The sequence below is a fragment of the Notechis scutatus genome, chromosome 2 (assembly GCF_049901735.1).
Source record: "Notechis scutatus isolate UNSWTSFEM ecotype Mainland chromosome 2, rNotScu1.2, whole genome shotgun sequence".
Classification (NCBI taxonomy): domain Eukaryota; kingdom Metazoa; phylum Chordata; class Lepidosauria; order Squamata; family Elapidae; genus Notechis; species Notechis scutatus.
In genome coordinates this window covers 190,939,134-191,083,312 of record NC_142010.1, presented here as the reverse complement: position 1 = coordinate 191,083,312, position 144,179 = coordinate 190,939,134, and the positions used below count along the sequence as shown (strand labels likewise).

At 38.9% G+C, this 144,179-nt stretch overlaps 2 protein-coding genes across 4 annotated transcripts in view; both read left to right on the top strand.

Annotated features, from left to right (window-relative positions):
- Nucleotides 1-15,195, top strand: part of CNTLN (centlein) — a 197,859-nt gene extending 182,664 nt beyond the window's left edge. Inside the window, exons 24-27 of the mRNA XM_087957652.1 lie at nt 791-826; nt 969-1,130; nt 2,681-2,758; nt 14,284-15,195. Coding sequence (XP_087813778.1) covers nt 791-826; nt 969-1,130; nt 2,681-2,758; nt 14,284-14,385 — 378 coding nt within the window. The 3' untranslated portion in view covers nt 14,386-15,195. The remainder of the gene's footprint in view (nt 1-790; nt 827-968; nt 1,131-2,680; nt 2,759-14,283) is intronic.
- A 30,070-nt stretch (nt 15,196-45,265) lies between these two features.
- SH3GL2 (SH3 domain containing GRB2 like 2, endophilin A1) lies at nt 45,266-132,548 on the top strand. 3 transcript variants are annotated; one of them, XM_087957649.1, is made up of 11 exons: nt 45,266-45,547; nt 95,402-95,536; nt 96,219-96,307; nt 109,919-109,987; nt 114,405-114,477; nt 117,158-117,301; nt 118,105-118,238; nt 121,359-121,517; nt 124,091-124,194; nt 128,172-128,296; nt 130,660-132,548. In XM_087957649.1, the coding sequence occupies exons 4-11, from the start codon at nt 109,979-109,981 to the stop codon at nt 130,860-130,862; spliced, it is 951 nt and encodes a 316-aa protein (XP_087813775.1). In that variant the 5' UTR covers nt 45,266-45,547; nt 95,402-95,536; nt 96,219-96,307; nt 109,919-109,978; the 3' UTR covers nt 130,863-132,548. The 3 variants fall into 3 exon arrangements, with proteins under 3 accessions (XP_087813775.1, XP_087813773.1, XP_087813774.1); XM_087957647.1 differs by lacking the exons at nt 95,402-95,536; nt 96,219-96,307 and adding an exon at nt 84,152-84,272; XM_087957648.1 differs by lacking the exons at nt 95,402-95,536; nt 96,219-96,307.
- Nucleotides 132,549-144,179: the final 11,631 nt, after the last annotated feature.

Sequence of the window (144,179 nt, the reverse complement as noted above, 5' to 3'; positions counted from 1 at the left end):
GTAGTTGATTTATTGGGGAAAGAGTTCAAATGGTGAAAATTGAGGTAGTTTTACAGAGCTGGACTGCTTTAACAGGTCCCTGGCCTACTAATTTTTCACAGTATGACACTGATGTGCTCTACTAATTTTTCCCCTAAAAAGGCCAGTTGCAGATACCTGTTTAGCATTCTAACTTAGGGCTCATAATTTTATTAATACACTAAAGTTATTACAATATGAATAATGCATGCCCATTGATTTGGAGAATGAACAAAAAATCCTAGGTGTCTACTAAGACAAGAAACTTTAAGTGGTCCAAAGGGGAAAACAAAATTGAGAACCACTGATCTAGATCAAAACAGGTCTTAAAATAGTGGCAAATTTACTACTGTAGCAGCCTCTGAGAATTCTTAATTGTAAGTGTGGACTATTTTTTTTTTAAAAAAAAACATGTTTTTCTCATTTAGTTACTTAATTTGAAAATATATTTATTAATTTATCAACTAATAAACAAAAGGAAGTATTATTAGACATCCCTTGACATATTCATATTATCCAGTGTGTGTGTATGTGTGTGTGTGTGTGTGTGTGTGTGTGTGATGTATGTATATATATATATATATATATATATATATATATATATATATATATATAAATGTGGATATAGATATTCTCATTTCTAACCTATTTTGTTGTGTTGGAACCACAACTGTATTTTGCTGGATTGCTTATTTTCCCAAATGTGTGGGCTGCAATGTGTTGAAAGTAGGTAATTAATCATAAATACTTTTACTTATTTTTATCTTCACAGAGCTTAGCCACTGAGTTACAGCATAATGAAAAGGAAAAAAAAAAAAAAAAAAAAAAACACAAACAACAAAAAAAAAAAAACCAAAACCCCCAAAAAAAAAAAAAAAAAAAAAAAAACAAAACCCCCAACCCCACCCCTGTCAAACCATCCAACCAGGCACCCAGATGAAGGCAAAGCCAAGCGCAACACAATCAGATGTACTAAAAAAATGCAAGAAGACAAAAAATGTGGTGGTAACATTTCCAGAGAATCTGTTCACCGGGCTCAGTCCTTGGCAGCATCAATCCTTAATATTTCAAAAACGGATTTAGATGAGATTCTCGATGTTGTAAATGATGAGGTAAGTTATGCTAATTTGTCTAAGAATTAATTTTAAATCTTTCTTTGGTGTAAAGTGGCATAGGTTCTTATAAATCAATGGGTTAAGAAATATCAGATTCCTTTAGATTTATTTTATTATTATTTTATATGTAATAAGCAATCAGTTTATCTGATGTTGTCTTTAGTTTACTTAAATAAGAAGCTCATGTTTTAATTTCTTTTTTTCTTGATAGTATTGAGCTAATATCCATTCTCGGATCTTAATTCTCCTATTATTTTAGCCACTGAACTCTCAAAATTCCATATGTTGCCAAAATGAGTATTTTTTGCCATCTGCCTCTTATTGATAAATTCCCTTTATAGGGATTATTAAAAATTACTCCCCATATCTTAAGTTAGTCAGGCCTCCACTGCTATCTAAACGTGAGATATCAATGAAGCATTTTTTGATATTATTGTGAACCCTACTGCTCACTAAATCTAATTTTGATCTCTTAAGACAAGGATAGGCAGTTCAGACTTACACAGTCTATTGAATTTTTTGCTGCAGCTTCAAGTTTCATTGACCTGGAAAAGGTGCAAAAAACATACACTTATAATTAAATACTTTTGAGCCCTGGAATTTTTTCTGAGTACCAGAATAATTAATTGACCTTACAGTCCTTCCACACAAAAATCTGCTTTCCCCTAACTTTCCTCATTTCCAGCAGTATAATTAGGAAACAGTGGCAAAAGATTTGCTATTGGTATACAGCAGTGAATTAGAAAACATAATTCATCTGTTGCATATCATGGACCTATAAATCCTGACCTATGTTCTGCCTACATCTGCTTTCAGCAATTTTAACTTTTATTTTCCTATGCTTAAGCTCCCAGCTAGGTGCAGTAACAAGCTAATCTTATTTTGATCTTTAAGAACTAAGTGAAGTTAGGGATGGCTGGAAGGGAGATCACCAGGAAATCTTAAAGTTAGATTAGGAAGTTGAAAAAATGTTCTAAAAATCTGTACTGGCAACTTTTTTTTTGTATTGTTACCAAATACACAAGGGCTGTCTAACTCACTGCCCACAGGCCGGATGCGTCACACACTGGCCATGCCCACGCCTGGTTTAACGAAGGGGGGGAATCCCGATAAGTCACGTGACGCTGCCGTGACGATGTGAGTTTGACACTCCTGGAATAAACCATTGATGTATCCATAAAATCAATAGAACCCAAGCTCAATGCATAAAATCATTGTTTTTTTATATGTTAAAATGCCAAAGCTCTGAACATCCCTCATTTTGCAATTAAATTAGATGGCTGCTGGTTCCTAATTGCTGACAAAATACAGAACGGTTAGCTTCATCAATTGGGGAGCTAAAGTCAAGCTGAGAGTTTAGGACAGCCATGAAAAAAATAAACAGTCTGGAAATTGTCAGGAAAAGAGATTTTTCCTCTTTCTGCTTTTTCTCCACTTTTTAAGAATTGCTGCTGTCAGATAGGGTGGTTTTCTGAGCAAGTAGTGTTAGTACCAGCTTCACCGTAGCATAATAGACAATTTTACAGGATTTTTTATTTTATTTTTAGGAAACAGAACAGATGAAAATGGAATATGAAAGTGACAAAGAATGGTTGGGCTATTTACAAAAACTTCTGGAAGGACAGGTATTCAACATTGTCTTTTAACAATTGTAACCAAGACTGTGGTTTATGTAGTTCATGTTGACAGATACTTATTTAATAGACCTGTACAATTTTTTTTTAGCACTTACTCTATTAGAAATTTCAAAAGGGCTTGGAAGCACCTTACACTGAACAGCTGCTTTTGGGGGGTGGGGTAGATCAGAGAAACCTTCATTCAAATAACCTCCAGAGGCTTATTATTTAATGAAAGAAGCCCTGTCTCCCTCTTGGTAAAAAAAAAAAATGGTCATGATTAAGGCCGGTGATGGCCCACTTGTTCAATCTGAAGGTTGGAAGGGATAATTTTGTCCACTGTAGTTACTTGGGTGGGTGGGCTACTCTGAATGACATCCTCACTTATTTTTGACAGCTTGGTTGAAGAGATCACGAGCTCCTGTAACAAATAATTTAATGGTGGCCAAGCCTAAAGTGTCTGAGAGTGTCTCATTCTGCTCCTTTCCCTATTGGTAGGTTCTCATATTGTTAAAAAAATGGGAAATTGTCACAGGCTACTGGTGTTAATGCAAATGTCTCTTGGGTGATCTACTATTTTCTGATGGAAGAAGCTCCTATCAGCTTGTTTAGGAGACATTTCCAAAGATGGATGCCTAGTTGAAAATATTACAACATTCTTTATCCATTTAATCTGGCAGGTGCCTCTTTTGCTAGGAACTCAGAAATCATAATAAGGATATAATCTCTCACATGGGTTTGCCATTTTCCAATAAAAAATATCTGGGAAAGACATGTCTTGGCCAAGCCAATAGCAGTACTCCAAAACCATTATTTTTCTCTCCAGTCACCTCTTATTTATGACTCATAGGAATGCTTGCAAAGTGAAGGCACCTTACCTTCCTTATCTAGGAAGGCAGAGGAACTGGAGGGGACTACAAAAACAGTAATGCCAATCACTTGCAAACAAAGATCCATTGATTAGCCATCCCAAAAATAGGGAAAAAGTGAGTGAGTTGAAAATTTTTTGGATGCCTTGAAAGAATTCCTATTAATATGAGAAGTTCAGGTACAGATTTGATTAGTGAATATCAAACTTGTTTAAAATAATTTTTAAATTATCTTTATTCAGATTATTAATTGAAATGTTTTTTCTCTTGGGTTTTTTCCCCTTCAATTTAAAAAGTTCTCCAAATTCAAGTGCATTTTGTAAGGTTTTGAGTGAGATGAAGGACAGGTTAGCACTATATTTGTTTGAGCTAACTTTACAGATAGAAACTAAAACATCTAGGGATACAGGCAAATGTATTAATTAAATTATTGAGCCCCATCTGTATCCTTGGTGGAAAGAAAAGGATCCATTCTCTCATCCGTCTTTTTTAAAAAGAGATTTTTTTTATTATCTGCCTTTAAAGTTAGTAGTTGATATGGACACCTGAGGAGTTCATGGGTTTCAGTGACCTTTTACTATGGACCTGTTTCCAGTCAATTCATGTTTTCCTCACAGCCAGACAGCTGTTTATTACCATGTCTTCCCGCATACTCTACAATATTTTCTACTGAGACCTCAAGCAGCTTGTTAGTGGGAAGTAAATATTGATTTGGCATCCTGTCAATGCAGAAAGAATGAAAAAATTTCCACCAGAGGCCCCTCAAACATTTTCCTATCGACATTTTCTGGGCAGAGTGGAAAACTGCATAGAGGATGACAAGGCTGAGACTAGTTGAAATCCCTGAGGGGTCCATTGAGACTGCCGCTGTGACCTGTGTGATACTTTTTCTTCTCTTTCAAGTCTTTTTTTTTTTTAATACACACACAGTCTGCTGGGAGGCACCCCTCTTGTAAGTGATCAAGGGCAGCTTATTGGCAGGTGAGAGCCTGCTTTTCTAGTCATAGCAAGGCAGCTTTTGTTTCAAGATGGCTGACAACATAAACTGGATTTTTCAAACTTCTGTCGACTGTAATGCATTTTTCATTGTCATTTTGTTAATGGGGCGGTCAAGTCTGAACGGCAACTGCTTTTAAAAAATGCTCATGACAAACATCTTGATAGTTAGTGCGCTGATGGCATCAGCTTCGTTTCTGCTCAGGAATTATGAATAAGCAGTGGTGATCAGTATAAAGTTGTTTTTTTTATCAGCCAGATGAGGATATAGCACGTGTTTACTTAGTTGAAAATTTATAGTTGAATCTTTTATGACAGCTGTTATTTATTATCAAAATATTTTTGCTAAACAAATGTCAATAACTTTGTCAACAAATTCTGCTAATGTGACTTCAACTGGAAATACCAATTGTACAATTGCATTCTAGAATTGATTCACATGTAACTCTGATTACTCTTCATTGTGGGTAAGACATTTGGATCAGGTACCAGGAGCAAATGCTTCTCCTTACTTGATTAGCATGCAGATTATCACTGTGCTCTAACTTTACTCTGTGTTACTACTCAGTTGTCACCAATGTTTACAGTGGCTAATGCTAAATAAGATTTGGGTTCCAAGAAATAACTTTTTAGGGGTAACATTGAAGGTGAAGTAGTGATATTTAATAGAACCTTAAAGTTAGAAAGATTATCTACTCCAACTTCCTGCTCAGTAGAATATCTTTGAAGGCTTACTACTCGGTCTCTGTTTAGAAACCTTCAATGGAGAAGTTACCACTTTTGTCAGGCAATATTTTTATTTATATAGTCAGGAAGTTCCTCCTCTTGTTTACCCTGAATCTACGTCCTTGCAGTTTCAATCTCTTTGTTCTGCAGCAATAGAAGATAAATCCACATCCTCTCTTATGTAACAATATTTTCATATATTTGAATATAGTTTTATCATCTCAGTCAACTTTTTTGAAAGCTAAATTTCACAGATCCTTTAGTTGTGAATCCCCCATAGGAACTGGTTTCCAGATTTTCACCATCTTGGTGAACAAGCCCTCTGAACTTGCCCTGATATGGCATGGTCATTTTTGAATTGGGGTGCCTGGAACCAGTCACAATATTCCAAGTGGAATCAGAGTAAAGCAGAGAATTATTTCTTGTGATCTGGTTTCTATGCTTTGGAAATGATATAAGGAAAAAAGGGGTGATGTAGGGCCATGCTCTCATTTTGTTTGCTCTGCCTTTTAACCAAGATTCTTAGTTATCCAGAACTGCATTTGCACCAGTATTTGAGCATGAGGCATCTGGATCTGCTCTGATACAGAGGGGCTCTCTCCATCATATTATTTTGAACTTTTAATCATGGCAGAAACATTTATATTGTCAAACTTTTAGATTGTCCAACTTAATTCAATAGAGCTTACTCCAAAGGAAGTGTGTGCTAGGTTTTTGATTGTATTTGATTTTATTTCCCATAATCACAAATGCAAATTTTGGAGAGATCTGAGTTTAAGGGTGACTTCTACCTTTGTTTAGGCTTCTAGTCTGCAAATACATACTGTTGACATTTTATTTCATTTTACAGCCCTTAAATTGCCCTTGTCATGGCTTGCCGTAGGAAAATAAAAGCAGTTCAGTTCCTTACATAAAGAAAAATATTTCCTAAGAAACACGTCTGAATAAGAATAAAAGGGGCATGAAGAAGAATCTGAAGGAGCTGATTTTTAAAAAATATATTTATGAAAATAAAGGTGACATGATACGTTGAGAAGCTTTACAGCAGGGGTGTCCAACCTTGGCAACTTTAAGGCTTGTGGACTTCAAGCAAAGCTGGCTGAGGAACTCTGGGAGTTGAAGTCCACAAGCCTTAAAGTTGCCAAGGTTGGACACCCCTGCTTTACAGCATGCACCAGCACATTTTTCTGGGGGTCCAGAATCATCTCATGTTCCTGGCAAGTGCTGCCTGGGATGAGACTCCTTGCTTTTTCTGTGGGGACTACACACTCACTAAGAAGCTGGAAAAAAATCGGATCCTCTCTCTGTGATTTAACGTAACCCATTCAAAACATTGACACGTTCACATCAGCTTTGTGATATGCTGGGTTTAACTCTCGGTTCCCCCCCACACCTCCACCACCCTTTCTTTTTCTTTTCTTTTTTCTTACAAAATGCCTTGCAGCAAAGTACATGAGATCACTTAATTCTGAAGTTTGATATAGTGTCTTCTCGTGACATCAAGCCTGGCCTCTGGAACATAATTGCCCAACAGTATTGATTTAATTGCCTAGGTTTATTTGTGGACTCCTAATTATTGACTGGAGGTAAATTTAATGGAGAAACCTTTATCAACGCAAGGGAAACTGCTGCTGTTGCTGTTGTACACAAATGAACAGCATCACATCCCTTTAGATCATTTTTCAAGCTAATTTTATTCCACTGTGACAGTATGATAACATTTAAAATGTCATAGACATTTTATTTTTATTGCTGACATGCACCGTTTTAGTGCTACATTAGAATTTGGGAGGGAGCAGTTTCATGTGAACACTAGTTGTTCTTTATTGTCATTCCCCAGGAGGATAATAATAAACCAGGCCACGCCTCTGGTGTAGATTCCATTTCCACTTGAATTTTATATTGAGGTTGATACTGAAGGGGATTGAACTGGCCACCTATTGCAGTTGTTAATAATAATATGTTGGTGAGCAAATATATCTCTGATAACTGCAGAACACATATACCAATATCGATATATATATATGTTTGTGTGGTTTTTATCTTGCTGTTCAGACACACCGAAAAGAGATTTCCAAAACAAGTCATAAAGATAAATAACAAGGTTCTCAGGAGTATTATCTTAAAGAGAAAAAGGATTTTGGAGTGAGGAAGAAAGGAATAAAAAAAGAGTTTCATCTAATAATTACAGAATAGGTGGTATAGGTATAGTCAGGGAATATGTAAAACATGCAGTGTTGAGAATAGGATAAAAACAAGGTCCATCAAACAACCAATCTTCCATAAAAGGGAACTGGTAACACAGTAAGAAAGCTAGAATAAAAAAAATGTTTGTCCTTTTTTTGTTGTAGTCTTCGTGCATAATTTAATTTAATAATTTAATTTAAGGTAATTAAAACAGGGCCTCTAAAAAACAAATACCTTCCACTCCTTTTTTAAGAACCCTATCACAATCATAAAAAGGGGGTTAGGCTGGTTTCTTCCTTGTTGTGATGTTCTTCCTAGGAAGCAGGGCCTTTCAGACCATGTGGACGCGCCCTGAATGTGCTATCCTGCTTTTGTTTGGAATTGAACTTTCTGTCTGGATAAGTAAACTCTTCCTCCGATGATTATTGCATATAATTAGACCAGGGCTATCAAACTCATGGTGTCATGTGACATATGACTTGTTCCCCCTTCACTAAAATGGGCATGGGTGTGGCCTGCACATGGCGCATCTGGCCCACAGGCCGTGAGTTTGGCAGCCCCGAATTAGACCTTTCAGTCATGTTATAGACTGAATCATATCACACGTCATCTTAATTGGAGCAGAATGGAATATAGCTGGACCACGGCTGTAGCTGCAAAATGGTTGCCATATTTAAAATATGTTCACAGTGACCAAAGAGATAAAGGAAAAAGAGTAAAGCAATGGCAGCTATAGCCATCAATCTGGGACTGTGTGACAGTACTCATGTACTTTTCAAGAAAAAACAAATTAATGAATATGATGGCCTAACATGAAAGGAAGCGAACAATTCTCAATGAAAGAAACGCACAAATATAGAACTGGAAGATCTGTGCTATGATACACAGCCTTAGAAATTTATAGGCAATAAAATACATGCATACTTATTTCACTAAGCTAGTTATCCTTCCCAACTTAACACATCTCCTTGCTTAGTTTGTTATTTATGTACCATACCTTTATAAATAAATTGAGTGAAACTGTATGTTGAGGTTTCACTCATGGATGAGGTTTGGGGGAAAACCCAATCTATGTCCTTTTTGTGATATTTCAACTCTATTTTGTATCTAAATTACTAATAATTGTGGGTCTTTCTTGACTATTTTACATTTACTACATAATATCCCCAAAAAATATTGATTCTATTTAAAGGCATTGGCTGTGGAATTCTTTTATGTTTAAAATAGTTGCTCAGTTTTGCTGATTACTACAGACTGCAGCTAGACAAAGGTGCAGACCAGCCATCTTAAGAATTGTCCTTTAACTTAACCCGGTACTACAGGGGTGTCAAACTCACGGCCTACAGACTGGATGTGTAACGTGCTGGCCACATCTACTCCCAGCTTAGCAAAGGGGGAAAAGTCCTGATACATCACGTGATGACAACATGATGACATGAGTTTGACACCCCTGCTGTACTAGTATTCCCTTTCATCTGTTATCAATACAACTGGAAGATTGCTGCATACTTTTTCAATTGCCTCCATAGGTCCTGCTCCAATTAGTAGAAACATGGTGGACAGAGACTTTTCACAATTCTCTGGACAGAGCTCATTGTTATCCCTTGGCTTGATTTCTATTTGCATCTCACTCTAGCTGCCAGGAGAGATTTAATAATCTCTAGTGGACTTTGCTGTCACTGAAAACATTTGCTAGCAAAACATTAGCAGTTGCCTTTCTGATGTCTTTGTCTTTTCTCAAGAGATCTTGCTCTTGTGAACTCCGGAGAGGAAAGCTTCCAGCATCCTTACGTTAAAGGAAGTTTAAAACCACCATGATAGGTAGATCATGAAGGATCTATTACATAATGGAAGCACCATTAACTTCAAAGCTGTCACAGACCTGAGTAAAACTGTTTTTCATAGCTTTGGGCTTGTAATGTACTGTAATGTAATCTGAGCTCTATATCGCTATGGCTGATGAAAAGGGATTATACATCATGACACAAAAAATTAGCTGAATAAACAGGACATAAGTGTAAAGCAGAGAGCAGTGACAAATTGCTCACCAAGTAAACACACATTAAACCATATGGTCATGCCAGAGTATAGGAAAGGAATATTTACTGGCTTTTAGGTTTTAATTCAAATGGCAGACTCTGAAGACTAATCTTTGATGGACTTAAAACAACTTGTCATCTGTCAAATTAATCTGTCAAATATCTTGATATCTGGTCAAGCTGCAAGGCAAAGGGTAGCGAAATACAAGAACCAGAGAGGCCTTCCCCTTCCTGATCTCTTCCCTCTTCTCTGTGTATCAAGAAAGTATTTGAAAGTGCATCCTTCTGAAGTTCCTGCCATGAATGATCTCAGATTTCCAAATGCAAAACAACCAGCAATCATCCTTCTCTGAAGAAAATCTGGACTTGGCATTATCCTCCTCATTGAGAACCTGCCCGTTCTTTTATTCCCTGACTTAACGTCTTATTAAAATAAGACTGAAACTGTGCATGCCTTTCTTCTGCCACTTATTGATGTGTCTTGTTGTGCATTTTTCTTTCTTAACATGAGAATTCCCTGTATTATTTTCTTGAACAGCCTTTAATACGATTTTTAAAATGAATAACCACTTGACCCTCAATAGCTGTCAAACTGTCGCTTCATTCAGACAGCTGCCTATAAGCCAAACACTGTGGTTTGGCGTCTGTCACTTGATCTTCTGACTCTCTCCAGCTTATCCCTTCCCATCCCCCACCCCATCAGTTCCCTTTCAGGGCACAAGCCCTTTAATAGTAAGCCTGCAGGCAAACTTATTGTTATGGATATTATTTAAAATACATATTTTTGGTCCTAAACATACAACTGTATAAATAGGTATTTATACCATTAATTGTCACATCTCAGTGCATTTTCAAAACAAATGCTTTGCAGCATTTCACCAGGCAGTTAATTTTTGCTTACATTCATAGTGCTTCAAGTCAGAATATAGCACTTACACATCATTTGCTTTGGTGGAAACTAGGATTTCATGCGAATTGTGCATTCCACAGAACCACTGCTTACAAAGAGCTCTCAAATATTTAAGCTGATAAAAATGTTATTGTTTCGTTAAAAAATTTCATTTTACAGTGTAATATTTAAATAGACGAAATGTATCTATTGCTGGAATGTACCTTTCAATATTTTAAGGAACAATTGTATTTTTTTAATCAGATTCCAATAATGATACCAATAAAACATGGTTTGTGCTTGAAAGGAAATAGCTCTGTTCCTAGAGTTTTCTCTTAGTTCTGGGCAGTTTCAAGAGCATTGCTTGGAATCTGGAGTCCCATGTTTGATTTGCTATTTTTAAAAATGTGTTTGGATTTGGGTTTTTTGTTTTCCAGAGCAATAATAATACAATGGGGGTTCATACTGGTTGAGAAAATAAGGAGAGGGAGCTGCAGCAATTGTTAAGATGGAACAGCTCAAAGACAGAAGATGTTCTTAAGTCCAGGATGAGGCAGGACCTGCATCTGCATCCAGAGATTACTCTAAATACCAGTGCCAAAATTAGAACCAACGGAGATTGCTTTTGCTTCAACATATACCTGATAACTTTTGTTGCTGCTATTGTTATTGTTGTTGTGAGGAAGTTAGGATTTCCTGAATTGGATTGCGTATATTGTCCTTTTTTCTGTTATACTTTATTTTGCATGGGGATAGCTATCACATGAGTTGCACAAGTATCTCTACTAGCGTGGATGAGTTTCAGGTTGTAAAATGTGAAGATTCTGTTGCTTTTTTGTTTCTTGAACCTTTGACTTGTGATAGTGCATGGTTTCGTTGATGTTGACCTTTCAGGTTGCATGCTAAGTGCAAAGAGCATGTTCTTTAGTGTTTGGTTGAGTTTTGCTGTCAAATACATAAATACGAATTGTGCTTGTTAATTGGAAAGAGAAGCTTTAATAACAGAGCTATTGTGCTGTTATTGCTTTTTTCCTGGCCTTCCATCCTTAAAGCCAGGCTGACAAAAAAATTGTTGGCAAATTGTTGCTTTTACTGCTTTATATTACAATTTAAAAGGGGAAGGTGTAGTTAACAAGGCTATCACCCTGCGTATATTTATGCCTTTAGGGTGAAAAATAAAAGAACAAAAAAATATCAAGTTCCCATGATTTCATGTTGCAGAATGCAAATTTGATTCAACTTGGATCACTCCAAGCAAGTGTTGAAAAGGAGAACATTTGATCAGCCATCCTTAGTTTGTATGGGTAAATTTTCCCAATTTGGTATGCTCGAGATGGATTTCAATTTACCCAATCCTCAGACAGTACAACTAAAGTTGGCGTCATGTTCAGAAGAAAAGAAAAATGGCAATACATTATTTGACTATTCATAAAAATGTGACAGTCTTCAGTAGAAGATGAAGTACTGCAAAGGTGCCCTGTAGAATGTATGTCTATAAAGTGAACTAGATAAGAACAGGTCCCAGAAACTGATAAATGTATAAGATGTCTGCAACATTTCAAATGCCGGTTATCCTTGATTGTACTGAATGATTAAGATAGAAACAGCTCTTTAAAAATCATTTTACAGTGACAAAGCAGTCTTAGAACGTGATAAACAGCAAGCAAAGTATAGAATGATCACAAGCCCAAGACAGTGGTGGAATAATACATTCATCTAATAGAAAACACTAAAAATAATAGATGTATCAAAAGTAAATGGAGACCTACATAGTGCAAAACAAGTTTATAAACTTCAGAAAACAGAGCCTGAAGGAGGAATGGGAACTGAATGCAGAAGAAAATGTATTTTATAACTTCACATTTTAAAACATAAATAAAAAAGAGCATTTTAAAAACACCTAAACTTATGTTACTGCTTTATTTATTTTTGGATTATAAAAACTATAGATGACCAAAAAAAATTTCTCATGTTGCTGAGATAGCTGTGCTTGAATATTATAGAGTTGATCAAAATCAGAAATTGTCTCTAAACCCAATGCTTCCCCCCTCCCCAATTTAACAGAAGACACCTACAAATAGAGATTTAAATTCCATCAAATTGATTCTGTTAGGACAGAAAACCCAACTTTGCAGCATCACTAGTAAATTTGAAATTTGGCAATTCAACACAAAAAAACTGCCTGGAAGTAAAAAGGATCACAAAGCAGGAGTTAAATGTTGGTTTTAAAAAACAGAAATATATTTTCATATTTTGACGCAGAACACTCTCTCCCAGTTCAGCCAACTTCTATAGTAAACTTTACAGCAGTGATAGAGAATACACAAGGGAAAAAGTCAAATTTGTTTTTTCCAAGCCCAGGCATAACACAGAAATAGAAATTTTCCCTACTATCTAGGTTTTCTTATACGGAATATCAAGAAAACATTTTGATATTACAGAGAATAAATAGAGACACACGTGCCTTGTGGCTTCACTGTGATTTTGTCAAGATGACATCAAATAATTCAACAATTGGGAAAATTCAACATGCCTACCATTTGCCCTGGGTAGGAGTCAGACATCTCTCATTCAGAAGCCTTTTCTGGACTTACCAGCTTGTTAGCAAACCATTGCTGCCAGTGCCATACTGGGATGACAGTATCCACATAGGGCCTTATGCAGTCTGCCGTCTCCTATATATATATCTCAAGTTACTTGTTTATTCTAAGTTCCTGTTATACAAAACTTGCATCTCTCTCAGTCCAACCAATTTTTTCAACTGATTGATTTTCCATTATTGCTTAATGTGCAAGCTAAGCTGCTTCTCGTTACCTCTGCCACTACATTTGAGATTTCCATATCACAACCTGCAGGAAAAGAAATGTTTTCCCCTCCTATTGTCTGCTGTGGTTACAGTTTTTATATTCTCACAAACATAGTTCAGGGACCATTGGGGAAATTGCCTGTCCGTTTTCTGCCATTACAATAATTGTTGGGCTGATGTGGTAGAAATTTAGCGGACTGTTCATAGAGGGCTCATTGACTGAAGTGAGCTGAAGACTAGTCAGTTACCTCATAGTTAAATAAATCTTCATTTCTGTCTCACAAACACTTTGTGAATCATATTTTTCTCTAATTTGAATGTGAATTTCAAATAAAATAAAGCCAGGGTGGAGATGTGACGGGGTGTTTTTTTTGGGATGGGGGGAATATATTTCTCTCCCCTACAATATTTCCATCTCTGCTTTGGGTGGGATCTTGTCATATGTCTTCTTCCATTTTCGTCACTACTCAAAAAGAAAAGAGGGGGAACGACTTTTGATTAGAATACTCTAATTGTGTCTTGATCTCGGAAGTTATTTTCTGCCTTGAGTCACAAGTTTCGCTGGATGCCTCTGAAAGCCTTTGCCCCCAGCGCTTGGATCTGTATTGATAGCTCTGTCTCTGCCCTCCTGAGAGCAGTCAGCCTGTAGTGCTGCGTCTACTTATAAGTGCCCTGGAGATGACTGTAACTTCATATTGATCAGCTGATTGAAGATAAATGACAGAGCTGCTGGTCTTGCAGATTACATCATTAACATGGTCAGTAAACCATGAATTGTTCAATAAGGCGTTTATCTTTTTTTCATTTTATTCTGCTCTTTTATCATTTTTATGATAAGGAACAGTTACACACACTAATCAGAAGGCTCCATTTTAGGGAAACGCAGTTCTTGAGCAGGAGTACCATTGTCAGGACTAAGTGAAATCTAATGGCTTTAAGATACTTAGTAAATGTTTTTCAGCTGAATATATATATATATATAGGCTTCAGTGATCATTTTTCTTGCTCTGTTTCCCTTCCAGTTTCCTTTTGCCTCGTATTTAATGGATGCAGTGCTGGAAAAACTGAATGAACAAAAGAAGCTGGCAGAAGAATACAATTCTCTGATGAAACAAGCAGCCTAGGAGGAGCTCATAAACTGACTTTTAAAGAGGAAGAGGTTTTACTTTTGCCTTGGATCCTATTCCTGGGATTGGTGCACAAAAACAGATGACCTACCATATTCACTAGCATCTGGATTTGCTTCACTTATGTAGACTAATTCAAATAGTCAAAGTATATTCACAAATGTGTGATTAAATACAGAACAAAATAAACTGGCACGTTCATCTAACAAAACATGAAACTACCTTAGAATTTTTTTTTTACTGTTCTTTGTAGTAGGGATTTATTTATTTTACTGTTTTTCAGTATAAATGTTCTGAAATCATGAATTTTAATCTGGTGCTATTTTTTTAATGATCATCAGTAAAGTTATTAATTTACTTTTTATTCAAAACATATTTTTACTAAAAAGAAATACTGATATTAATATCAGCAATGATAATTGGAGAAATATCAACTACAAAATAATGAAGTATTTAACTGTATTTTAGAAACAAACATATTTTCCAAATAACTTATTTTGAAGTCACCTTTATGTATATCTATAAAATAATAGTATATTCTGTTAGGAATAAATTCCAGGTAATCCTTGATTTGTGACTACGATTGAGCCTAAAATTTCCATTGCTAAGCAGTGCAGTTGTTAAGTATGTTTTGCCTCATTTTTTGAACTTGTTTGCCACAGTTGTTGAATGAATGACTGTAGTTGTTAAGTGGATCATGCAGTTGTTAAGCGAATCTAGATCCCCCCCCCTTGACTTGCTTGTTGAAAGCTGGTTGAGAAGGTTACAAATGGTGATCACATGACCCTGGGATACTGCAAATGTCAAATACATCAGGCATGATATTCTTCCGATTAAAATCGGAATTCCGATTTTTTTGGGAATCGCCCCCTCCTTTCCCTCCACCCCTTCTTCTCCTCCTCCCCCCCCCACTTGGAGGCCCCGAGTCAGGAGTTGCTGGCGCGGCTCCAGTCCCGTTGCCTCAGGAAGGGAAAGGCAAAAAGGAAGAGCTGCGGCGGCGCTTTGCAACGGCAGCAGCGGCTCCTGGTTTTGCCTTTCCCTTCCTGAGGCAACGCGGGACTGGAGCCGCGTGGAGCTGCGCCGGCGGTAGCAACTCCTGACAGCCCCAGCCGGATACCTGAGCGGAGCCCGGGCGGTGCGAGCGGAGGCCGCTGAGCTGCAGGAAAAGGGAGCTGGGCCAGCCACAGACCAGCCTCCGTGCAACACGCCGCCGCCCGCCCGGCGAGGGAAAGCAGCGGGTGTGCCCCGGGCGCGCGGCGGGGTCTCTTTGTCCAGCCCCGATTTTTTTTCCAGAGCGGTATATCATGCCTGATACATGCCAGTTGCCAAGAGCCTGGATTTTGATCACATGACCACAGAGGTGCTGCAATGGTCATAAGTGTGAAAAATTGCCAAAAGTCACTTCTTTCGGTGTTGTTGTAACTTTGAACAGTCACTAAGTGAATGGTTGAGGACTACTTGTATTATTATTCTTTTTTTCACTCTCCTCTTCTACCTTTATATTAGAAAAAGAAAGCAAAGATGACAATAAAAATTTGCCTAGAGTAGGAATGAAGAGATTTCAGGATTAAGAAAGGTAGATAATTGCTGACATCTGAAGGTAGATGCTGCCGATTCCAACTGAAAACAGTTTGAGAGATTCTCTTCTCCCTAATAAATGTGTCCAGCTGACACACTTCAACATTTGCCCAGGTGCACATATACAGACACATTGCCAGAACTACATTTTCACAAAAGGCTATGGGGTGATAATATTAATTAATAAATACTGATTCAAATTAATTATATATTTATAAAAATAATTGATCCCTATGTACCTAGCATTCTTGCTCACACTCAAAAATTATTTTCTCTCCAAGAAACCTGTAAAGTACACTACCATTCTTCTCTCTCATTTTCCAGCAGAACACAAGTTGGAGATGGGGTGAGGCTGCACTGGGAAGGGAAGTAGAGAAATGGAAGGAACAAATCTTGAAATGTGTCAGATGAAGGAAAAAAGAAACTAAATGGAGAGAAAAAGAGAACGTTATTTAGACATTACAAATCTGTGTCCTTTTACCTTGAAATAGAAAAATTGGTTGGACAAAACACTATTATGACTTTTCATCAAGTTGTCCTCAGTCCAGTATTTCTTCTTCTGGAAGGCACCATAAAACTCCAAAGAACTTTGACCCTGGACACTATAATGTCCAGCAAACTTCAGCCCTGTAAGGACTCCATAAAATCCCATAAAAATAGAAATCCTTTCTCAATGTAAGTCAGGAATCATTGAAACAATAGCTCACATCCTTCAGTACTGTCAATACTATCTGTAGAAACATATGGGTCAAACACATAGATGACATTCGAGGCCCTGCCTTGCTCATCGTGTGGTCTTTGTCTATGATCTATTGTACCTCAGTAGTTACAAGCAACCTTATCCAGAAAAACATCAGCAAGTTCACCTGGCATGCTTATGGGCAAAATATCCCTCTTAGTGTTCCTTGAGTAGAGCCACCATTATTGATTTGCAGATACATTAAACATAAGAATTGACAGGTTGCTACTCAGACTATCACTGTATAGACTCAAACAAATTATGCTAGTGCCTGGTCCTACTAATTTCTTTGTGGTTGTTTCATCTCCTTAGATCCTTGCTGAACCGTGGAGCAGCTTAGAGTGGATGATTGGAAGAGGTCTCGGAAGAACAATTTTGGTTGTCTCCTTAGTCCAGAAGTCAACTGTCCTCTAGAATTCATCCATATATACTTGGCTTTTGAGTGGAGCAATCTTAAGTGGTTGACTCCCTATGCAAAGATCTACATGTATGATAAAGTTTGATAAAGAATATTGACCATAGTAAAGATAAATATTAATGTGTTCCATATCCAATTCATATATCATCTTCTCCAAAATAAAGTACAGATCCAAAGTGTGCCATGTATGTTGGAGCTGTGATTACTTACAAGTCCATGTCACCCTGGAAGACATGAATTTACAAACTACCCCATGTTTCTGAGTTCTAGATTTTTTTTTCAATCTAGATTTTTGAATTATATAAGACTGCAATTTGTGTTATCTATAGACAGAAGCCTGCTAGCCGGAACCAGAAGTATTATTGGTGAGGAGTCGTAGGTATCTGTGCAAACTTAGCTATTGAGCCTAAAGTTGCATACATTCATGAGAATTACAGCAAAAGACTTTACCTCGGTTCATACATTGTCCTAAGTGATGGTCTACTTAACCATGGCTTATTGAATATGCCATAATTGACTGGGTTTACTCCTCAAAGTAATCCAAAACTAGATTACAATGTAGTAGTTTGTATGATGAAAGGCTAGTTATGTACACCAACAGGGCTTCAAAAACCTTATTTCCAAGGAAAACCTAGAGTCTCAAGAATAATTTAAATGGTGCAGCTGAATACTGGTTTTCTATTTAGTTTACATGTTCTGCTTTTTCCAAACTTTAAACAGGATACCAATGATATCATTCAACTTTAAAAAGCTTCCAACCTTCTTCAAAGATCGTCGAGAGTGAACTTTTTGAAAAGGTATAAACTGTTTTTACACCAATTCTGGCGTATCTGATCAGACCAATTATCCAGCTGAACTGCATGTCCTTTGATACTTTTCTCTCTAGAGTTTTGTGTGCAGCATTAACCTGGTGAAATTTTAAAAAGATGCCAGCCAAAGAAAGAAGTAATGAGGATCCATTTTACATCAAATTTGTTTATATAAAAGACAAATTAAAGCCTTCTGTTAACAGGTTCCTGCATCACCAATTTATTTAACAACATAGTACATTTCTAAATTATTACAGCTAATTTATGTCTGGTCATGAACAGTTTTTAAAAGTGAAATAAGGAATAGGATATCAGTTTTCTGGTAAATACAATTAACTACTTTGTAAATTTTGTTTTCTGTTTGTTTTTATTTCTGTTGAACGTTAGCCATGTATCTAATAATATTCATTATTCCTTGTACTTGTTTAGTGACCACAGTTGGAACATTTTGGTAATTGTGAAGAAGTTAAATGAAATAACTATGCTCAAAATCTTAGTTCAATTTTCTTTTGTTTTACAGACCTGCATAAATGATTGTAAAGTTAACTTTTTTATCACCATTATAACAGATGGTAACCAAGCAATCACTAAACAAACACTACATGTAATTCTTTGTTGTATATTTTAATATTAGTCCTACAGTTTACGTTCTGCAACTTACAATCATTTAAAGAGTTCTTTGATACTCTCAGTAAGTATCAAGGGTGTGCAAACATTTTGCCAAGACAATCTAAGAAATACTGTACATGGTGGCTAAAACTTAAGTAAGCAGTGAGCAAGGTAAAAATGAGTAGGGGTATTTATTTTCTCAGACTTTCTAACTTTTGGACATTCTCTTCCAAAACACAGGTGAACAGCACTTCATGATCTTTTTACAGAGGAAGTTTGAAATGAGCCCAAGAGCCATATAGGCTTTAAGGGACAATATGGTTAGCTCTCTGGCTTAGAATCTTCCTGTGGCCAGATCATATAATATCAACCCTACAAAGTAGATCAGATTCAAAAACCAAAGCCATGTACATCAGGATTACTTTTATTGCAATTGGTATAATAGAATCATGCATTTTTTAATGTGCTTCCTGTTAGGAATGATAGTCACCTAACAGTTGGGTTGGAAATATATAAACCAGGATAGTAATTTAATACTGTATCTTTAAGGGAATGCTGTAAGTGTGATTGGCTGAAATTTCTCCAATGGCCATAAGATGGAGCCAGAAACCTGGTTTCTTTCTCCTTGCATTTCCTGTTTTGCCGTATTGCCTGATCATCATTCTACTTGGATTGCTGTGAGTTTTGCAACTGTTAGCAAATTCCGTTTACTGAACTTTGTTTATGATACTGGACTTTATTTTTGGATTATCCCTGGACTGATTGTATGGAATACTACCTGCTTTAACCGTGTATGATTTGGACTGTTTGTTGGACTTTGTTTACCCATTTACTGGAAGTAAAACCTACATTTTACTATTCAGTATATCTGTATGCTGGTTGTGTGTTATTCCTCACCACTCTCACTACGTTTCCCTGAGTGCACTCATTCTCCTTACGGGGAATACCTTAACACTGGTTATGGGCCCAGACCATACCAGGTTCAGATAACTGAGAGTTAGTGTGAATACACAGTATCGTATACAGACAGCTGTTTACTGTTTAATTGTGGGTTATTGTCCTGGTGAAGATGGCACAAGACCCATCAACAAGTCTATCACTGATAACCCAGTTGGATGGAACAAACTATGTTTCCTGGTCTATGAAGTGCAGTTTACTTCTGCTTAGGGAAGGGTTATGGGCTGCAGTTCAGAATCCACCGGATGTAAATGCTTGGGATCCAAATAATGAGGACGATGCCAAAAAGTTAGCTGACTTTAAACAGAACAACGCACGAGCTCTTTGTATAATTGGACTAACACTGAGTGACCAGCAGCTAGTCCATATTCATGGAGAAGAGTCTGCTGCTAGATATTGGGAGAATTTGAAGAGGATTTATGTTCATGACAGTGTAGGCGCATACATACATCTTACACGTAAACTGTTTAGAGCATGTCTTCTGAAAGGTGGAGATATGTTAACTCTTTAACTTCATGAAAAGAACTTTTCAAGAGCTACATGAAAAGGAACTTATTTTTTCAGAGCTGCGTCATGTTTATATCATTATTTCCTCATTGGATGAAACTTATGATCACGTATCTTCACTGGAAGTCCTGACCAGAAATGAACTGACATTGACTGACATAACCAGACGATTGTTAGAAGAGGCAAGAAGGCGGCAGGATAGAGATCAACTGAGAGAGAAACAACCACAAGAAGAGGATTTGTTTTCAACTGCCTATACTGTTATGAAATGTTTTTCTTGTGGGGCTAGGGGACATATAGCTAGATTCTGTAAGAAAGGAAAACGACAGAATACTGGTAATCACCAGAAGGCTAAGAAGAATGTTAATTTAGCTATGTCTAGCAATTCAACTGTAAACCATGATTTGTGGATAGTTGATAGTGGAGCATCACAGTGCATTACTAGAAATAGAGATTTGTAAAGATGTCCACGAGTAAGCAACATGTGTCATTGGCAAATGGATAGAAGATGAAAGCATCTGGTGAAGATACTGCATATTGTTCCTGTGTAAATGAGCATTTATCTATGTTATATGTACCTAAATTAAATTTTAATTTGTTATCAGTAAGGGCTTTAGTTAATATTGGTTATGTAGTAACCTTTAGGGGAGATAACTGTATAATAGAGAAAGGATAAGTGTTACTGCTACTTTAGAGAATGATTTATATGTTATACATGATGACCAGTTGCAGATGGCTAACTCGGTTTATAACAATGTCAAGCCACATGACGAATATATACATTTACTACATGGGCGTCTGGGGCACATTAATTTCAAAATGCTGAAACAAACTGTCAAATTGTCACAGGAAGTAAAATTAAAATCCTGTAGCAAGTACTTAAACTGTAATGCTTGTAGTCAGGAGAAAAGCAAGGTTACATCAGCAAATAGACTGAATGGGTTTAAGACCAAAGAACCTTTAGAGGTTGTTTTTGCTGACATAATTGGTCCTAAGAAACCCAGTTTGGGAGGTGCCTGCTATGTTTTGAGTATAATGGATCATTACTCACAGTACAGTTTCTGCTATTTAATGAAAAACAAAACAGAAACATTCCAATATTTCTTTAATTGGCTAAGGTTTGCAGAAAGAAAAATGAAACATAAAGTAATTATTTTAGTTACTGATAATGGGACTGAGTTTATTAACAATAGATTCCAAACTATGTTAAAATTGGCTGGTGTCGAGCATAAGCGTTCTGCACCTTACAGGCCACAACATAACTCGTTTATTGAATGAAGAAGGCAAACACTACAAGCCATGGCTCGCACTATGTTATCTGATTCAGATTTGCCTGAAACACTGGGGTGAGGCCATAATGTGTAGAAACCATGTGTTAAACAATGTGGTGAACACAACAACTGGTGAATTGCCATTCACTCGTTGGCATGGCAGAAATCCAAATTTAAGTTATCTACACACACTTGGAGCTCCAGCATGGGTGCATATTCCCTCACAAGTAAGACTGAAAGGGCAACATAGAACTAGGAAATTATTTTTCATAGGTTACGAGGCCAACCATAGATTGTTTAGATTCTGGGATAGAGGCACAGCTAATATTTACTGTAGCGCTAGTGCTAAATTTCTTAAGCACATTGGGTGGAATAAACTAGAACAGGAATCCAACTGTTGTTATCGACACCCAAGTAGTTATCGACACCCAAGTAGTCCCTAATGATGAGATAGTTAAACCATCAATAGCCATTAAAGAGGAAGAACAGGCACAGGAGGAGATAGAAGAACAGGAGCAGGTGGAACTGGAGAGTACACCAGTAAGCCCTGAGTTGCCTAGACGTTTATCCCGTGTAACACGACCACCAGATAGATATCAGGCAAGTATAGTATGCCAAGTAAATACAGTTCCTAGTAACTATAATGAACTGAAACTGTATCCTGCTAAGGATCAGGCTGCTTGGCAGGAAGCAATGGATAAGGATCTGAAATCTTTACAAAGTTTGGAGGTATATGAAAATGTCAGGTTACCACCAGGTAAGCATGCCATAGGGTGTGAGTGGATTTATGTTACCCATAAAGCCAGGTTAGTCGCACAAGGGTTCAATAGCCAATGACTACGATAAAGTATTTGCACCTAGTCTGAAGGCTACCACATTACGAACAACATTAGTATGGGCAGCTAAAAATAAATACACAATAAACCATTTAGATATGGAGACAGCATATCTTCATGCACTGTTGCAACATATTATATATTTAAAGAAGCCTTTAGGAATAAAAACATAATAAAACTGCTGGAGATTTAAAAAGAGTCTTTATGGCTTAAAGCAATCAGGCCATGAATTGAACCAGTGCATAGTAAAGGAATTAACAAATATAGGATTTGTAGCTGGCATGGCTGATCCATATTTATTCAAAAAGGAAAGTGATGGTGTAATTTTATTGTTGCTATTGTTTACTGATGACATAGCATTAATTGCTAAGACTGAGCAAGAAGCTACTGAGATTATTTCACTGTTAGAGAAGAAATTTAAAATAAAACATTTAGGAGAGATTAAACAGTATTTTGGTTTAAAAATAGATAAAACTAGGGGAGGATACAAAATCTCACAGGCAGATAAAATTAACCAGTTACTAAAGAATTTTAAAATGGAACTTTGTAAGCCAGCAAAAACACCGATGAGCCAGGAGTTTAGCCACAGTGATGTGCAAAGTCCAGTTTTTGATAAAGAGATCTATCAATCCTTGATTGGTAGCTTATCTTATTTTAGTAATTGGTCAAGGCCAGATATAGATATAGTGTTAACCAATTAGCCAGGTTTAATGCTGAGCCTACTGAAAGGCACTGACAAGCTGCTAAGCGTGTATTGAGATATCTTAAACAATGCATTATGCATTATATTTAGAGCCTAAGGATGAACTAAGTTTAACTGCATATGCTGATGCAAGTTTCACTACAGACGTACCTACATGTAAATCAACGTCAGGTACTGTAGTATTAGGAAAGGTATTAATTGGATGGCAGTCTATTCGACAGAAACATCTAAGTTTATCAACAATGGAGGCTGAATTCTCATGTTTGTCTCTATTATGTACAGATTTAGATTGTTATAAACAGCTATTGATAGATATGGAAATTAATGTAAAGGAACCTATTGTTGTGTATGAAGACAACCAATCAGCAATTCAGATGGCTTCCAATCTCGCTGTAAAGACAAGATCAAAACACACTGATCTAAGATATCTAAATGTGAGACAAGGTGTTCAAAGTAAAATGATTACACTGGAGTACTGCATGTCAGAGAATAACATTGCAGATCATTTTATGAAAGCCCAAGGCACTGTAAAACATAAGGCTTGCTGTGAGAAATATGGACTTAAACTGTAAGGTTTTATATATTGTCCTACCCAAAGAGGAGAATGTTAGGAATGATAGTCACCTAACAGTTGGGTTGGAAATATATAAACCAGAATAGTAATTTAATACTGTACCTTTAAGAGAATGCTGTAAGTGTGATTGGCTGAAATTTCTCCAACGGCCATAAGATGGAGCCAGAAACCTGTTTTTTTTTCTCCTTGCATTTCCTGTTTTGCCATATTGCCTGATAGTCGTTCTACTTGGATAGCTGTGAGTTTTGCAACTGTTAGCAAACTCAGTTTACTGAACTTTATTTATGATACTGGACTTTATTTTTGGATTATCCCTGGACTGATTGTATGGAATACTACCTGCTTTAACCGTGTATGATTTGGACTGTTTGTTGGACTTTGTTTACCCATTTACTGGAAGTAAAACCTACATTTTACTATTCAGTGTATCAGTATGCTAGTTGTGTGTTATTCCTCACCACTCTCACTACGTTTCCCTGAGTGCACTCATTCTCCTTACGGGGAATACCTCAACACTTCCCCATTCCTTACTTTATTTTCATGAGAACTAGAGAAGGGCCAGTCTGACAAGTTTTCTCAAGTTACTTTCTTGACCTGGGTTCAGGCCCCTTTTATCTGACCATTGCCTTGATAGAAGCTCTTCTTGTTCTTCAAAGTCATTCCCTCATTCCTCTATATATAATAACACAAACTTCGCTATCCTCAAAATGACCCAGAATTATTCTGCTAACCTTGAAAACCAGAAGAACTTCCTGTGCAGCTGTCTGCTTTAATGCTTAACGTCATTTTGATTCTGAATGACATTCTCCACTGGACCGAAGAAATAGCCATGTGTCCTGCAGAAAAACCCATCCGATGAGATAGAGTTGAGGTAGAGGGCTTGGTGATTTTGAGATGTTGTTGAACCAACTCTTGGCAAATCCTAACCAGTATGGCCAATGATAACAGATATAGGGGTTCAGGATGTGGAGCCCTATAGACAATACTACTTGCAACATCCTAGATTGTGGTGGTGGCAGAAAATAGAAAGAAAAATCAAGATGGAGGTGCAATTGAAGTGATATCTTTTTGAGTGCTTATGTGATCACATTGAATATACAAAAGGCTTTGTAAAAACAGCCATTTTATCTGCCCCACAGCTTCCATTTATAGATGTTGCAGAATGCTGCATTTAGATATACAGCATTGTTGTCACTTTTCTGTACAAGAAGAATGAAAAAGGAACAACTGGCTGAATTTAGACCCCTATTCCCTTCATTTCATTACTGACAAAATGGGGTAAAACCCCCTAAATGGGCTCCTCAATGTGTAGAATGTAGATACAGCTCTTGTATTTCCAGCTATCGGTGTAGAAATGCAGTCTCTCTCTCTCTCTCTCTCTCTCTCTCTCTCTCTCTCTCTCTCTCTCTGTGTGTGTGTGTGTGTGTGCGCGCGCGCCTGTTAGTTTTGACTTCCCACAGCTCAGAGGAACTGACTAGTCCACAGTCACCCATTTGGTTTTCATGCCAAGCAGGACTAGAATTAAGGTCTCCTAATTCCTAGCTAAGCACTCTAACCACTAGACTAGGGTTCCCAATCTTGGCGACTTTAAGACATGTGGACTTCGGCTTGGGGAATTCTGGGAGTTGAAATCCACACATCTTAAAGTTGCCGAGATTGGGAAACCCTACATTACACCAAACTGGCTCACTGCATACTGCTATAGCTACGCAAACATAACTCTATTTGAATCAGGAAGCATATCTTTTCTTGCTTGTTCTTTATTTCTGATAATTAAAAATAAAAAATAAAATTACTAGAAGTTGGAGCAGATTTCTAATAGTCTGTGGACATGTACTATCTATTTTTGACTATTTTCTCAATGTAGCATTAGCCATCTCCCTAGGCAAGGCCAAGGAGCTGGACTATAAAAAGGAAATTTTCAAATACATGGACAATAAGAGCATTCAGCAGGCTGTCTACATTCCCCCATTAGATGAGCTTCATGTGCCATCTAGTGGTAAGAAAGCTGCAATTACATTTTTTAAAAAATAAAATGTACGATCAGTGCCATCACAACATCAAACAGGCTGCTGAATGACTACAGGTAAATCCTCGACTTACGAACTACGATTGGGCCCAAAATTTCTGTGGTTAAGCAAAACATGTTTTAAGTGAGTTTTGCCCCATCTCACGACCTCTCTTGTCACCGTTGTTAAGTGAATCCCTGCTTAACTGTCAAGTTAGTAACACAGTTGTTAAGTGAATCCCCATTCATTTTGCTTGTCAAAAGGTCGCAAAAGGGAATCTTGTGACCTCAGGACACCGCAACTTTCATAAATATCTGTAAGTTGCAAAATGTCTGAATTCAGATCACATGACCATGGAGAGGTTGCAATGGTCATAAGTGTGAAAAACTGTCATAAATCACTTTTTTCAGTGCCGTTGTAACTCTGACTGGTCACTAAATGAAATGCTTTAAGTCAAGAACTACCCATTGTTGTAAATCGAGGGTTATATGCATGGTACTGTACTACGGTTGTTATTTATTTATGTATCTTAGAAAATTTATATTTTATTTATTTATTTATTTATTTGATTTGCCAATTGTTTACAAGATAATAAGTATAAGTGTATACATAGTTGTGAATACATGAAATGGGTACATATAAGAAAAATAAAAGAAGAATAAGAGAAACAATAGGACAGGGACGGTAGGCACGTTGGTGCGCTTATGCACGCCCCCTACAGACCTCTTAGGAAAGGGGTGAGGTCAATAGTAGACAGTCTAAGGTTAAAGTTTTTGGGGTTTGGGGAAGAAACTACAGAGTCGGGTAGAGTATTCCAGACATTGACCACTCTATTGCCGCCTACTCGCACATGGCAACTCAGGGCAGTTTGCGTCGATATAAAAAACCATATAAAAAATAAAAAGAAGAATAAAATAATGATTTATTTTAATCCCCCTGTCAGCTTTGGAAGCCATATTGAGATCCGATGCTCCCACGCTGCCACCATTGAGCCTGGGAAAGTGGGAGTGAGGAATGTATTGAAGTATATCTAGCTGGACATAACAACATTCTTTTTCTGATTCAAGGTCAGGTCGTGTTGCGCATAGTAAAAGGAAGCCTTAACTTGGGACGGATGGTGATTGGGCCATGTGATGTGATGATGGGTGCAGGGGATGGATGTGTAGTTTTTACTTATTGTAAGGAAGCCCGGAACTTTCGAGATTCGGGATTCCACAGTTGTGCCAGTTACTTTCCAAATAAAAGGAACCTTTGAGAGATGTCTGTCTTGGCGTTATTGGGTGGAATGGAGTTTTGCTGGAACGCTGACACCCCATATTCAGAAACAACCCATATTCATACAAACCACTGAATGGGCTCCATCCCGCTCTGGGTTCCCCAGGCCCACTGTGAGAACCACGTCTTCAGCGCCTTCCAAAAGAGTGCTAGAGTGGGGCCAGTCTAATGTCTGTAGGAATGATGTTTCAGAGAGAGGGAGCCACCACAGAGAAGGCCCTTCTTCTGGGTCCCGCCAGATGTATCTCCCTAGGGCAGGGATCCCCAAACTTGCCAACTTTAAGACTTGTGGACTTCAACTCCCAGAATTCTCCAGGCAGCATAGCAAAGGGGAAGGGACCCGCAACGTTCCTTGCCTCCCCACTCTAAGTGGATCAGGTAGATGTGTCCGGCAAGAGACGGTCCCTCAATTATCTTTGCAAACCGGTTCTAAAATAAGCCATTTATTTTGCTAATGTTTCTCATTTAACAACAGTTTTCATAAGGAAGGAAAGTACAGAAACCAAATTTTGGGAAGATTTCCCACTACATCCAGCTCAGACATGATTAAAGGAAACAGTTTTCCAGAAGTGACAGTTGTAAATTATGATTGTGGTTTTCTAGTATTACAGGAACTAAAGAGCTTCAAAAGAAAGATAATCTGAAAAGAGCTTGATATCACTGTAAGAATCTCAAGATTAAAAAAAAGGTTGCATCAAAATAGAAGTGTCCCTTCTTATTCTAGTGTCCCCGTTGTACGTTTTGTAAAAATCGTGCAATTCTCATTCACCTCCCATTTTTTCTTGGGCAAACTTAATTCCTGATAGTACATGTAGTCCCAGACTTCATTTAGTGACCGTTCCAAATTACAACAGCATTTTAAAAAGTGAGTTATGACCCTTTTTCACACTTATGGCCATTGCATCATCCCCTGTGTTCAAATGATTAATATTTGAATGCTTGGCAACTGGCTCATATTTATGACGGTTGCAGTGTCCCAGTGTTGCATGTGATCACCTTTTGCGAGCGCCTGACAAGCAAAATCAGTGGGAAAGCTGGATTCACTTAACAACCGTGTTACTAACTTAACAACTGCCATGATTCACTTAACAACTGTGGTAGGGAAAGTCGTAAAATGCGGCAAACTTCACTTAACAACTCTCTCGCTTAGCAACTTAAATTTTGGGCTCGATTGTGGTCATAAGTCAAGGACTATCTGTATTTATCCCACTTCCAAATTAACTCACAATATAGTTTATTTTATTTATGCCACAGGTGTCAAACTTGCGGCGTCACATTTTTTTCCCCTTCGCAGAGCTGGGGTGGGTGTGGCCTGCGTGTGACGCATCCAGCCTGCGGGCCGCCTGTTTGACACCCCTGATTTATGCATAATTTAAACAAAAATTAAATTATCTTTATTTATTTTTTAATTTAAAAAATCCATCATACAAAAAAAATCCCCTTTTAACACACACCCCTGCCCTCCTCGGCAGCAACAACATAATCAAATCAGCCACTTGATCAGTTCTACCTCCCTTTGTGGTCCCCAGCAATGGTAGGATTCAACATTTTTTACTACCGGTTCTGTGGGTGTGTCGTGGCAGGGGAAGGATAGTGCAAAATCTCCATTCCCTCCCCACCCCACTAATCTGCTTTCCAGCTCCGTTCTCCTGTGCAGGGCAATCAAAGGAGACCCAGCCAATCAGCTGGGACTCAATGGGAGGCAGAGAATAGATGTGGGCGGGGCCAGTCAGAGGTGGGATTGGCCAGTTCTCTGAACGACTCAAAATGTCCGCTACCGGTTCTCCAGAACTGGTCAGAACCTGCTGAATACCACCTCTGGTCCCCAGGCCTGCTGACAAAAATCATATTTTTAGGGCCATTTGGAAAAGCAACAGAGTGGGGGGGCCACCATATCTTGGAGGGGAGGGGATTGAATAGTAAACATTTTGGGGTAAAAATAGTTTTTGTTTCTACTTGAGCCTTCTCAATGGTGTGCTTTTTCCTTATTCAGTTTCCTTGCCCATTCGAAGTCAAAATAAAACCAGACCCTTGATGAAAATGAAATTATACAGGCATGACAATATAGCTACATCCTCAAATGGTTTTTCAAGGGCAGTTTTATTTCCTCTGTGGTTGACTAGGTCCCTTGTAAATGTGTTACTGTGAATATATTCTGTTACATAATGTGCATTGTGGCCTGTGAAGAGATGAACAATCATCATTTCAACTAAGACTTTTTTTTTTTTGCTGATGAAAGGAGTGATCTTTCCCCCTTTTGAAAAGAATTTTAATTTTTATTCACTTTCATATTTGTAATATTTGAGGAGTTGCCACAGAGAGGAAGGGGTCGATCTATTTTCTAAAGCGCCTGTAGGCCAGACAAGGAATAATGGATGGAAACTGAACAAGGAGAGATTTAACCTGGAAATAAGGAGAAACTTTCTGACAGTGAGAACAATCAACCAATGGAACAGAAGTTGCCTTCGGAAGTTGTGGGAGCGCCATCACTTGAGACCTTCAAGAAGAGATTGGACTGCCATCTGTCAGAAATGGCGTAGGGTCTCCAACTTGGGTGGGGGTTTGGACTGGATGACCTACAAGGTCCCTTCCAACTCTGATTATCTGTTATCTGTTATCTGTATGGTGGAGGTGAATTTTTAATCAATATTTGCCAGTTTTTGCTTATCCCACCAGAGGGCAGACTTTAATTAGAAATTATTTGTGCATCCTGAAGAAGCAATGCGGGTTTTTCATATAGGGTACCTACTTAGTTCTGCATTGTTTCATAATCCTTACTCTTGACCTGGGATACTGCTGTGAATTCATCATGCATTTGTTTCAGCAGAAAAATGCTAAGGAGGTACAAAAGAAAGCAGGCTTTCTGTAACTAGAATTGATGTGATGGTTTGTTTGTTTTTTCATTAGGCTTGGTGTGCAATAGTATACTTATTTCCAAGATGCAATAAAAGTAAGAACAGTCTCTTCTCTTGAGCAGAAGCATGGCACGGAGGAGTGAAACAAGGGGCAGAAAATCTAGGATAAAAGATGTCTCAAAACTTTTAACTCAACTTAAAGTTCACAGTATATGCTTCCTTGCTCTACATCTGATGTCAAAAAGAATGAAACTCGAGGAGAAAGAAGGAATGCATGCTTTTGACTTCTTCCAGCCCAAAGCAACTTCAGGAATGGTCAGTTTTTGGCCTCTGAAAAAATCTCATACACTTTGCTATGCCTTTATCAATGTTGAAGATATTTTGTCATTAGAAGCAAAGCAAATTACAAGCTGCAATTTCTTTTCTTTTGTGACATTCCTGCGGTGCCTGCTGGCTAAGTCATCACATAGCCAAATTTTCCTGCTTTGACACAATGTGTCCTGGGGCTTTACCATTAACAAGAAGTTGAGAATAGATGTTAGTTTAGATTTTCATAGGAAAGTTGGCCTCGCATGAGAAAAAGGCAAGGCTTTGGGAATGACCTGGCATCCACAAGAAAGTCTTTAAAATATTAGACAGAATTGCTAAACCAGGCATGGGCATAGCCCGCATGTAATGCATCCAGCCGCAGGCCACAAGTTTGACAGCCCTGCTCTAGTAGCATTAGATTGCTCAGACTCTCTTCCTCATCTTACTCCTGATTGTGTTTTCGTTCTAAGTATTTTCTATTTATGACATATATTTGCAAATATCAGATTGTTAAGAATCGCTGAAGAGATTGTTTAATGAAACCTATCTAAATGGTGGTAACTCGGTTATATTGTGTATAAAAGAATGTTTTAGAAAATGCATTACTATACATATACCGACTTGAATTTTAAATGGAAGAATTTAAAGGACATTCCCTTTCTATGTTCCACTGTGTGAGCCATTTCTAATGTAAACAAGCTTTTCCAGTGAGCCTTGAGTCTTCTGAGAGGAACAGAAATATTATATTCTGTTTTCTAACTATGAAAATAAAGAAAGGAGCTTGTATAGTGGGAAAAAAATATTAGACAGAATTCTAGAGGAGGAACAGGTATGGAAGTTTGGAATAGTTAGCATTGGAAAGGAAATAGATAGCAAATGGTTGTTGAAGATAGACTATTCATTTTAAGACAGAAAAGTTTAGCGGATGATCTTGAGAAAGAGAAAAGAAAACTTGCTGTAATTCTTGCCAGATCTTTCCTCAAGTCTAGAATTAAGACTTTGTGTATGTATTTGAGTAAGTGTTCACTTCTGGCAACTGCCTACAGATTTCCTGACAAAGTTTCAGAGGTAGTTTGCCATTGCTGCCTTCCTAGGTCTGAAAGAAAACGACCAGCCCAAAGTGATCCCGCTGGCCTTGTCCTAAAGCAGAATTAAAACTCATGGTGTCCCAGTCTGGTGCCTTAAATCATTCACCAAACTGATTTCTTGAATTAGGACATACAATAAGTAGGGTTAAAAACCTTATTTATTGTATGTCGTAACAAAACCTGCACACTTATAGACGTTTGGAGTTGTTTTATATTGAACTCCTGCATTTGGGGGGAAAATAATAATTTTCTTGTCTTGCTAATTAAGGTATTCTAACCAAAAATCTCATGTTTCCCTTTGATACACCTTCCTTCCTTATGAAGGGCATCCATTTAAAAAGTCTTCCTGGATTTTTTCAGGCCACTAGTTACTTTTTCCATTTGTCTTCTTCCAGGCAGGAATCTTGACTATTGATAGTCGACTGATTTTCTCAGAGAGAATCCTGCAGCTTTAGAAGCAGTTGGCATGGGATGCTGAAGGTCAAGGGAGAAGGGGACAGCAGAGTTAGATAGTGTCATTGATGTAATGAACATGAAGAGGGAGACAGTGGAGGAAAGCATATGCTATGGTCCATGAGGTCATGGAGAGTCAAACATGACTTAAGTGATAGAATAACAACAACAACATCCTAATCAATAGAGGATCAACAATCTGAATAACTAGCTTGATCAATTACTCAACGCTAATTGGTTTAGCTTCCGATTCTGGATTGTCCCCAGAAAATGTCTCAGAATTCAGATCAACTCTCCTTGGAGGCTGAAAAAATGTAATATAATCACAGATGATTGGATAACAATGCAATATATGCCGAATCATATTCTTAATCTGGAATTCTCACCTACATGAATAAATGATTAGCTGGGAGTAAGACTGTTTTGATATGAATACCATTGGCTGAAAACTTACACATGGATTAAATAACCGTTGGTAAGATTTCGGCTTCTACTGAATAATCTTTCGTTGTTCATCATTTAGTGAGGGTAGATGAACGATAGTGTGGCCTCATATCCTCCTTTTTAATTGCAATCTATCATTTCAAGATTAGCTACTTTTTCCTTATTGAAGATTTTAATAGAAAGGAGAAAAGCATTTTTTGCTTTCTGAATTTCAAGATTGTTTCCTGTCAACAAATTCCACAAGCACGATCTGAATTTCCTTTATGACCCACAACATCTTGTTTCAAAAGTACTATACATTTCCCATAAATAATATTCTGTTTTAATAATTAACTATATCATATATTGGTGTAAGAAAGTAAGCCTTCCATCATAGCAAATCAGTCAGAACGCAACACCAAAATTATAGAAAACCCTCTGCTTCTATAGTAACCTACCAACAAAATGTATTAAATACTGTGTGGGCTGTGATATGCGTTTGCAAGCTAACAGAGATCTTTGGATAAACAATGCCCCAGGGGTGGGATTCAAATTTTTTAACAACTGGTTCTGTGGGTGTGGCTTAGTTGGTAGGTGTGGCTTGGTGGTCATGTTATTGGCTGGGCATGGTCAACTCAATATCACTCACATCGAGGCACGCATCTCCTTGCCTGGCCTCTCATGATTGTGGGGATGCTGCAACAGTCGTAAGTGTGAAAAATGGTCACTTTTGGTCATAAGTCACTTTTTTCAGTGCCATTGTAACTTTGAATGGTCACTCCACACAAGCAAAATACCAGCAAAGGAGGGGGGAAAAACTCCAGAGAAGTTCCTGAGACAGGAAGTCTAGTCCTGCCAAGAATGTAATAAGGGTTAACGGAGAGGCAGTTTCCATAAGCAACACCACAATGTTTCCTTCCTGCCTTCCTTACAGGATTAGGCCAGTAATTTCTCCTAACAACCAGTTCTCCGAACTGCTTAGAATGTTAACAACTGGTTCTAGCGAATAGGTGCGAACTGGTAGAATCCCATCCCTGGTTACACTATATTTTACTACTGTTGGTTATTTATTAATTTTCAAAATTTGCAAAGCTGCCACGGAAACAGAATAGACTAATCCTACTTTATGGAATCGCATATATCAACCTACCATAAATTCAGAGAGGCACATGCTGTAAGACAGAAATATTCAAAGTGATATATAAACTAAGTTAGGGTCCCAATTTTTTTTTTATATTATTGTGCATTTTCCTTAATGTACAGTTCCAATTATACAATGTCGTGTGCTGGTTATATCAAATCCCCTTTTCCCCCATCATATTATATATCCTAGTTAAAACTATCATATATAATCTCTACATTGTGTTATATATCCAGATTATAACTATTATGTGCTTATTTCTACCATAATACACTATTACAATTCTCATTCTGTGCATTTCATACTATATTCACGTACAATTCAATAATAATATTTCTTACAAAATGTTTTATAAATGGCACTAGCCACCAGCAAGATTGGCAAAAATGTTTCCAAATATGCCACCTAAATGTTGGAAGTGCAAACAGAGGTCGGGATCCTATTATCACATGTGGTGGACATGTCTGGCGGTGAAAAATTATTGAAGATAATTGTCTAGAAGAAATGATGAAACAACAAATAGACCTGAAACCAGAATTATTTCTAGTAGGAATAATAGTAGGGAAATATAATAAAAGACTCACATATTTAATCATACATAGAATAACTGCAGCTAGAATTTTATAAGCAGAATGCTGGAAAAGTAAAAGGACTCCCACGGAGAAGGAAGTAATAAAAAAAAATTGGAATGTGCCAAACTGGACAGACTTACGATGGAACTCAAGACCAAAGCCAATGTATTAATTGCTTTCCTATTCTCATTGCCTGTGATAAATTCGAAGGATTTATCCATCGGCAGGTATCTGACAAATCAGGCTGACCTGCCTAGGAAACTGGCTCGATGATTTGTTAAAAAGTTCCTGCATCAAAATTGCAGAAGGACAATATATATTTCACTGGTTCGATGATTTGTTAAAAAGTTCCTGCATCAAAATTGCAGAAGGACAATATATATTTCACTGGCTGTAGCGCCTGATTATTACATGAAGAAGCCACAGAGCCTCCCCAAATCTCTACTCCTACATTCCTGAAAAGAGGTTAAAAAGCCTTTAATGTGTCAGCATTTTCACAGAGTGCTTGAAAACATAATATTATATAGACTGCAATATAAAAGAATAAATGCATTTTGACAATATTTGTCATTTGCCATGTGCCATTTATTAATAAATCACTATGGATCCATAGTAGCATGTGACTGGCTGTATCAAACATGCTCCTTGTTTTTCATTATTTTATTTGATTTTTATACCACCCAGTTCCCAATTATCCTGTACTCATGTCTAGGATGCCTTAAGAATAATAACAGCATTCAATATAATTCTTCTTCAATGTCATCTTTTATTCTCTGTGGGTTTTTTTCCTTTTGCCTGTACCTGTTAATTCTTTCCTTTACAAAATTGAAAATAATTCAGCAGGACAATAAGCTAAATAAAATTAAGATCTAGCAACTAAAGTGATTAAAGGCCTGGAGACTCAAACATACGAAGAACGGTTGCAATGTTTGAGTTTGGCCAGGATTGGGATTCAACCGGTGTTACTAGCGGTTAGGTGACTACATTTTGCTGTGCCACACAGCAAAAAGCAGGAAAGGTTGAAAAAGCAGGAAATAAATGACAAGTAAGAGCCTGGGCAGGCGGGTGGGCCAAACAGCATCAAACACAGAACCGGTTCGTTGTGTGCTGCTCTTCAGAGCTACTGGTTCTATAGAGCTGGGCAGAACCGGTAGCATCCCACCCCTGGGTTTGGCTAGTCTAGAGAAAAGAAGGACTAGGAGTGACATGATAGCAGTATTCTAGTATTTGAGGATCTGCCACAAAGAAGAGGGGTGTCAAACTATTTTCCAAAGCACCAGAGGGCAGGACAAGAAACAATAGATGGAAACTAGTCAAGAGAGAAGTAACTTGGAATTAAGGAGAAACTTCCTAAGAGTGAGAACAATTAATGGGTGGAACAGCTTGCCTTCAGAAATTGTGGGCACTCCATCACTGGAGGCCTTTAAGAAGAGTCTGGACAGCCACTTGTCTTGAATGGTATAGAGCAGGGGTGTCAAACTCAAGGATCTGGCCCACAGGGTGCTTAGATCTGGCCTGCGAGGCCACTCTGGAAATAGCGAAGGACCAGCCCGCGGTGCCTCGGCCAGCAAAAATGGTGCTCAGGGAGGCACGTGTGCCCCCCCCAGGCTCTGTTTTTGGCTGTGGCAGCCTCCTGCAGGCCTCTGCTAGAGAAAATGGAGTTTGGGGGGCCACACCCATTTTTGCTGGCAAAGCACTGCAGGAGCCATCCCTTCCAAGAACATAGTTTGAGGGGGGCCACCTGAGCCACCACAGGTGCCCCAGACATGAGTGACATTGAGCCAGCCATGCTCACCCTGGCCACACTCACCTGGACATGCCCTCCCGGGTCCCTCCAGGTCAAGCACAACCCTGTTGCGGCCCTCAATGAAATCAAGTTTGACACCCCTGGTATAGGGTGTCCTGCTTGAACAGGGGCTAAACTAGAAGACACCCCCCTTATTCTACATTTTTACAATGTCCCACACTTTAGGAATCATTTTGGAGGCTTGGAAGGCACATGATAAATATTTCTTCTTTTTGGATATTCTACTACAATGTTTGTAAAGTGCATCTTTATCAAGATAAACTCGTTTACTCAGTTATTCTACTATTAACTACCATCTTGTCTGTTGGATATTGGGGGAAGCATTTGTTAATTGATTACCATGGATACTCATAAGTGTTTCTAAGGCTCACCTCTTTAACAAAGATATGTAAAATTGTATTGTTGGTTAATATAAACATTTTCAATAACACTTAACACTAGTAAAAAGGCAATGGTCCATCAGTACTAGGTTGGAATGGCAATGAGTTTAATTGCTGAAAAGCCATTCATTTTCATTAAAGAACTGGATTATCCAAGACTACTTCAAGAATGATGTAGTCTTGGATAATCCAAAATACCAGCCAACGTAGGATTGACGTTGAAGTAGGATTGACATGGGTAATTCTACATCTTGCAAGATACTGATATGAATATGGAGCCAATCATCTAGGAAGTGAAAAACGCTATTCTCACACTAACTGAACGAGCAAGATTTCCTAAATGTCAATATACCTACCGAAGAAATATAACAAGGCATAGCTTGACTGGGAACATGAGCTTTTCTATTAGAGGAAAAATTAACAGTACGGCTAAGGCTCCCATTGACCCATCAATGGGGAGTAAGCCTCACATAATTCAATTGGAAGTTGAAGTCCACATATCTCAAATTTGCCATCATTGAGAAACTCTGCCTTAGATTGATCCGTATGCTTGTTTAGCCTATTGATTCTTCGACTGAGTTGAGGAGCCCCTCATTTGGGACCCTTCTCATGAGAGTCATCTCTAAAGTGCTTCTGCAGATATCTATTTTCTCTTCTCTTCCAATCTTGTACATATATATATCTTGTATATATATATATATATTGGGCCATTCCTTTCTTTCTCTTCCCAGGGATTCCTTGAAGTCTGTTAGAGGAGGAGGAGGAGGAGGAGAGGAGGAATCTTGATTACAATTCATCAGCTGCAAGTAAAAATTGATTGCAAGAGATTCTTATTTTACATGGTTCGTCCTGATTCTTCTATGTTCCAATCTGACCTGTCCACAGAAAAACAGAGGCACAGCCTGAATCTCTCCTTTAGCTATACCCAGATCCTGCTCCATCCCTTTAATACACTGATGGTTGCAGATTGTCAACATGCATATTTGGAGCCTGTTCATTGTTCCCTTTTAAATTTTAACAAGAGAGGAAGCAGCAAGAGATTTCAGATAGCAGGCAGAGCGGTAGGGATATTAGAACAGAGCAGGGGTGGGATTCAATTTTTTTAACAACCGGTTCTGTGGGCATGGCTTAGGTGGTGGGCATGGCTTGGTGGTCATGTGACTGGGTGGACAGGGCTTGGTGGTCATGTTATTGGCTGGGTGTGGCCAACTCAATATCACTCACATCGAGGCACGCATCTCCTCGCCTGGCCTCTCATGACTGTGGGGATGCTGCAAAAGTCGTAAGTGTAAAAAATGGTCATGTCACTTTTTTTCAATGCCACTGTAACTTTAAATGGTCACTCCACACAAGCAAAGTACCAGCAAAGGAGGGGAAAAAAACTCCAGAGAAGTTCCTGAGACAGGAAGTCTAGTCCTGCCAAGAATGTAATAAGGGTTAACAGAGAGGCAGTTTCTATAAGCAACACCAGAATGTTTCCTTCCTGCCTTCCTTACAGGATTAGGCCAGTAATTTCTTCTAACAACTGGTTCTCCGAACTGCTTAGAATGTTAACAACTGGTTCTAGTGAATAGGTGCGAACTGGTAGAATCCCACCCCTGAATGCCCCAGAATGGTTGAGATGTTGGAAAGAGGCTTGTTGTGGGCAAAATGTAAGAAAAGGAAGATGGAAAAAAGTTGCTTGTCTTTGACTACAGGCTTGGAGAATAGACTGGAGGTGGTTCACATTCTACATCTGGAAAATAAGAGAAGTATAGGTGTTTGTGTGTGTGTAGGCGATGCTTGCAATTGTGTTGATAGATAAGTTGAAGCATTAATAGAGTTCACCGGGGATTATAAAAGATAGCAATAGCACTTATATATTTTATATAACGTTTCACTGTGCTTTTATAGCCCTCTCTAAGCGGTTTGCAGAGTCAGGCTATTGCCCTCAACAATCTGGGTCCTCGTTTAACTGACCTCAGAAGGATAGAAGGCTGAGTCAATCTTGAGCCAATCAGGATGGAACTCCTGGCAGTAAACTGAATTAGCCTACAGTTCTGCATTCTAACCACTGCACCACCATGGCTCACTGGCCAAAAGATCATGTACATTGCCTGGGATGTCTCTTGTTTGAGTTTCAATAATGAAGAGGCTGCTTCTATGAAACCTGGGAGAGAACCTTCAAGCGCAGACTATCTTTTAAAAAATAGTGATAGTTTCATAAAAATGTTCTTACAATCAGTTGCATGACCAATATTATCACATTAGATCAGGTGCAAGAGTAAGAATTAATGGACTATTAATCTCCAGCTAGGAAGTTGTCTTCTACCAAAGGGATCTATAGCAACTGTATCTACAGTATTTTGCTCAATATATGATTCATTAGTAACTTCACCAATATTAGCTATTTCTAATACTTCTGTCGATTTCTAATTGTCCTAATATAAGTAGCTCTTGCTGTAAGAAGGGAATTTTTTTTAAAGACTAAATCCAAGAGAAACCAGATAGAGAGTACTGAAACTGTAAAATATATTCCTTTGTTGTGTTTATATCCCACCTTTTCTCAACATAGCTTACAACAGATTCTTCTGTTGTGGTATCATCCTAAAAGCAAGACAGATGGGGCAGAGTAGCTGGCCAAAATCATGCAGTGAGCTTTGCGGCCATGTGGTGACTTGAAACAAATCCCCAACTCAAAGTCCATATAAATAACAAATCTACCATCTGTGATCCCACATATTCTTAGCAATAAGCCATTTTGAGTTCAATGACATATATTACAAGGTACAACATGCTCGATCAGTGCACGTTACCTGTGCCTACATATGCCAGTGGATTATGGGCATTAACCTCACAATCAATGCAAAAGCTACGAGTGGTGCAAAGAGCCATGAAAAGATACATGCTCAGCATCCCAAGACAAGATAGAAAGACTTGCACATGGGTTAGAGAACAAAAGAACGTATACAATATCATCAAGAGAGTAAAAGGATGGAAATGGACTGGTCATATAGCAAGAACTGATGGCAGGTGGACTAAGGCAGTTATAGAATGGATTCCACTTGTGTCCATAAAAGAGTGTCCACAAAAGAAACCTAAAACAAGATGGATTGACAACATCAGCAACTAATGTGGGCCCAATTGGCAAAAGGAAACTCAAGACTGTATTGGTTGGAAACAAGTGGAGGAGGCCTTCATCCTGCAGTGCATAGACAATGAATGAATGATGATGACAACAACTCTTAAAGTTCTAGGGTGGCCTTTGGCTTTAGCTTAATATCAACATCCCTTTGCAAGCGATCAGACCTCTTCCTTCCTTGGTGACAAATAGGTTTTAGCAAGAACAAGAGCAATAGCACTTAGACTTATATGCCACTTCACAGTGCTTTTACAGCTCTCTCTAAATGGTTTTACAGAGTCAGCATCTTGCCCCCAACAATCTGGCTCCTCATTTTACCGACCTCGGAAGGAGGGAAGGCTGAGTCAACCTTGAGCCTGGTGAAATTCGAACTGCCAAACTGCTGGCAGCCGGCAGTCAGCAGAAGTAGCCTGCAGTACTGCATTCTAGCCATTACACCACTAAATTCTATTTAGCAATAGCAAAAAGTTATATCAATGCAAATCAGGGTGTCCCCATCCACTGCCCGCTTCAGTCCCCAATGGATTATCCCCTTAAGAGAACAACCCTTAAGGGATTCTCTGATTCTCTAATTCTCTGGAGTGAGAAAGATAGAATATAAATAAAGGCATAAATTTGTCTTGCTTTGGGAGCTATTCTTTAATAACTCTTTAATTGCTTTTTGTGTTGACTATGTTTTTATATTCAGGAATTTTTAAGGTGACCTGGCACAGCATCTGTAAAATCAAACAATAGGAGAAAAGCTGTTTAAATCATTCCCTTTCATCTTGTTGCAGGGAATATGGTTCAAACACCCTAAAGCCATGATGGTGAACCTATGGCACGCATGCCATTTGTGCCGGCACGTGAGCTGCAGGCAAACTTACCTCACTGCACATGCGTGTGCCTCACAGCTGATTTTTTTTTCTGCTGGTTTGAGGCCTTTTTTGTCCTCCCAGAGGCTTGGAAAAAGCCTCTACAAGGCTTTTCAGGACATATAGGCCCGTTTTGTCACTTCCTATAGTACCGGAAGTGACAAACGGGCCTATTATTCGTCCCGAAAAGCCTTGTAGAGGCTTTTTCCAAGCCACTGGGAGGCCAAAAAAGGCCTCAAACCAGCCCAAAAATCAGCTTTGAGGCGCAGTGCAGGTAAGGACATGGTGGTGGGGATTGCGGGCGCATGTGCAGGGAGCTTGGGGGGGGCATGCATTGCATTCTGGGCGCTGGCACGTGAGTGTGCGCATGCTAACATGGATGCAATTTTTGGCACAGGAGCCCAAAAAAGGTTAGCCACCACTGCCCTAAAGAATCAATGCTAAACATTCAAATGGTCATTTAAAAAAAGCAAAGCAAATAGAAATAATACAATAGGTACTTGTCGACTTACAACAGTTCGTTTAGTGACCATTCAAAGTTACAACAGCACTGAAAAAGATAACTTGTGACCGTTTTCCACACGTATGACCTTTGCAGCACCCCCATGATCATGTGATTAACATTCAGATGCTTGGCAACTGGTTCATATTTATGACGGTTGCAGCATCCTGGGGGGAGGGGTCATGTGATAACTTTTTGCACTTTCTGACAAACAATGGGGAAGCTAGCTTCACTTAGCGGACCATGTTATTAACAACCAGAGTGATTCGTTTAACAACTTTGGTCGAAAGGTCGTAAAATGGGACAAAACTCACTTAACAAACGTCTCACTTAAAAACATAAATTTTGGGCTGAATTGTGGTTCTAAGTCGAAGACTACCTGCCTATAGTTACAACAACTTGAATTATTTCTTAAGAAATTTTTTTCTTTTCATGCAACACACGATGGCAGTAAAGCAGAAGAAATGTTACCACATCTGCACAAAAACACTTTACTTTTCGTCCCTCCGCTGAATTGGATGATTGCAATGACTCTGATTGTCCTCGTTTGGCATGATGGCAGACTCTTCCTTATTAGTAAGATCAGGCCATATCAGCATGACGGATAATCCAATTAATGAAATATTGAAGAAGTGTTGATGTGACTTTGGTATTTTGTGCTAGGTTCCATTCAAGATTATCCTGAAAGTCTGTTAGCAATATGGAGAAGTGAGCTTGAAAGGAAAGGACCCCATTGAAGAGGCACCCGAAATAAAATAAATTGGAATTTGTGGGTCATTCACAGCACCTGTGCTTTCAACTCAATGGATGCCTTAACTCCGCCTCCTCCTTTTATTTCTGCCAGTCTGGGAACAGGTTTGTTTCATTCTGATTATTGACCCCCCCTCCCCCAAGGCATTTTTTCTTGATGAATCCTCCAGGAATTTTATCTTTATAACAATAAGATTGGCATCTTGGAATTAAATGTACGTACTGAGCAAATGCATCATAAGACTGTGGCTGTTTATAACTTTCAGGATTTTGGGGGGGGTTTAGCCATTCTGTCTTTCTGTATGCAGATATTGATATTATCATATCACCCATTTTCTATTTCCTATTCTAACTCCTACTTATCCACAACATTTCTGAAAGTACTTCCAATAATGTGTGACTGTATTTCCAAGATCTTATTTCTGAGAAATTTTCCAACTTTCTTTGTATTAGCTTATTTACCAATAATTATGAACAATAGTAAAACAGTAGTAAAGCGAGCAACATAAAATAGGGAAATTCATACTGAAACACTAGAAGCAGTGATAGATTGACACAACGGAGAAAGCAATATTTTAAGTGAAGAACTTGATCTCAGCCAAAGTTTCTGTAAATTACTAGATCTTATCTCAGCCTCTAAAATGTTGGGGCAGTTCTACCAGGCGTGAAACGCTGTATTTAATGTTTGTCATGCTATTTGTATTTGAATTCTCATTTTTAAAACTGGCCTGGGTATAAAGAGTATATATTTTGAAGTCATAATTGTATGTATGCAAGTAAAAAGCAAAATGTGCTTGAAACAAGTTACAAAGAAAAAGTGGATTTGTAATTTATGAAGAACTATAACGCAAAACAATACTGTAATAAATGTTGACCTAATTTGCTTCTTTGTATCCTTTTACACCACATTTTAGAGATACTTTTCAAAGCATCCTTTGGAAGTTTTTATTGCTTACTTGCTTGGCATGTCTTGATTTCAATGCATATGGTAAATAAAATGGAAAGACCTGTCTTTCTCCAGATGGTGTTAAACTCTTTCCATCCCCCATTCTTGTCCAAGCACTTGAAATGATGGAAGTTATGAGTTTAGTATCAGGAGAGAGATTGGAAGCCATTCCTGGAGGATCATAGGTAAGTTGTAATAAAACTACCGGTACTTTGATTATTACTTGGCTGGAAAGGAGTTAATTCCTTTGCAGTTTGTTGTTTAATAGTCCTTGAAATCAAGTGGAGGAAAGTAAATAAATTTTCAGGTTTCCCAGACTTCTTAGGCATTTTATACCACTGCTGTTTACCATCTTCCTGTTCTTCCAAATCAAAGTCTATTTGTAGTGTCTTCTCTTCTGCCAACTCAAAAATACAGGGAATATATACAGTAGAAATAGTTGTAGTGCAAATTATCATGAGAGCTTATCAGTAGTTTTAATCACTGATGTCATCAAAGTAACAAAAACTCATCTGACACAGATGACATCAATCATGGATCCCAATTTTAAATTTCAATTTAAAACTATTGATTCATGAGCCTCCAAGATGAAGGGCTAGAAGAAGAAAAAACAACAACCCACCATTCCTGAACAACATAGCTTTTTTCAAGGGAATGCCCACGATGAGGTTATATCTAAATATGGTAATCCCACAGGTGCTTTTTTCAAAAGGCAATTGAAGAAACGTTTTGGATGAGAAGCGAAATGTCCTCAATGAAAAACAAAGTCCAGTTGCTTTTTGAAAAAGCAGCTTTGGGACAACCATGACCTGGATGACTGAGAATCTCCATAGACCTAATATTTTAAGACCTAAATTATTTTCATTCCATTTACATATCAGCCTCTGTGGTGTTTGAAAAAAAAAAAGTCCCTTACTTTGACCCAGAAGTTAATAGGACATGCAACCAACAGTCTCTTTCTTAACTAGTAGATTTTACCCTTGTAGTGTATGTTTTGGGCATACCTAGAGTAACTGAGAACCAATTTCGTGTAGTGGTTAAGATACTGTGTTCTAGCTTGCCTTAGGCATGAAAGCTGGCTAGGTGACTTTGGGCTAGTTGCTCTCTCTCAGCCCAATCCACCTCACAGGGTTGTTGTAGAGAAAATAGGCCTTTTACGTAGTTCATGGCAGACATGTTGCAAATCTCTATTAATGTGATTTTCATTGTGATTTTCTGCTCAGCCATTGCTTTTTATTTCTGATCATTTTAACTAGGGATATCTAACAAAATATAATAAAAAAGTCACAATGGTATCTGAGATGGTGTGATTGAACCTCCACTATTTTTTTGTGCAGACGTTTGTGAATCTGATTCCAATTCCAACTACCTCCTGTTAGTTTAAAGAAGATCAATGAGAAGGAATTGCAGGGAACTTAGAAAGATTAATAGGCCTGTACTGCTGAGAAAACCACCAACTAGCTAACCCAGTATGTTAAAAACGTGTCCCATTTGAGGGTCACACTATTAAAGATGGTAATTTAACATCAGTAGGGTTCTAGATATTCAGATCAATTTTGCTGGCTGGGTTTAAAAACTACTGCATACTCACAAATTAACAGATCATACTAAAAGCACTAAGCATCTAGTTAGCAAACGGTATGCACATTTATTTTTAAATAAGTACTTATTATTCCAAGCCCACTAAAATCACCGCGGTTACTATTCGCACCTTGTCCAAACCAAAACCACCGCAATTTCCCAGCTTTGAGGATGTCGCAGACTCCTTTTTTTCCCCGGAGAAAAAAACAACACCAAAAGCTTCTGGCGACTTGCAAGCCGAATGAGCGTGTGCAGACGAGCCCAATCTCCCCCATCTTGAAACTCACAAGCCAGGATTGCCGAGAAGAAGAACCAAGACTGGGATGGGCAACAGGGACCGAAGCGCACCTTGAACTGGCCTTGGGCAACCCCTTCCATCCATAACACACACACAACCTCACAATATACTCGATCGCCTAATACTCTTAGTCCCAAGGGGTGGAGATCTCCAAATGCCAGTGATCTTCAACTCCTGCATAGAGATTGGGGGGGGGAAGAGGGAAAGAGAGAGAAGGAGAAGGAGAGGGAGAAGGAGGGAGAAGGAGAGGGAGGGAGAGAGGAGAGGGAGGAGGAGAGAGGGGGAGAGGAGAGGGGAGGAGGGAGAGAGAAGGAGAGGGAGGGAGAAAGGAGAGGGAGAGAGGAGGGAGGGAGAGAAGGAGAGGGGATGAGGGAGGGAGGGGGAGAGAGAGGAGAGGGAGGGAGAAAGAGAAGCAGAGGGAGAGGAGAAGGAGGGAGAGATGGAGGAGAGAGGGGGGGAGGGAGAGGGGAGAGAAGGAGAGAGAGGAGAAGGAGGGAGAGATGGAGGAGGGAGAGGGGAGAGAGAGAGGAGAGGGAGGGAGAGGGGATGAGGGAGAGAGAGGAGAGGGAGGGAGAAAGAGAAGCAGAGGGAGAGGAGGAGAGGGAGGGAGGAGAGAGAGAGGAGAGGGAGGGAGAGAGGAGAGAGAGGAGAGGGAGGGAGAAAGAGAAGCAGAGGGAGAGGAGGAGAGGGAGGGAGGAGAGAGAGAGGAGAGGGAGGGAGAGAGGAGAGAGAGGAGAGAGAGGGAGAAAGAGAAGCAGAGGGAGAGGAGAAGGAGAGGGAGGGAGAAGAGAGGGAGAGAGGGAGAAGAGGAAGGGAGAAAGAAGCAGAGGGAGGGGAGGGAGGGAGAGAGGGAGGGGGAGGGAGAGAGAGGAGAGGGAGGGAGAGAGGAAGGAGAAGGAGAGGGGAAGAAGGAGAGAGAAGGAGAGGGAGGGAGGGAGAGGAGCAGAGGGAGAAGAGAGGGGAGAGGGAGGGAGGGAGAGGAGAGGGGGAGGGAGAGAGAGGCAGAGGGAGAGGAGAGGGGGGAGAGGGAGGAGAGGGGAGGGAGGGAGAGGGAGGGAGAGAAGCAGAGGGAGAGGAAAGGGAGAGGGAGGGAGAGAAGGAGAGGGAGGGAGGGAGAGAGGAGCAGAGGGAGAAGAGAAGGGAGAGGGAGGGAGGGAGAGGAGAGGGAAGGAGGGAGAGGAGGGAGAGAGGAGGGGGAGGGAGAGAGAGAGGCAGAGGGAGAGGAGATGGAGGGGGAGAGGGCAGGAGAGGAGGGAGAGAGAAGGAAGGGAGGGAGAGAAAGGAGAGGGGAGAAGGGAGAAAGGAAGGGGAGGGAGGGAGAGAAGCAGAGGGAGAGGAGAGGGAGGGAGGGGAGGGAGAGAGAGGAGAGGGAGAGGGAGGGAAAGGGAGAGAGGAGGGGGAGGGAGAGAGAAGCAGTGGGAGAGGAGAGGAGGGAGAGGAAGGAGGGGAGGGAGAGAGAGAGGGGGAGAGTGTCATAGGAAGAAGACGCCTACGTTTTCTTTCTCGGCTCCCACCGGGAAAAGCCAGGCAGGAGAAGGGGGCTGAATCAAAAATGTGGCGCCTTTCCCTTTAAGAGGACGAGTTCCCACGATTTGACGTCAGGGTGTTTCTTTCTGCACCGCAGCCGGGATCTGATAACCCGTCGGGGAAGGTGGAGGTGGAGGGGGGACAGGAGCCAGGAGAGGGCAAGAAGCATCCCCGGCCGCTCCCCCAGCAGCTCCCAGGGCCCGTCCACCTCCCGCAGCCACCATGTCCGTGGCGGGCTTGAAGAAGCAGTTCCACAAGGCGACGCAGGTACAGTCAGAGCGTCGGGAAAACCGGGGCTGCTTCTCGAAGGAGATTCCCGGCCGGGGCTGAGGTGGGGAGGGGGTGCAGAGAGAGATGCGCGTTGACTCTGACCAGCTTTCCCTGCACTGGGATCAAGAGATGCGGGGGGCCTCTAGGGGGCGCTTCGCTTTTGCCTTCCGCACCCCGGCCCTATGGGGTTGGTGGTGGGAAGGGAAGGGGATGCGATGGCCTCATTCCCCCCCTTCTCCTCCAACCTCCCGAGGGGGAGAAACCCGCCAGATGTCGCTTCATAAAGCGAAGGGCTAGGAAAGGAGGTTGGGGGGGAGAGGGGGGGGCAAAGGGACGCGCGGTTTTGTGCAGCCTCTTTGGCGCACTTCTTGCAGGAGGCGCCCGTGAAAGGTGCCCGCTTTCTCCCCCAAAAACCCATCCTTTTCTGCATAGTAGCAGAAAAGAGAACGAGAGAGAAAGAAAGCGCCTTGAATGTCAGCATTTGGGCCAAAGGTGCAGCGAAGAGAGAGAGAGAGAGACCCGAGACCGGCGCGAAGAGACTCCCCGGAGGAGAGGCGCTTTTTTTTTTCTGCGGGAGGCGAAGTGACAGCTCACCCGCGGGCGCCCTCTTGCCGGCCGTTTGACCCGCTTTGATGGTCTTTTTCCCCCGAATGGCGCTTCTTCGAAAGGGCACCGAACGCGCGGAGTTCGGGTCTCGGCCGAGACGGAATGGCGCCCTCCCTTCGTTCTCCCATCTTCCCCCCCACACACACACACACCGACCCTTCCCTCAGAGGGCAGTTTGGCCCCTGCAAAGCGCGGGAGATGCCTGTTCGTGCCGCCCCCGCTCGGTTTCCAGCCTTTCGCGGAGGGAAGGGGTGGTGGGGATGGGAGGAGAAAAGGGAGCGGAGTCCGGCGGGTGAGCTGAGGTGATAACGTGCCGGGCTCCGATTAACGGTCCTGGGTGCTTTCTGGTTGGCTCGGCGGGCCTGGCGCTTATGTAAACCTCTTTATCCTGCAGAGGTATCTCCTCTAGGCCTGGATCTTGGCCTCCTCGGATAGAGGAAGAGCTGAGTTAAAATAATAATCATAATAAGTCCAGGGGTGTTATGGATCTTTGAATTCAAATACTACTTAAAAAATGGACAAGGAGGGTTATTTAAGTTAGGTGCCTCAGACAAGCTTGAGACCTTTTGATATAGATATATTTGCCTGATGGATAATGGGGCAATGAGCTCAATTTCGATAACTAGAACAGTTCCGGAGTAAGAGAAAGATTATTAGTCTGCCAAACAGGGAAGGGACAGGAAAATCCTACCCTTCTCAGTTTGGGAGAAGAAGAAAAAAAAAAGGTGTTTAAAAATTGACCTTGTCCCATTGATCTGCATCTGCCATTGGAGGTGATTTAAAAATAGATGAAATAATGCGCACAGTGAGCCCTCTGTTGCCATTTTGGAGAGAAAATCTAGGGATTATGTGATATTTAGTGACATTTAGTGACAGTGATATTTAGGTTACACAGATGTAAATTCTACTAATTCCACTGGATTGGCTCACTGATTAATTTGCAGAATGGAGAGAGCTTTCTTTCTTTTTGATGTTGGCATTTCAAAAAACATGATTTGGTGATCTTTACTTAGATGTAAGCCAAGGATAGGAAAACTAAATAAATTCCATAATTATGCAAACTCTGACCTAAATTCTATGCACCATAAAGACCACATTTTTTGTGAACCATTAAAGAGAGCATAAAGCCTTTTAAAGCATCTTCTAACATTGGATGTGGGTGAGTGACTATAATTTGTAAAACTTCATGCCCCTGAACCCTTTTGCCCAGTAAGCAGGAGAAATAGACCTGTGTGGACTTAAGGGAACTGTCCCTCCACACATTTTCAATTTCTAAAAGTATGTTCTTTGCAAATTTTTATCAACTTGAAGATCACACGTGGCTCATTTCATACATCAAAGAGAGTCTATGGGTATGACCTGGGATGACTTGGCTCTGGGATGACATGGCATTTGTGATGTTAAAAGTTGAAATCGGTATGTTAAGCCTCAGCGAGGCTTTGATTTGTTCCTTAAACCAGGGGTCCCCAACCACCAGTCCAGCGGACGGTGCAGTCCAGCGAACAACTCCTACCGGGCCGCTGGCTTGCTGGGCGCCGCCATCTTTTTGATGAAAAGTGCTTCCGGTGAGCTTTTCCGGGAAAGCTCACCGGAAGCACGTTTATCAAAAAAGATAAGCGGCATCGCGCTCCGGTGAGCTTTTCCGGGTGAAAGCTCACGGAAGCACGTTTTCATCAAAAAGATGGCGGCGCCCAGCTGATGCAGGTACCGGGCGCGGCGCCCAGCTGATGCCGGTACCGGGCATGGCGTAAAAAAGGTTGGGATCACTGCCTTAAACTATTACAGTTTTTCAAAAGGGGCAAAATTAGCTGGCATTCTACGTTCTGAAAGTAACGAAAGGGAATGAAATGGTCTACATCAGTATTTAGCAGGTTCTGACCAGTTCTGGAGAACTGGTAGCGGAAATTTTGAGTAGTTCGGAATACCACCTCTGTCTGGCCCCACCCCCATCTATTCTCTGCCTCCCGAGTCCCAGCTGATTGTCTAGGACCTAGGTCTTTTGTTGCCCTGCACAGAAGAACGGAGCTGGAAAGCAGGTTAGTGGGGAGGGAACGGGATTTTTGCAGTAACCTCCTGCAGTAACCTACAGTATCCTTCCCCTGCCACACTGGGACCAAGCCACGCCACGCCCACAGAACTGGTAGTAAAAAGTTTTGAATCCCACCATTGGTCTACATTGTAACATTTTGCTCTATCATTTTGATCTAGTCGGTCTTCAGTGAGAGCTGCTAATCAGGTTAAATCTGTCAAGAGGGAAGCGATGTTTTGACATTTAGCTACTAGTTAGAAAAGCTCGTGTAAATTTTGTATTTTAAAAAGTGAGAAAAATTCTCCCTTAATTAAGCGAATGAATGCCATTAGCATTGATTAGATCCTGAATCAAGCAGCTCATTCAGTGAGTCTCCGGTGCCATTAGTTATTCATTTGGATATGTATGGAAATATAATTCCATCAGTAACAAAAATCCTGTGAGTTTGTTATGTTTGGCTTATGTGCAGAGAGGATACACCTCCTTACTACACCTCTTTACTATGTCTCATTCACTTCCTGTATGTGCCATTACATATCTGCAACATTCATGCTTAAATACAGTGAATAAAAAGAAATTCTAAATAGTCTTGCTAGAATAATCTATAATCTTATGGCTCTTAATAGGGAAGCATAAATAGTTATTCTGAAGAAAAATTAACATGGAGTTTATCATTATTTTAAACAGTACTATATTTTTTTAAAATGGAGTAAACTGCAAAGCTAAATGTAAAAATCTCAGAAACTTTAACTAAAATACATTTTTTAAATGTATGTGCATTTTTGTTGTGATTTACATTGGAATTGGTCCAGTTTCCTTGATGTGCTTCTGGTTAGAGTTGAGGTCAGTTTGGTGATTCCTTGTCTTTTGTTCACCTCTTCAGTTAATTAAGACCCTGATATAGCATACAAGTTTAAGGTACGATATGTTTCTTGTACCTTCCATCAGCTGCATAAGATAAAAGCTGCCCATTCTTCAAGAATTTTGGTATTAAAAATACCTTGCATTGATATTTTCGATGAATCTTAAACGTTGCCATAAGTGCCACATTTTTAAATGAATGGTGTAACAAAAGGGAGTTGGGGGCCCAATGAGAAATTCATAATGATTGGCAGATAAATAATTGGGTAGTACTTTCTGAATTCCTGCCTGAACAGAGGGCTGGACTAGAAGACCTCCAAGGTTCCTCCCAACTCTGTTATTTGGTTAACAGGAGTTACATGATCCCAGGGTTAAGTAATCAGTTTCTAATTCTCCTTGTTTTCAGCTTCAGCAGTACTTTACTCAGTTGCCCTTCCAAATCAAGAGGTTCAGAACACCAAGAGAACATGAGTAGTTCAGGACACAGATAGGACATGATCAGAAAATAGCTCCATTGCAGTTCACTGCAGAGGTGGTATTAGTCCTTTCCATTACATAAACAATGTTAGAAATGAAAAGTAAAGGCTGTGTGATGAGAAGTAACTTTTGATGTAACTTTAAAGTTATTTGGGGGGGAAAGTTTCCAGAAGTTTGTGCTTTCTGTCTTTTTTAATATGATTTTTATGAAAGAATTGTTTTAAAAAAGATAAAAACTAATACAAACTAATATGAGTTAAAAACAAATCAAAAAGAAAGCTAAAAGTCCAAAGAAAGTAAAGACAAAATAGAAAAGAAAGGAAAAAGGTACAGATAAGTAGTTATACCAGTTACAAGTACTAATATAAATTTAGCTCTTAGTCTGTAGTTACATAATTTTTTTAAAAATCTGTTTAAGATTATAACATAGTGTAAATTTTAGTCCTCTCAGCCACATATTTTCCCATTGTTCCATCTGTATATTATAACCAAAAATTAACCCACTTTATTATACATTCTTTCACTTTTCTTCCATTTCATATTTCAATAAAAGTTTATACATTTTAACAATTATATACTATTCATTTGTGCACAATTGTTTCAAATTCAGTCTTACAATGTTCAAAACCATAAGTTCTTTCATCTACTTTAAATATGTCTAATAATTGTAAATAAGAGGATCATTAACCACTATATCCCTCTGCCACAGGTGGTTCTTTTGAGTTTATTTTACATTTTATGTCCCCTTGAAAACTTTTTAATATTTCACAATAAGTCATCAGTGTTTGTGTTTCTTGCTTTGGAAACCGAAAGATGGTTTCGGGCAAAACCTACACATGTTCATATTCTCAGTTTGGCACATCTAATACATTACATTGGAGTTTTTAGACCCACAGCAACCTTCACTTTTATCATACCACAAATACCCATGCCGCCCAAATCTCAGATCATGTGCTTCTTACTCCAAAAGCCATCTATTTCTCAGCAACCCTACAGTTTCATCCAAACCAAACCACAAGCTGCAAAATTCAGTTTTAAATTAGGTAAACACAAACTTCCTCTTTCTTTTGCCTCTTATAACACCTTATCAATAAAGGAGAATATTTGCAGGTCAGCCAGGGTTGAAATGAGGGTCCTTGGTTGTTTTCCTCTCTGAGCTTGGTTTTTTTCTTGTAAACATTCCATTATCTAAATTAGGTCATATCATCAGTGCAAATCTACTATTGACTAATACTAGTTTGGGCAATGAAACAACTACAAGAAAGTAATAAAGCTCAGAAACCACCAAGAGGGTACCTCATTACACCTTATATTTAATTTGTGCTTTCTTTCTCCCTGCCATAACAGTTTAGATATGCCACTGTTCAAATGGTACATCAGTTGTCGAAACAGATATCTTTTATAAAATCCCATTTTAGGAAAGTCATCTTTTTATCACAGTAATTCTCCCCAGCAATGTTCATTGCAATTTTTGTCCCATCTTAACAGATCTTTTAAACTTTATTCCATGCCTTAACGTAAGTTGTTTTGAACTAACATGCAATTCATATTTGTCATAGAGATATCAAGCTGTTATCTTCTCAATCTTAAAACTTACCTTATTCATCAATTCTGTTCCTTCTTCTATTTTCACATTTTTTGTTAATCTTTTTCCTATCTTGAAACCTGCTAATGGACCAAATTCATTTAATTTGCATATTAATATTTCATTTCCCTTTATTCAGTCTTTATCCCCACAATCATTTCATCTTTTATCTATATTCAGTATTTCAAGGAACAAAGAGGGGTATCCTTGTCTTGTTCTTTTTTGTATATCAAGAGTATTGTTGGAATCTCCATTAAAAATTATTGTTTTTGTGAAATGTAAATTGATCTTACCCATTTTCTAAGCTTCCTCCAACATTTGTATCTTCCAAAACCTTGAACAGAAAAGCCCAGTTCACATTGTCAAAAGACTTATTTGCATCTAAGAAGATCAATGCAGCTTTTTTTCTTGTTACGTTGCCCCAAATACTCAAAAATATTCAATATATTTCTAACATTGTCCGTTAAACTGAATTTTAGGTAAAAAAAAATGATGTTCATGAATACATTCTTGCAAAATTGTTTTTGGTCTCAGTTCTTTTGTTGTTGTTCCTGTTGAAATAATTATATAGCCAAATTTTTTATAAATTAAATATCTGCAAATGGAATAGCTGTCCATTATCCAAGAGTATATTCTTGTTAGTACTCATATTAGAGGGAATGATAATGGGATTTATCTAAGAGTGTTTGGCAGAACTAGTGTATGTATTCTTACCCACCCCCCCATCATCATGTTCATATTTGTTGGAAGAAATAAACATTTCCTTTTTCCAAGAAGCATAATGCCAAAAGGTGTTTTAACCCTCTGAATGTGTCACTGAAGATGCGAAGCTAAACTAACTTAATTGCAAATAGATATAACAGGAACTCTTACATGAGTTCATGCTTTGGGTGAACTCAAATCACGTGCTCTGTAAAATGTGAACTGACTGTGTACATGTCCTCAAAACAAAAAAAGATTACTACCTAATATTATTTGAGGGAATAAATACAATAAATACAGGTAGACCTCAACTTACAACAGTTCATTTGATGACCATTCAAATGTCACTGAAAAAAGTGGCTTATGACCATTTTTCACACTTACGACCATTGTAATATCCCTGTAGTCACATGATCAAAATTCAGACACTTAGCAACTTATTCCTGTTTATGAAGTTTTGGGGTCACGTGATCACCATTTGCAAACTTCTGACAAGCAATCAGAATGGAAAAGCCAGATTCATTCTACAATCGTGTTACTAACAACTGCAGTTATTTACTTAACAACTTAAATGTTTTGTTAGCAACAAAACTTTTGATTGTGGTTGTAAGTTGAGGATTACCTGTATTATGTTGGCTAATGGAAAACTATCCTTTTTGGTTATATTGCTATAAGAAATAGATGAAATTTCACTAGATAGGATTTCTGAGATAACACTTGATAAATATTTCATACTGGAAGCAAAAAGCAATACAGGTTTCCTGGTTTCTTGAATAGCATGTTTTTATTCCCATGGTTGAAAAAATTTTTTATGTGGATATAGCTGAGTTAGAAAGCTGACAGGTGTTACTGATGTCCCTGTTTTCTCCTCCTTTTTCTTTGCTTTTTCTGCTGATAAAGGAACAAGTCACGGGTTAAGATTAATCCCTTACATTTTGTGGGAGGCTTAAAATGTCCCTACTGGGAATAAGGGTAATTCAGTTCCTAATGAGTAAGATTTAAGGGCTGTAAACCAATTTAGCAAGTGCTGAATTTACAGTTGAGATGAAAAGGTTTTGAAATTTACACAGCTGTGAAGTGTTGAAGTTAATGGAGTTGTTTTTGTCACATGGTGAAGATGATTGAAGAAAATTATGGGACAAAATGTGAAATTTCTGCAAAGGTCCTAAAGATAAAGGGCACAGATTAAAACTGTTGTCCTTAATAATTATCACAAGGTTACTGAGGTGACATTGCATCAAACCTAATTAACATGGCCAGTAGTAAGGAATGATGAAATTGCAGTCTTAACAACAATGGAAGGTTACATTCTGCCCATTTCTGGTGTACTAAGAACACATGCATCAGTTTAGCCGATTAATGCTTCTCTGATTATTTGACTTTTTCACTTAATTGGTATCTCCCATCTATAACCCAATAGATAACCATTCTATGTAATTTTTCAGCTATCAGTTCTTTCAAAGCATTGTCCATGTTAGAATATTCATCTTTGAAAATGTTAAGACTAACATGGCTTACTTCAGAATGTCACACGAACAATCAATCTACATCTAAATCAGGGATGTCAAATTTGCGTAGTCATGGTGGCATCACATGATGTATTGCAACTTTTTTTGAACCAGCCATGGGCGTGGCCAGCACGTGACACATCCAGCCCTAAACAGGGGAATCCTGCTACTAATTTATCTTGATGCTCAAATTAGATGCAACACAAAGATTGTCTCTATTTGGAGGGGCCTGTAATTTTTGTGTGTGTAATTCATTTCTTTAGCAAAAGAAATGGAAGGAAAGTTTTCTGACATTGCAATGTTTAAATATGACTATTAACTTTGTGGCCCTAGACCAGGGCTGTCAAACTGGCAGCCCGAGGGCCGGATGCATCACACGCCCAGGCCATGCCCAGTCCCAGCTCCGTGAATGGAAGAAAAGTGGTGAGTTTCATACCCGTGCCCCAGACAAAAAGGGAACAGTCTGGAGGTCATAAGTAACTGCCAGAGCCTCCAAATTGCTGGCTTGAAATTCAGCAGGAAAAATGCACAGATTTCAGTCATATACTTTTGTCTCTTTAAGCATTGGGATGAAATTTTTTGCCTTGTAGAGGTCTAAATTTCCATTTGCATTTATAACCACCTAGAAACCTGGGGAAAATGGGTCACCCTTTTATAGTGTCACCATCAGAAGTTTCAGATGGTCTCCTGCAGCCATCTTAATCCTTCAAACATTGATTTATATCCATAATTCGATTTATATCCATAAATAATGGATGAGTGATTTATATCCACAAATAATTACCAAACCATCTGGTAAAGTCAAGGTTTTTTTAAAGGTTAATGTTGATATGCATGCATACATTAAAACATGTAAATATAACATCTTGCTGCTTGTCAGCTAATACCATTGTGCTCTGAAAATTGGTTCATAAAAATTTCTATTCTTCAACAATCCATTTGCAATTTTCAGATTTTGTGTTAAAAAAAATTCATCTGGATTAAAATCTACAGAATTTTAAGAAAGGTCTTTTATACACTCAGTCGCCATTTATATATCCATATATGCTACATTGGTATATGTTAATTGTTTTTTCTTCCTGCACTGCCTATTTGTCTTCAGGATTTCTGCCTTTGGTGTGATTTTTTTTATCAGCACAGTTATTTCTGTGATGATGCAATTATGTAATAACAAACTTTATTATTAATCTCCTAGATTTTAGAGATGAAATTCAAAAAATGTGTTGGAGTTTACTGAGGATTTCATTGCATTCTATTCTAAGCAATGAAATTCAAGATTATTATTTTTGCTGACAAATTGTAAAAGGACTTTCATACCAGAAAAGCAAAAAAAGTTATACTTGCTTGTTTCTTTGTGGGTTAGCTCTGCAAGAACTGAGCTCTGTTCTGTGAATCTTATTGCAGGTTTAAGCATTGAGTCAGATTTGACTAGTTTTTGAATGATAGATGAGTTCATTTCCACAATTCCAGACTAGACCCCTGAACCTGATCAAGGGCTCCCTGCAATGTCAAAATATGAAGTTCCATACAAAAATATATTTGATCTTAAATCTTGTTGAATTCAGGCATCTGTTGGTGAACAACTTCTGTCACAAGTCTCTATTGTTGGAAAACCTGGAAATAAAGGGAAAAGTACAGGGCTGTGCAGACTTCCCTTTATCCAGATGAGCACATATAGAGGTCTCAATTCTTGTTAATGATCTTAGGATTTTTTTGGTAACTTTTGGCAATTTAGCAAATTGGATATAAAACAACAATACTGATCTTTCATTAAGTAAAGGGAGTTTTAAGTCAGCTAAAAGTAAGCATTTCTTCACTTAAGGCATCGTTTTATCTGTGACATTTGTTGCCATTAAATGAGGTTTGATAGCTATCTATTTAAACAGTTCGAGAAGGATTAATTAATCTCTAATTAATTCATGGAGATTAATTTATTAATGGCTGGATGGCCGTTAATTATCTCTCAAAGCGAATGGCAAGTTTTGGAATTGTAGGAATTGGCAGAGGAGAAGAATCCATATTTGTGAATTCCTTCAATGCTTTTGTAATAATTTTTTTTATTTTTATATTTTAAAAACATCTCTTTTGGTGAACAATGTGGTTCCAGGTTTCTACATTTCAAAACAAACATGACCTTAGTTACATATTTATCTTTCATATTCAATTTCATATCATATCATTACTTTTCCCATTTTCCTGTAAATTTTCTCAAATATTCCTATATTCATCACATTGATTTTATCCATTTTCAATTCATATCTTAGCTTATTTCATTTTTCTTTAAGTATTCTCATGTCTTATTTTATAATCTAAAATTCTTATTTTGTTTCTATATTCATTATACTTTTATATTTTTATGTGTCACATTTGCAATTTTATCACATACTTGTATTTCATTATTCAGTAAGTTTCATCTTAATTCTAATAGTTCAAAAATTACCCCCTTTAATTATCAATTCGAGTGTGCCAAAAAATTACCATAATATGATCACTTTTTAATTATCACATTCTAGGTTAATAACAATAATCTCCTAACTACTACATATCACGTATGCATATATATATTTTAAATCAGATTCCGCATGGTATTCCCTCAATTACATTCTAAGTCATTTATTATTTCAAATGTATTAATCTATTCAATTAATTGTAGAAACTGATATTAATCTTTCTATTACAATCCTCATAATTCATTTTAACTTTATTCTTCATTTTATTAAGTATGATTAATATTCTTATCATAACTTCCCATTTTCACATTTATTCCAGTTATATCTATATATGATTTAACAGTAATCCTTAAAAAAACCAAATAAAAAGAAATATCAGTTCCAATCTTTTCAATTTTAAAATCTATATTCTCATATATCACAACACATTACTTTGCAGAATCCCCTTTCCTATTCTTTATCTATCCATTATCTCTTGTTCTCCTAACTGTATAATTTCTTTTCATTTTTGTTCGCTTTCTACATCCCCTTATTTTCTGGTCCTTTCTCTTATTCTCCCTTTTTTCCTTTATTTTTCCCCTCCATTTCTTACTCCGGTTTTTATCCCCCTCCCTCTCTTGAGCTTTCTTCTGTAATTCCCTTTTCTGCTGTTTCCTTTTTCTTTGTTTGACTTTCCAAATAATTTCCTCTTTAGTTATCCCCACAAACCTCCAAATTTTCATTTTCCTTCTTTTCCCCCCCTTTTTAATGTTTGTTGTTCCATTTGTTCATTAAGGCTGGCTTCTTCTTTGTTCAACTCCTCCCCTTCTGGCTCTCTTTGTTCTTCTTTGTTCTCCAGCATCGCCATTTCTAATTTTTATAATACAATACTGCACATTTCCAGTCTTTCATGTATCATTTCCTTTATTCTTCTTAATTCCAATTTTATTTCCAGACAATGTTCTGCCATTTTTGTGTACTTTTAATTTTTATTTTTCCCTTTAATGTTTAAGTCCAATCCAATTGTCCAGTAATTTATTTCAACCAGCATATTTGATATTTATTACCAACAATCAATGTCCATAAATCTTTATTTCCAGGTTCCTTCTGTTAATTCCTCTTTCAATTTTTTCAAAGTCACCAAATAATCCCAGGGTAATTTCTTCACACTTCTTTTTTTATCTTGATAATACTCTGTTTTTTCACTTTTCAGGGTTTCTGTATTATTATAACAAAGTTCCTCTTATTTTATATCAAGTTCCAATTTAAAATGGACCAAACACTTTTCAAAGAGTCACTGAAATCTTTCCTTTACCACTAGGTGGCACTCTCTGTTATGTCCAAGTTTCACCCTTTCTTTTCACTTTCTTTCTTTCCTTTTTAGGCTTTTAAATTCCAATAATTCAGTAATTCCAATTATTAGCTATTATTTCTTTGTAACACATTCAATTTCATCATTTAGTTATCCCTGTTTAATGCCAAAATCATATATTTATCCAGTTTAATTTTCGAGTCTTTTATAGTCAATTTTTTTCTTCTAACTTCCTCTTTCAATTTAGTTCTTTTCAAAGTTCTAAGCCACTTTCACCTATTTCCAATTTTCTTCTCTCACTCTCTGGTCACTGCTTTTACAGTCTTTCATAAAAAATTTCTTTATTTCTTAATTCCGGGGTACCTTAATGTCCGTAAATTGCACCTGGTTCACACTTCGCTCACGACTTCTCCGCTCCAGCACAGTCTTATTTTCGCAGACTGCCTCCTGTCTTCATGGTGGCCATTTTTGACCACTGCTGTAGCTTGTCTTCGGAAGGGGGTTTCCTTGTTGAGGAGGGGAGATGCCGCTCCCCATAACCCTCCAATGGATCCCCCTTTCACCACCCCTCCAGGGTGGTTCCGATCCAACGAGGGAGCATGGAGCAAAAATGCGCACGATCATGGATTCCGCTTCGACATGACAGGAAGACAACTGGAAGTCCAAATTCCTTCAATACTTTTGGTTGCTCCTCTGAATTACACTAATTGGGCTGATCCAGTTGATGTCTCCTTATTTAGTATGGTTGCTAAAATAAATAAAATGGCCTTCTGAACTTCCTGTGACTGGGGAGCACCAGAAAGACCAATTGTATTAAGTTTAGAAAAACTGAGCCCAACACTACAAATGACAAGGAAACTGCATAATCTTTCACTGTAAAGTTGTATGTAGAAAGACGTTGAAAATTCCTTACTCAACTTTGAAATCTCTGAGTATGAGTGTCTGTGCATATTTCCATTACAATGTAATGTGTTGAATTAGGGAGTTCAAACTACTCTAATAACATTTGCTCTCTTCCATATCAGCTTTTTATAGGGTCTGTTTCATGCTATGGTTTTTCTACTTTTGTCATTAAATTGTGTGAAAATTGCCTAGAGAAACTTATTTTAATTTTCCAATTTGATTACAGTTTATAATCAAAAGTACAGAGCTTCTTAACCTTTCAGTCTCTGCCAATCCTTTGAGTATGACACAAATACTTCTCCATCTGACATGCTGGAAAACGTCTGAAAACCCTAACCGGTTTACTATGAAATTGGACAGGTTTTTGAGCATTTTGCAAAGTGCATGATTCTGTAAAAGATGAAAAAGGGAAATCTGCATATACCGGAGTTTGTTAAGGTTTCTCCTGTAAGGACTACATTTGTCTTGGTGGAAGTTGTGTTTTACCTTTTCTTGGTAACTAAACTGATCCAGGCATCCAGACTAATAATCTCCTTATTTGTTTGTCTCTTTCAAACATGGGAGTTACTGAAATATTGAACATGGGTGTATTATGGATTCACATTAAAGTACTGTCATTTCCGTTTTCATGCAGAGATAAGTTCTTACACTGTTATTTGCCATACAAAAGTTAAAGTGGTTGGATTAAAACATTAGTGAATTAGAATTAAGGGATCCATACTGATTAAGTTGAGTGTTCATTAACTGATGAGTCATTCTGTATTGTCAATCGTTCTTGAGTTTCTAACCTTGTGCTGATATGGTAGCCTCTAAATCATGACTTACATAATATGAATTTGAACTTTAATGTTGTGTATACTACAGTGGGTTACTTTAAAAAATATTGTTAAACTAATGAAAGTTAGTGTTTCACGATTCCTATGATTTTTCAGAGAAATCTGAAAAATGATAAATATGCTATGGGATTAGTTATCATCTGATACCTGTTTATTCAGATTGCTATTCAGCAAAAAGAAATTTCAAATATTCTTTTAACTTACCTGTTAAGTAGAAGCATAATTTATTGCTATTCAGAGGGATATAAATATCTTGTTTTGTACAATATGACTTTTATGATAAATACAGTATATCTTATGGATGCTATTAGGTTCACACAGCATGCTGTCTACATTAAAGTTGGGTTGAGTAATTTGTGGTGGGTATAACTATCCGAAAGTTTTACATATTTTTCGTTGTCAGAAGCTTATGTATGTCTTACTGCTAAATAGTCCTCCTGCTGTTTTATAAATAGAAAATCTATGTGGTCACTAGGAGTTGAAAATGATTTGATGGCACATAATCAGTCATTGCTAAATAAAAGAAGTTTATGAGAACAACGGATTGCAAAGTGTAATGCTTATTTTAATTAAAAGAAACCAACATTTTGCATATCAACAGTGTGAAAAAAAATTATGCCCAACCCAAGCTCAGTCCATTCATTTAACTCCATTGTCTTGAGGAAAGTGGGCTGATTATATTTGTTCCTTACACTGAAGATGCTTTTTCAAAAGGCAACTGGGCTTTGCCTTTTGCTTGAAGAGATTTTGCTTCTCATCCAAGAAGCTTTTTCATTTTGGACTGAATGGTGGAGAACTGAAGCGAAATGTCTTCAAGCAAAAGACAAAGTCCAGTTTCCTTTTGAAAAACCACCTTTGGGACAACCATGACCTGGATAACCGAGAACGTCCATATAGGTTCCTCTCACTGAAGTTTTCAACCACACAGATTCTTGAGACACTGCCTGCCCTACTAAAAACAAAACAAAACAAAACTTGAATGAAGAAATTGAGACATTCAGCCTGGAACAGATACAGATCAATTTCTAAAGCTTTTGGGTTCCTCCAGTCTACTGTCAGAGACATAGCCTTTGGATGGCAAAAACCGTGGAGAACAGAGCCCTGTAAAAAGTAGCTAGAACTTCACCCAAGGGCATCTTTGCTTTTTGCTTGAATCCTCAGGGTTTTAATTGCCTCTTGCAGTCTGGGTGTGTGTGTGTTAGATGCCTCAGCAGCTCACTTTTTTCAGAGCAGAAGTCACATATGGAAATTGCTGTTCCATAATTTCCCATGAAACTATGAATTGTGTTTGACAGATGTGCAGTTATTCCTTTTTCATATTTGGGATTTACATTACCGTGTTGCCTTTAAGAGTTGGAAGCACTCAATAAATAATCATATTCTGAGCTGTGGGAGCAGAGTGTGCAGCATCATTCTACTGCTTGTTACATTTTCTATGCAGCATTTCCCCTTGTATTTATTTGGTCCTAAATATTATGGCTCTGAGTATTTGTTTTTCCTCTCTTGATAAGCTGTTTGCTTTTTCCTCTGCTGTTTGGGGCAACTTCCCCCAACACCAGCCTCCCCACCATGTGTCTGGAGACAGGCTCTGGATATTGGGATCCAATTAAAACTTCCCTGTGGGCCTCCCACATTCCCTGTTTTTCTTTGTTGTAAACCTGTAAAGTTAACAAGCAGTAGAATGATGCTGCACACTCTGCTCCCACAGCTCAGAGTATGATTATTTATTGAGTGCTTCCAGCCTGCATGATGAATATATTATTCTCCAACAAAGAAGGCAGCCTAATTTAAAATGGATAGTTGACAATGATATTGAATTTCTTAAATGGCAGGTTGGCATACCAGCAGTTGCCTCTCATTAAAAACATCAGACTGTGGGAGAACATTGAGATAAAACTACCACCGTGTGAATTTTTTCTGACATTTTCTTGCCATGCTACAATTTACAGTTATCCTACAATTCTGTTGTAATTCAGGTGCATTCAACTTTTGTGGCTGTTTTCAAAATATATGGGTACAGTACATTTGCTATTATTTAAGGAGAAAAATACATTGCAAATATAGTGACAGTGATTGCAAATTGGCACACTGGAAGCAGTCTATTCTGAGTAGTAAATAAACATAAATAGATATATTAGATACAAGGCAACTATTGCAAGGCACTAGTCAGTTCACATTTAATGACACATTTGATGAAGTAAGTGCAACTAAGCCATTCTAAATCAAATCCTACAGACCCAATTTCATTGGGTGTAATATTTTACAATGAAGAGGACTTATTCCAGAAGCAGAATTAACTTTTTCAGCTGAGTTGGATTACTGGAAATCATAATGCAATAGTTTTAAGAGTCAGCATGTCAATTTTTTGCAATTTTGAATTATTTTTTGCAATAATTCAAAATTCTATCCCGCTCTCTATTCTAACTTTGCAGTCTAATTTATGAATGTTTCCCAAATCCCAGCATGATGTATATCTGTCTCATTATTAACACCCCTGTTGCTTTCGCTTTTGTTCTATATTTAGAACTGAAGCAACATTAATAAATAGGAAGTTACTCTAAGCAGACACGAAACTGCTTCCATTCTGGTTTCAGCCTTTAAAAATCTGGAGCATCATCTTATCCACTACAGAGCATCCAGCATACCACACCGTTACACAAAGCTACCCAAATTCAATACAATAGACTAAGCTAAAACGTTTCAAAGGCCGCAGCCTACACAAAACATATAATTGTTAATTGTGCAATTGAGATGGACATCACTAGATCACAGGCATACCTTCATTATGTGATGACTGCAAAGTTACAAGCTTTTCTCAATGAAATAGACATTTATCCAGGTAAACAATAGAAGTATTAGACCAGTGTTAGTTTGTCGGGGTGAAGCATTTCATTCTCCATTCAATCTACCACTTCTTATCTTTAGTACAAAGTGATATGCTACATGCCCACACCTGTTAATCTGAAACGAACCATTTTAAATTTGTTAAACTGTGTCATTTCCTAACCATAAAAGTCTGTTTTTAAAACTCCAGCTTCCAGAACTGCATGTTATGTCAGCTTGCACCTCCAATAAATGCAACAATAACAAAAAAGCCCTTGAAAACTAACACTTTAAAAATAATGTCTTAATGGAATGGCATGAATACAAAGCCTCACCATGACAGATTTTATGTATTTATTTATTTGTTTATGTTTATTTATTAAATTTGTATAACCACCCATCTCACCAAAAGTGGTTCTGGGCAATTTGATAAAAGCCACAAATATAAAAACAACAGCCTTAAAAATATATAAAAATCTACATTAAGAAATAAATTATATAACAAACAGAGTAGTGAATTTGTTAGTAAAGTATCTTAATAAATCAACTATATTTATAATAGAGAAAGCCCTAGCAGCTGTAATTACAAAGGAATTGATCATAAAATATGCTATTCCAATGTTTAATTTGGTATCCATTCTTCTAAAAATATTTGAAACTGTCTGATCCATAATTTTCGATTGATTGGTTGATTGGTTGATTGATTAGGTGCCATCAAATCATTATTAACTCTTAGCAATCACAAAGATAAATTTTCTCTATGGTGATCTGTCCTTCAGCAATTCCAATGCTGTTGCTGCGATTGATTCTATCCATCTTGCAGCTACTAGAGCTCTTCTTCTTTTTCCTTCCCCCTTCCCCACCATAAAAAAAACTGTGCCTTCACATAATATTTCAAATGTACTGATTCATAGTAGTTATTTTTGAACAGGTTGTGTTTTCTAAAGGTCCCAACCCACCCACTCATGTAAGATGGGTCCAGCACTATGGTAATTGTGTAGTTCAGTAAATAGGCATATAGAATACTTATCAGTTGTGTGCATTAAGGCTGTACATACACAACCCAGAATCATATGTGTAAGATGGGTTGCTATTTAAATTTACGCTATTTAGTTTTGGAAGCAGAAGCAAAAAAAGTGAATCTATGCTATGAGGTTGCAGAATTGTTAGCAGCCTGGACAGTGGTCAGCACCATGGACAGTGATCGGCATAGTTTTTTTTTCCCCTTTGGTTCTTGCATTCTAATTAGTCTGATGACTGCAGGGACAAGTCTGTGTAGTTTTCTAGGCAGCATTTTCAGAAGTGATTCTGCCTAAGGCTGACACAGAAGATTGGACAAAAATTATCTGTTAGTTCTGTTAGTTCTAGTGTCTAAAGCAGAATGAGAACTCAAGCTTCCTATTTCTAGTTCCCAGTGCCTTAACCATTAGACCGAACTGGCTCGAATATGTTAAAAATGGTTACAGAAGATAATGTTTCTCTTACTCTTACTTGCTAATGCAACACAATACGGAATGATGTCTTTGTATACACCTGTTGGTTGGCTGAATGAATAAACAGATGGAATTTGTAACCAAAGCAAGGGCTGCATGTTATGATTAATGAGATAGTTTCTGTTGCTTCTTACACTAAAAGCATAAATTTAGGAAGTCACATATGCAGATTTAAAATGCATCTGGGAAATGCTTGCATTCTTCAAACTATGTGCCTACTGTATTTATATCCAAAATGTTGTTTCTGCAGCAGCACCTACTTAGCAGCTCATATATCCAAAGGCAACTTATAAAGCTTCAAAAGAACACAAGTAGTTAAATATGCTTAAATGATGCTAAACCTTTCCCTGCTGTTTTATATTTAGTTTTGAACATATGCATAAATACGACTTAGCCATTTTATCAACTTGTCTTCTTTTCCCTCAAAATCTTCCTAAAATCTTAAAGATACCTTTGAGTATTCCTCTTCAAACGTATATGTTTCAGCATTCAAAATTGGAGTACTATGGGCTTGTCTCTCAACCAATTTCTTCAACTTGATACTGTGTGATATGTTGGACTTCATTTCCTATAACCTCTAGGTAGCTAACATAGGAAGATACTTTTATCTTAAAGCCTTTGGTTCTCTTTATTTATAATATGAAGAGGTAGGGATATATCAGGGATAGTCAACCTTTTTATACCTACCGCCCACTTTTGTATCTCTGTTAGTAGTAAAGTTTTCTCTAACTGCCACCGGTTCCACAGTAATGGTGATTTATAATGTAGGGGACAAAACCCCTACCGCCCACCATGAAAGCTGGAACGCCCACTAGTGGGCGGTAGGGACCAGGTTGACTACCACTGGGATATATGGTCCCAAATGGAAGCTATTAATTAATCTTAAATTGCATGGTAATTCCTCCCCCCTCCCCAGCTATTCAAGTGACAGCATAGACCATTCTTCCCATTCCACCTCTGGATTTTGTGTTTGACAATTACTAGTAATAATTCTATTTCCTCCAGCAATTGTAGTTTTCAGTTGACTTTACTTTCTCTTTTCTCTGTCTAACAAAATAATTGTGTACTTCTCTGCAGGGGAATTAAACAAGATTAATCTTCCGCCTTGGAGTCAGAGAAAATATATCAAATGAGTGTATGTGACAAGTTTGGGATGTGTATCTCTACAGTCAATTACAAGACTGAAGTGACACATCACAGCAGTGTTAATTAATTAAGTTGTGACCAAATACAAAGGAAGGCTGTTGCTCATCCCTAATCCTTCAGGGATACATAAAAGTTGAAATTATCCAGATGAATATGAACAAACAAATTGACTGGATACAGCATTATCATGGGCTATGTTTGATAAATCCAGTAACCTCCAGAAAGTCTAATTAAGTAAGTGAAGTGGGACTGTTCCAACAAAAGTTTTAACATTCTCTTTTAATTGGAGAACTAGGCACAAATGTTGCACAAAACAAATGGTGCATAAATATAAATCCTCCGAGATCAGATCTTTTTGGGAGTTTCCCCCAGTTCTCCAAAGCAGATTTTTTTTTAGCAAAGGGGAAAGCAAAGTTCTTTTAACATCCTGTGGAAGCTCTAAGCAACACTAAGAGAATCTTCCCTTCCTTTTGCCCCCTACTCTTCTTGTGAGGGATGGGATGTTGGGATAAAAGACAACTACAGATCACCCAATCAGTTCAGCAAATGAAACTTAACAGTAGGTCCTCCATGTCCCACTGATCCTCTACATCAGTGCATTTTTGTACATTCAGTTAATTTCTGATGCAGATTCCTGAAATGCTGAACTCTGATGTGCATCTAGGGCTTCAGAAATTTGTGTCTGATGGTGATAGGCAGGAGTGTATCTCTGTTCAACTCCGAGTCTAGGACAGATTTTTGTTTCTCCTACCACTAAATCCTCTCTTTGACATGATAATTTTAATCAATTTTTAAATTTCATCATTGACTTTCATGGAATTCCATTGTAAGTTTACTTGCAAAGATAATGGGTGTTAATATCACCAAGGCTTTACATATTTCATATTAGTAACACTATTTATTTGTGTGTGTTTGTATGTATATATAAGCAGTATCATTGTTTAGGGATGAGTCTGTGGTGTGTGTGTGTGTGTGTGAAAGTGTGTAAAAGAGTTCATTCTCTAATTGGGAAGCATGAAATGCATCAGTTTTTTGAAACAGCCATGCACAATATTGTCCAGACCACATTTCGCCTTTTAACAGTGTATCAGAGGCTGCCTTCTAAGAAGTTTGGGGGGACGGGGGACGGACAGGACAATATTAAATAAGAACCTCTCCAATTTACATTTAAATTGAATGAAATAGATAAGAAGATTACTCTCCACCCATGAATTGAATAATTTAACATTTTTTAGCATTTAATCTCTAGTTAGCACGTTAGATCCTTTAAGATGTGCCACATGTTTCTGAGGATTTCTCTTGAGGTGGAGGAAGTATGTGGGTCTGCAGAAGGTAACAACTATTCCGTGTTTATGATGATGGTTCTTGGCTAAAAAAAACTGTATAAGTATTAAAATGCATTTACATTAAGGAAGAAATGAATGTTTAGATAGTCATACCCTAATCACCTGTACGGTAAGAATGGATTATTGCAAAGTGTTTTATGTGGGGTTTGCCTTGAAAATTCTCAGAAGCTATAGTTGGTCCAGAATGCAGTGGTGCAAGTAGTAATGGACGTGCCACAATATGCCCTGTGCAGCTTACTTTTGCAAGCTGCACTGGTTCCCAGTTGGCTTTTTTGTGCAATTCAAGATGCAGGTTAACAATTTTAAAGCCCTTTTTGGTAAAATCTGGCAGGGTGGGCGTATTTTCAGATTCCCCTCAATTAAGCAGTGTCATCTAGTAGGACTTGGCAATGTGCCTTCTGTATAGTGATGCTTGCTCTCTGGATTCATATCCCTTTTCAAAGACTTATATTCTGCTGATGTTCCAGAAGGCACTGAAAACTTGGTTATTTTCTCTGACCAAAAAGTAGGATGCTTCTGCAAGATTTAGGTTAGCTTGTTATGGTTTCTTTTTTTGCTTACTCTTTGTTCTTTCACTTTGTTCTTCTGGCTTTTAATGGTGTAGACTAAGCACTCAGAAGATCACTCAGAGGTCAAACAGTCAAGGGTGCAATTCCTGAACTCTGAATTGAACTTCACTATAGCTAGAAATTCTACAGAATTTTGAAAAATAATGGTTTTATTTCAAAGGAAAGGCATTTCCTATTTAATTCTTAAGGCACACATATTTCATGAAACTCCCTTTAAGTTGTTTTTAATATTTTAAAATATTAAAGATATTGAATAATATTAAAATATTGAACATTTTAAATTAAAAGAAAGTTGATTCCATTTGTTTATGATGATGTCTCTGAAGAGTTCTTATTCTAGTTCTGAAGTTCTTACTGCAATATAGACTTCAGTTGGGCTGCCTTGTGACAAGACAGGACTAGAAGCAAACACTAAGCCCTCCCTCCTGCCTGTCCTTGTATGAATAATTAAAATAACCCAACATATCACAGGCTATAAATAAAACAACAATATTGTATGTGATCTGTTAGACACAAGAAAATAGGTCATTAAAATAAGCTATTCTCACTCTTGGAGGAAAAAAATATTCTGGTATCCCTTTGGCTAAGTAGTTTGAGTGTGAATATTATAGGTGAGTAGGATGTTGTAAAATGCTGACGTTTGCCATTTTGTTATCATCATTTGCCCTTTTAAAATTTTCTAGTGAAAAAGAAGGCAGTCACTTCCTTCAGGGAGTAAGAATACTGGATTCTATTGATAGACAGAACACAGCTACAGACATTATATAGAGTATATTGGCCAATCACTACCAATGATGACTGGGAGACTTCTGTTTTCATTTTTGAAAAATTGATGTGCTGAAAAATCTACTTTCTCCAGCATGCCTTTGGGATAATCCACACATATGGGTTGAATCTGCCTTTCTGCCCAGAGACTGAGTCATCAATCTTTGCCACACCTCTTCCTTTTTTTTTTTTAAAATAAAGCTTTATTTGGGTTTTCACACATACAAAATACAAGTAAAACATCTTTTTTGAAAATAGCATGGTCCCGGGTTGAACTTTTTTATACAGACACAAAACTCAATTTCATGCTCCTTTTTGTATTCTATTCCATATTTTATACTATTTTACATTTTCTATATAGTTTTTTCCCTCTTTTAATTTTCTCAATTTTATTTTGATTATCTCATCTCAATTCAGATCATTATATTTATACTTTTGTCTGTTCTGTTTCAATTTCATATTATCTTTTCTCATTAAACAAATTTTCTCCTGTAGTTGCTAATTGGAGTATGACACCTTTATATCTTTTAATTACATCCATTCAACTCTTATTTAAACTTCAATATATACCTTAAGTTTATGACCTTCAATATAATACATAATACATAACTTCCAATCAAATTCTGCTTGGTACATTCTTATAATACACACTATATTCTTTTTTTTAAAAAAAGGAAGATTGTAAATATATGTAATTATAAACCCTCATTCCATTCCAGTTCAGTTCTATCATTAATAATCATTAAAATCTTAACATCTTTAACACTTCTTTTCAATTAAATATCATACTTCCTTAAAAACACATATAATCTCCATAATTAATTTTTCCCTTATTTCTCTTCACATATGTTTTATAAATCATTAAATATACCTTTTGTTACATTTATTTATTGACAAGCATTCCACTTAATTACGATAGCTATTTTATCAGACATTTTAACCATACATTGTTTCCTATTTTCTAAAATTATTTCTGTTTCTAATATAACCATACTATCTTATGTACCTTTGCAGAATCCCTTTTTCCATTAAGTTTTCACCCATTATCTCTAAATAGGCCCTGTTTCTCTATATTTTGCTTCTGTCCTTTATAACTTCTTTTCCTTTCTTTCTTCCCTCACATCTTCTCCCTCCCCTTTTTACCCCCTTGTCTCTCTAGTTCTAATTCTCTCTTCTGCATTTCCCTCTTCTGTTGCTTTCTGATTTTATACTTATTTTTCACTCTATTTTTTTTGGAGTTGTTTTTCCCATCTTAAACTTTCCATTCTCTTTCCCCCCCTTTCCTTTTTCCCCCCATCTAAGGTTACTTGTTCATTAAAGATAGCTTCTTCTTTGTCGCAAACTTCTTGTTCTGCAGGCATTTCTTCTTGTTTCTCATAATTCCAAATCTCCATTTCTAAAAACTGAAATACAAAGCCAAAAGAACCTCTCCCTTCTTGTGCATCTTCTTTGTACTTTTTAAGTTCCATTTTCAGTTCTTCTAAAAGTGGAGCCATTTTAAAGTTTTAAACAACCACCCGATTGATTTTAGTCATTCAAAACAATAACCAAGAATCCAGAAATCATCAAGTAATCCAGATACTCCCGAGTTATATCTTCTTATTTTTTTTTCCAACTTTCTCTTCCTGGGGTTTTTGTTGCAATATTTCAGTTAGAATGTATCTTTTGGAAGTCTTGTTGAGATTTTGCTGTAAGTTCTTTTTTAATTCCAGGCAGTCTCCTCCCTTCCAGATCTTGTCCTTTTATTCTTCCTCTTTCCTGTTTTCAAAAGCTTTTAATTATCCAGAAATCTTTATTATCCCTTTGACTTTTTATTTTCAGCATTAAATGCCTATTGATGTCAAAGTGGATTTTTTTCCAATTTCTTACTTAAGTCTCTTAGCTGTCAGTATAGGAAAAGGAGGAAAAAAAAACAACAAATCTTTTCCCTTTCCTCTCTCCTTCGCAGCTTAAAAATCTTCTTAGGGAAAAATGTTATTGTTTTTTGATAGTTTCAATTCCAGGGTAACTTATTTGTTGCTTTTGCTGTTTGACCCGGTCAACCAAAACTTCCTCTTCTTATCTTCCTCCTGCACATTCTTTTCCGGTCGAGTCCTTCTTTGTGGTGGCCATTTCTGACCACCGCTGCAACCGCCTTCGGGAAAGGGAGTAATGGCCAGCTGGGGAGGAGAGATGCGGCTCTCCTCAACCCTGCAGGCAGTCTCCCCGCTCTTCACCACCTCTACGGGGTGGCTTAGCCCCAAAGCCAGCTGGCTCGGGGCGCTCCAGCGGCGAGCACGGATCGAAGCCTCGCAGAGACAAGGTTTCGGTCTGTCGCTGAAGAAGCTCAAACCGGAAGCCTGCCACACCTCTTCCTATTGGGGCAGGAAGCCCCCTAGCCTCAGTCACAACTCAGTCTTGGCCCTATAGAGACATGGCAAAGGTTGCCTCTAACAATTTAAGCAGAAAGCAGCAGTTTAAAGTGTGGATACTCCCAAAGATTTGCAAAAACTTCCTCAAAGTGTCCAAATCATCGTTAACAGGCAGCAATTGGAACTTCTGCCTGCTCCATTTTTTGTAACCCCCCTGAACTACCAATTGAAGGCCTAACAGCCCAGGCAGTCAAGGGGGAGCCCCAAAACGATCCCCTACTCCTGTGGGGGGCGCTGAAGCTGCGATTGCCCCCAACTCTCCAGGTTGGGAATCGTTAGTGCAAGTCTCTTAAATAGTGCCCACTGACGGCCAAAATTAAAGTAGTATAAAATTAATTCATATCTTACAAGCTAAGCAAATCTCAGAAGATACCATGACGTTTGGGGCATTTATCTATTTATTCATTTAATATCGCACAGAATTGTATTGTTCTATCTACACTCTTGGAAGGTTGTTGCTATATGTTAAAAGGCACACTTTGCTGATATTTATTTCTATTTTTATATTCCATTAAAATCCCACAATTCCCAGATTTCTGTTTTACTCTCTAAGTAAAGACTGGGCTAATGTTACTGCTCCAATGTCTACCCCATATGCTTTACTCTTTTATTATGAAAAATATCTATCCATTCGATTTTGCCCAGGGTAAGAACTGAATTCAGTCTCTGACAGTGTTGATTAAAATGAGAGTAGGAAACTGGCGCCACTGCTACTCATAATTTTGATTTTTTCAAACCTTTTAAACTAACATCAACCCTAAAGCAGACTTAATCAAAGTACCTTCAACAGCAGGACAACTATCAGAGTAGGCATTTCTGAGCTAAAGGGACAACTGGATATTTTGACATGCTCTCACACTCTTATCATAGTTTCATGCATTTGATTTTGGTTTTATACTAAGCGTGAAGAACTGGAAGCTGAGGTTGAATTCATTTTCTGTACAAAGGATGATTCCAAATGCATGTTGTGCTCACATTGTCCAGTGGGGAGCATGGATGGTGCACATGTTCTCAGCACTTTTGTTGTGTTTATTTTTTCTCCTCTTTATTGTCTTGGGATAGATTATAGTGGCTGCAATCTGAATTATGCTGAGATAGAAGGGAAAGGAGTCTTGGAAGGAATAATTTTGTTTTCTTAACGTCTCCCCCACCAACCATCATTTTATTATCCTCATTTAATTGTATTAAACAGAACCATGGGGGAGAGACTTAACGAAGCTTTTACCTACCTGGCACTCTAGATGATTCTGACTAGAGTTTCTACCCATCAATGTCAGCATGGAATTGCTGTCTAAAACATCTGGAAATACCCCAGATCGAAGCTGCTTACTTTATATACTGATTAATTTGGGGTTGGGGGCTCACAAATTATCTGTATGTCTGATTTGTACCAAAGAGAAGTGTTTATGCATATTCACTATGGTTTTTATCAAGTATTAAGTATATAATGTTAATAGCAAGAGCTATTAACTGACTCCCAGGGCACCTATTATTAATTTTAGGGTTAAATCAGTTTTTGAAATGCCTATAAAGGTTGTTTTTTTAAAAAAAAAATTAAACCTATTTTCCTATTTTCTTAGAGCAAAGTAAAAGATTTCCCCATATGTTTGGTTCTGGACTGTAGTGTAACCTTCTTGCATGAACATACTCAACAACACACTTTTTGTTTTTCCATGTTTTCTTTTGTTTTTTTTTTAATGCTACCTTTCTTCATCCTCATTATTCTTAACAAGACAAACAACTTCTTGACTTGAAGATATAACACTTTTGAGTCAGAGTGCATTTCTGAAGTTAGCTACATGTCATATAAAAATAATCATGACCTAGATCTTTTGAAAGCCTTCACATCCTGTGCTGCATATTCCAATGCCAATTCAAATAGCAACACCCCTAATGGCATACAGGCAAAATCTTTTGGCTCTAAATTCTCCTTTCCAGTACAGGTAGTCCTCGACTTACAACCACAATGGAGCCTAAAATTTCTGTTGCTAAATGAGACATTTATTACGTGACTTTTGTCCCGTTTTACAACATTTCTTGCTCCAGTTGTTAAGTGAATCACTTGTAGTTGTTAAATTAGTAACACAGCTGTTAAGTGAATCTGGCTTCCTCATCGGCTTTGCTTGTCAAAAGGGGAATCACATGACCCCAGGATATTTCAGCCGACATAAATATGAGTCATTTGCCAATAACATGATTTCATTTGGAGGGGGAAGGAGGATATACTACTCCAAACAGATCCTGTGTGTGATCTTGGGGTTTTCCTGGGCTCACGACTCCTGCTCAAAGAGCAGGTGGCAGTCGTGGCCAGGAGGGCCTTTGCGCAACTGCACCAGTTACGCCCTTTCCTGGACCAACAGTCCCTACTCACAGTCACTCATGCCCTGGTCACTTCCTGTCTTGATTAATGCAATGCACTCTACACGCGACTGCCCTTGAACATCCAGAAGCTCCAGTTAGTGCAAAATGCAGCGGCCCAAATAGTTTTGTGCAGACCCACAAAACACATGTTTCACCTCTCCTGCGGGAGCTGCATTGGTTGCTGATTTGCTTCCGGGTGCAATTCAAGATGCTGGTTGTCACCTTTAAAACCCTTCATGGCTTGGGTCTGGGTTATCTGAGGGAACATCTCTTGCCAGTCACTTCTACCCAACTTGTCAGAGCAGGGAGGCAGGGAATGCTGCGGGTCCCATCCTTGAGGGAGATACACCTGGTGGGACCCAGAAGAAGGGCCTTCTCCATGGTGGCCCCCTCTCTAATACTCTTCTGGAAGGCACTGAAGACCTGGTTCTGCCAGTGTGCCTGGGGAACCCAGAGCGGGATGGAGCCCATCAAATGGCTCACATGATCTGCTGTCATTGGGGTGAGAGATGGGAATTGAGGGGTGATTTTTTTATTTTTTTCCCCAGATTTCATTCTGTTGTACTCTATTAATTTATTTGATTCTTCTTGTTAGTTTTTATTGTATGTTCTTTCTCCCATCAGAAAGCATCTGTTCAGAGCATCCAGAAGTGGGAGGTGCTACAGTCTCTTCTGGAAAGGCTGGGCTTAAAACTCCGGGATGCTCCTCCTCCTCCATGGGACACCTCCCCAGCGTCCCCCAGTTTTAGCTCAGCCTTCGTGGTAAGAGGTTGTGCACTCCCTGACTGGAATGGTTTCCGATTCAGCTAGTCAAGATTCAGGTTTGTTCTTGGGTTAATTCGGCTTGCAAATTTTTCCCCCTATTAATCTGGCAATTTCGAGGCTTGTGGCTCTATTAGGTTACCCCCCCGATCAGTTGAGAGAAGCTCTTTGTGACTGGCGGAGCCTGCCACTTCGCAGGCAGTCTCAGACAGCCGCTTCTGGCAATTAGCCTATCTAATTCCCTGGTCATTTTATCTTTGCGATCTTGCCAGAACACTCTCAGCCGCGGCTCACTTCTCCTTACAGGATCATTTGTCTGACATTTTGGAGAGTCAGCAGCAGCGGCTCGTTAAACTGCTCAGGCATTTAACATCGGAGATTCTGTCTTCCCGCCTTTTTAAACGGCTTGCTTCAAGTTCGCGCCAAATATTACAGGCGCCATTCCCTGCTGGTTTTCCTTCTTGGGGACCGGGGCAAGTACTTTCCCACTCCACTTTCCTGGGATTATTTCTCTCTTAGCCTGCTGGCGTTGGATAAGCAGGCTAGTCCTTAAACAGGAATTTTTTTCCCTCTCGCAATTGCTTTTGGATCGTTACATTGGAGGCGAAGCCTCAAGTGCCATTTCGAACAGCAGGACGTTTTTGACAGGAAAGGATCCATCCAGGACCTGTATAGCTGGTTTCCCTTGTTGGGGACCAGGGATCCTGAATATTTCTTGATTGGAGCGCTTGGGGGTTTCCTTGCTGGGGACCTTTAGGTACTGTTTCCCATGTATACGGGCTTACATATAGATATAGGCATATGTATATATATATGTGTGTGTGTGTGTGTGTGTGTGTTTGTAAATAGAGAGATATATATATAGACTTACACTCCTGTAGAAGCGCCTACTTTCAACCACAGGGTAGGCCCCACCCTAAGTACAAATAATAATAATAATAATAATAATAATAATAATAATAATAATATAATAATAATAATTTTTTAAAAATTAAAGTTAGAGACATGAGATTCAGTCCTCCACAATGGAAGGTGACAACGTCTTCCGCTCCAAGACAAATAAGTCCCGAGATAAGTCAGTGAGCCCCAAAAAGGCTAAGGCGGTGGATAAGGATGCCCATGGCACCAAGCCTTGGAAAGGCTATCCAGTCTTTGGCCAGAGAGATCAGAGCCTTAAAGAGGGTTTTCCTGGCAGTTCTGTCTCAACTGTTAGGAAACTGATTTCTTATATTCCATTGTGCCTTGGGCTCGATTCCATTTTAGAGATCTGCATGGTTCCTGCTACCTTTCCAGCGATCCGAAGAGCCATCAACGTCCGGATAAAGGTACTGCACAATGTTCTCCGATCGCTCGGGCTGGTGGTCAGAAAACATGATAAACAAGGGGTGTCCTTTCAAGGAACCTTGCAGGGCAACGATCACAACCGACGCCAGCCTGGTAGGATGGGGAGCTCACTTCCAATCCCACACTGCACAGGGAATTTGGACTATTTCAAACAATCACAAAGCATCAACCTGTTGGAGCTGTTGGCGAGCAGTTCATCTGGCGTTACGCAGTTTTCACCCTTTTCCAATCACGCCACGTTCTGGTCTTGACAGACAATATCACAACCAAGGCCCACCTAAACAGACAGGGTCCCCACTCCAAACTTCTGATGCTGGAGACGGCCAGGTTGTTCAAGTGCCGAGGCCAATCTGTTGTCGCTCAAGGCAGAGCACATATCAGGGACCTTAAACACACAAGCAGACTGTCTCAGCAGGGCCTCGATAGATCAGGCAGAGTGGCGCCTACACCTGTCTCTCTTCCAGGAAGCAGTGCGGAGGTTTGGACAACCAGTGATTGATTTATTTGCCTCTCCCCTCAACGCCCAATTGCCCCGGTATATATCAAGGTACCCAACTCAGGGGGCAGAGGCCGTCAACGCTCTGCGATGTCAGTGGCCTCCCGGACTTCTATATGCATTTCCTCCACTCCCTGTAATACCCAGGTTGATCCAGAAGTTATTGGAGGAACAAGCGGAACTGATATTGGTCGCCCCTTATTGGCCCAGGCGAACATGGTTCGCGGACTTACAGGACCTGTCGAGAGAACAACCTTGGAAAATTCCACCGTCGAGGGTTTCCCTCTCACAAGGGCCGGTACTTCACCCAGACCCACAATGGCTCAGCCTAGCCATATGGAGGTTGAGCGGAACCGTTTAAGGACCCAACAGATTTCAGAGGATGCCATTGCCACCATACAAGCATCCAGATGGTCCTCTACAAATTGTATATACGAGGCCATGTGGTCCGCTTTCTGTCGCTGGTGCCGGGGGCCTAAGATTGACCCAACCGCCCCATCAATAGGACAATTATTGGACTTTTTACAGGAGGGGTTGACCAAGGGCCTATCTCCAAATATCTTACACAGACAGGTGGTGGCCTTAGCCTCAGTGTATCCTGGGGTGACCTTTGTTCCATAGTGCACCATCCACATGTCCGCAGCTTTCTTAAGGGTGCTGCAAACTTACGACCTCCTGTAATTCACCCCATCCCACTTGGGAGCTCAACAAGGTGTTAACCGCACTTACAACTGGCCCGTTCAAGCCTTTAAGAACCGCTAGTCTCAAATTCCTGACATATAAGGTGGTCTTCTTAATTGCGATCACATCAGCAAGGAGGATTTCCGAGTTGGCAGCATTGTCGATGAGAAAGGACCTGTGCGTGTTTCATGCGGACAGAGTGGTTCTCAGATTGGATCCATCGTTCATCCCTAAAGTAAATTCAGCCTTCCACAGAGCGCAGAAGTTGGTGCTTCCAAATTTTTGTCCAAAACCATCTCATAGACTGGAGCATCAGTGGCATTGACTTGACATTCGAAGGGCGTTAAGCATCTATCTAGACCACACGGCGGCATTTCGAAAATCTGAGGCTCTATTCCTATCCTTCAACCCATCCACTTTAGGACACAGGGTGTCATCGATGACCATTGGTAGATGGTTGAGAGCCACCATAGCTAAAAGTTACAAATGCCAGTCCATCTCAGTTCCTAAGGACATTACAGCCCACTCGACAAGGAGTGCGGAAACATCAGCAGCATGGGCCACTCGGGCTTCCATAGACGAAATCTGCAGAGCAGCGACTTGGGCTTCACCATCGCCCTTTGTCAGAAATTATAAAATTGATGTCTATGCCTCAGCGGATGCTTCATTTGGCAGAAGAGTCCTGCAGAGGGTCCATAGAGTTTAGGAGTGGATTTCGATCCAGACGGAGTCCCTCCCTAAGGACAGGCCAAGCTTTGGTATGTCTCACTTCTGGATGCTCTGAACAGCTCATGGGAGAAAGGGCGTTGGTACTTACCTGATACGCCCCTTCTCTGTGAGCTGTGAGGAGCATCCAGCCCCACCCATTTCTTTCCGTCTGGTGGGGTTCTGTTCCGGTCAGGGATCTAGATTAGGTGATGAGTCCCGGACTTTGGCACTCAGTCTTCGCAAAACTGGGGGACGCTGAGGAGGTGTCCCGTGGGGGAGGAGGAGCATCCCGGAGTTTTAAGTCCAGCCTTTCCAGAAGAGACTGAAGCACCTCCCACTTCTGGATGCTCTTCACAGCTCACAGAGAACGGGCGTATCAGGTAAGTACCAACACCCTTTTTAAACATGGTTTACATTCTGTAAGGGATGGTATGACTTCAGCATTGGAATGGCCTACATTAAGCTTTTTGGGTCAAAAAGATGGATAATTGGTGGTGGGGGATCATCCATTCTCTCCTCCCACTGAAAGCATTACAGCTAGTCCTCAACTTATGATCAGAATTTTTGTTGCTAAGCAAGTCTGTTTCTAAATGAGTTGAACCCAATTTTATGACCTTTTTGCCACAATTGTTAAACTAATCACTGCAGTTGTTAAGCGAATCAAATCCAACCTCCCCCATTGATTTTGTTTGTTGAAAACCACCTGGGAACATCAAAAATAGCGATTACAAGGGATGCTGCAAACATTGTAAATGTGTATGCCGGCTGCCGAGCGTCCAAATGTTCATTATGCAACTGTGGCAAATGTGCCTATTATAAATGCAAGAGCTGGTCATAAGCCCCTTTTTTCAGTTCTGTTGTAACTTTGAAAAGTCACTAAACGGACAGTTGTGGGTCAAGGACTATACCTGTATTTGGTTTCTAATATTAGTGTGAATGCCTTGTGTCAAAATTGTATCCTTACCAAGCCATGTAAATGAGATACTTTCTATATTTAGGATGCAGAGGTCACAAAAGGTGTCTACAATGTAGGGACAGAAGTTTTGTATTGGCTTTTTTATTTTTCTCTGTTGTAAGGAAATAGCATTATCCTCACAATAACTAAGGCAATTTAACTCTCAGCTATCACAACCTTTCATGTTTTATCACTGTTCTGAAATTAGAAACATTTTGGTGGTTAGTGAAGGTTATAATTTTGTTCATTTCCCTTTTTAATCATTCTTTTCTAGAGTAGTAAGCCAAAATAGTTCCATCTGAAACTTTTCCCCTCAATTCTAGTTTTTTTTAACAATGGTGCACCCTGCATAAAAACATACACCAATGAATCCAATTTTTAATTTTTTAATCCAATAATTAATCCACTTTGTTTAAACAATAATGTATAATGATATCCCTGAGAGCAATCTCCACATCCCACATACGGCAAATTGATAAAAACTGCCAAATTTTGGGTGGCTTAATTTTAGGCTTGGGAAATGATTCCACTTTGGGCAAAGAATTTGTAAATATTGGATGTAAAGGACCAGCAACTTGGAAGAAATGGTCTATTTATGTGCTGGCTAGCTTGCCACAGTCATAAGCAGGTTTCTGTGTATTCCTTTCTTTTGATTAAGAAAGTGAAATATAAAATAAAAATCCCAAATACTGTATAGTAACTGGACTTTGGTGGGGGGGAATCAAATAAGCTTCCCAGTGTAATACTGAGGCTTCTCACCCATCAGTTTTCTTCTGTTGTGTTGCTAAGCAACCTTGACTTGGCCCTTTCTGACAATGAACACCAACTGTTGTTTTGCTTGATTCTTCCTGTGTCACCTTTTTAACTGGAGGAATTGGCCTGTGGCATAATGTCAGATGCTCTTTTTCACCAAGCAGGGCTTACCAGAAAACGTAACTCGGTTCTTTGTTAAAATTTTCAGCCTTTTAGTAGACAGTGACTACTTTTTAAAACAGCACTTGGACACTCTCTCTCTCTCCCTCTCCCTCTCTTTCTACGAAAGTTAAATTTAGGGCATAAATGTGTAGACAGATGATGTAAGGCTGCTTGATCAATGCATAGAGAATGTAGACTTGCTAGTTATACTTGCTGGTTATACTTGCTTGTTCTTTTGAAAGGCCTCTGCGTGCACATACACATTTTAGGTGGCCCAGAACTGTATTCAATTAATTGAACCCATTTTTATCTTTCAAACAGACCAAATGTGGATTTTTTTACATTCCAGACTGAGAGACACATCATCTGACTATAATCCCTTATCTGTATAGATACTCTGTGGCAAAAGGATAAATGCATGTATAAAATGGATCTGAATATGTCCTCTTAATGTACCTGTTGCTCCAGAGTAGCCTTGAAACTAATAGCAATAAGTTGGTAGCTGTCTTCCTGCAAGCTTAATAGGGCCTCGCTTTTTAAAAAAATCTTCCCCAAATCAAAGAAAAAGCAAAAATTGGAGGAACAATCATTTCCCTTTTTATTTCTCCTGTTTTGATTATCTGCCACTTTCCATAGGTTAAGTACAACCACAAACAACTCATCAGTTGCTCATCCTTGACTATCACATGTCAAGATACTATATTCAGAAATCCTCACTTCTGGCACCGATTGATGGTGAAGTAGATCTCCTTAAAAGAGTGGGGGTGGCATTGCAGCAGACATTGAATTCTGGCTGGCAAAATCTCCCCAGAAAAAGGAGAGATTGCAAAATTGCCCACTTGTACTCTAGAGCAGGGGTCTCCAACCTTGGCCACTTTAAGACTTGTGGACTTCAATTCCCAGAGATCTTCAGCCAGCTGGAGTCCACAAGTCTTAAAGTGGCCAAGGTTGGAGACCCCTGCTCTAGACAGCTGTTTCTCATGCATAGACTGCAGGAACTGCAGTCTTTGGTGATTGACTTGTGAGTCAAGTAATGGGGAATTGAGGGATTTCAACCAAACTGTTACAGCCTTATTGTAGCCTATATGGACCTCAGGTGTGTCAAGCTTACCACATACACATACTGTATCCTTATTTTTTCTTTTGTATTTTGTATTTTTTCTTTTCTTCATTTGCTATTTCCATTCTTACTTTTTATTAGTAGCATTAATTCTTGAGTAAAATTAATCCTTATCTTAATTGTAATGCTTAATAAAATTACTGTAAGAAAAAATACTATATTCAGGGGGATAATGAAAGTGTGTTTTCTGTAAAAATCATCATCAGGATAGCAATTGCTTTTCTTTTTGAAAAATATGGAAAGCCTAGGTTGCAGCTTGCCAGCTATATGACAATGCATCCATCATCTTTATCTTCTATTCTTGAGCTCCAAATCTCACTACTGAAATTTTTTCCATCCAGAATAGAAAGACTGTGGGGAAACTCCAATGTATACACGTATTTAGTAAGTTGCTTTAAATATAGAAAAGTAAAAGTTTCCCTTGTCCAAGTGATCGTCTCCATTTCTTAGCCAAGGGACCCAGCATTGTCCAAAGACCTTCCTGTGATCATGCAGCCAACGTGACTATAGGCCAAAGCACATGGAATGCTGTTACCTCCCCACTGAAGTGGTACCTGTTTATCTATTCACATTTGCATGCTTTCGATCTGCTAGATGAGCAAGAGCTGAGGCAAGTAACAAGAGCTCACCCTGTCACGCAATGCTTGGTCTTGAACGCAGCCTGTCAGGTTTCCATTGAGCACTCACGCCTCCCCTTTAAATATAGAAGCAATGTTCAAAGTATTCCAAAACAATTGCAAGCATTTTGAATCTTGAATTACAGTTTTCCATTTCTATGGATGTGTGCAGAGATGGTATTCAGCAGGTTCTGACCAGTTCTGGAGAACCGGTAGTGGAAATTTTGAGTAGTTTGGAGAACCGGCAAATACCACCTCTGACTGGCCCCGCCCCCATCTATTCTCTGCCTCCTGAGTCCCAGCTGATTGGCTGGGTCTTCTTTTGTGGCCCTGCACAGGTGAACGGAGCTGGAAAGCAGGTTAGTGGGGTGGGGAGGGAATGGGATTTTGCAGTAACCTTCCCCTAGGAGTGGGGAGGGAATGGAGATTTTGCAGTATCCTTCCCCTGCCACGCCCACCAAGTCACGTCACACCCATTAGGCCACACCCACAGAACCAGTAGTAAACATTTTTGAATCCCACCACTGGATGTGTGCATTTAGGGATGTACTTTCTGTTGAAAAAGAAAGATGAGAAGTGGAATCATGTCTTGGACAAAATAAGATGTTATCTTCTTCTAGAATGGAATCTCTGCCCTACTTTACTCTGCTGTGAACATTCACGTTGTTGGTTAATATAGCTTTCCCAAATTGCTTTGTTCCCTGAAGCAAGGAACAAGATGCCTTCTGCTCCCATTACATCCCCTAAAGCTGCCAGTGATGAATCTCCTTTATCACTGTTTCAGGAATCACCCCCATCTGACAACAGTAGGCTATCTTCAGAAGTGATTTCCAACTCCAGTGGTATACTAATAATTGTAATCACTTTCTGCTCCCTCAAGTCTGCTCCTGACACTTGCTTCACTTCACCAAATGATGGGGCTGACCTTGATCATCAATTCTGGGATTTCTGATTCATTTTTTCCAGATGCAGACTGAAGCTTCAATTGTTGTTGTTCATTATTATTAATAGCCTTACTAATCGTCTGATTAGCGGTGATAAAGAGCCAGTTTGGTGTAGGCCCCAAGCTACAAACCAGGAGATTGAGCGTTCTAGTCCAGGGGTTTCCTACCTTGGCAACTTGAAGCCTGGAGGACTTCAACTCCCAGAATTCCTCAGCCAGATAGGGGTGGATAGGCATGAAACCTGCTGGTGATTGAGCCGATCACTCTCTCTCAGCCGTAGGAAGCAAGCAAGGGCAAACCATTTCTGAAAATGTTGCAAGTAAGCCACTCAGGATTCTGATGGATGGTCATATAAATATTTTAAATAAATAAAGGGCTTCTCTAGAAAGTCATCCAAGAATGAAGACTGATTGAAGAAACACCAACATTAGTAGTGGTGATGGTAGTATTGATTTATACCCCATCTTTCTGTCTGTCAGGTACTCCACGCTGCTAACACACACACACACACACACACACGCACACACATTGAATGTCAAAACATTTGAAATTATTGTGAGGTTCTTTCAGGAGTCTGCCAATCTGGAAGTCTTTTTCTTGCTTTTTTCATTGTCAGACATTTGCACATATTCTCATATCTCGACATATTAGTCTAGATAAAAATTTGCACATACCAATCCGATTCCAGCTGATGTACCATTTTTATGTGATTTTGAAACATCTACTGTATAAGCTTGTAACAATCAAGTAATTTCAGGTTCATGCTACTACTGCAGTTATGTGTGGAGGAAGCCTCTTATATTTCTGCAGAAATGACTTGAAATGGTCTTTGCAACCATAATTTACAAGCTAGGTGTTAGAATTTTAAACTTTCAGGGAAACAGCTCAGTGATGTTTACAGCCAGGGATGGGCACATGAAGCTAATGTTAAGTTAGACCAGACTCTTAGCTTGGGAAAACCAATATATCAACAATGTTCTGAAGTCTTTTTTTTACAAACCAGTGCTTTTGATTAAAAAAGAAAACCCACAAAGTTATAACCTCAGTGGAATAACAAAATGTGGCAGCTCTTGTTACAATTTTTTCCAGCGATGGTTTATGGACTCCCTGCTACAAATTCCTCAAGTTAAAATGCTGCAGTTAACCATAAACTTAAGTCTTTAATCATTGTCACAAAAATAAATGTACTGATATTATGAATAAACTTTTTAATGGGAATCAAATTAAATGCTTGTAGAAGGATTATTTACGTGAAGAAATCAAGCTATGTAGTAGATAAGATTGCCTTATTAATTATCTTATTAATTATCTAAGTCAAGCTCCTTTTTAGCTTTCAGCTGTCCTTCCTTAAACTAATCATGATTAGATTCACATATCACAGTAACCTGCAAATTACAACCCACCATTTGATTTACAAATTATAACTGACAGATCCTAAATAGACTTTTTTTTTCTTTTTAAAAGCTTGAATTCTGCAAACTTCCTGGGCCAGTGGACACATTTTTTTAGAGCAATGGTATAATAATTCTCACAAAATGGCCCTTATGGTTAGGTATGTATGTATGTTATCAACCAAGACTTGCAGCAATTAATAGCATAACAAGAATATTAAAACTACCATTATACATTGCTAATTCTCAGCAACCACCAAAATAAGACCTTTCAAGTGCTGCCTGGAAGTTTGATTTTAACTAATTCTTGGGAATCAATTATCAAGGAAGCAATTAACTTAGCCTTAAGATAGTAATTATCTGTGTAGCCCTTGACCATTTATATTTTCTAAAAATACCCCCTGTGTCTATGTGGGACCCACAGATGTAGATGGAAGTACAGAGGATGCTTGTTTTGCTTTTCAGTCTCCATTCAATTTTATTCTTAATTAAAGGGATGTAAGAAGAAAGGACAAAGAGCCTTGTGGGCATCTAGGTAGATATCTGTAGATACATTGGTGACTTCAGACTCAGTGTTGTAGATGAGAAGTTTAGTGTAATAAACTATAACAAGTACAGTCTTCAAGGCGCCTGTGTTAGATTATAATCTGATTTAGGGCTTATTCATATAATGTAACCGGGGCATAAAAATAGGCTAAAAAAAATAATCTAAAGGAATTCTGTGTGTGTGTGCAATATTATATCTCTTTCACATAATATCTCTCCGCTTCCCCCTTCCTCCCTCCCTCTCTCCCCACCCCCCTCTCTCTCTATACACACACACACATACACACATATATACGTATACACATGCATACACACACACACACACACACACATATATATATACAGACACACACACACACACACACATATACACGCACACACACATGGATTCCACTTGATAAAAAAGCGGCCTCAAAAGAAATCTAAACAAGAAGGATTGACAACATCAACAAGCATTGCAGCCCAGTACACACACACACACACACACACACACACACACTGCATTTGCAATGCAGAGTTTGGACTAAATATACGTATTTTTAACTTGAATTTTACTTTTCTTACATTGAATGTGAAAAATCCAGAAGAAATCTTCCATATGAGGTTGGAATTACAAAAAAAGTATCAATAAATGCATCTTGTTTGTTTGTACATGTAGTATATAGGGCTGCTAGCTTAACATTGGGTCAAAATTCTTCTCTACGGTGTAGAGTAGTAACAGTACTGAATAAATAATAGAACAAATTCTTTTTTGTGCAATTTCTAGGGCTATCTAGTTCAGTGGTGGGATTCAATTTTTTACTACCGGTTCTGTGGGCGTGGCTTAGTGGGCGTGGCAGGGGAAGGATACTGTAAAATTTCCAGTCAGAGGTGGTATTTGCCAGTTTTCTGAACTATTCAAAATTTCTGCTACTGGTTCTCCAGAACTGGTCAGTCTGCTGAATACCACCTCTGATCTAGTTTCTCTGAAGTTCAATTTTATTTGTCCTGCAGAAGAGATTTGTAAGAATCTGGAATTTATTTTTCAATCCATACAAGTATTTCTTTGTGAATATTCTTTAATGAAGCTATGAGATACCATTGTAGAAGCCTGTCAGGCATGTGACACAAAGATGACCATGCCATCTTAGGATGGACTGCTTCTTTTTTTCACCTACTAGCACACTGAAGGGATATATATATAGTACTCAGTATTAATTAACATCAAGAGAGATGCATTTTTAAACTGAAAAGGTTAACAGGTCCTAAAAGGTCTTCTAAGTGGATGGTTTCTAAAATTACCTATCCTTACTGTGGAGTTCTTTCTCTTATGTTAAACACCATTGTTTCTGAGGGCAAAAGAGGTGAGGGAAACAATGGATATATATCTGACCAGTAAATTTAAATTTGCCTTACAGTAAAATAGGACAAGCTTACTGTATTTTTGTTTTAATTAGGAATTACTGCAAGCAATTAAAAAGGTATCATTTATATAGGAATAGCAGGCAAATTCAAAACAGCAGGCAAGCTCAAAACTGAACAAAATATATTTACAAATTATACACCGGTAAACTACGAATGGGGGCTGACAGGTCATTTGGACATAAGATTCCTGAATTTTTAAGACTGTTTAAAAAGTTGCTTTTCTGCTATACTTTGTGTCTCTTATCTGATAATCTTACCTATTATGAAAAATACTTTCCTCCATTTATTTATATAATCAGATATTTTTAGTTTTCAGGTATCTTCTGTGTGAGTGACTTTTTTTAGAAACAGACAGACAGGTTTGCTTGAATGTTCTTCAGGAAATTGTGTGGGGGGGGAGTTGTCTAACTTTCTAAAAACAGGAAGTGCTCTTCAGCATTAAAATAAGACTCTTCCTCTGGGGGAATTGCAGCAACATAAAGATAGCATAGTTAACAATATCATTCCAGTGGTAACTCTGTGGCAAAGACTGTTTTGAAACGACATTTTTTTGCAGCTTTATGCCTTACCTTCTAAAATCCCATCCCTGATGTGGAATCTGTAAATCTACAGAGAATTTCTTAATGATCCATCTAAATGTGTGGCACAGTATCCCCTTAACTGGATTTTCCCATCTGGTGAGTTTTACATAAAGAGAATATGAAAACCTCTTCCTGATTCTCAAGTCTCTAAGCACTGGCTTAGTGCCTCACTTTGCATCTCTTGTAAAAGTATCCAACAGAGAACTGCCAAAATTCTGGATTTAGTGGTTTAATCTCCCTTGATCTCAAAAGGCTGCTTAGCTTCCTTCACTTGCACATGGCATCCTCTTCCCTCTGCATTAAGGGAGTAAGTCCAACTAGTCTTCATGCTTCAGGGTAATACTTAACTTCTAAAGTGGCCCATAGGCGTGGGCAATATCTATAGGATATAACACCTCACCTGTGTCCATCATTGCATAGATATGAAAAAAAACCCTTCTCTTTCCCATGTTAAGGAATTCAGATTCATAGTCACATAATTTTTACTTCTTACAGTCCTCAGAGGCAATCAGTGGTATCACAGAACATTCCTGGTTTTCAAAAGACTTAAATTTACATACTACATGTAAACATACAGTATGTAAAATTGTCATGGGTTTAACATTTTCCCCACCATTTGTTTCAAGACTAATGCAGAATGTCTCTAATACCAAGTTTAAATGTGAAAGGTTGTCATGTTTTATCAGTGATAATTAAGGATTCTAATTAGTAAATATATTGTGTGACCATATTGAGCTACAGATGGCCAAGTTTCATTCCCTTATCAGTTGAAATTTCAAGAATTAAGTGTTTTTCAGACCGTGCTGGTCTGCCTGGGGTTTTCTTTTTGTAACTGGAATCAGTGTATTTTCCAGATATTGTTTAAAATAATATTCTATTTGTTCTAAGAAAAAATAATTATGACATCTTAGCATAAGAACTTTAGAATTACTGTAATTTAATAAGCCTCCCCTGCTGCTTCCCATTTTTAGACCATTGCGGGTGTCACACAAAACTGCACACCAGCGGGGGATTAATTCATAAGAAACAAAAGTCATGTCCTCTTCATTCTGATCTACTTAGAATCTAAGACCTTGTTTAAGATGGTTTAATTTGAGGTTGCAAGATTGGTTTTATGGCAGCTTACATCGAAGACTATTTCCTGTTGATTGCTTTTATTATACTATTTTGAGTATCCTAGAGTATCAATTTAAAATCTGGTTAAATTGCATGGATCATTTATACAGTTTTAGATGTTAACTGCCATATAACAGGCTTCAAAAGAAGGATATGGTTTTTTAAAAAACGGGAAGGAGGAAAGAGACAAGGTGGAAGATAGAAAAAAAAATACATATACATAGATCAGCCAATGTAATGCAGCACTTAAAGAAGTTAGACTAAGTTAAGGAGATCAGGTTGGGAAAGCCACAAATAAAGTGCCTTACGATCCAGAAGAAAAGGCAAGATAGAAATAGTTAAACAAATTTTCATATCGATAAGTAAAGACATTACAAATTACAGATATAAATAAATAAAACTTCAAGTTTCTAAAAATAAACCTAGGCTTTGTAGATCCCAGCAGTTAATGGGTTCACTTTAAGATAACTTTAAAAGAATCAGATTGGTCTCTTGCTAGAAACCATTAGACTGGGAGTTCAAATCTGGCCTTAGCCATGAAAGCTAGCTTGGGCCAGGCCAATCTCTCCCTTTATCTCAACCCAACTCACCTTACAGGGTTGATGTTGTGGAGAAAATAAGAAAATTAAGGAGTATTAGATATGTTCACCACTTTGACTTGTTTTATAAACATAAAGGTGAGATATAAATTAATTAAATAAACACCTAGCCTAAAATCTAGCAGTTCTCAATTAATTCAAAGTATTGGGGAATTGGGGAGCTCAAAAGGTCTTGCAATTATTAAATGCGCACATTGGTAAATACACTTTTGATGTCCTTGGGATGGTTATGTTGGAACTGATTGTGTTCTGCATTAAAGATTATTTTTCCCCCTTTTGCATCTATAGTATCTAGTCTGATGAAATTTATTTTCCTGGACAAATCATGCCATTATAACAATGAGTAGAGTTTCTTTTATGTGCCTTCCAATATTTAGCTATTTAAAAAGTATCTGTAACATCTGTAGAATTTGTAAATTTCCAGAAATTGCAGCTACTACTGTGAACTATATTGTAGTTGTATTAACATCTGTTGCTGTTTTTTTATGGTGTATTCAAATTTTTATGATTCCATCTTTCATGTGCCCCTTTTTATGGCAAGCTGTTTCTAAAACACTTCTTAGTGGATGATATATACATGTTAGAAAAAATAACTATACTGCTTTGATGAAATAGACTAGTTCACATTTCTTTAAAGACATCTCATATTTATTGTTTTCTGTAAGGGAGCCATTGTTCCCAATACTACTTCTTAACTTTATTAAATAAACAACAAACTAGAAAGTTAAGAATTTTCAACTCTAAAATATGACTTATTTGACAAATGAAGATTAGGTCACACTTTTGTTTTCTTCTTGGAGGCACAATTACTCTTAGAAGCTGACTGATATTCTATTAATCCTTCAGTCAATCTTGACTCCCGCCATCTATGTGGACAGATTTATGCGGGTTTTTGGCAATATATTCAGAAATGATTCTACAGTGTCCTCTTCAGAGATTTTTTTTTAATTTCTCAATTTAAAGCTGAAAGCAAAGGGACTGACACAACTTACTCATCTGGCTTTTGTGTTGATTTGGGAATTAGAACTCACATTTTTATGCTTTTGATCAATCACTCTTGATAGGTACCTCAAATTGTTACGTTGTGTCAAAGCTACTTCTGATTGTTCAAGGGAAATAGTTTGAAAATACTTGAATCCTTAATATGTTTTCTCTTTTTCTGTTTCTCATTTCTCAGTATCTTTTTTTTTATAAATAGACTTGGGAATTCCATTCTTCCACCTTAGTTATCTTTGTTTTTCAGTTTCTTTAACTCTGCATTTTATTTGCAACTGGAAAAGTTTATGACTTTCAATATAGTAAAGCTCACATATTTTGTCCAGAAATTTTTAAAAATTGGCTGTTGTTTAAGAATATCACCTCTCTTGCGATTTAATGCCTCTAAGTGCATTTAGCTTTATTGAGGGCTGCAAAAACAGAAGCAAACAAAATACATCCAACAATCAATTATGTTGGGTCTACATTTTAACCAGCACATTAGGCATTTGAAAGAATTGATTGTAGCATGCCTTTGACATTTTGGTGGGTGCATTTATTCCTTCAGGGTATGACAGCACTGGCCTTTACAGGGAATATATTATTATACTCCGCTCTAAGTATAATGCTGCAAGAATCTTTATTATAATGCAGTAAGAATCTTTTATTTTTTAATAGCAAAGATATGTCCCCTGGAACCATCTCTTTCGAAGGTTGTATCTCATCAATCTCTCTTTCCGAGGAGCTAACTTCCCCTTTGATAAAAACAAAAATAATATTTTTCTCCAAGGAGCTTTATAGCTTTATAGGCTTTCTGCTAATGTACTTTAATTAAGATTCCTTAATCTTAATTCAGTTTAAGCAGAGGCCTGAGTGTATGCCCTAGTGGGTTGTTACACTTCTAGGATATTTGTAGGTTTTAAAGACATAAAATTGCAGTAGCCTGGCTTGAGGGAAATGATAAGGCTTTAAATATTAGAGCTTTAAAATACAGGTAAGTAGTAATTTCTAGGCAAACAAAAAAGTGAGGCTGAAAAACTATGTAGTGGTCCTTTCTGACACATTTCTGGTCTTGCAAGAAGCAAGAGAAGCAATGGGGAAATGTCGTGCGTTATGTGTGACAGTAGGGATTTTAGCTTGCTTTCAGCAGCTGCTTGCAAAGCAGTAAAAGGGTGAAGCAGAGCAATGGTAGGCAAAAGGAAAAAGAGCAGGAGGATATTTGACAGCTGGAGCTGCCTAGAGAAGTGCTCCATTTTGGCTGTGTTTACCACAGCGGAGAATTCTGGGAGTGGACGTCAATGACTCTGGGAACAGGCCAAGTTGGAAAACACTGGCATTAAAACATCGCTTTATAAAACACATATGCTAATATAAAATATGGAACCTAGGACAAATAATTGGATATATCCATGAAAGGGCAAGAGCAGGGATGTCAAACTCAAGGCCTGTGGGCCGTATCCGGCCTGCAGAGTGCTTAGATCTGGCCCGCAGGCCCGCCCTGGAAACAGCAAAGGACCAGCCCGTAGTGCCTGTGCCAGCGAAAACGGAGTTCGGGAGGGTCATACGCGGCCTCCACATTTTTGCTGGCAGAGGACTGCAGGAGCTGTCGCAGCCAAAAATTGAGCCTTGATGAGTGACGTCAAGCTGGCCACACTCCCTGGCCATGCCTCCCCCCGGCCTTGAGAGGTCAAACACAACTGTGATGTGGCTCTCAATTAAATTGACACCCCTGGGCTTGAGCACGGGTGGCCAACCTTTTGGCTTGCCTGGGTTGCACTGAATGAAAAGGCATTGCATTTGACCCCATATAAAATACGTAATATAGTTAAATGTATATAAATAACAATTTAATTTTTTTATACTAGCTATCCAGGGCTACACGTAGCCTGTGGGCCCCAGGTTGCACATGCCTGAGCTAAAGCATACCTGTAATGGCTAGGAACACATGGGCAAGCAAGGAAGGCAGGTCTTGAGTGAAGAATGACCTTCTGTCTCTCCTCTATCTAATGAAAACAAAAACAGTCAACTTAATATTTCAAGTTGAGAAGAGAGAAATCCGGGTTGCAAAAATAGCAAGAAGGAGATGGAGGAGAGATTAAAAGAGGTGGTTGTTTGCTATTTCCCCTGACCCTGAGGAAGTATGTTTAGATGTTCCAGAAAAGCCAATAGTAAGTTAAGATAATAGTTAATAGTTAAAATACTATTAAGATTACTTAATAGTAAGTTAAGAATTAGAGAGGTGACTTCCGATACAGGAATTGTTTTTGTAGATGTAAGTAACTAAGATCATTGGAAACTTAAAATGTTATGCTTTGGGTTTAATTTGTGTTGATAATTAAATACCTCAGTGTCTCTGAGAGATTAATACTGTAAATATGATTATCCTCTCTAGTTTCATGTTCTTTGCACATGCTCATTGACTTGCATAGTTTCTTTTTAGGTATCTTGAAACCTCAGTACCTCCAGAGACTTCCAAACAAGACCACTGAAGCTATTTTAGTTATTATGACTATTGCACGGTCTGCTTAGCAGTCTTACCTTTCCTTTGTACCATTCACCGGGTGATTATTTTTAATATGTTGCATGTGATTTTAGCAGCACTATAGACCATAAGCTTATCACAGAAGTCAGATTTACAATTTTTTAAATCATTTTTAAATAAAACTTAATTTATGATTAAGGCTTGCTCCATTCCGATTCCTAAGTGGGCCATATCTTTCTCAACTAAGGTTGCAGTTACACGAAGTAGTACTATATCTTTTAATTCATTTCAACCATTCTTATATGTCCCTGATCTGCTAGTTCATTATGGGAGGTTTGAAATGAAGAGGAAAGGGATTTTCTGTACAAATAGATGGTGGCAGTGAAAGTACTACAAAGTTGCTGTTCCCAGGCAGGAAGGGAGGCCGGGTTGTGTAAAACTTCTAGGTGAGGAAGTAAAGATGCCTTTTTGCTTATGAGCTCAGCCCTTGCCATCACAAGTTTGCATAATCATTGCAAACTGCATAAAAACACATATGGATTGATGTGCATCAAACATGCAGTGCAAGCCAAAGATCATTGACTTACGAATCTTTCACATTGTTTGCATCAATCCTTATTTGGAAAATCCTGGATACAGGTAGTCCTCGATTTACAACCATTTATTAGTGACTGAAGTTACAATAGCACTGGAAAAAGTGATTTATGACCATTTTTCACACTTATGACCATTGTAGCATCCCTGTAGTCACAGATCAAAATCCGGACGCTTGGCAACTGGCATGTATAAACGATGGTTGCAGTGTCCGGGATCATGTGATCACCTTTTGCAACCTCCTGGCAAGCAAAGTCAATGGAAAAGGTAGATTTATTTAATAACTATGTTCCTAACTTAACAACTGCAGTGATTCACTTAACAACTGTTGCAAGGAAGATCATAAAATGGGGGCAAAACTCGCTTAATTACCATTTTTCAACTAAATTTGCAAACAACTCTCTATGGAAAGACCCAGCTCTTCTTTTGAGGTAGCGTTAGACTGAATTGTGCCCAGTCTAATTGTGCTGGTTCTTCTGTGTAAAATATAATTGAGCGTAAATTGAATGTCTAAAGCACGGGTGTCAAATTTGTGTCACGTTGCCATCGTGTGACATATTGCGACGTTTTTCCCTTTGCAGAGCTGGGATGGGCGTGGCCTGCGTGTGATGCATCCAGCTGGTGGGCCACCACTTTGACACCCCTGGTCTAAAAGATTTTTTCTCATCTAAGCTAGTGTCCATCTTTCTTCCTAAATATATAACAAATAAAAATATTTTATCAGTCATGTTTCTATAAGCTCTGTTGAGAAAATTTCAAAATAATTGGCAAGATAATATACAGCATATTGTTTAAAAAATAAGAATAGGATCTCAACTAATTTAATTCCCATTAATTGATTGAAGTCTATTCTCTAAAGTCTAAATGTATCCCCCTAAAATCTCTTATCACTTTTTAAAAAATTATTGCACCATATACCAGCTTTTGACCTTCTTGTGAAACTATTTTAGCTATTATGACTTTGTAGTGAATACCTTTTGGCATGTCTACTGGCGGACTGCCTGATATTTAATATTCACAAAGAGAAACGAGATTCCGAAGAGGAATAAAAGAAAGAATGGAATGCAGCATCTCAGATCAGAGGGTGGAAATGAATGGTTGAATCATTCTGAAGAATCTCCTGTAGGACAGCTGGACTCTAGCCTACGAGTCATGGGCAGTAAGTTATACTCATTTTGCAGCATTGTATGCTCTGTTAATTAAAATTTAACAGCAAACACAAATGCACACTAGAGAAGATTACTATTTTTTCTTAATGTCATATCTATCACTCTTCATTGACAGAGTTTATATCTGTTTAGCTAGCTGAGCCTCGTAGATCCTCTTTTCCACAGCTCACCAGGAGATTGATCTAAGTGGAATTTTTTGCAATGTCTTACTATAAGCTTAGTGATTCGAATTGATTAACACAGGTTAATCTTTAAAAATTTATTCTTGCCGTAAAGTTACATTAACATGTTCAGTAAGGACCATTTTATGTTGGAGGAGGTCTCCTGGTTCCAAGTTGGTGAAGACTGAAATTCAAAATCTATTTTTCTACTTGCATTTTTACATGCTTTCGAACTGCTAGATTGGCAGAAGCTGGGACAAGTAACGGGAGCTCACTCCATTACGTGGTGCTAGGGATTTGAACCGCTGAACTGCCGATCTTTCTGATCGACAAGCTCAGCTTCTTACCCACTGAGCCACTGTATCCTTACTTTGAATAAAATACAAAATAGCAAAAAAACCAAAACAAAAAAATCAGGTTAGGGAAAGGAGAGGTTAAAGAAAAAGCAAAATCAGTAGTGCAAAAAAAGGGGGGGAAGGATAAAAAATAATAACTTCCAATTTTCTTTGATCAGATACAGATATAAAATACATTAATCTCTTATTCTAACATCAAAAATAATACACGGTGTTTCTAAAATCATAGATAGTTCCAATTGTCAAATTACATAATTAAACCTTTATTTTTTCAGTTTCTAGCAAAAACTCCAGTGGTTTCCAAGGAGAAACAAATTTAGACAAAGTATTTTCTTTAATTAGAGTAGTTTCATCATCTCAGCCAATTCTATTAGCTTCAACATCCATTGCTCCATTGAAGGAATTTGTAAATATTCCCATCTCTTTATATATAAAAGTCTTGTGGCTGTCATATAGAGAAACAAAGTCCTATGTTTTCTTTCAATCTGAAAGAGAGGAAAACTCTGGTTTCAATTCTACTTTTATTTTAAGAACTCTCTGATTTATAATACATATCTGGTCACAATATTTCCTGATAGAATATGAATATGATAGAACATTCATCATATTGCTTACATTCCAACTATCATCTTTCAAATTCTAATTCAATGTAAATTTCAGTCCTTCACACATTCTCCCACCAATTAAGCATTATATTCAGAATTTTTTGCCCATTTAATCATACAGATGACATATCATCTTCTGTACTCATTTTTAGTAAAAAGTTACATATCTTTGCAAAAACATGCCCATCATAAGTACACAGATCGAAGTCAATGTCAGTTTTCTCATTTATAAAATCAAAACTCCTCTTGTCCAATTGAAACCTTTCTGCCAACTGAACATAACCAAACCATTGACAGGTGTGATTTTCCATTTCCAATTCTTCTCTATTTTTAATTTAGCTTCTCCTTAAAACAAAACAAAAAAAGGTCAATCAGCATTGGTCAACCAAGACTTTATAACTATTATACAGGAACCCTATAATAGTTTTTTTTTAAAGAGAACTATTATTCAGGAGCCCCAGGGGGCCACGGTGGTAAGATGCTGGTAAGACGCTGGGCCTGCGCACCACTGAGGTTGGCGGCTCAATTCCCATGAGTGAATAAACTGCATAGGGATGAGAAAGGAGCCTCTCCCGATTGCCTACCGGCATTCAGGTGTCCTGCGGGTAAAGATATCACCGGCCGAAAAAAATCCTTTCACAGACACAACCAGCCACCTCGGTGATCCCTGGCTAACACGTGCCATATGCAGGAGTCCTGTTGATGCAGTGGTTAGAATTCAGCATTGCAGGCTAACTGCCCACAGTCTGGAGTTCAATCTTGACTCAGCCTTCCATCCTTCCGAGGTTGGCCAAATGAAGGGCCAGATAGTTGGTGGCAATATGCCAACTCTGTAAACCGCTTAGAGAGAGGTGCAAAGCACTATGGGTGCTATTGCTGTTGTTATTGAAGATTACCATTTACAATAAAAAATAATGCAAACTGCTTCTAAAAAACATGAAGACATTACAGTGGATGCACTTCTTTTAAAATCCAAAAAGATGTTTGTTTTTCTCTTGAATTTGAAAACTTAAATCTGGGTCATGCGATACAAATCTTTTAAGACTAAACGTATAGAAAATAATAAGCAACTCTATTGCATCTCTAACATTGAAGGATCTTCATTCTTAGGCTCTTCATTTTATCTTGAAAGAAACTCATCACTGGTTTATTTGAATGAAGGTTAGGCTCTTATTCACACATTCCCCTCAGTGTTGTTTTTTATTTTTATAATATTGCCAAATAGAACTTCGCTATTGTGTCATATTTGCTTATTAGCCCCCGCTTTGCAGATTTAATTTGGGCTAATTTGAGGAGCTGCTACCCATAAAATTTCAATATATAGGACAGGCAGTTAGATGAATGAGTCAGAACGACAGCTGAGAGAGGCTGGGGCAAGAGACAGACTCATTCATCCCCTTACAAATGTGGCTGACATCAGAAGCTGAAGCCTGCAGGATGCAGATTCCTTTCCGTCACGATTGTGCTAGTATTTGCTGCGCCTCTGAAAAGAACACAGCTTGGCTGGCAAGATAAAAATCACCGCATTCATGAATCGCTGGAAGAGTGGGCAATGCTGGTGTGGTTTCCACTGCTCTCCTGTGAACCCAGAGCAGCTGTGCCCCTGGGATTTGCCCAATTTATTCTTAGCTTGTGCAGAGAGGACTGGGGTGGAGTAATGGAAGAGCACTGTAGACTCTTCAGAAAATAAAACCTACTACTTTTGCTCCTGCACAACCTTTTAGGTTCTCTGGTACACATTACCTGTATGTCCTTAATATTTAATATTGACATCCTGCTGTTTCTTTAAAAGCTGATACATTAGCAGGGGTCTTCAAACTTGACAGCTTTAAGACTTGTGGACTTCAACTCCCAGAATTCCTCTTCCAGTCACGTTAGCTCAGCAGTTCTGGGAGTTGAAGTCCACAAGTCTTGAAGCTGTCAAGTTTGAAGACTCTTGCATTACAGCATCCTAGGTCCTTGGGAAGAACTTGGTGCATATGAAGCTAAGAACTAAGAACAAGCTAAGAACCGGCAGCCATGATTTTTTTTTGTGATGACGTACAATAACAATTCATTTTAAACCTGTATTCCACCCAATGCTCAAGGATTCTAGATGACTCACAACAGTCAAATTATTAAAAAGATGGCAAGCAGGATGAAGGGAAGGTCTTCATGGCTCTTCTAACAACAAAAGAGTGGGAGCCAGATAGATCCAGAGGGCAGGTGCTGCTATGGGGAAGGTGCACTTCTGGGGTCCTGAGAGATGGCATTGTTCAATCAAAGGACATCCCCCACCCAGCATGCAAACTCTGCAGGATCAAATCAGGTGGCCAGACGTTATGGGAAACAGGTGTACTGGTAGTGTATTGGTATAGAACATTCTGCCATGTTCTATATAACTAAAGTCCTTACTATAATCAATGAAGCAAAGGAAAGGTCTTCAAATTCTCCTTGTCTTTCGATTATCCATCTTTTTTTTTAAGCATCTGAAATCGTGTTCTGTTTTCCAAAATCTTCCTTGGCATGATCTCATAATTTATACATTCTTTTGTATCTCCTTTCTTCAGTATAGATTTATGTATTAGAGGGTTTTTTTTCCTCCCAATCATCATGCCATTCTGAAATAAACAGTAAAAGGCTAAGTTAAAATTTTGATTTTAGAAAATTATAATGGACTAAAGATCCAGATAAAATTGGTGTATTGAAAACTATAAGGAACAAACAGCTTCTCATGGGAAATTCTGCTTTGGTTTACAAGACAAATCAAAGATAATTTTATGATTTCAAAAACTGGACATTAAAGGGGACTAAAGATTTTAGGCAGAGAAAAAATTTATAAGCCTGTAAAATATTGCATAACATAATCTCAATAAAAATGCCAAATGAGACTTTTGAAGAATGGAATAAGAAAAATGTAGTCCCAATATCAACAATGTCAGTAATTATGTTTGCCTCTATGGATGGACTATGTCCAAAAGATGTTATTAAAAAATGACAGATGTAGAACAAATTTTAGCAGACAAATACAGATGGTATTGAAACTGGATTTCAACTAGTAGGCCAAGAGAATGATTTTAAAAAGATGTTTCACTGGATGTACAAAATAAACTGGCTGAGATATCAGAATATAAAAGGGAAATATAAATGACAAACCAAAAGAGTGATCTGGATAATATTTTCTTACAGATTTACAAAGGAGGCTTATTAAAGTTTTGAAGAACTCGGTTCAATGGGACAAAGAAGAAATGAAATCAAATCCTAATCACAATATTTGAATGAACACTTCTGATAACACTTCCTGCTGACACCAGGAAATATGATGTTGTATGGATTTGTTCATAGATAAGATATGTGCTATGGGATGAAGAGAGAAATCTTTATAGCCTTTAGAAATCTTTATAGCCATAGTCCATCCATAGAGGCAAGAATCACTAAATTTGTTTATAAGTGTTTTGATAAAGGTTGGAAGTCACTTCTTTATTTTTTCTTTCTCCGTTCTTTTTCTTCTTTTCTTTTTTGTTGCACTTTTTTACTCCTTTCCCATCTCTTTTCTTTTAAGTTTAGTTTATATTATAATCAAAATTCTTAATAAAATCATTTTAAAAGATATGAAATACTTTTGAATTCTGAGTTAACAGTTATTGTGTTGTGTGCTGACAATGGCATTGTAATGCTATGTATCTCATTCAAACGCAAAGCTCGCTATAATTATTATACCGCAAATTAACTTGCCTGAGAAACATCAACCAAAGAGATAATTGCCTAGTAGCAAATTGTTTTGCCAGCTATAATATTTTAGCTGTAAATGTAGTGGTACTACTCGTGACTGCTGAATTTAAATATGATGGCATTAAGCCAGCTAGTTTACTCAAGAGAAATAAAACCTTTAATTTGCAAAGATGTGGCTTATTAACGATGAGGCATCACATAGTTATTATTCAAATATAATTAAATAAAGCAGGAGATGATGCAAACTAATTTTAATCTTTCTTGCCATTTACAGGATCATCTAAGTGCAGTCAAGGAATATTTACCCAAAATCACAGAAGCATAATTGCAAAGAGGCATTTACTTTCTTAGTTCCCGAGAAAAGTGAGGCTTTATTTTATTATTGGTGTCCTCCATCTCAAATCAATGCAAGATTTATTCTGAGATACATACTTTTGATGTAAATCAAATATTGTACTAGATAAAATGGGTGCCATTTACAATGCAAAATAGTTGTGCCGTATTTGTTCATATGATTATTTCAACAAAACTGATTGAAAACCGCCTAGGTCATCAGATTTCAAAATCAAACATTGTCAACATGAGTGTTAAGAACACAGCAAAAATGATCATTGTAGGCTCCCTAAGAAGAAAGGATCTTTTTTTGAGCATGTCTCAAATTCCAAATGACTAGCTCTTCCATATACCATTTTTAAAGGCATAAAATGATTCTGATATATTAAAGCAAGTATCCATATAGCCAAGGTTATGTTAAACATAGTTGACAGATATACAGGTTGTCCTTGACTTACGACCATTTGTTTAATGACTATTCAAAGTTAAGATGGCCTTGGAAAAAAAATAACTTACAACCTGCCTTTGAAATTACAACTATAATACTACCCCCACGGTCATGCAATTGCAATTTGGGCACTTGGCAACCAAGATAATGGTTGCAACATCTTGCAGTCATGTGATTTTTGACCTTCCCAGCTGGCTTCTGGAAGGCACAGTCATTTGGAGATGCTGGATTCATTTAACAACAACAAGATTCACTTAATGACCATGTGATTCACCTAACAACCGAGCTAAACAGTCTTAAAATCAGTTGTGATAAGGTTGTAAGTTGAGGACTAGCTCCCAGGAGCTTCTGTTGTGTTGATGATTTAAATGGAAGAGATTATGGACCATTTTTCATTTTGGGGCGAAGGGTGGAATGGGAGGATTGTGGAAAAGAGACTAGACAATTCCTACCCTAAAACTTTTCCAAAACTAGTTCTGCTTCCCCAGAATGCAACTAGTTCATTTCCATTTGTCAGTAATGCAGTCTTGGGATTCTGTGCAGTTTCTCTCCACATGTTGCCCATCCTTATTTTCTAGCAACAGAAATCAAATTAATTAATCAAGAATGAAAGTAATGAAACAGATCGTATGAAATGGTAGCTTTAAGTATTTTGAACACAAAGGATCTATAATTGGGTGGATAAAAGTGGCAGAGATTGTTAAAACTTTAAAAAGATCTTCATTTGGAAATGAATGAATGGACCAATTGAGCCCCCTGTATATATATGTGAAAAATCTGTCAAGATTTCTTTTACGTTAAAAAGGCTGTGAGCTGCAAAAATGGATTTCAGTGCCACATGGTTGGCTGCAATAAATATAATCTCTGCCATCTATAAGTTTTGGGTGCAAAAGTTCACAGCACATAATCAGATTAGAAAAATACATGTTTTTCATCACATCATTTTATTATTATTATGGTAAGAGGTGTTTATAGCAACTGTTAAAAGTTGTATTTAAAAAGACATATTTGTGGGACTCACTAGAAAAGGGCATTCATTATAGAAATGTATCCACCACTTTCTAGGCCAGGGATGTCAAACTTGATTTCATTGAGGGCTGCACCAGGGTTGTGTTTGGGGGGGAGGCGTGGGCAGAGGGCATGGCCATTTCAATGTCACTCATGTCGGGGGGCCTGTGGTGATCCGGGGTGGGGGGATCCTCCTCCAGCCCTCCGCCAGCAAAAACAGAGCCCGGGAGTCTGTTTTTTTTCTGGCAGAGGCACCGCAGGCCAGTCTTCCACTATTTCCAGGGTGGCCCTCTTTCTCCAGTAACGTCACTTCTCATTTGACAGAGGTGCTTGGAGAAGACAGTTGAAAGTGATCTCAGTTCATGCCATGGTACCTTTTCCTGGGCACATCTTATTTCTATTCCGGCAGAAATTGTCTTGATATGTTTTGCCTTGGAGTCTTCAATCCTGGACATTTGGGGACAGAATACCATTAGGGGATGAGGGTGGGTAATATTTAATCCAGTCTTCTTCAAACTAGTATTACCTGTGTTGTAAACACAATATAGCTACGTAGATGCAGCAGGGCATATAGAAAGGTTACCAAGCGATAGAGGGAAGAACGCTGTTTCCCATTTCTTTGCAGGATCCAGCCTTCTGATAAAGATAGAATTAAAGCTGGGCTCTCAAACTTCCAGCCCATGAACCGGATGTGTTACATGCTGGCCACACCCCCACAGTTTAGCAAAGGGGGGAAAAGTCCCGATACATCCTGTGATGCCGTGACGACGCGAGTTTGACACCCCTGAATTAAAGGGATCTTCTTTCAGCTATTAATCTTTAAATGACATTGATCACACCAGAGGTCTCCAAACTTGGCAACTTTAAGACTTATGGACTTTAACTCCCAGAATTCTTCAACTTCCAGCTATGCTGGCTGAGGACTTCTGGGAGTTGAAGTCCACAAATCTTAAAGTTACCAAGTTTGGGGACCCCTGGATTACAGAGTTGCCCTGCCTTTTCCCTATCTGAGCAACTACTTGGCAAGGCCATAATTTAGACAGATAATGCAGCAATTCCCCAGGAATCCTACTGCAGACAGACTGTACGTTAAAATCTATTTTAGGCATTAAGGTGCCTGGTTGACTCACAACGTATCGTAAGGCTGCGTGTTGCCATGTAGGTTTCTGAGAGCTTTTGGGTATTAGAACGATGGCGTTTACTTTTCAGTAGTTGCTTACTAGTCTTAACACTTTGATGTATGATATCTAAATCAAAAATACATATCTACAGTTTCTGCCTTTGCATTAGAACAACAATTTGAACTGATTTCTCATCTGACCATACCAGAAAACTTTTGCATCAAATATTGCCACTCTATATCATCTTAACCATACCGAAATCTAGATGAAATTTTCTCGGCTCAGGGAGGTTATTTGCTGAACAAAAACTTTCAGCATCCCTTACCACTGGCCATGCTGTTGTGAGCATGGGAGACCACAGATTTCCTCTCTTCTTTAGATAGTCTGCTATGCTGAAAATTGAGTGGCCAGTTGAAAATAGGGTTCTTGCCTCTTTAATAATTAGGTACAAGGATGTATGAGCAGATATAAATGTAATCTTTGCAGAAACTTCAATGGCAGAAGATTACAACCCCAAATTAGTTAGCAGCTAGAAAGGAGGAAACAAGGAATATTATAAAAGGTTACTCCATTATGCTGGAATGTAAGAAAAAGGAATTCCATATGTGGTGCTTCTGCCTGCAAGTGTTATTACTTGGCCACAAGTATTCATATTAAATTCTGAAGATTGGTGCTGTCACCTTATTTTTCTAAGATATCCAAAAAGACTTATTTCACAAGGACATTATTGTACTTCTGCTGAAGGTGACGAATTGCACAGGAAGGCAGCAGAGAGATTCACTTTTGTAATGATATTTGGCAATTTGCACTGGATGAAAAGTTAACATAGCAGGACAGATTCTTTGGAGAAATCATGAAAGAAGATATGTGATGATAATGTATTTTCCTCTCACAACCCTCTACCTTCTTTTCTCAAATTTTCATCTAGTGTCCTGCCAATTAATTTGATTGACTAGCTTGCCTTTTGTACTTGCAGTATCTGATCTAAGTTTTAAGTTCATTGACTGTGCTAGCCTTTCCCAATTTAATGCCCTTCAATATGTTAGAATTACATAGAATTCTCAACTAGCGCAGAACATATTTCAGTTCAACCAATTTCAGTTGGCCATTGAAATGAGAAATACACATCTTTTATAGTTTAAAGTTGCATGTCCACTTGTGTGGAAATTGGGAGAAAATAGCCTTTGAATCCAGGAATTTGACTATGATATCCTCTGATAATTGCAATTATCAATATTTCTGCTTCCAGTTTTCTGTGTTTGTTTAACCTGTTTGTTTTAACAGGATCAGGAAAGCTAAACCCAGCTGCCTAAATAGAAACAAGAAGCAAGAAAAAGTATATCCTTTGGTTGAACTGAAATATGTTCTGCGCTAGTTGAGAATTCTATGTAATTCTAACATATTGAAGGACATTAAATTGGGAAAGGTTAGCACAGTCAATGAACTTAAAACTTAGATCAGGTACTGCAAGTACAAAAGAGAAACTAGTCATATCCAACGATAGCCAATAAAGTTAGTTCTAATCAAAAGCCATATTTTACTTTAAATTTCAGTATTGCATTCAATTCTTATTCCCTAATATTAATTTACCAACAAAATGGCTCCAGCCTCACTTGCATTATACTGAATAGGCCTGTTTCTCAAATGCAAAACAGCTAATGCACAGATAGTTGTTAGCAGAGAAAGTAATCCATTTAAATGGTGTCTCCACTATCAAAATACAATTTTGTTTAATGACTTTCCTCCTGTCACACAGAACCACATAGTGTGTGCTTGTTTAAGTGGCAACAAGTTTCACTAAAATAATCAAAACTTTTTTCACCTAACATGTAGCTTCAGAGTGAAATATGATCTTCAAGAGACAATTTTGATGAAACACTCTTGAAATAAAATTAACCCTCTGTTTAAGCTACAAATACTTTGTTTTCTGCAGGCACAGCAAAGCAATTGAAAAAGGATGCTGTTCCCAATCTCCATGAAAAATAATTATATAAATCCTTTCATAACTATAATTATATGTTTCCTGTCTAGTTATTGTTCAGATGATTGTTATTTTGACATGGTAGCATGCAAGCCTTCCTGAAATTAATAACAACGATGAGCTTTTAGGATTCCCTGCATTACAGCTGACATTGCTCGTTTATAGGATGACACTAACTGCCTGCAAATGAATTATCTTGTACATTTTGTGCATTTTGTGTCATTGCTGCTGCTGTCTTTCCACTCGTACGTAGCCCTTTTTGTCCCCAATGAATGTGCAATAGCACTGCAGCAGTGATTCTGCAGCAAAGCGCTAGCAGAGGAAAATATAGCAATCCCAGTGCTGCCAAATCACCTAGCAGGATGATGGATGGATGGATGGCTCAGTGGATGGGTGAGTGGGTGATGGGGTTTATATTGTCCCCCAGAAAATGGGACCCTGATTCTGAAGAATATGAAAAGAACCTCTGTGTAATTACAAAATCTCAATTAACTACTTGTACTTCAATGAAATGTTACAATGCCAGGTATTTATTATTATAAAATATATTTTTAAATACTAAAATAAATCCTTTCCTTAAGCTACAGCAGAAGGCCCTCTAATATCATGCCTATATCTCAGGCAACATAAAATTTAGTACTGAATATTTGATTACATATAGTACAACGCTATACTTTGCTTTTGTTGATCTATAGTGCAGATCCAGGAGCCTACTGGGTTATTGGCATGAAATGCAGTTAAGCAATCTAACAAAGGACACTCATTCTGTCCTTCTCCCAGTAAGGTTATCTATCAAGATAACCACATTTAATTTATCCAATAATCAGACCAGCGCTTCTGTTGCTTTTTAGCCTGCAAAGAAGTTTTTGCCTGTTAATGAGTTTTGTGCATCAATTACCACTGCTTATTTTGGTTCTCCCACACTTCCCACCACCACCACCAAATAGGAGGAGTTATGGACCAATAGTTGACAGTTACCTCTGTGAATGTATGTACTCACATAATAATAATATTGCACCTCTCATGTGGTACACAGAAAATAAACAAGAGCCCAGACCAGAATCTAAACTTGACTGGATTTTGATAATGGGTATCCTTCAAGAATACTTAGATATCATTACTATCCTTTTTATCACTATATTATAAGGACATAAGCAGTGTCCTGGACCAGATCCCTGCCCTTCTAGTCCAGTAGTCTGTTTTCATTGTGATCAAATGCACAGGAAAGCATCTTGGTCTCCCAACAGCTGGCCTTCAGAGGCAAGAATGGGACAACTTGCCATAGCCAACTCACTGTGGCAAACTCACTGTGGCCAACTCGCCACGGTCAACTCACAGTGAGACAACTCATCGTGGGACAATTTAACAATTCCATTATTTCATATAAATTATTTTAACTTTTGCCATTCACATTTCATTCTGTCCCTCCTTTAGCATCCTTTAATGATTCTATTCCACAATTTCTTTGATATTAGTGTAACTCTTATCCTGCAGTGAGTTGCTCTGCAGCGAATTGGCCGTGACACAAGTTGGCTGTGGTGAATTGTCATAGACCCTTCAGAAGCAGCCATCAAGGCTGACGGACATCGCTCCCCATGTATTGGTCCAATCTTGATACTTCCAGGATTCACTTTTATTAGCTGACCAGGACTAAATGATCCTCTAATGGGCAATGTGCTTTGTCCAGAATGTCCAGAAGAATTATATTATTATTTCATTTAGGTTAACATTAGCCTCTCACTTATCCCATTTATGTCCACCAACTAACTAAAATTATCCACGATAGGCAAGGTAAATCAAAAGAGCCCAAATAGGATAATTCTCTTCAAACATCTTGTTCACATCCTCAGCTTGTACCTATCAAACTGGACAAAATTATATTGTTGTTCAGATGCATTGTACATCTGTAACCATGTCAGGGTTTAGAATATTATGAGATGTTTTATTCATGAGGGTAGGCTGTCTTAGCTTTAAGAACAGCAGCTCATTATCTAAGTTGCCGCTGTAATCAATCTTTCCAGCTAATCTCATAGTCATAAATCAGAAAAATAAATTCACTGTTGAACAGTATCTGAAGAGTACAGGTACAAAGTCAAATATCAAAGCAAGAGGTTGGTCCAATGAGAGTCACAAATTGATATTGTTATAACAAGTTATCTCCTAAGTATTAGAGACCCTTGTGGAAAATAGCAAATATACAATACCATTATGCACCTCAAAAATATGATTACATCCATAATTGCAGCATCTTATTAATGACTGTAGTGTCACCATGTGTTCCAAAAGAACCAAAATGGACACCAATTAATTTTTCTTATTTTATTTGGTCCTCTTCCCCCCCCCCCCATATTTTATCAAGGGTATTCAAAAAGTCTTGCAATCTGTGCATGATCATACATTATACATATAAAACCAGGTGTAAAGAATATTTCAATTGCTTGCATCTATCACAAATACCCATGCTTATTAATGCATATTAGAATTTGATAAACATTGTGTATAAAGTTTCACCCAGAGGCTAATAAAAGGTAGCTCTTTGGCTTCCATTGACTTCTGGCTATAATTCATAAATTGATGGAATATTAGGGCTCAGTACTGGAGTTATGTTGGAATGCAAGAGCTTGATGGTTTGTGGAACAAGAAAAATGAACTAAAAGTCAACAGTAAAGCTAAAAGGTTTGTAAAAGAGCTAATCAAAACATACTAGACCAAGGATTGGTATTGCTCAACAAAATATCCCAACCACAAAAGGCACCTTTCTTTTCCTCCTGTGATATAGAGAGGCAATCTTTAGTTTGTGGTCCTACAATATTTTTGAGGAACCTGAGGGACACAGTGGAAAAAACAGTATTGCAAGATGGGTTGAGCTAACTTTTTTAATTGATTTAAATTGCTTAAAGAACCTGGGATCATGAAAAACAGGCAACGGGGCCTCCGACTGCCTTTACTTGATCAAGGAGATTCTAGCGGTTAATCAGAGTAGTGTGAGATTGTGTGGTCATGATTACTTTATTATATATTTGTATCTGTACTAAGAACTTTGGAAGTTACTTTTTTCATATATTTTTTCTTTTCAGGTTATACTTATCATTCTTTTTTTCCTCATTTCTGTCTTTTTCTAACTTTTCTATTATTCAGTTTTTGAAACTATAAATGTATGTATATGTGTAAGAGAGATTGCATGGTCACGACCCGTTAATAGAAGAGAAATAGGGAGCTGACTAGTAGTTGTTTGAGCAAGGAAAACAAATGCTGGACACACACAAACTTTATTCTCTCCTGTCCATGAAGTTCTCAGGGACACAGCTTCAAAACAAAAACCATCCCCTTTGAAGCTTTGATCATTCACACTATTAAATCAAATCCCGAAGTCCAAATAAAGAGATAAGCCAGAGAAGGATGACAAGGCTGTATATTTTTCCCCTATTTATTTAACTTGAATGCTAAATATATATCAGGGAAGCTAGATTGGAAGAAGATGACTGTGGTTGATAAAATTGGAAGGAGAAACATCAATAATCTGCACTATGCTGATGACGTTATTCTGATAGCTGAAAACGTTAAGGGACTGGAAGCTCGAGTAATGAAACTCAAGGAGCACAGTGGGGAAAAAGGGGGACTAAAATTAAATGTAAAGAAAACTAAACTAATAATAATAGAACAACCACCCTTAGAACTGACAATGAAGATCTTGAAACGATGGATAGTTTCTGCATTTTAGAATGAACTATCAACAGTAAAGCAACAAGTCGAGAAATAGAACAAAGACCTGGAAAAAGATATTCAAATGCCATGATGGATCTGTACCTACAAAGATCAGATGTAGGCAAGTAATGGCATTTCCATATGGAAGTGAAAGCTATACTTTGAAGGAGTAGGATTGGAAAAGCATTGATGCTTCTGAATTTGGTTGTTGAAGACTCCTGTGAATACCAAGAAAACAAACAAATGGATCATTGAGCAGATCAATCTAGATGAACAAGTAACCAGGCTTAAATTATCCTAGTTCAGACACATAATATGAAGATCTAGTTCCCCAGAGAAGTCTTGAATGCTGGGAAAGGTGGAAAGAAAGAGAAGACCATGACCAGCAGTAAGGTGGACAGATAGTTTACAGGGGCGATGTGTGCATCATTGGAACATCTGAAAAACTGAATTAAGAACAGAATCATCATGGAAAAACTCTATCCATGTGGTGTCCGAGAGTTGATTACAACTTGATGGCACATCATCATGTTGTTCCCCTTCCCATACAAATGCCTGGCACTTCGATTGGAGGGAATGGCTGAGTTTTCTATCTGGTTGTGAGCTGATCTGAAGCTCTGTTGAAGGGTGGGGGAGTTTTTATAGGCTTCAGTACAGAAGCCCATGATGTCAAGCCTGGGAAAATCAGGAAATCCAGACAGTTCAAATGGGTATAAAGATTTATTGTCAGCTTAAGCTCTCTAGAAGAATCTGAACTACTAATGGCCAAGGGAAATTAGAGGGAGATAAGAATAGAAGGAATTCAAGGTGGACTCGACTTAGATCCCTTGTGGGCATGAAGGGATGCGTGACTGATAATGTATTTGACCCCTCCCTTAGCCTGGTCATCTCCTACACATATGATCCATTTTCTTTAATTTTCTCTCTGTCATCAGCTTATCTGCAGTCATCCTCCTTCAACAGGAAACCTTTAGCTCAGCAAGCACTGAGTTTGATGATCATTTTTTCTCTGGTGATGAGGTTTATCCTCAAGGAGGCTGGTGCTTTTCTTTTATCACAGACTGCTGCGTGCATAGTGAAGGATTTGTGGTTTCAGGCTCAGTAGCACATGTTCCCTTTTCTCACAGCTTTTCTAAAAGTTGCCTGTGTGCCAGGAATTGATTAGGGAAACATTCTGTGTTTTTCTCCCAATACAAGCATAGCTGCTGTCAGTGTTCTGCATATTTTTTAAAAATTATATTGTTAATTTTTATGATTCTTTGAGCAGTTTTTTCACAGTGAAAATTATAATATCTGCATAATTCTAGAGAAATCAAGGTTGGAGCCCTTCTTGAGGTGGGGTTATAGAAAGGAAACTAGCAAACAAAACAAAAATTGCCTGATTTTTGTGTAATTCAATATAGCTGCCCAGAATGATCTGATTACCAACAGTGTTGCAAGCAGTTGGGATGCAGCTGAACTATTCTTGCAGTGCTGTACACTGAAAGCATTTGCACCAAGACAAATTCCTTGTGTGTCCAATCACACTTGGCCAATAAAGAATTCTATTCTATTCTAACGATAGTGTACAATAGTGTACCACCCCATAGTGCATTACAGCGCTCTCTGGCTGATTTTACAATGTCAGCCTATTGCCCCCAACAATCTGGGTCCTCATTTTACCAACCTCAAAAGGATGGAAGGCTGAGTCAACCCTGAGCCTCATCAGGATCGAACTACAGGCTGTGGGCAGAGTTAGCCTGCAATACTGCACTCTACCCACTGCACCAGCTAATGGTAACAGAAAACGGCTGCCTCAAGGGCATCCAAGACATTCAGAGCAGGATTTACACCTGGCAGTATCAGGGCAGACATTGTCCCTTGGAGTGAAAGGGTCCTCCTTCCAGCTTTCTATTCAGCTTCTCCTCTCGTGGGGCTTAATGCTTTCCTCTGCAGTGAGGGAACAGTGGCTCCTACCTCTCCAAGGAAGAGCTGTTTGTTTGCATATGTGTGTTATGTGCTTGCATACATTTGTGTGTACCTGCTCTTCAGCACATATTTGGCTGCCTAACCTTGTGCACACTGAGTTACACGTGCACCTTTGGGTGTATAAGTGGGTGTATTGTTGTATTAGGGCTAGGCTAAATACATTCAGATTTCCTATCACTCTAGTTATAGGATGAGTCAAGCAAGGATTCATTACCATCTGGTGTTTCAGGATTGTTTCAGACATCCCTCAAACAATTATCCAGGAAATATCAGAGAATACCCAAATAGTTCTATTTTTTTCTGACAGGCACTCCTATATAGTGAATATTATTACAAGGATGCTTGTTTTATTGCTATTTCAAATCATTCCTAACTATGGAATTATATGTGTGTGTGTGGATTGGAAGCAGCCAAGGACAAAGCTGAAGCTTGAATCATTTCAGTAAAGATATAAAAACACGGCAAAGCAACAAGTGAAATTACTTTCATTTTTGGAAACATTATTAAAAGAAAAATAAATGCTCAATTTCTCTTATAGGATATATGCTTTAAATAGCGTGAAAAAGTGATTCTAAAAATGTATTTAATCAGATCTTCTGTCATGTAATTAATGGAAGATTCATTAGAGCCATTTTTACTGATTAGAACATTGTTCACTTGATCAGTAATCTTGAATTTGAGAAACATGCTTTATGCGGTCTTTTACATAACTCAGAGCTGTCTTGAAATATAGGATATAGAAAAGGATGCCATGCAATGAATCACTATTTTCTATTTTAATTTAATATATATACTGAGATTTTCCATTTCCACATATTTACAGCCTCACACAAAGATTCCTTAGTCTCTAAATTAACTCTACCCATATTGTTATGAGCACTTGAAAGTACTTCCTTTAACTCTTTCTTATAGCCTGGCTCAACACCGACATCTTCTTTATACTGTTTGTTATATCTGTGTTCCAACCTGCATTTTATATGCTACTAAAACTCTGATTCTTGTAACCTTTAACTGGGTGAAACAGTGCACCATAAGGTTTTTTTTTCAAACAAGATACCTCATGTGGACTAACTTACAGGATGCATCTAAAATCCAGGACCGCACGATTTCCATGTAATTGGAATTGGGTAAATTTTATAAAACATTTTATGACATAGACATTATCATAATTCAATTTAAGACATAATACCAAATGTCAGAAAGCATTTCTTAGGTTCATGTTTGACTCTTCATTGTGGCATACAGTTCAACAAGGGCTACTTTCAAGACTGATACTTCTCTAAATGTATCACAGCTTTTCCAATGAAGGCAGTCTATTTGAAGTTCTGCCATTGTTGAAGGCATTGGGGAATCTGGTAAGGAAATATCTCAGAAACAATAACCCAAGGGTTATCTAATAGTGTATATGTTCCTGTGCCACAAATGTTCATAACAAACCACAATGTCATCAAAATGACAGCACAAGCCTCATTGAGCAAATAAAATGATTATGTAATTGTATCACAACCTCTGATGCAGAAAGAAGTCATTTAGGTGATTGGCAGGATGATGGATATTGGCATTGAGCTTGGCCATTCCCATGTTCCTAGGTGCATTTATAACATACACACTACAACCACCGTTATCAATTGGAACATTCTATAAAGAAATCATTGCAGATTGAAGAAAAAGTAGAATTGTGAGTATAAGCTAATGTGTCATTATGGGCAGTCATGTGATCAAGAGCACATATGATAAGGGAAGGAGTCTGCTCTTGCAATATACTTCATCATTGCATGCTAATTGAATATCAACAACTTCCCCTCTGGATCTGCGTTGACTTGAGTGTTTGTTACTGAGTTCTTTGTATCTAGTCTTGCCTATAATAGTAATCTCTTTCAAAGTAAACCTTGAGAACAAAGATATACAGTATGTGTGTATTCTATCTACCTATCTATATCATCTATTCATATCTATATCATCTACCATTTATCTGTCATTTCATTTATCTGTCTGTCTGTCTATATCATCTATCATCTACCTGTCTATATCATCTTTTATTTATTTTTTATTTTTATTTATTTATTTTTGTCAATTGCTTACAAGATAATAGGTATAAGTAAAAACATAGTTATGAATACATGGACACATATAAGAAAAATAAAAAAATGAAACAATAGGACAGGGACGGTAGGCATGTTGGCACGCTTATGCACGCCCCCTACAGACCTCTTAGGAAAGGGGTGAGGTCAATAGTAGACAGTCTAAGGTTAAAGTTTTTGGGATTTGGGGAAGAAACCACAGAGTCAGGTAGAGTATTCCAGACATTGACCACTCTGTTGCTGAAGTCGTATTTCCTGCAATCAAGTTTGGTGCGATTGTATCCATTGTTTGCTCTTGTGTTATTATGGTTGAAGCTGAAGTATTCATTGACAGGTAGGACATTGCAATATATTATTTTACATACTATACTTAGATCGGACCGAAGGTGGTGTAGTTCTAGATTTTCTAGGTCTAGAATTTTGAGTTTGGTGGCATAAGGTATTCTGCAACGAGTAGAGGAATGGAGAACTCTTCTTGTGAAATATTTCTGGACTTTTTCAATTGTGTTAATATCAGATATGTAATGTGGGTTCCAGACTGATGAGCTGTATTCGAGTATTGGTCTAGCAAATGTTTTGTATGTCTATCTATCATCTATCTATCCCTTAGTGATACTTATTAAGTGCTTATAGCAGTGTAAAATCATTTAACTTCTATATTATCTGTTTTGAGTTAATTGAATTCCTTTTATTTTACTCATAACTATTAAAAAATGAGGAAATCATTGCAATTGTCAAGACTGTCCTTTGAAAGGAACAAGTTTCTGGTTTTAGACCTCTTCATTTTTAGAATGCAAAGTTTTTCCCCCACTCCCTCTTGAGATCTGATATCATTTAGCAGAAATGCTTAATTTCACTTTCTAAACAATAGCACCACCTAGGCAGCCATGACCAACAGTTGATTTTGCACAATATTTAATCGGTCACACCCTTGTTTAAAAGAAGTCCCAGTGCAATCTCATCCATATGATAAAATTTCAGAATTCCCCCCCCCCCCCTTATTCCCCTTATCATTAGTCAGAACAGCCTTTTCCAATTTCGTGACCTCAAGATGTGTTGTGTTATAATTCCCCAATATTCCTTCCTCTCTGGAAATGATAAGACTGCTTGGAAAGCACCTCTGAAAATACCCCAAATAGGCAGGCATATATCAAAGCATTACAACTATTTTATTTAGTCTGCACTGCTTTGCACAGAAAAGTTTTATAAACATACATGATGGTGAATAAGGAGGAGGAAGGAGTATGGTGTATGTTCACTGTGAGTTATTTATAATAAACGTGGAGTAAAAATCAACTATTTTTTTCTTTTTTTTGCCTTTTATTGCAGAAAGTGAGTGAAAAAGTTGGTGGAGCAGAAGGAACTAAGCTAGATGAAGACTTCAAAGAAATGGAAAGGGTGAGTCTGGAAGTTAATTGCTCTTGTATAACTTCCTGCAGCATTCCTCGAGTGGTTTTTTATATATTTTGTCAAAGAACATATCATTTGGATGTTACGTTTTCCTAGGTTGCTTATCTATAGCTAGACAACATAATTAGCATAACTGCTACTCTAGATCAGATTAGCTTTCTCATCTAGAGTGAAGTTTTATCCATTTCTTATTGTGTTGGGGCTTCATCCTCAATTCCCACGCTGTTGCATCTTAGAAGTTACAGTCCCACTGCATTAGGCAGGAGAAGGTTGGTTTAAAAATTCAAGAGATGATTGGGAAAGGGCATCCAGATTTGCCAGCAGTTGCCCATACTTCTTTCTGTGTGACCCCTACTTTAAATAAAATGGTGGGTTGTCAAGTGATTCTTGCACTGATAGGAGGAAATTATTAGGTACGTCATGTTCTAATAAACTGTGCCAAACTTCAGGAGGAGAGACAAAGCAACGATTCAAGGAATACTTCCTCCAAGAAGGAAATTGCAAGGCCAGGTGCATAGCAAATTGTAAGATGGAAGAATCTTTTTACCATCCTCCTTGAAAAATATACCTTATTCTAATAAAAGGTTTTATTGTTCTTAGCCACCATAAGTCCATTCTCCTACCTTGCAATGAAGACTTGGGAAACAACAATCCAAGAATGTTCAACAAACAATAGGCTGGCCAGATTTGGAAGCGGGGGGGAGAAACAGGACATTTTTGCTTTGAATAGTTCTATTCAAAAATGACAGTGAGCAGACAATATTCAGATTTGGAAGTTATGCCAGGAAATCTAGCGAATTCTTCAAAATCCATCTACAAAACCTGTGTGTATAGAGGTGAACAAAAAAAATATGAAAGCGATGGCTGCAGAACCAATGTAGATGTGGCATGGCACATTTTTAAAAATGGAGGGCTTTCACTAGGAGCAAAGCCCTCAATTGATCATAAGTATGAGCCTTCTCCCAGCTGCCTTTTGCACTTTTAATAAATACTTATGAAATGGAAATATGTATTTAAATCACAATTGTTTGGACACGGTTTTATAGCATGATGTTCTAAAGCTTTATGGACGGAACTTGCTGTTGGTATCTTTTTAATTTCCTCCCGATATTTTATAGCTGTGGTTGGAATCTCTTAAACTAAAATGCTTCTTCCATTTTAAATAGAAGATTATAGGGTCCATCTCCATTTTGCCTTTTGTTCTTACTCGGTCTTCATACAATCAATAACACTGAGAAGTACAATGTTTCCCCAAAAATAAGAACCTGTCTTAATAGTTTTTTCCCACCAAAAAAAGGCACCAGGTCTTATTTTCGGGGGATGTCATCCACTGACTAACCTAACTTGCGCGTGTCACCCCTGGCCTCCTTTTCACTGTCAAAGGCCTTCAGGAACTTCTTCGGCGACCGGCAAAGCTTTCCTGAAGGCCTGTGCAGCTGATAACAGAGCTTTGTTATCAGCTACAGAGGCCTTCAGGAAAGCCTTGCCAGCCTTCCCGGCTGCAGAAGAAATGGGCCGGCAAGGCAGGTGTCGGGGTGTGGGAAGCCTGGCTACAACTGTCCACAGGTAAGTAGTAGGGCACCTCCACACACACCCATCCCCACCCTAGCTTAATTTTTACCCATCTACTCTGGAGTGTGTGGAACCTTATTTTGGGAGTAGGGCTTTTATTGGGCACAGGTGTAAAAATCAAGCTAGGTCTTACTTTCGGGGTAGGTCGTATTTTCGGGAAAACAGTATAACTGAAGGGATATATGTTCACAGCCTCCTTATGCAAGTGGGTGATTCTTGGCTTAATCTAACTTACAGAATGGCTGCAAGGATTTAGCAGATGCGATCGTTTTTGTCTTTGAAAAAGGTGGGAATGTATGTGTGTGTATGCACATACATATACTTGCTCCTAATAAATAAATTAATTGGTGGTTTCATATAAAGAGATACAGTAAATTAATTAATGAGACATTATCCCATTTCATTAAAGATAATTCTTGCCCAAATCTAGCCAAAAAAGCTACAGCAGAATCCACCCTTTGAAGCTGCCCTTATTCATGCTCTTCCTGCTTCTGATTTTATGGTCAAGGCCTTTTCCATTTTATGCTGGTGCTTGCAGACCTCAATTAGGCCAGCGCTTGTCAATGCTAAGCATTGTAATGACATGTAATAAACTTTAATTATTCCCAGGCTCCCAAAGAGCTTCTTGTCATCTGGCAACAAGCAGGTGGGTGAACAAATAAAAGGTGGGCGTGTAGCCGAAATTAATAATGTGAGAGAATATCTGTGAGTGTGCAGCAGTGCAGCTGCACATGAAAAGAAGCGGCTAGAGATGTCATTAATGGGGATAGCCAAGCAAGAGCATTAGGGCTGTTTTCAGATCTCTGTTCAAACTGTCAGCAGGTCACCCTCCCCGCTCCTCCCCCATACCTCAGTTCTGGATGTCTGGGGAAATCAATCTGAAATATTAACGGAGTAGATGCATTTTTAATAGAGGAATGGGCTTCAAAGGGTAGAAAACGAGCAAGATTTCAAGACGTTGGTGGTTAGGATGGCACTGTCAGCCTGCAGCATGGCTTCTGAGAAGGGGAAGGGAGGGGAAAGGAGATGATTCCTTTGGCTTGCTCCATAAGATGGAGAAGTTCTAGCCTGTTCTGTGTTGCAAAATCTAATGGAAGCCTTAGCAGATGGGAGAGGGGAGGCGAGAAGAAGGCAGACGTCCCTCATTTTCTTTGCTAGTAACTCAGAATAATGATGTCCCAAATGTCCTATTACTCTGAAAGGAAGGTATCTCTTAATTTAAACCAAGCCCTCACAAAAATCAAAACAGCAGAATGCATAGCTATAGACACACACATGCACGTACATGTGCATGTGTGAACACACACACACACACACACACACACAGAGAGAGAGAGAGAGAGATTAAATTTAAGTGTGATGCCTACCTCTTGATTTTGTCAGCCCGACATTGCCAACTCCAGCTGAAAAAAGTCCTAAAGATTAGGGTGGTAGATTTGTTTGCTCTCACCCTTATTATTTATTAAAAAAAAATAACTTAAGGCAGTAACTTATTTAATACTCCTTTCTCCTTCTATCTTCCCCACAATAACCACCCAGTGAGCTGGGTTGGGCTGAGAGGACTGATCCAAAGTCATCCAGATGACTTTCATGCTTAAGGTAGGACTTGAACTCCCAGCCTCCTGAGTTCTAGCCTGGTGTCTTAACCACTTGACCAAAGAGGCTCAGATTCTACTTATCAATTTCAAAAGTTTCAACTTCAATTGAAGTTGGCAATGCCGGGTGGTGGTGGACATTGTATAGGGTTTTTAACTTTATGTGGGTTTGTGTGTATGTACGTATGTATGTATGTATAGGGATGGGGTCGCTCAGTGGCTAAGATGCTGAGCTTGTCAATCAGAAAGGTCAGCAGTTCAATGGTTCAAATGGAGTGAGCTCCCATTCCTTGTCCCAGCTTCTGCCAACCTAGCAGTTCAAAAGCATGTAAAAATGCACGTAGAAAAATAGGGATCACTTTGGTGGGAAGGTAACAGCGTTCCGTACACCTTCGGTATTTTGTCATGCTGGCCACATGACCACGGAGATGTCTTCGGACAGCGCTAGCTCTTCGGCTTTGTAACAGAGATGAGCACCGCCCCCTACAGCCGGAAACGACTAGCACGGATGTGCGAGAGGAATCTTTACCATTACCTTTTATGTATGTATGCAGATTTTATTTTGACTATTGTGGTTAATTAATTTTTAACATTCTGAGTTGCTTAAAAATTGAATCAGTAACATAAATAAGCAAGAAAATTGTGCCTTTTGCCCAAAAGAGGGCCAAGAATTAAAAAAAACAATAATCAACTGAAACGATCAAAAATCATTGCCCATAAACTAAAGTAGCCCCTTATAAAACCAATTGGTCTTCCATCTGCATCCAATGAGTCTTTCTCAGCTATACACATACGGACCATGGTCCTTCCTTTCATGGTAAAAGCAGAAAAGCAAGAGTGGGGGAAGTGGGATGAAGGCCTTAGAACGAGGGCAGTGATCATGCAATAGGGAAAGAAGAGAACCAAATCGGAAGGAAGGAAGGAAGGAAGGAAGGAAGGAAGGAAGGAAGGAAGGAAGGAAGGAAGGAAGGAAGGAAGGATACTCCCTGCCAGCTTCACACAAAGAAACTCAAGGGCGGAAGCTGGCAGGAAGTTGCTCCCACTCTCATTGCTTTTTTGTCCATCTGTTTCTGTTTTGCGGTAAAGAAGTATCTCTGAAACAATGACACAATAGGGCGCCCCAAGGAGCACTGCTCCATAATACAGAGCTATGGAAGAAGAAATAACAAGGGTGTTGGATTTAATGTTTCCATTCTTATTTAGGGATTCTTCCCTTCCCTTTCATTTTGTAATTGCAGAAAGTGGATGTCACCAGTAGGGCCGTGATGGAAATAATGACAAAGACAATCGAATATCTTCAACCCAATCCAGGTATGTCTAGTTCAAGTTGAATCAGAGGTTTGAATTTATAGGTCATTGCAGACAGGTCACAAAGAATAAGTTACAAAGATCTCGGCTCACTTCACACACACAAACACACACCCCAACACACACACAGATATGCAGAATGCAGTCTTGACAGGTTTGACCTGGTCTCTTCTGCATGAGTTTTCTAAATTCTTATTTGCCATTTTTGTCTGTCTCATAACAAAATACTTGACAAAGAAAAGTCATGATTTCACTTGAAGGATGATAACTGTAACTGTATTTAAACAATTTTCTCTTAAGAATGAGATTGCAGAAAGCAAGGGCACAGTTTAACTCCTCTCACAGCAAGGACACAGTTTTTCCCCTCACATTTATCATAAATGCAGTATTTTGGATACTTTTCAAGTTTAAACAATTATGACCATATTGGACACACACAGGAAGTTATCTTACTCTTGTGTTTTACCTTTGTTTTGCCTCAAAGCCTTTCCCACTGTTGAATTGCAGTGCTATCCACCCATCCTTGAATCAACAGAAAATAAAACCAGTGGAAAATTTGTTTTCTTCATGGCTAATTCCAATTCCCTCTCTGTTGCTTCTGTTCCCAGTCAATACCATCATCAATTGCAGTCCATTAAATAAATTTTATATACCTTGAGATTCTCCTAGGATATTGTGTGAAAAGGAAAAAAAATATTACTTTAACTAGAAGAAGTAAGGACAACTTAAGCTTGTCTTATTCATGGTCTAGAGATGTAGGGAAGGCAATACCATAGCAATATGACCAAAAAATAACAACCTGTTGTCAGAGTATGTTTATGCTGCCATTACCTGCAAGAGGGTCATGGCCTCAATAATATTGATATCTAAGTAATGTTTAAGATCAGCCTGGACAAAATAGAAGTCACATTCTGAATGAAAAATGCATGAAGGCAAAATTAGTGGAGAAAAAGTTGGATCAGGAGACTTTAATACCTTGTGAAGTAATAAAACTTTGGAGTCCATCAAATGCATTACACAGAAGAACATCTGAATCAGTCTCATTTCTTTCTGAAGACCTTTATCCTGAAACATAAGTTGCTGATAGTTGATACAGTCATATTGCATTTGTTTCAGTGATGGCTAGTAAAGATGCGTGCTTCCTGGTTCTACAAGCAAGGTGACGTAGACGCATTGTTCTTTCCTTAATTTCTTCTGTCTGGAAAAAAAAAGAAATATTTTTCACTTAGGTTTCTCTAAGTGTATCAATATTTTGACGACTACAATCATGACCACGTATGGTGTCCTGGTTGTGATGTCCCAGGAGGCTTGCCCCAACAATTTCCAAATATGAGGATCAACTGATAAATTTTATATGCTAACCCCACACTCACGTAGCAGGTGGCCAAATTTATTCACCAAGTTATACAATTGTGCAAAACTTTTAATTAGACATGGCATTTTATTATACTGTTGTTGTTTTTTTCTTTTCTCAATAGCAAATTGCTGTATCAAACTATCTGTCTTTTTTACTGGAAAGACCATAAGAAAGAATCATAGAATCTGGAAAGGTCTTCTAGTCCCACCTCCTGCCCATGACAGGAGATTTCGTTCCATCCTGAACAAATGGCTGTCTAATCTTTTCTTCAAAAACCTCCAGCAATGGAGGTTCCACAACTTCAGGGCAAGTTGTTCCACTGATTAATTGTTCTCACTGTCAGGAAAAGTTTCCTTAGTTCCATGTTGGATCTTATATGATTTGACGATTATAATCAACATTCTCTCGAATCTAGACTGTTCTTACGCGAGAAGGCACTTACCATGCAAAAGTAACCCAGCAGCCAAGAATTCCCACTTTTCTCCTGAAAATTCCCTATTCCACACATTGTCCTACTCCACAATTCAACAGGGAATTGTGAGAACTGCTGCAAGGAGGAGAGGTGTAAATAAACTCTTCCTTTATAATCAGAATTCTCTTCACTGACGTTGTTCATTTTCAACCCTCAAATCCCATTTTAACGGCAAACTGATGATGAAAAGTATAGTTTAAACGTCTATAAAGGATACCAGAAAGGTGATTAGAAGACAAACAATACATGCCTGGCAACAGCTCTTCATATTCTCATGATGTTGGAGTTAAAATATGGAAGCTTCTGCACGGTTTAGCATTTAGCATTAGCACTGGATATTAATGTGAAGCAGAATTTCATTGATTAGTCTCATTGATTTAGCATTAAGGTCTCCAAGTTTATCACCGCCTTTTTATTCTATGGTAAGGAAAGAGGTTCAGCTCATTCTGTTTCCCTGGTAGACATACCCATGAGATGAGTTTTGAAATTCAACAGTATCCCTGATGGGAAAAACGAAATACTGTAAAACAACCAGGAATAGTTATGAAGCTTCCATAGCTATTCTGGACATGGGGGGGAGGGAGGAGAGACAGTGGTAGCACCATAGTTGTTCCCATCAAACTTTTTTCCAATGAATGCTCTTAAGTTACCACCATTATAAAAAAGCTTATCCATTTCTGGGTCTGAAGAGTGCCGTCATGCCTACCTAGAAGGAAACTAAATTCCCCCATGGCTTAAGAATGTTTTCTGAGATCTTTCTTTTATGTGAGTTTTTGTGTCATTTATAGACATGATTCAGTTTCCCATCTGCCTGGTTTATTGTCTCTGCTGATTAGTTTCCTCTCCGCTTGTAGCCTCCAGAGCCAAACTCAGCATGCTCAACACCATGTCTAAAATTAGAGGCCAAGAAAAAGGACCCGGGTATCCTCAGGCTGAAGCCCTGCTTGCAGATGCCATGCTAAAATTTGGGAGAGAACTTGGAGACGAGTGCAATTTTGGTAACGTTGGCTTTGTTGTGTTTCTGCTTTTAAAAGTAATAAAACTTTGATTGGATTTTGCCAATATCAGGTTGCAGATACCAGAAACCTTACTGGAGTATTCATTTTCTTGCTTTGATATGCCAGAAGTTTCTCTTGTTTGCAGTCCAGTGCATTGGGATTAAAGCTCCAATCATACACACAGTACTCAATTCAAAGGGCAGTGATTATACTGTATTTGCTTTTCGTTTAGATTCCTCGGTTGGCCTTGTCCAGTAGCTTTTGGGAAATGTAAAGTTCAGTTTTTTAATTAAGTCTTTACAAAAAGCATGTGCAGAATTTGTCAACTAAGAATGGAATGTTCTGGAACACTCAGGAATATTCTATTTGTTTTCAGACCATGCTAAATCTCCTCTTCCCCCCTTTCTGTCTTGGGCACAGTTCATCAGTTTTAAAAGTAAATTTTCTAAACCAGAAGCTGTTCATGGTGTTCCAGACATGATATTCTAGGTGAAACAGACCAATCCATTCAGTTCACTGATCAGCCAACTTTTAGCACATCTCTAATTCACTACTGATGTCTTGGATAATCATTTGGAGCAAATGTAAGCTCTGAATATGAGGCAAGCAATACTTTATTGGGGGGGACATTATCCTATTTATTATTGGAGAGCAATATTATGTGGTCTGATGATATCACTGAGGACAGGGACGAATTTTCCAGGCAGATTTTTTGTTTTTGTTTGGAGATGGGGGAAAAATATTCTTGGATCAATTTAAATTAAAATAAAAGCATTTCTGGGTTGTTGTTGTTTTCTTTTTAGGCCCAGCTTTAGGTGATGTTGGAGAAGCTATGAGGGAGCTGTCTGAGGTGAAGGATGCTTTGGATATTAATGTGAAGCAGAATTTCATTGATCCGTTGCAAAATCTTCATGACAAAGATCTGAGGGAAATACAGGTATTGCCACAAATAGGATTTTGTTATAGAATTAGCTGGACATTACAACAGGAGCAGATCTATTGTGATAGCAGAGATGGTATGGTTTCTGAACTGGCAGGTCCCAAAACCAAGAGCCTCAGTCTTGCCAGGGTTTAGTTGAATTCTGTTGTTCCCCATCTAGGCCCTCATAGCCTCCAGGCACCGGGAAAAGGCATCAGCATTGCTTAATTTGCCAGGAACAGAAAAGTATTAGATATCATCAACATAGTGATGATATCTCACGCCATAATGACAGATGAGCTCACCCAGCAGCTTCATGTAGATGTTAAAGAGGAGTGGAAAGAGCATCAAAACGTACAACTTCCTGTCCAGAATGATTTCTTAAATGATTACTTCTACTCCATTAAAAAATGAAATCAAAATGCATGCCTAGCAATAAAGCTGAAAATTGCAACAACGGAAACTGTTATTATATTTATTGTACTGTTTATTTTTAAAAAAAACTTTAAAAAGTAGGGACTTATACTTTCCATTAAAAAAATCTTAAAATAAAAATATTAGCATGGGATACCTCTGAGTGAATATGTCAGTCAACAACTTCTTATTATTATTATTATTATTATTATTATTATTATTATTATTATTATTATTATTATTATTATTATTATATATACTATTGTTGGTGAAATCATGAACATTTTTGTTTTTGTAATTCAGTAAAAAAATAAGTTTCTGACCTTGAATATTAAGGATTTAGTTTGTTATTCATTTGAACAGCACTTTAACTTAGTCTATTTTCCTTTATCTGGAGAGAGTTCCTCCCATCTTATGAGTTAGGCTTTATTTAAGTCACTCAACAAATTTGTTTGCGTCTTACCTTAACTTAAAGTACTATTTTCTACATGTCCATTTTTTAAAATTATAAACGCTCAGCCATTTTCACTTGTTCAGAGCTTGTCTTTGAAAAGATTAAGTTTGCTCTTGCTTGGAAATAAATAGCACCATTCTTAATTATCATTATTACCAATCTTAGTTAAACTCGGTGTAATAAAAGTATCAACCTGGGGCAATGGTGGGATTCAGCCATTTCACACCAGTTCAGATGGTTGTTAACTTACAGCCACCACCACCACCACCTGGCTATCAAAGTGAATCCTGGGCACTGAGCTGCAATGGAGAAATGGGCCGCAGAGCGGCTGGTGCAAAGGAAGGAGAATGCCACTTTCCCTCCTTTTTTTTTTGCCTTGCTCTTTCTCCTTCCCTCAGACTTGGCCGCTCCATTGCCCATTTCTCCCTTGCAGCACAGCATCCAGGATCCACGTTGATAGCTGGGGGGCGGGGGTAATTTAACAACTGGTTTGCCGAGGGTCAGGTTGGCCGGTGCGGGAGGCTCGTCCTGCATGTGCGGCAGAACTGGAGGATGGTGATGGGCCATGTCACCCATGACAGCCAACCTGACCCTGGGCGAACCAGTTGTTAAATTATTTCGATCCCACTACTGACCTGGGGTAGTATGTTCAGAGTATTGCAATGTAAATTCAAGCACCAGAAAAGTAAACAGAGATGGCTGAGGCTTCATTTAACTTCTTTATAACACATAAAGTAAATTTTACAAAACCAGCTGCAGATTTCTCCAACATGGAGCAAACTCGAGCAGAAGCAGACATGTTACAGGTTCAGAGCAGAACAGCAACTCAGGAGCTCAGAAACCGTTTCACTTTAGTTCAGCAGGCAAGCAAGACACACAGCAGAGGAAAGAAGCAGTTTCATTGTCAATAGGCAGACTCAGAGCTTAATATAGAGCCACGCCTAGGCTACTTCTAGTTTCAGTTTCCAAACAGTCCTCATTGGCTGACTTAGCTGCTATGCCTATTAATGAACAGGCTGACCTTGTTACCATGATCTATTCCAGTTCATGAATATACTCTGACATAGTAGTAGTTAAAGGCACTGGGAGAGTATGAATTCTAGTCCTTGTTAAATCTGATTTGACTCCATAGTTGCCTGTACCTGCTTTTTCTCCCAGTGTTGCCAAACAGTGACAGAGTAGGTAGGTGAATTCCTAAGGAGGGAGGCTATGGAATACAAGTAAACCATCTGTTGCCTGAGAGACATTATCTGTTGTGGCCCCCAAGCAGCCAGCAAAGCAGCAGATTCGGACAGTGAGGAGGTTGGGGAGGAACATGGGCCAGTCCTAGAGTCTTGGGAAGGCTCTGATGAGTGCTCTGTGTCAGAGGCAGAGATGGGGCCACAGCCGTCTGATAGTTATCAGCTGCCTTTGGAGTCGAACATCAGCAGAAGAATAGCTGGAGCCTGTTGCCAGTGTGTGCATGCACAGAGCTGCCAGAAGAAGGGAACAGCTTAGGAACAAGGATCGACTTGGGAGTAAAGCTACAGGTGGACGATGAATGGCCCCCTCATAGGGAATAAAACAGGAGCGAAAGAGGAGTGGGGTTTTTCAGGAGACAATTAGTTCATTTGGGTGAAGATCTGTTCCTGCATTCTTGCCAAGTATGCTACAGTGTGGCCTCTGAAAGATATCAGCCTGACAAATTCTCCAAGTCTGATAAAGGTCTGTAATTGTGAAATATCTTGAAAGACTGTTGGTCGGGACTTTGCTGGAGAGGAATTCACTGTAAACTAAATAAATGGGGTTTATCGGGACGAGGAGTCAGATTCGTGCTGTTGGGGAAGCCTAGGTCAGAACATTATCTAACAAGGTCAAGTGTTGAAGAATGTTTTGACCGAAGCAGACAGCTTTTCCCAAAGCAAAAGAACTGAACTCAGTTGTTGAACTATGGGCGGTCCAGAGAAGAAAAGGGAAGTTACCTAGGTGGGTTTTTGTGGGAAAAAAATCCCAAAATTGACTTTGCTTCTGCCGTACCTAGAGGGACTTTTGAATAAAGCTACATGTTTGGTTAATCTAAAGAGCCTTTTGTTGAATGAGCCAAATGGGATAATTGACATTCCTGCCTTATGCACAAGGACAGCTGAAGTAAACTTGGTATAGTCACTGTTTCTCAGGCCTAGGATGAAGACACAGTGATCAACTACTTCAGAAGAGTCATGGGTTGATTTGAAGGGGTTAAAAAAAAGAGGATTGATAAAGCCGTGGTTCTTTTTTCCACTCTTTTTCAGCACCATCTTAAAAAAATGGAGGGCAGACGCCTAGACTTTGATTACAAGAAGAAAAGACAAGGCAAAGTCCCAGATGAGGAGGTCCGCCAAGCTCTAGAGAAGTTCGATGAATCAAAAGAGATTGCTGAATCCAGCATGTTTAATCTGCTGGAGATGGATGTGAGCAAATCTTTCCCTATCATTTTTTTAAAAAAATTTGGACTGTTTTTAAAAAAATTATTAATAGCAATTCAAAACTTGGTTAAAGAACATATTTCTCTGGTCTTGTTTCCCTAGACTCTGTTCCATAAGTGTGTAGATCTGGCTTTCAAAGGCAAAATATTACATTGGTGTTTCTCAACCGTGGCAGCTTTAAGACGTGTGGATTTCAACTCCCAGCTTTGCTGGCTGGGGAATTCTGGGAGTTGAAGTCCACACGTCTTAAAGCTGCCAGAGTTGAAAAACCCTGCATTACATAATAAGTGAAATGTGGCTTTCCTAATAGAAAAGCGTTTTGCGTTTTGGAATTCCAGAGGCAAGGATTGCAAACATGTTTTTTTTTAAGTGAAATTGGCACTCTCAGTAAATTCTTCTACTTGCTATCAATTTTCATGTGAATGACATTTTGGAGGAAGACTTGGACACCCGTTTGGACTCAACCAGAAGCCCCACAGATCACAGCATAAATATGAATTATTTGAATAGTCTTGATATTCCACAGTGACTTGGTTCCAAGTCTAAAAATACCCATGGTGAAAAATAACGGTGACATGCCTCAAAAATTCTTCAAGACGGATAAATTGTCATATTGCTCTACCCCCTTCAGTTTCGTGTGCGCAAATAAGTCAGGGTTGAAATAAATTGAATTATATATATAATATCTGAACATGCTGGAACCAAATTCAATTAATTATACAGCAGGTTCACAGTATTTCTTGTTCTCCACTGAAACCGGATATATAGGATTCAATCAAGCTAACAAATTCCAGTCTGGTCAGACTAAATCCACACCAATATGAAGTTTCACATGTTTTCTGGAAAAGAATGACAACTATCCCCATGAGACACTTCCAATTTTGTCTCCACTGAAACCCAGAACGATGAAAATGCTCTGGGCTTTGCTTCAGCCAGACCATAATTCTACACTTTACTAGCGTGGAAAAGAAATCCTTTTTTCAGGTCATCCTCGACTTACAACTAAGGTTGGGACCCGAATTTCCATTGCTAAGCAAGCTGGTTGTTAAATGAGTCGGGCCCGAAATTTTTTGCCATGGTTGTTAAGTGAACCACTGCAGTTGTTAAACAAAATCTGGCTTCCCTCCTTGACTTTGCATGTTGGAAGCTGGCTGGGAAGGTCACGGATGACGATCACATGACCCTGGGAGGCTGTAACTGTTGTAAGGACATGCCGGTTGCCAAGCACCAGAATTTTGATCACCTGACCCATGGGGATGCTGCTACAGTCACAAGTGTGAGGACTGGTTGTAATTCAGGGCCGTTGTAATTTCACGAATAATCACTCAGTGACTCTAAAGCAGAGTTGTCCAATTTTGGCAACTTTTAAAACCTGTAGATTTCAACTTCCCGAATTCATGCTGATTGGGGAATTCTGGGTGTTGAAGTCCTCAAGTCTTAGTTGCCAAAGTTGGACTTCCCAGATCTAAAGACTTCTTTATCAGCTGGTTTGGAGAACTATTCCGGGGGAGGATTTCCAACATGCCAAGCATATAATGCCTCTGAATTGGTAAGCTAAATTGAATAGGTCATCCATTAAGACAGTTTTCTTTGTTAATACTGGTGACTTTGATTAAATGTATGAATTGTTTTTATTTGCATGTGAACAGCAATAGTCTTGCATAGTCAGGCTTCTTTAAAAACAACAACAACTAGACTTGCCACAGTGTATGCATGAATATCAAGACTCTTTTATAAATAAGGCATAATTAATCTGCATTAAGTGTTTTTGGATATGCACACTTGCTTATGAACCTAAGTGGCTTGTTGGTTAAAGCGAAGTTCACCCTATATCATACTTTAGACACTACTTTTTAGGTAGCCCTCCAGAAAATTCCTAGTAATAAGTATCTGAACATTAGCTATCCTTTTTAATAATCCTAGTGAAAAGATTTCTCTCTCTCTCCCTCCCTCCCTTTCTCTCCCTCCCCACCCTCTCTTTCTCTCCCTCCCTCTCTCTCCCTCCCTCTTCTCCCTCCCTCCCTCCCCCTCCCCATCCTCCCTCCCTCCCTCCCTCCCTCTCTCTCTCCCTCCCTCCCTCCCTTTCTCTCCCTCCCCCCTCTCTCCCCTTTCTCCCTCCCTCTCTCTCCCTCCCCACCCTCTCTCTTTCTCTCCCTCCCTCTCTCTCCCCTCCCTCTTCTCCCTCCCTCCACCCACGCTCCCTCTCTCTCCCTACCCATCTTCTCTCCCCCTCCCTCTCTCTCCCTACCCACCCTCTCTCCTCCATCCCTCTTTCCCTCCCTCCCCACCCTCTCTCCCTCTTCTCCCTCCTCTCCCTCCCTCCTCCCCTCTCTCCCTCCCTTTCTCTCCTTTCCTCCCCCCTCTCCCTCTCCCTCTCTTTCTTTCTCCTTCCCTCCCTCTCTCTCTCTCTCTCCATCGCTGGAGGTTTTTTCAAAAATAGACTGGACAGCCATTTGACTGGGGTAGTATAAGGCCTCTTGCCTTGAGTGGAGGGTTGGACTAGAAGACCTTCGAAATCCCTTCCAGCCCTGTGATTTTATGTTCTGTATTCTCTGCAGGTTGAACAAGTGAGCCAGATTTGTGCACTAGTACAAGCCCAGCTGGAATACCACAGGCAAGCCACAGAGATTCTCCAACAAGTCAGTCTCAAGCTGGAAGAAAGGTAGCAAAAATTGAACAGAAATATTTGGGCACATGTTTTTAATATCAGGGCTGTAAACTTGAGATGGGGAGCAGCTTTCCATGGATTATAGAACAAAATACATAGATACATTTAATTCTATTTTAGAGCCTGGACAGGATATATTTTGCAACAGCTATTCCAGCGAAAATACCTTCCCATAGTGCTCCATTGTTTTTTCCCCCCAGGCTGATAAAATATTCTCAACACATGTTTACCTGCACTTTTTGATTTTTTTTCTTGCTCGCTGATTCCGCCCAATCTTTCTGAAATTATTCTGCTTCTCCTTTTCTTGCAGTTGGACTCAAGCGATGTAATGCAATTAGGCCTTCAAAGCTCCATTTTCCAAGTTCTACTTAGACATTAAAGAAAAGGAAATGATTTGTTCCAATATGAACCAAATAGGATTCACCTGTCTTTTTTCACTGTCTAGCAAGCTTGCTTGGTTGGTTATTTTTTGGATGGATTTTAAATCTTACTTCAATTCTATATAGTTCTGATGTTATATTTCCCTTTAGTCTTGATTATAATGATTTGTATGGAGAGCTGTCTTTTTTATGAGTTATTTTCTGAAAAAAAAATTCAGGATTTTTGTCAATCGTTTCAGACTATTTCGAAGAATCTTTTCCAGCGTGGTGGAGGGGGCTCAAGAATTTATAGGCAGGTTAAGTGGTCATTCAGGGTATATACAGGAATTTATAGACATCGTCTTGAAATAATTATAAAAAACTAATTTTGCAACTTAATTTTGCAGGGTTTTACAGATATAGAACCATAGTTTTTAAACTTAAAATCTTATTTTCCTATCCTAACCCTACCTAGACTTTAACTATCATCTATCACAGTTTAAAGACATGTTGTACAAGTCTGTTGTTTAGTTAAATTATCATGGATTTTGACAAGGCTTAAACAATATATATTTGCCTTTGCACTTCGAATCGGCCTGATGCAGACTTTCTATATCAGAAAAAGCTGCTCTTGACATTAACCACAGTGGACAAGTCCACTCTATTGGATTCCATCAAAAGAAATATCAGGAAATTAAGTGAGCTTAGCAATGTGTATAGCCTCTGCCCTCATTGATATGGGAAATGTTACTTCTAATTCTTTAAGCAGAAGCTCAGGTTTCTGTTTAAAGAAAACAGGTTTGTAACAATCAGACCTTCAATAGAGAGTAAATCCCATAGCTATCAAACTTCAACTACAACTACCATGTTCTTTGACAAAAAAAGACCAGGTATCTTGAAATATCTTCTGCATGCAATGCCTTGGAGTCGGGACCAAAAACTGATGTTACGGATAAATGTCTAGAGATTCCCTAAGGAAAGCAATTAGGGCACTTTTCGTTCAGACTTGTTTCTGGACCAGTAAAAAAAAAAAACATGGGAAAATCCCTTTGCCAAAGAACATTAAAATAGAGTTAGGAATAGGAGTAGAGTTAGGATTAGGATTAGGTCTCCTTGGAATCAGGGCTGAAAATTGATGTTACGGATAGATTCTTATAGGCTCTCAAAGATAAAGTGACTCTGATAGCTTTTGGTTAGGACTTCTTTCTGGGCCTGAGTAACATGTACGGGGAAATCCCATTGACAATAAAAATGAAACTAGGTTTAGGATTATGGTTTGGGTTGAGGTTAGGTCTCTTTGGAGCAGCAGTGAGCTGCTGGATGGTCGGCAAGGTATGGGCGAGCCCCTAGCTGTGATTTCTGGCTGGGCCTGCCCACTGGCCCTTGTGCTATGCTTTTCCTAAATAACTAACTTTCCCCCCCAGCCAGGCTGCCCTGGTGAGTTCTGCGCCACCCTGCTGTACTCACTGGAGTTGCCTGAGTCGATTAACTCAGGGGTCCCCAACCACCGGTCCCCGGACCGGTAACGGTCCGTGGATCATTTTTTACCGGGCCGCAAAGCTTGGGCGCCGCCATCTTGTTTCGACAGCGCTTGTTTCGGTTGCTTCCGGGTTTTTGGTTGGAAAGTGCTTCCGGATTTTCAGTTGGAAGGCGGCGCTTGGGTGCTCGCGCCTTAGTTTCGTCGAAGGGAGGGGGCGGCTTCGAACGAAGAGCCGTCCCGATGGCGGTGGAGTCTCGCGTTACTCAGGTACCGGTCCGTGGAAGAATAAATAATCGTGAAACCGGTCCCTGGTTCAAAAAAGGTTGGGGGCCACTGGATTAACTGCCTGTTTGAAGCTGCGTTTCAGCCCCAAAGCGGCGCATGCGCAACCAGCGATCCCCTTGTCAACGAAAGTGCAGCCCACCTCTGCTTTGGAGTCAGGCCCAATAACTGATATTAGGGACAGAGTCTTCAAGATTCTCTAAGGAAAGAGACCCTGACACCTTTTCATTCAGACTTCTTTGGGAACCACAATAAAATACATAGGAAAATCCCATTGCCAGTGAAAATGAAACTGGAGTTGAGGATTTCGCTTTCTTTAGAGAACCTCTAAGACTCTATCCCTAACTTCACTTTTTGACTCTGATTCTAAAAAGAGCTAATCATAACTATAACCCAGTCCCTAACCCTAAACCTTGTTTTGTTTTGTGAATGGGGTTTTCCCATGTATTACTGTGCTCTATAAATATGTCTGAGCAAAAAGCAGCCACGTTCTCCTTCCTTATAAAACCTCTAAGAATCTATTCCTAATGTGAGTTTTCGACCGTGACTCCAATGACAGCTAATCCTAAATCTATCCATAACCCTAACCCTAATTTCATTTTCATTGGCAGAGGTGTTTTCCCATGTATTTTCCTGTGCTCCACAAAGAAGTCCAAAACAGAATCTGTCATGTTGTTTCCTTACTTAGAGAACCTCTAAGAATCTATTCCTAACATCAAGTTTCAGCACTGACTCCATTGAGAGCTAACTCTATTTAACCTGAATCCTAGCTTTTCTTTCGTACTTCTTTTAGGACCACAGTAAAATTCATGGGAAAATCCCATTGTCAAAGAATATTAAACCTGAAGGAACTGCAGTCAGGAATTTCTGGGCTTTCTTAAAATTTAATTATGTTATTTTACAAGTAAGGTAGCCGAAGTGTAGCCTAAGGTTCTCTTAAGCAGAGAATCAGCTGAACAGTTCAAATAAGAAAGTCTTACTGAAAACCCTCGTAACTCAGATACCGGGAGATAAATACTTTAGTAGGGCTGAGAATAAAGTCCAACCTGATTCTATACAAGAAATGTTTATGATCTGGCCTCTTGTTTTCCAGCATATAATGGTCTCAACAAGCAGCCACAATCAGATTTCGTCCGAGCTTACAAATCATCATTGTCTTTTAATGACCACATAATCCCTTGTGGGGTGGAGTGTGGGCAACTGGACCTGAATGTTTACTGGCCAAATGCCCTTCCTGTCATCAGTGCAGAGTTATATTCAGCAGATATAATCTCGATGTGTCCAGAGAGAAATATCTGCCTCTACCTAGGATCGAACCCACAGCCTCCTGATTGTGAGGCGAGAGCTCCACCTCTAGGCCACCGCACCACTCCCAGTCCCAGCTTACAATACATAGATTCCTCAATGATGTATTTCATCCACTCTTCATTGTTAAGGAGAACCTGTAAGATACCTTCCCTATGCACTGAAATAAATTCAATGTATGACATTGGCATTTGTATCAAATTCAAGGTATATATCAAACTGGTGAAAAGATAGTTCAAGATAGAAGCCTAAACTAAACTTGTCCTCTGTCAAGATGTCCAGGAAAATCCTTTGAATGTGAATCAAATATAGCCTTGATATATTTGTACAATTTATGCATTGGGGGCAGATCACTATAATATTCAGTTTTAGGGCCAAAAGAATGAAAATGACAGGGTTCAAAATCAGGCAAAGTTTTACATGAGGTACTGTAGTAGTAGGCCTGCTTGTAGACTTGCTGGTTATGAAAATGCAAAAAAAAAAAAATAGTCTTAGTGGATTAGAATTGGATTAGTTCAAATTAGTAACTGCTCATTTTCTAACAGAATAAAAGAAACATCGGTTCAGATCAGAAGAGAATATCAGCCAAAGCCCCGGATGACCTTGGAATTAAGTGACAATAATCAGCACAATGGAGGGCACTCTAATGCTACCACTCCTAAGCCTTCAGGTAAGAATGGGAAAAGAGGAGGTGAACAAGAAATGTCCAAGAAAATTTCTGTATTTGTCATAGCTTCGTTGGATCCCAGTTTGGAGGAGAAGTTGGAACTGGGACCGTCTGACAAGGATGGCACAGTCCCATCCGAATGTGTAGAGAGTCTAGGGGAACTCGACTCCCAAAGCCATCTGGCAATTAGGGGAAGGGGGGAAGAGCCAACCGGATGGGGTTGTAGATCGGCTTGTAGGAGCAGATCAGCTACAGAGAGCCAATGGAGATAATAGGCTCCTGACCACCCCTGACAAGGAACAGCTGCCTCTCCTGCCCGATCTGTGGATGAGAAGAGCAGAGTGGAGGGAGGCATAGAGGAGGTCAGCGAGGCTGCTCGGGAGGAAGCAACCCTGTCCCTCCCCACAAGAAACAACTGGGGAAGGGTGATTTAACCAGATACTGGGGGAAGGTGTATTTGTCAGGAACACCTCTTTGCTTTGATGTGCCCCTTCCCAGCTTTTGTGAATATTTCCTAGAGACTCGTGGACTGCATTTCTTGCCTGTTTGCCTGTGGACTCTAGACTTGGCTCTCTGATTTTGGACTGTTGGACTGTGCTTTGGTTTCTGGAACTCTGGACTTGTGTTGTGGCCTTGGTACTTGTGGGTTACTTCCCTCTTTGCCTCATGAGTCGGCTAGGACTTAGGTTATGTTATGTTCATGGAACCAGGAAATTCAAACTGAGGGGAAACTGAGGAATGGGGCGGAGCTTTCCCGGCACCATTGGTGGGTCATTTGATGCTGAATTAAGTGTGCAATAAATGGACTCTACTTAAAATTAGCCAGCTTGACTTGGGTCAGAGCAGAACTCTTCCTTTCTCTGGAGGAATGCCTCTGACCGCGGGGTCCTTGAAATACTGGGGTGGGGGATTAAATGATTTTGAAATATTAGATAAGATTCATGAGATTCACAAAACCATCTGAGGGTAGATGATCCATTTCCTTTGTTCCTTTCATAGAATGTCTTGTATCAAAGGAAAACTATCTAGGTGGCTGGTCCTTGACAGATATCAAAAAGCTAAGTAAAATTGGACTAGTTAATATTGAGATGATACTACCTGGCCAAATAGAGGTAAGAAAGGAGAGTTAAGATGGATTCAGTTGCATCTCAAGAATTTGAGGAGGAATTAACTTTAATTCCAAGGAGGCTTTCCTATTACAAAAAGTAATCTCTCTGAAAGGATTATAGAATTTTAAAGTGTGGATGGCTATTAGACACTGGTAACATTTCATTCTTGCATAAATAGCATTTGTTGTAGCGGTATCTCATTTTCAATTCCACCCAATCATTTGTAAAGGTGTACAAATTGCATTGTGATCCACAAGGGCTGAGAGAATACAGTTAGCTGCTAAAGGATAACACACAGGCAGGACAAGGCATCATAGACCGGTATTGTGATGTTCTTCAAATAATATTACAATGTAATGTAATAATAATATAACATAACATAATATAAAATATATCATTTTAAGATAAGTATTGCGATAATTTACAAGAAAGCGAGGCATAAACCAGTTTAAAAAAAAGCTTTTTTAAATAACCATAATATATTCAGGACTTAAAATTATTATAATATGTTAGGGATAACATGGTTACCTAACTTAGTTTGGGTAAAATAATATATATAGACTATAATTGTGTGTGTCACTTTAAATGAAGACCATGTATTTTGGGTGCGGTTGTAAAATCACCATAAGAGGGAGCAAGAGAGCTCACTGTTTGCTGGCTTTTACTGGATTGCTGACAATGATGGATTGATGGTGATAACTGCGTTTTTTCCCTGCTATTGCTGAACGAAGAAAAGAGGTTTGATTTTCTTCATATCTCTACTGCAAAAAGAGATATATTACTGGACTGATTATTTGTAAGTTTACTGACCTCTTTTTTCGACACTGGACTTTGCAACTGATTAGTCCCCAGATGGACTGAACTAGTGTATGATATATGGACTGTTTGACTATGCTATAACTCTGACTGGAATAAAAACTATTTAACTGGCACAGTGTATCTGTTTTACTGAGTGTAAGCTACAACAACGTTTATCTCATATATCTGCCTGCCTGACTGACTACCGTTGCACGTTCTGCTAGGGTGTATATCCCTAACATAATAAGATAGACATAAAGTATCTAGAAGAATAAAGTCTTCCCCTGGTCCTGATGTTAGCATAAACCAGGCAGGTAACATTCCACAATCATAGGTACCTAATCATGACTCCGTTTCCTGTTGCATTTAATGCCCATTCACTATGCAGTGCTGTGTCTTGTAGCTGCCTTTAGTAAGCGCCATGTTTCTCTCTTTCCTCTCTTTTTCCTTTCCACACAGGTGGCGTGGGCATGGATCAGCCGTGTTGTCGAGCTCTGTATGACTTTGACCCTGAAAATGAAGGGGAGCTTGGTTTTAAAGAAGGCGATGTCATCACCCTCACTAACCAGATTGATGATAACTGGTACGAAGGCATGATTCATGGGCAGTCTGGCTTCTTCCCCATCAATTATGTGGAAATTCTTGTTCCTTTGCCTCATTAGGGTAGCCCATCCATCTATCAAAATTATTGTTTCTCCTAATTAATAATAATAATAAAGTAATTCGTTGATACCACTGCTTTTGAAAAATTAAGAAATCAATAAACGAAATGGCTGCTTATTCCACATCACAACTACAAACTGCACCGGCCCCACAGATAATATTTGATTTTTGTGTCACCCTGCCACAGAGTGGTGATATGTAGTATTTTCTCAAGGCATTTGCAGCCAGACAAACGTGGGATGTCCAGGTTATTCCTTTGGTTGCTACAGAGATGTCTATGCAGTGCTGGGGTGAGAGTGTGTGGCAATTAATGGTGTAACTAGGTCTTAATATTTGTGGAAAGAAAGCAGCTGAGTGATTGGGGAAGATAAAGCATATCACCATTCTTTCATTATTTTCTTCTCTTTCTACGAAGAAGAGAGGGGGAAGGACATACACGGCCTTGGGTATTCCACCTTTCCCTATCCAAACAGTGTGTTTCATGCAGGCCTAATTATTGCTAACTGGCTTTTTCGTGTTGTCTTATCTCAGAAATGATTTGAGTGCTGGAGAAACTGCGAAATGTGTATTCCAGTTGCTTTACACATCGGCCACCACTGCTCTGTACTTGCTATATTCCAGGTGTGGCGGAAGGTATCTAGGAATCTATTAGTAGGTTTTGTGTGTGTGTGTGTGTGTGTGTACGATTGTGTTTTAATTCACAATTGTTTAACACTAGCAACAACAACAAAATTCTGCCTAAAAGTTGCTGATGTGAGGAGAATTGAGGGTAACCAGCTGCCATTTTAAAGTGAAAGGGACCTGCTGATTGCTAGTGCTCAGAACAAATTCTTATGCTTAGTGTGCTCAAAGACTCCTTGTTTTGTTTTGTTTTTAATTCTAAATGTATTAGCTCTTACCTGGCTCTGGTTGGTGAATCTGGGGTTCTAGTTAAAATAATAATAATAATATTACTAAACTTTTTAGTCTGCCAGCCCCATTTTAGATTGTCAATTCAAGAGCTGTTCAAAATCCAAGGCTTTTTAATAGCATCCAAAAGTTAATGCAGGAAAGATTAACTTTGGAGGGTAGCCTATGTGCTTGCTTAGAAAGCTTCAATATTAAAAGCACAATGCCAGCAGAAGTCAATCATACTTGGAGAAAACATTTTAAAAACAACATTCAACTGTGTAAAATCTAGACACAAGAAGTATAATTTTAAACGTCATGAACCCTTTATATATTTACTAATAGTAATAAGCAACGTACACCATGTAGTTTTATTTTCACCTACCTTGTGTTCTTTGAACATCATTTGTGTATATTCTGCCCTCAGTGAGGACTAAATAATAACAGATTTTTTGTGTGTGTATGTGTGTGCTTAGGAATTACAGTGACATACAGTTACACACACAAACACATTTAATTATTTTTCTCTCCATGCTGTCCTCTATGCATTTATGTGCCACTTCCTCCAGTTGGGGTGTAAAATGTTGTCTAGCTGGTTCATTGTTGTTTCATTTGAATTACCCAGAATTCTGTTTCTCTATATAAATCTGTATATAAACCTTCTTGTGCTGCTTCAGATGTGCCACTTCAGTATTGGACCATGTGAAATGAAGGAAGTCCTTTTGCTTTTCATGTATAAACTATACCATGAACAGTGTTGTTCTTTCAAATAAAAATGCTGATTGAGAAGCCACAATGATTATGCTTGCATTTTTTTCATTAATATTTGCGTTTGATCATACCAGACGGCCGCAGTTTCCTATCCAAGATACAGTAAGTAGTCTTTGGGTTATGATGGCAATTTGGGACCAGGACTGCCATTGTTAAGTGATGGGATCATAAAATGTGAAATCATGGGACTACCCCACTAATCAGTGGCAATCATGGCAGTCCTCATTGCCATCGTAATCCCAAGAAGTAGCAAGGGCGGCACTCCCAGGAAAGCGGCATGGGGGTGGGACAGTGGAAGGGGGGGGGCTGACAGTTGGGGAGGCCAGGGCCACCAGTTGTGCACAAATGCAGGAAAGCTGAGAGAATGGACGGCAGTTTTCTTTAATAAAGAAGAATATTTGTAACTCAGAGTTGACATGAGGGGGTCCTTGGTGCTCTCTGAGCTTGCTTGTTTTCTTGAAGATGTTTCATTTCATTAGTCATTCATAATTAGCACTGTTCATGTTACCTAGTTTGGGTGATGAAATGCCTGCAGGAAAACAAGCAGGCTCAGAGAGCACCAAAGACCCCTCAGTTTTCTTTAAGCTATAATTAAAAAGCAGATCTCTTTCTCTCTCTGAAGATTTTTTCCAGCACTAGAGTAGAAATGATGTCCAAGTTCATTTGGCTCAGCTGCTGCTAATTTAATAGAGGCGTTAAGGATTTCAGAAGAGCTGGGCTACATAGGGCCAAAATCCTATCTCATGCACCTGAAGGCAGGACAAGAAGCAATGGATGGAAATCAAAGAGTGAATCAACCTAGAACTAAGAAGAAATTTCCAGACAGTTAGAACAATTAACCAGTGGAACAACTTGCCTCCAGAAGTTGTGAATGCTCCAACACTGGAATTTTTAAGGAAGAAATTGGACAACCATTTATCTGAAATTATACTCATGAATTATCCTACCAGAGCTGACAGTTGGACTAGAAGACCTCCAAAATCCCTTCCAATTCTGTTATTCATCCTGTGAGCAAGCCTGATGGAAAATCCCAAATGCTAGACAGTATAATCTCAGCCTTCCACTTGTCTTCCCCAGGGACTGATACTGAGAGGCAATGGCAATTAGCTGCTGATATGGAAGTTAACATAGCAGTTATATCTACTATCCACTGCTTGTCTTTTGTGAACTTTTCAAATTCTATTTCAATCTTTCCAAGTTGGTGGACCGGGGTCCCCAACCTGTGGGCCACAGCCCAGTACCGGGCTGTGGCTTATTGGCCACCGGGCTGCATGAATGGCTGGCTAGTGTGCGTGCATACATCCCTCCCCACTTGTGCTGGCATCACCACGAGTGTTACACAGGTGCTACCGGCCGCCAACCCAGAAAGGTTGGGGAACTCTGGTCTACACCATGGGTTTCTGACATCTACAGCTTATTTGCTGACTGTCAAAGTATATACTTAATGTTTGTCTTGCCTCTTTTACCACTGAGGTTTTTTTTAAAATTGCCCTAATATTTTGAAAGAGAAAGATACAGTGGTCTAGTGGTTAAGGCACCAGACTAGAAACCCAGAGATTGTGAGTTATAGTCCCACTTTAGTCATAAAAGCCAGCTGGATGATCTTGAGCTAGTCACTCTCAGCCCAGTTCTACTCATAGCGTTGTTGAGGGGGGACAAAGGAGGATGGAAGTGTGTCCTATATGCTCGCTACCTTGAGTTATTTGTAAAAATAATAAAAGCCAGGTACAAATAAGTACAATGACGTGGGAAAATACCCGAACAAAGCTGAATACCATACATGTAAGTACCGCTGAAAACTTTATATATATATATATATATATATATATATATATATATATATATATATATATATATATATATCATATATATATATCATATATATATATATATATATATATATATATATATATATATATATATATATATATATATCATATATAAATATATATATATATATATATATATATATATATATATATATATATATATATATATATATATATATCATATATAACATATATAACATAGTGTTTACCCAAGAGAAGGACAGATGTTCACAGTGTCATAGTAATCTGCTTGAAACAATTGAAGGATGAATTTGCATTCTGTTTGGAGAGCCACACTGCACAAATTATACAAGACCTTTGTAAAAGGAGCAGATACACAAAAATCAGAGAATAGGGGAAAGCTATAATTCAATGGTTGAACTCAAAGGATTGTGCTGAAGTAACATTCTAACCCCTTCTCCACAAAAAAATGGATCACAAAGATAAAAAATTGCTTTGTGTTGCACTTGGGTCCTCCAAGAAATAGAGCTGGAGGAGGTACAGCAGCCAAACACATCACTCCATCCTAAATCCTGATGAACTTCAGCTGCTAAGTCAGGCCAATAGGCTAGAAGTTTCAATGAAGCCCTGATAGGCCTCTTGTGGATTGACTGGATTTCTTTAACCCTAAAATTTTGAAAAATCACATTTAGTCTGACTATATCTATACCAAAACTGCCACTGAGAAGATTTAGCCGGTTGAGTGGAATAAGCATTTACTTTAGACCATCCTAAGCCAATTTTCAGATTCCTCTATAGCAGGGGTGGGCAAACTACGGCCCGCAGGCCACATCCGGCCCGTTGGTCTGTCCAATGCGGCCCGCCCCTGAAAAAAAATTGCTGCCATTGGTCTGTCCAATCCGGCCCGCCCCTGAAAAAAAAATCGCTGGGCGTGGCGTAATTGCCCTGTGCCGCGTGGCCCCCAAAGCTGCAAAACAGTGCGGAGCGATCTAGGGGTAGGAAAGAAAAGAAATTTGCAAAGGCCTCGGCTGGGAGTTTGAAATCACCTTTGAGTGCGACCTCTCTGATCCCCCTTTTTTTTCCGGGGCTTCCAGGCTTAAACTTTGCAAAGGCAAAGCTTGCAGGCTGGAGCATCTTCCCGCCGAGGAGCGGGAAGGGTTCCACCCGGCGGGCGGGGTGGGCTGCTTGGAGCCACCTAAAGCTAGGCCGCTGCTGGTGGAGCTTTGCCCTGCCTTGGTGCCCCATTTCCCGGCTCAGCAGTCCTGCTCGGGCAGCACTTTAAAAGCCTGCTCCCAGCACCCGAGCAACTTCCCAGCAACTTTCGGCTTCCTTTTAACTTGCGGGCGCTAGCGCCTGGCCCTGAGCCGCACGGTGGAAGGGAAGCCCGGCGGGCGGGCGGGCAGGCTGCTTGGAGGAGGCTCCGGGCTTCCCCTCCACCAGGCGCGAGCGCCTGCGAGTTAAAACGAAGCCGAAAGTTGCTGGGAAGTTGCTCCGTTTTCCAGGGCTTTGCAAAGGCAAAGTTTGCAGGCTGGAGTGTCTTCCCGCCGAGGAGCAGGAAGGGTTCCGCCCGGCGGGCGGGCGGGCTGCTTAAACTTTGCTCGGGCGGCACTTTAAAAGCCTGCTCCCAGCACCCGAGCAACTTCCCAGCAACTTTCAGCTTCCTTTTAACTCGCGGGTGCTCGCGCCTGGCCTGAGCCGCGCGGCAGAGGGGAAGCCCGGCGGGCGGGCGGGCTGCTTGGAGGAGGCGACCCGGCGGTGCTCCAGCAGCAGCAACAGGCAGTTTCGCCCGGGCTCCGCTCAGGTGTCCAGCTGGGGCTGTCAGGAGTTGCTACCGCTGGCACAGCTCCGTGCGGCTCCAGTCCCGTGTTGCCTTGGGAAGGAAAAGGCAAAACCAGGAGCCGCTGAGCCTGAGCCTCCGGTGCCGCTGCTCCCGTTGCAAAGCACCGCCGCGGCTCTTCCTTTTTGCCTTTCCCTTCCCGAGGCAACGCGGGACTGGAGCCGCGCGGAGCCGCGCCGGAAGTAGCAACTCCTGACTCAGGGGGCCTCCGAGGGGAGGGGAAGGAGGAGAAGGGGGAAGGGTGGGGGGGGCGATTCCCAAAAAATCTTGTGCTGACCTGGCCCGTCTGTCAAATTTTAAAAGTCAATGCGGCCCCCGAGTCAAAAAGTTTGCCCACCCCTGCTCTATAGTATGGTGAATTTAATTGAATTTAATCAATTTAATTTCTATGTTGAGAACTTTGGTTTGCAAAGGACAATTCCAGAGCAAAACCACAAAAAAATCTTATTTGAATGAAAATATCTAAAATTAAACTGCATATGTAAATGTTAAAAAGACAATTTCATTTCCATATTTTCCCATGAATGAGAAAGACTGTGCATTAAGTGGTACTCTTTGTAGGGTAAAAAAATGACCAAATAAAGGACAAAAGTGAGTTTTTTAAACCTAAAAGCAGCTTTCTGAAATAAAGAACCATCTTTGTCATGAAGATTTATGGTCACTGTAATTTGTAAACACAGGACAATTTAGAATTCCAACCATATAATATACTTCTTTTGTAATTTCAGAAATAGGTATAAAAATAAGTTGGTTGTCTTTTGTGTCATTCAAAGGAAACAAGTAAAATGGCAATTAGGTTTTTTTTACAAATTTCAATAGCAAAGTGTAATTTACTCCAAGTTGAAGTATTATAATAAGAGGTACTTTTCTACTTTAAAAAAATGAACATGTGAGGTAAGACCTGTGATGTTCTTTCTTATTTCAGCATTAACTTGAACTGAGAATGTGTAAGAATAACATGTAACAGGGCAAAATTAGATTTACGAGTAATCGTGAATTTTGCCACATGTTATGACCTTTCTTACCACAAATATGGAGTGAATCACTGCAGTTGTTCAGTTAGTAACACAGCGGTTGACTGTCAGAACTTTGAAAAAGGTGATCACATGATCCCAGGATACTGCAACCGTCATAAATATGAGTCAGTTGCCAAGCATTGGAATTTTGACCACACGATCAGGGGGTTGCTGGAATGGTTGTAAGTATGAAAAATGGTCACTTTTTTCAGCGCCATTATAACTTTGAATGGTCACCAATCAAATTGTTACAAGTCAAGGACTACCTGTACTCAAATCAAATTTGGGACATTTGTATACCCCCTTTTATTGTAACCTAACCATGTAAGTTAGGGTTGTCTAACTCTGTAGAATTTTAAAACAAATCACTAAATGATTTGTGCGAATGTAGCTAGGTATCTGTAGTGCAGATGTGTCAAACTCGCATCGTCATGTCGTCATGTCATCACGTGATGAATAGTGACTTTTCTCCCTTCGCTAAAATGGGTGGGCGTGGCCAGCACGCGATGGATCCGACCTGCAGGTCGCAAATTGACACCTGCTGTAGAGGAAAAACTACTGGTAATATTCTCTATTTTTTAATTTTTTATTTCCTCTTGTTGGCTTTGAGCTACAGAGTGAAAGTACGTACAGACGGGTGATGCAGTCGTAGACCTCACTGTGATCTGTAAAGGTAAATTACTTATAGTAGGAGAAGCTGCATGAAGGATGTCTAACTTTATACCACCTGGAAAGATGCAGGGCAATCAAAACAGCTGATTTTTATTCCTACATCCTTCAAGTCTGGGAATAGCTATAAATTGTAAAGTGATTATTTGTAGGAAAGGCATATCCAGCTGTTCCTTGTTTGCAATGGTGGGCAAGCCAGCTACGCTTCAGTCAAGAACAGGACTGACAGAAGCTTGGCAATGGCCTGTGCCTACGTAAGGGAAAGTCCAGACTTTTGTTGCGGTGTTACTGTCTGCCACATGCAGGAATTCTGAAATTTTCCATACATTAGTTGAGGGCTGTCCCAAAGCTGCTTTTTCAGGAGGCAATTGGACTTTCTTATTTTTTCTTTTGAAGAATTTTCGCTTCTCATCCAAGAAGCTTCTTCAGCTCTGACAGGATAGTGGGGAATGGAAGGATTTATATTCCTTGCAGACAGCTGGTAATCCTGTCAGAGCTGAAGAAGCTTCTTGCATGAATAGAGAAACGTCTTCAAAGAAGAAAGAAAAAAACAGAAAGTCCAGTTGCTTCCTGAAAAAGCACTTTTAGGACAACCATGACCTGGATGACTGAGAATCTCTACAGATTTTTAGTCCAGAATTGTATTGATGGCCAGCTGATTGGCTGGTGGGCCTTCCTTTGACTTTGTCATTTATGCTACACCTATGATTTGCTGACTTTACTTTTATTTTCAGAGTTTTGGGTTGCTGTGTAAATCATGTTCACTCCACTGAGGACATTAAAGCAAGGGAGAGGAGGAGGAGGAGGAGGAGGAGGAGGAGGAGGAGGAGGAGGAGGAGGAGGAGGAAGAAGAAGAAGAAGAAGAAGAAGAAGAAGAAGAAGAAGAAGAAGAAGAAGAAGAAGAAGAAGAAGAAGAAGAAGAAGAAGAAGAAGAAGAAGAAGAAGAAGAAGAAGAAGAGTCTTAATCAAGAATTTTCTGAGCTTTAAATGACAGAATTCTGAAAATCCAATGGAAATGTTTTTCAAATTAGGTAAATGATTCATGGCTACTTTTTTTTAGAGATGAGTTCATATACAATGCATAGGACCACACAGGCCACTATGCAACCATCTTTTAAAACATGGTTTGTTGACTGTGTCACATTTGTTTCTTGCATTACACTCAGCCAAAATGAGTCAACCACAATAATTGGGTTATATACCACGCACGTAACAAAAAGCACACCATTAGCACACTATATGAGCTCAGTGAATGAGTAAGCTTATTTTTAAAATCAATACTTTGATTTTTTTTCCCCTATCCTTTTATAATTATGTTTCCTCTTTGGGGGTCACTGGAGATGGAGTAGATTGTGTGGAGGAAATTTCTAATTGGTTTGTGCCAGCTGGGGTAGAAATAGAGAAGTGATTTGTTTTAACTTTTTCTTAGGTCCCCTATTTACAGGCTAGGGATTCATTCTGCCCACATATAATAAAATATTTTCTGTGCCTTTGAAATAATTTGATTTTTTTCCCCTTAATTCATCGCACCACTGCCTGCAGTCCTGAAATCATAAGTGTTTTCTCTCATAATACGAATCTTATCCTCATATTCAATTTACAACTGTCGTGTTTGCCTAATGACTGCAAAAAAAGTCATAAAATTGGATCTCAGTGCATGTTGACCACTTAACAAAAGCCATTGTGGCCTCAATTACAGTCATAAATCCAGAACTACTCACACCTATGATATATTGCGTACTGTGAACCAAACCTCTTCTACTATTAATTAACAATAGTTCCAGGTCATCCACATGAATTTTTGCTCACCCTTTTACTTGGCCAGGAGACCTGCTGCAGCTTTCAGGTAAAACCAAACTGCAGCAGCTTATTGGACTCACTGCCAGGTGATATGAAGCCTCGTCACTAAAAGTGACATGGAGCTATCTCATAAGCCATTGGAAACCTTATATTGCTTTTATGTTCTTACGTTCTTAACTGTTACATAATGTGTGCATTATATATTGCTTATTTTTGGGGCGTTTTAATGCATGTTGGGTATTCTAAATTAGCAGTCCTTGGCTTTAATAAGGAATGTATTTATTCATGAGAAACCAGCTCAATGTTGCAAAACAGTTAGCAAGTTTTTAAGTCCATGCAACCCTTAAAAATAACAGTGATTTCCTAACTGATATGCTCATATTCCTTTCATCCCATTTACTGGAAAGGTGTGTTATTAACTGCATTCATAAAACGAACTAAACCCTGAGTGCCACCCCGATCTTAGCTTACAACTACAACTGAGCCCAAAATTGATGTTGTTAACTGAAATGTTTGTTAAGTCGGTTTTGTCCCATTTTATGACTTTTCTTGCCAAGTTTGCTAAGTGAATTGCTACAGTTGTTAAAATTAGTAATACCGTTGTTAAGTGAATCTGGCTTCCCCGTTGACTTGGCTTGTCAGAAGGTGAATCAGTTGTGCAGCATCTGAATGTAAAATCATGTGCCATGGGGATGCTGCAACGGTGTGAAAAATGGTCATAAGTCACTTTTTTCAGTGCCGTTGTAACTTTGAACGGTCTTTAAGTGAACTGTTGTAGGTTGAGGACTACCTGTACTGGCATTCAGGACTTGGATCCCTTTTTCTTTCCAGATTCTTCACTTGAACGGTGTGCAAGTGCTATATTATTAAGCAGTAGGGGGCCCTCTGACATTTTAAGATAGTTAACAGTTCCCAAAGCCAGAAGGTATAATTTCCTTTTCTGCAGCTTTATGCTCTTGATTACTGACTGAAGAACAGGTTTTGCTGACATTTGTGCTCGAGACAGCTGTATAGTATCAAAAGTAAACTAACTGAATCTGTTTGTTGCAGTCTGTCAGCTGAAAATTAAGACTGAAGCCACAAAGGAGACTGGGAAATGTTAAACAGGTAGCAGAATGTAGCTTATTAGCCTGGCCCTCGTGGCATATAAGGCTGCTTAAGCCAACCTGGGTTTGATCTTTACAAAAGGCACCTGAAAAAGGAACTGGAGCTGTATTGCTACAATGCTAAAATAGGCACCCCAAATTCAAAGACAAAATGCATCTGTTAAACCAAAAGTAACGTTATAAAATTGCTGCAATCTAGCCTTTTAGCTGTGCTTGGGATATATCGATCAAAAGGTGTCTAAACTAATTAGTGTCGCCTTCTTACCGTTACAGTCATAGGAACACTGCAAGTCGTATGGGTAACTTATTCTAATCTTTCCCTATTGTCTTAAAAAGCATCACAGGAAAACCTTCATCGACTAAAGCCACGAATCAATAAATAATTAATTTATATTGGGTTAAATTAAATTAAAATCCAGCAACAATATGTTGTGTGTTTGAAACTGAGACAAAGGGAGAAATTTGCAAGAGGTATGAACGAAGGTGGTTTGTTATTGTGGAATGGAGTTGATGCATGCCTTCAGGGAAGTGAAGGTATACATTGAATTGAAAAGACTAAATAATGTCAGAATGCATAGGTAATCCTTGGCCTACAACCTCTCATTCAGCAACCATTCAAAGTTACAACTGTATTACAACTGGTTATGACCAGTCTTCTGGCCATCTCAGCCACCGATTAAATTGCTTGGGCAACTAATTGGGCAAAAATTTCACGCTTTCTACCAGTTGCCAATGCCCCATTTGTAACCTTCCCTGCTTTTCCCATGAACTATTGTTATTCGATGATAATGAAGGGATCTATTAGGCTTTGGGAATGAGAATTTGGCCTTTTAAAAACTTACTTGTTGAAGCTGAGCCATATCAAGAGCTTGTGTTCCAAAGCTGTGACCTCTAGCAGCAGATTCTGTGAATCACACCTCCCTTTCGTTTCCTGTTGGGGCAAACTAAGATGAGAACAAAATCTGTGAAAACAGCTTTTTTTTTCTGGCTCTCACCTTTCCCTTGAAATGACAACTTTGAGTGAGGAACGTCAACAAGAGGAGCAATTTCTAGTCCAAAGCTTCGAGGCAGAACGGGTCAGAGGGTCAGGCGAGATTTAGACTATAGTCTGTCAGTTCCCAGCTCAGCTGGAGATATGAGAAGCCCTGAAATAGCACATTTGACTGTGAAGTGATGCCGTGACATATAACAACCCTTGATTTGTCAGCAAACATGTCTTATCATTTGCTTGTGGCTCATTTGTTGAGCAGAGCTATGCTGTGCTTTGGATTGGATTCCAAAAAAAACCCCAGTGCTGCCGGATCATGAATATACACCTGTTACCCAGCTAGTGTACATCTTTTCCTAGATAAACCGCAGCAGCTGCCTTAAAGATGGGGTGTGTCTAAATGCTCCAAAGGATTTATTTGCAAGTGCTGGGAGAACAGTGAGTGGAAGGTGGGAAGCACTGAAGGGAGAGGGATTTGCAGCCGCCATGTTGCAGTGTTAACCGCTGACAAAGTGAAACATCTGAATTGTCCCAAAGGTGCTTTTTTTTCAAGAGGCAATTGGACTTTCAGTTTTTTCTTTGAAGACGTTTTACTTCTCCAGCTCTGACTGGATGGTGGGAATTGGAAGGATTTATACTCTTTGTAGACAGCTGGTCATTTGCATTCTTTTTAGAGAGTCGTTTAAGGTCACCTGGTTTACCTGTGTCCTCAGGGCCTCTTTATCGCTGGTTTGAAAGAGGGGTTAAAGAGGCCCTCTATGTCAAAATTGAACAGCCCTGTCTCAACAGACAGGGAGGGATACAACATCATCTATCTCTAGTCTACTACACAATCCTTTGAGCTGTTCTAAGAATACTCCACACCCATTTGCACCACTCAGGTGACCCTGAGGACACAGATAAACCTCCAGATGGCCTCAATGACTCTAAAAATAATGCAAATGACCAGCTGTTCACAAGGAGTATAAATCCTTGCATTGCCCACCATCCAGCCAGAGCTGAAGAAACTTCTTGGATGAGAAGTGAAACGTCTTCAAAGAAAAACCTGAAAGTCCAGTTGCTTCTTGAAAAAAGCACCTTTGAGACAGCCATGACCTGGATGACTGAGAATCTCCATAGATGTCTGAATTGCTGGTAGGTATGATTTATGTAAGCATTACAAGCATCTTCCCCTTTTGTTCTTCGCATTATCAATGGGCAGTAACTTTGACAAGGGGGATTTATTGCAAGACGATATCTTAGGCAGCCTCACTCATTCATGTGTTCCAGTTATATCCTGCCTTTCCTCCCAGAACTCCAGGCAGTGTTACATGGGTTCACCTCTTCATTTTATCCTTGCTACAATCCAGTGGTGGGTTTCAAATTTTTTTCCTACTGGTTCGATGTGTGCGCGCATTTTGTGTGCCGACAGGCACTTTGCGCGTGCGCAGCATTTGCAGCTCAGTTTCTTCTGCAAGCCCTGTGTGTAAAACAGCTGACACGTGGCAGTCCGGTGTGCCACGCGAAGCAGCTGAGGTTGAAAAGCAGGAAATAAAGGTCAGTATAGAGTTCGGGGCAGGTGGATGGGACCAGCGGCTGATTGTCGGGGTTCGCTCACAGATGATCCTTGGAGCTAGCGGTTCGGCCGAACGGGGCTGAACCAGTAGAATACCCCCACTGCAACAATCCTCTGAGGTAGGCAGAGCAGGGAGATGGTGTTTGTTCAGAGCTCCCCAAGAAGCATCGTGGCTAAATCAAGATTTGAACTTGAGCCTCCGCATTCTTAACTCAGATTCCCAACTCTATTGCTACCACAGGTTTGCTCTCTATGTAGACAGACTACGCAGAAGATCTACTGCAATGCACAAAGGCAGGAATTCTGAGCAACGTGTTTTATCCATTCGGTTCAATGATAGGTCAACGAAGAAATGCTTTTTCACTGGAAGTGCTGTTTGAGTTCAGCAGAGGGGAAGAGAGAGAGGGAGAGAGAGAGAAGGAAGCCCCAGGGAACCAAAATATGCTCTCACGGTTAACATATTGGCTGACTGATCTTTCCTGGCAGGCAAACAGACAGCTCCTCAAAGGTGCGGCTCATTCGTAGACCTGAAAGCTCAGAAAGTGACTCTGGCAGGAAATTTGGGTGTGTCTTCCTGCCTCAGGAAGAAAATACAGTTTTTCTGTACTGTTTGCCAGGATCAGCCTGGGAGTTGTCTCTATGCAGCCTGTTTTTTCTTTTTTCTTTTTGACAAAAATGTAATTCCCAATTCCCAAAATGTCACAGTATACCTGAGCCTTAAAGGCACAACAGCACACTAAGAAATATATATATATATACTCCAGTGAGCAGGCTACTTATTCCTTCATTCCTTTTGAAGCCATTCAACTCTATCAGGTGTGTGTGAACATCTTACTCTTTGGTTGACATTATAATGAAGGTTGCAGGGCTTTGCCAAATAACTGTTGTCACATCCA

Excerpts from the sequence above, each read along its gene's own strand:
- SH3GL2 (XM_087957647.1), top strand. The coding sequence starts at position 84,219 with ATGATCCATCTAAATGTGTGGCACAGTATCCCCTTAACTGGATTTTCC. Across the intron at positions 114,478-117,157 it reads ATATCTTCAACCCAATCCAG|CCTCCAGAGCCAAACTCAGC; the intron begins GTATGTCTAGTT and ends CTCCGCTTGTAG. Across the intron at positions 128,297-130,659 it reads TACCACTCCTAAGCCTTCAG|GTGGCGTGGGCATGGATCAG; the intron begins GTAAGAATGGGA and ends CTTTCCACACAG.